Source organism: Caloenas nicobarica, chromosome Z (genome assembly GCF_036013445.1).
Source record: "Caloenas nicobarica isolate bCalNic1 chromosome Z, bCalNic1.hap1, whole genome shotgun sequence".
Taxonomy (NCBI): domain Eukaryota; kingdom Metazoa; phylum Chordata; class Aves; order Columbiformes; family Columbidae; genus Caloenas; species Caloenas nicobarica.
Genome location: NC_088284.1, coordinates 25,151,416 through 25,295,594, shown reverse-complemented (window position 1 = coordinate 25,295,594; position 144,179 = coordinate 25,151,416). Strand labels below are relative to the sequence as shown.

The following is a 144,179-nucleotide window of genomic DNA, read 5'->3' as shown; positions in this document are numbered from 1 at the left end:
TCCCAGGTAATGTTATTTAAATACCATCTCAAAACATCCATGCAAGTTCCCAAGACTGCCATTTGTTCTGAGGGTACAAACAGCACAGCATATGCATTTCTCTGGATCAAAGCAAAGAAATGCCTAAAGGTTTAGTTTACTGGAATTACCTAGGTGGTTCTGACTCTCCAGTTTCCTTGGGGGATTGTGCTTGCAGTAGGCAGACTGCCTGAGAGTGCACAGGATGTGGAAATACATAGTGCAAAGTAATGCTATTGCCATGCAACAGTGGTCGTCATTACTTTTATTTAGGGATGCTGGGCAGGCAGAGATTTAGGGGGCAAAGCGTTCAGCCATACACCTCCTTCCTAATTAACTCACAGTGTGGCCAGCAATAGCAGAGCACTGAAAGAAACTTCACGAGCCTACAGATCTTATTGAGAAAAAGAGAGAGTGTGTGGCTCAGCAAAAAATAAGGCCTTCATACAATTATTTTATTTGGCTCCTTGCCTACAAAATCTCCAAAATAGCTGATATTCCCAGCTGCCCCTTTGGTCACTAAGATAATATCCAATCTCATTTAAAGTCGTTCTCACTAGGAGAATGGTTTTTCTCTCATCCCGCAGGGGACCATTTCACAGTCTGATACACTTCGTTCTCACATTCATCCTCCTTTCCTTTTCTTAGCATTTTGGTTGTCCTAAAATAATTCCTTTCCTATTAGACACCTTTTAAATGTTTATCCATGTGGTCTTCTTTTTTCCATTTAAGCAAATTTGACAGATTTAGTACTTAATCTTACCTATTAAAATCAATTCTCCACACCCCCACTCTTTTTTATTGTTCCCTCAATGGTCTCCAATATACCATTTTTCTTCAGGACATAAGTTTCCAAAATGTAGTGGAGCGTTGTGCGTAGAATAATACCCCCAATGCTCAGAAAAGGACTTTTGCCATCCTGCACACTGAAGATGTTACCCTTGCCTATGCAATTCACAGCTGCAATACCCTTTTGGATGCTAAAGCCTGCTCTCAGTGCATGTCTAACTTTCTGTCCACTCTCATCTCTTGACTTCTTTAAAACGACTGTTTTCCAAATTCCTTGTTCCTCTAAATGTGCTTTCCCTTATGTTCACAGACCTCCTTAAAGACTGACCCTTTATTTCTTTTATCCTGTCCATTTTTCAAATCTCCTTGGATCTATTAATGTTATTTTATATCTTGAATTTTTGCAACACTTACTCTAATATTACTTGAGCTCATATAGGGCTTCCATTAGACAGAAGTCCCTATGATAGACAAAGAGCAAAATAATTTCAAGTTATAAAATTCATCACAATGAAAAATCCCAATTATGTTTTCTTTGATCAAGTTTGAAAGTTTGCAAAGCTTGTGCTACAAAAATCAGTAGCATCTTTCTTCTTACTACAGACAAGAACATGGATATTCAAGAAGAAAATCCTCTGTGAAAGTGGTTTGAAGCAGAGAGATTTTCCTGATGAATGCTTTCTGATTAGGGAGTGGGTTTGTGAACATGCAGCTCTTGTTAATCTTCTTGGGACACTTCTCAAGCTAAAAGCAGTATGGTCAGACAGTTGATATGTCAATTACATTCATATTGAGAGATTTTAGCTTCTCGATATTTCCAACATATCCAAAACTTAGGAACAGTTCAGAAGTCTTTGTTAAAAAGGTTTGGGGAAAAGATCACATTGCATGCAGCAGCTGTTTTCGTGGATTACCTAGTCTAGCCATTCTGTCAAGGCTAAAAAAAATACTGTCTGAACTGCAGAGAGAAAACAAGTCACTGAAATATCAGTTGAAGTAAAAGCATGTTACAAGCAGCATGGCTGGACTTCCTCAGGGGCCAAACTCCAGCTTGGACAAATAAGTGGGACAATTCTAAACAAAGACCTTGGTTGTTGTCCCATTTAGAGGTATTTTTGGTGTGATCAGCCTGAAATGATTACGTCATTGCTCTGTAGAGCCTTCAACTGTGTGTTGTTTTTCACGATATATTTATGACCAACAGAACAAATCTATATCTAAGGCTTAGAGCTTAATTTTCTACAGTGGTGGGACTTGGCTTGGGCTCTTTGTGACCATCCAGCAAGGTAGTTTTCCTTCCTTCCTTCCTTCCTTCCATCCTTCCTTCCTTCCTTCCTTCCTTCCTTCCTTCCTTCCTTCCTTCCTTCCTTCCTTCCTTCCTTTCCTTCCTTCCTTTCTTTCCTTTCCTTCCTCCCTTCCTTTCCTTCCTCCCTTCCTTTCCTTTCTCCCTTCCTTCCCTCCCTCCCTTCCTCCCTCCCTCCCTTCCTCCCTCCCTTCCTTCCTTCCTCCCTTCCTTCCTTCCTTCCTTCCTTGCTTCCTTCATCCCTCCCTCCCTCCCTCCCTTCCTTTCTTCTTTCCCTCCTTCCCTCCTTAGAGGTATCTTGCTTTACCCTTCTGAAACCTGCTAAGATGCATATTTATCCTGTAAGTCCTCTGCACTCTCATCTACTCTATTCCAAAATAGGAAGTTTTTGGTTTTTTTCTCGAATCACTTGCTAGCATCCTGTCTTCCATTTCTAAGTGCTGGCCACTCTCATTTTCATGCAAAAAACCCCATTATGACTGATCACAAGATTTCTGCAGCAGATCTAGACCATCTGCAGTAATGAACTGAAGATGTGACAATGACAAAACAATAATTAAAACATGCCCAGTGACAGTCTGTTGACCTTAGATGGAGCATGTTGGAGCACATGGGAAAGTTTTTCTTTTATAGTTGTTAATTAGTCAGCAATACAATAACCAAAATTAATACCCACTAATGAGGATTAGGATCTGATGAGAAACTTTGACTCAGATGATTGTTGTTTATGCTCTTTTATTTAATTTTTTTCATTTTCTTGTGGAATTACATATTTCACTGTGTACTGGTTGCAAACACTCTTTACTGAGATAATAGAGGGGGCATGGTTCCTTGGAAATCAGCACAGTATAAACCAGTCTTTGCAAGTTTTATTCTTCTTTTCACCCCTCCCAAAACTCTAAGAAACTCCTCATTCACTCACTTGGGTTACTTGCTTCCTCTTGTACAGAGAGCTGGCTTCATTCCTCTGAGAACACATGAACACAGCTCCCTGTTGAGTCACTCAATGCTACTTCCAAACTGGCTGGAGGAAACAAAAAAACCCAAGAGGTGCTCCTTCTATCAGAACATGACTGCATGATATATTGACATGATAAATGAGGCTGTTGTCCCTCTATGGCTGTCATGCTGTGGAGTAAAATTAGTCCTGGATGCCCAAATGGGAAGACTCATATCAGACATTTTAGCTGGAGGGAGGAGAAGGCACAGAGCCACTTGTCTTTTGCAAGCTTTAGTAAAGAGTGATTCGTAAGTATTGTCTACCAGCCACTTTATGAACTTGAATAGTCTGCAAAGCCCTAAAATCTTAAAAAAGAGCTTGCAGCCCAAGAAGCAGCAGCAAGGGCACTGCTTTGTGCCTTGTGCAGGAGCCAAAGCCTCCAGTTTTCTTTCCTTCTCGAAGAGGAAGAGCAATTTATACTGCCTTTCTCATGTAGGCACAGTTAATATATGTGAAGATTTGTCAAGGTTACACCAGCCTTTAAGCTTTCTGGATTTGCAGACTGCTGGAGATTTCCCAGTGGATATTCAAATCCTTTGGAAAAAAATCTATTAGTATGTTTTAAACCACCTAACAGCAGGCTTATTTTTCATATTTGCCTTTTGTGGACCCCTCCCTCCATCCCAAGAGTCCAGAGGCAACAGTATGAGCATGACTGGACACAGAAAAATAAGTTAATTCCCACCCTGATTGTATCTGATTTTAGCTGCTGGCACAATGTTGGCAGTTAAAACCAACACATTCTTTTCCTTCTTGTCTAAGCCTCAGCATCATACTCAGGAAATTTCATATGTCCAGAAAAAAAAAAAATCTTCTTGAAGTACTGATGAGTTGTGTGTATAAAACCAGTTATTTTCTTAGAGGTGCATTTTGATCAACTCCCTTCCTGAGGTTTTTGGGGCACAGATCATCAATGTCTCACTAGAACTGTCAGGACACGTATAGATTTCCCTCGTATTGTTCATTACAAGATAACATAACTCTAAATCGGGCTAGTGACTCACTTCCCCCTGAGGGGCTGTAGTTATAAGAGAGTTAATTATTCACCTTTCAGTCATGGAAAGATTCCATGCAGCTGTTGGTATTGGTCTGGCTTTTCTTCACCCAACCACACCTACTGAACATCAAGGAACTAAGGAACTCAGAGGGGGAAGGGGCTGGGTGTATTTTTTTGTTTCTGTTCTTTTTTCCTTTCTTTTTTTTTTTAAAAAAACTGACCAGGCAAGATCCTCATCTGTATGTGACTCAACAGCTCGATTATGAACTCAGGTTTCGTGCATGTGGAGAAATCTCACTGAACTTTCACTTACCTCCCTGAACTTATGCTCCCTTTCTCTGTTTCAAAAGAAACCAAACAAAACAAAACATATTTTGCACTGGATGTGGCTAACATTCCCTGATCTAATCTGGTGTGCAGTTCACATTTTGAGTAAGAGGCATATGCAATATTAAGCTCCACTCAACAAGACATATCTCTAGGTCTGTAAAGTCATGCATTACCTCCCTCCTCTTCTCCCTCTCCTTCACTTCCCCACTAGCTGGACACCTAACAACTCACGAAGTCACTAGTAGGAAAAAAAATCCCAGCTATGTTTTAATTTCATTTGCATTATACAGCCAATTCTCTCTACTGAGCCTGCGTTCAAGGATACAAAGCTGCTCCATTCTGCCTTGGGAAGGATACAAAGCTGCTCCATTCAACCAATGCACCACACCAGTCTCAGCACAGGTAGTAAACCCCTGACACCAGCACGCACACACAAGCCCTACATCGTTTCATTCTTCCTGTTTCTGTCCTCGTCAGCTGCATCTGCTTTCACTCAGCATTTATCTGTTTCCCCATTGGCACCAAACCTAATGATCGTTTAATGGCAAGTACAGTAACAGTCCTAGGAACAGAGGTCAAAATCTGTTACTTCCTCCCAGGCACTGGGCTGCAGAAACATGCTATCTATTGTGCTCTGCCTCTTTGGCTGACTTGGTTTTAGACTCCTTCCAAGTCTGCTTAGAGACAACAGCTTTGTAAAGACAACCATTTGCTTCCAAGCGATCTGTGGTTTAGATCTAGCAACCAAGGTATTGTGCAAATATGATTGCCATCACCAGCACCTTGAGAGACTGGATGAAAGCACCTGTCTGCAAGAAAGAATTTTGTGGAAGATGGTTGCAATGTGAATAGGAGTGCCCTAGTCACAGGGAAAAGTATTTACGGTCTCCTGCTGGCAGACCCATCCTCAGCAGAGTACTGTCTGTAGACCCTGTCTGGTAGTTCAGCCTTCCCCTGACCTATAAGGGCTGTCTGATGTCTGCTCCTGGATGTGGTGTGGGGGACAGACACATACATGGTTGGCGCCTCCTGCCAGCTCTGTGTCTGGACCCTGTGTTTCTGCTGCTCCTGTCCCCTGGAATAAAACCTGTCCGGGCTGTATTCCCACATGGGATGTAAACCAAGCATAAAGTTTAAAGTGTTAGAGTAGGACAATACTGATCTTTAAAAGGGGGAGGAAAAGAGATGGACTGGCTATAGCAGAGTATTAGATCCTCCCTTGCGAATCATATTCAAGCCCTATCTTCCAAATCAAGAATAAAGGATTTAAAAATCAGTCTTCCATATTCATATCACAGCCCACTGGTAAATTAACTACATAAAGGTGTTCAACTATACCAGTCAGACAGAAAGTCTTACTTCTGGCTGCCTTTTGTGTCAGGACTAGTCCCATCTGTGCACTCTGAATGTACCTGTCAGCTGGGCCCTGCATAAAGGGAAGGCAGCAAAACATTTTTAATGCTGCGTTGAAGCAGGGTTCAGCAGCTCAGGAACATCAGAAGTTTTACACCTGGGCATAGCCCCACTAGCATGTGATTAGGCACCTGCCCTGGGATTTTGAAGCTTTCAGTGATACCTGCACATCATACTAGAGTGCCTAACTTGGTGGAAAGTTGTGTTTTTGTTTTTGTTTGGTTTGGTTTTGGTTTCATTTTTTTTAATTGATTCTCCAAAGTCAGATTTTCAAAGGTATTTTGGTTCCTGAAGAAGGAAATAGGCTTTTCAGAAATGTCAGTTGGGATTAAATTATTTGAAAGCTCCACCATTATAGAAGTTGTCTAATATGGCTGGTGGTCACAAAGTATTTTCATAGTGGTAGAGTATTTGTTAAATGGTGTTTCTGAATGCTGATAATTCAAACTCCAGAAAAAAGCTCGTGTAAGATAAATGGATAGCAAAACTGAAACTGTCTGCTCCAGATGAACTTTCAGCTCCAAGTAATTGTGGGCCCCCATACTTTCATCATCTGAATCATATTGAGGATCGGATTTAGCAAAGTACTTCAGCTCTTGACAGTGTTTAACGTTGTGACTAATTCTATTGACTCCTAAGGAGCTACTCACAGCTATAGATTTGTACATACAGGTATATATGTATAAATGTTTTTATATATATATACACATACTCATAAAGTGTATATACAACATACATATATACACATATTTAAATATATGCATTTAAATGTATTCATTAATAAACATCAATATACATCCATATATTTGCAGAATTTGAGCCTTAAAAAGCAAAGGAAATAGTTATTGCATTTCAAAAGGGGGAGTGTTAGTTGTTAGAAGAAGACAGAGATTCCCAGACTTTTTAGACTAATGGCAGTGATGAGCATTTCTTGTAGAGCACAATTATTTTGTACTGCAAGTACTGAAAAGGGACCTTGTTAAATTTGCCCAATGATTTTGACTTTTCTAAACCACAACCAGTCAAAATTGCTTATTATTTTTACTGTTTGATATGATCGCAGCCATGGTGGAAGACAGTTTGGAAACCATGAGTATACAGACATTTAAATCTTGACAGAAAGCTCATGTGACAAAATGGAAGTGGAATTTGTGTTACCAGATGTGCATGGATACACTATTATCTGTTCTTCTAAATTTCTCCTGCTGTAACAACTTATGCCATAGTGCTAGTAAGAAGTGAATCAGTTAATGATGGTTTAAGAATATAACTAGGAGAGCTAGCAATTTTTTTCATCTCTTTTTTACACTAATGACTGAAAAGTACCTATTGGTTTATAAGAGTGCTATATGCCACTGCAATTGTCAAATTCAAAGAGTTTAGGAGTAGGTTGTGCCCAGTGTGTATTATAAACATGCTTCACACTTATGACAGGTGTCTTTCTTAACCTTTCCCAGTCAGTCCCATGTCAAGAGGGTAAGTTTATTATTCTCTTTCCAGTACAGTCCATATATGATTTAAGTGCTCATACAGAGCTTCTGACTCACCCACTAGTTGACCTGTGCAAAGGTCTTAATCCCAAGCACTGGAATACTGGTCCCTGATTCGAGGACTTTGCCAAATAAACAGCAATGGTTGTCCCAAGACTGGCTCAGATGCACTGTTTAGCAAAAAATAAAACCAAATTCAACTTGCTTCAAGGTAGCATGTGGAGATCCTGCACAATGTCACTGCCTGACCAATGTGAGACTCTTTACAGATTTTTCCTAACATATTCCTTTACAGATAAATATAACAGTAACAGTATCTAGTGATGAACAAATACTACTTCTCACCAGAGACTTCTGCTGTGTTTGCTTTAATTGCCTCCCCACACAGGCTAAATAAGAGCTGTGCCTTTTGTTCCCTGCTTTCTTCTTATGATCGATGTCAGGTTTTCTCTGAATTGATTGTCAGAAGCTTCCCTACCAGCCAAGAAATAGGATCTCCACCACAGGCATCTCTCTCAAGTGACTTGGTCTTAGCCTTCCTGTGTTGTTGAAGAATACTATAATAAGTAATAATAATGATATCATGATAGTAGCAAGACTGATAATAATGATAGTAATGAAGGAAACAGTAGTAACAACATGAAGAAAAACCCCAATAAGCAATAAAGCACCAGCTCTGGAATAATATTATTGCGAAAAAAGCCATATTTGCTTGAAAGAAGAAACCAATTAATCAGAACTATGCAAAGATTAGCAAAGAGCCTGTCATTTCCTGAAAATACGCACTTACTCAACTTAAGCATACCTGGAACCAGAAGTGGTCAACTCAAGGGTTACTCGTGTCCCAAGCAGACACTAGAATAAAAGTAGAAAATATTTATGAAGCACTTAAAACTGGCTTTTAGTCAGAAAATTTCGCAGTAGCTCTGTGCTACCATACAGTAGGTATGTTCCAGAAGTGGTACCATAGTACCATCACTAAGCCACTTTAAATTATTTATCAGCAGTTCTGGCTAACTGGGGAGGTCCCGGTTGACTGGAAGTTGGCAAATGTGATGCCCATTTGCAAGAAGGTCTGGAAGGAGGATCCAGTGAATTACAGGCCTGTCAATCTCACCTTGGTGCCAGGGAAGGTCATGCAACAGATCATCCTAAGTGACATCACACAGCACATTCAACAACCAAGTGATGAGGCCCAGTCAGCATGGGTTTATGAAAGGCAGGTCCTGCTTGACCAACCTGATCTCCTTGTATGACAAGGTGACCTGCTTAGTGGATGAGGGATGCTGTGTATGGGATGCTGCTGTGGATGTTGTGTACTTGGGCTTCAGTAAAGCCTTTGAAACTGTATCCCACAGCATTCTCCTGGAGAAGCTGGCAGCTCATGGCTTGGACAGGTGCACTCCTCACTGGGTAAAGAACTGGCTGGATGGCCAGGCCCAAAGAGCTGTGGTGAATGGAGCCAAATCCAGTGGGAGGCCAGTCATGAGTGGTGTTCCCCAGGGCTCAGTATTGAGGCCAGTTCTGTTAAATCTCTTTATCAATGATCTGGATGAGGGGATTGAGTGCACCCTCAGTGAGTTTGCAGACGACACCAAATTGGGTATGAGTGTTAATCTGCTTGAGGGTAGGAAGGCCATACAGAGGGATCTGGACCAGCTGGATCTACGGGCCGAGGCCAATTGTATGAGGTTCAACAAGGCCAAGTGCTGGGTGCTGCACTTGGGTCACAACATCCCAAGTAACATTACAGGCTTGGGGAAGAGTGGCTGGAAAGCTGCTTTGCAGAAAAGGATTTGGGGATGATGATCCATAGTGGCTGAACATGAGCCAGCAGTGTGCACAGGTGGCCAAAAAGGCCAACAGCATCCTGGCTTGTATCAGGAACACTGTGGCCTGTAGGACTAGAGGAATGATCATCCCTCTGTACTTGGTGCTGGTGACGCTGCACCTTGAATCCTGTGTTCAGTTTTGGGCTCCTCGCTACAAGAAACACATTGAGGTGCTGGAGCAAGTTCAGAGAAGAGTGATGAAGCTGATGAGGGGTCTGGTGAGCAAGTGTTTTGAAGAGTGGCTGAGGGAACTGGGGCTATTTAGCCTGGAGGCTGAGGAGAGACATTGCTCTCTGCAACTACCTGAAAGGAGATTGTAGCATGGAGGGTGCTGGTCTCTTCTCCCAAGTAGCAAGTGGTAGAATCAGAAGAAATTACCTCAAGTTATGCCAGGGGAGGTTCAGATTGAATATTAGGAAAAATATCTTCCCAGAAAGGGTTGTCAAGCACTGGAACAGGCTGCCCATGGAAGTGGTGGAGTCACCATCTCTGGAGGCGTTTAAAAGACATACAGATGAGGCTCTAAGGGACATGGTTTAGTGCCAGAGTTAGGTTATGGTTGGACCTGATGATCTTGAGGGTCTCTTCCAACCAAAATCATTCTGTGATTCTACAATATGGGGTGGTTATAAAGACCTGAACACAGATGAACAAAGGCAGATCCGTGTTGTCAATCTGAGCAGCTGCAAGATCAAGAATGAGCTATGATATGTCTGATAGAAAATTTTCGGAGGCCATTTCAAAGCGCAAGTGGAAAATTTCTTGTATCTCTACTCTGAATATTAAAAAACATAAACATTGAGCTAAATCTTAATTATCATGGTATGTTTCCCCTTCACATACATGTTACATTATTAATGATTGTTTGAGGTGGATGGGGAAAAACTTGTTTAGATTAGATAGACCGGTTAGATTAGAGATATTACAAGGTCCTCCTCAGTTATGGGAGATGGCAAGCAGACAAAATCAATCTTTTATGACTTACGGGTAGGTCTGTATTGCAGTCAGGATGTGGAGGCTGTAAACATACATATGGAACCAAACCTAAATTAATCTGGTAAGCCATGGAGATGTGCTGACAGAGGTTTTAGTTTAGGCCGTGCAAATCTGTCTGGGACCTTCTGTGCTTACTTGAGTGGGTAGCACATCCTGATGTTAATGATGCAATGATTTCACTGATATTGCTTCAAGTAACACAAAGTCTGTCTGTCAGCTAGCCAGGGCATGACAAGTTATGGCTGGGGAACACTGCACCCCAGTGACCCACAGCTAACATAAAAAGCTGGTTGGAAAACAGCAGTGCTCAAAGAGGCGCAAAGTAACACCGCATAGTAAACCTGCCCCAACAGTCCCAGAGACCTTGGGAGGACAAAAGTGTCTTCAACTTATTATTACTGCTGCTTCTCTCTTCAGCTGTTTCATGCAAGGTCTAATGTTAAAGCAACTTTAGCTGAGCCCAGGACCACTGTGAAGATGTATGATCAACTGAGAATTAAAGGGTGCAGTATGTTATGTGAAATACACTCACTGAAGCCTCATGCAAGTTTCTCAAAACTTGCATGTATGCATCATTTTTCTTCTGCCTTTTCTTCTTCAACATTGCAAACTAGAAAAGAGTGCAGTGTTAAAATGCAAAAAGTTATTGAATACAGCAATACAGGGTTAGATTGGAAGGTTTGGAAACTGCAGACACACAATGCATTTCAGTTTTTCTTGCCATGTCCTCTCTGCTCCAACCTCTTTCTTTCTTACACTTTCACAAGTTGTTTTTCTGCCTACCTCAACTTTCTTGTTTTTAACCACAATGTATATTTGCTGAAGCCTGGACAGTCCCAGTACACTCGAACACGGTAAACACAGCATTTCACAACACTGTCTGTGCTTGGATACAGAAAACATGATATTTCCTGAAAAGTTGGTTTCACTAAACTAAACCGTGTGGAGTACTAAAAAAAAAAAAAAATAGATGCAAGGACCGTCAGAAATGTAGGTCATGGTGAGTGCTTTCTCTTCCGCCTGTTATTGGTGGAAATTACCCTCCTTGCAAAAAACCCGTTTTTGTCCTTCTGCTGGGTGAAAAGATATAAACCAGAAATACAATAGCCAACATATTACTGTTCTGTAGGGAATTTGGCTACAGTACACATCTACAAGGCCACTGTGAATCATACATATATTAATAGGTTGTAAAAGACTTACCATGTTTTTCACTGATGTGTTCTCAGCAATGCCTTCACAGAGACAGTTGTTGAAGATTGCCATGTTTTGATTTGCTGGGGCTTGACATAAACATTTTCTTTCTAGTCTCCTGAGTTTCATTTTGGTTTTTGTGTTTGCACAAAGTCACGTCAGCCAAAACCTGCTGGATTTGTCTGATGTGAAACTGAACCAGTGAGAAACCTCTGAGCTTTGCAGACTTACCAGCTGGAAGCAAAGCTGGGCTAAGTGCTGTTTGCAGTTCGGTGCAGGCTGGTGCTCCGTGGCAAGCTGGCCGGCTGCCAGTGCAGTCAGCCACCATGCACCTTCATTGCATCGTACGGGTCTGGCTTCATTCAGGCACCAAGAGCTTTTTTCCTTGAGCAGCACACAGAGCACAATGCAGTTTAAAGTATTTCATTATAGATAATCTTCATCGCATGTTGTGTGCTTTTGTTTCTTTTCCTGCTGTTGTGCAGATACATAACAATCCTGCTTTTCAAGGCCAAGGCTGTTACTAAGAGCTGGCTTTTCTTCCCCTTAAAATGAACCCTGACACTTGAAAAATTCCTATGTCCTTCCTTTTGTAAAGCAGCGATGAGCACACAACTATATGTAGTTAAGCATTTGCTTCTTTAACAGGGAATAAGGATAAATGCAGAATTGATGCAGGTTGCTGCATCTACTCAGTAGTTACACTAGTACTAGTGCTAGTAAAAAGTTAAGAGAAACTGAAATATGCATGTAAAAAGTAAAGAGAAACTCTAATATGGTCCAGGAGATTTATATAACTTTATTTATTAGAAAAGTGAAAACTTGCTGTATTTCAATTTGTTGTTCCCAGCGAATGCTCCTAAACAAATGCTAAGTTTTCATATCAGCAGCTTAAATGCATAAAAATGGGAAAATAAATCAGAATGAGATCAATACGAAATATGAGGTGTGTGTCCACATAAAGCACAGCCCATATTGAACACAGCTTCTGAAGAAGGGAGACACTTGGATAAGCAGTACTTAGCTGAAGCTGGAGGTTTCCTGGACTGCTAGGGAAGCCTGTGCACCCCACCTCATTCCTTCTTTGCTCCCGTCCTTCTCCAGGCTGTTATGCTCTGCCCCTGTACCCCTTTGGGGATTTCTTCATACCTCTGAGGCAAGTGGACCAAGCATAGGAGATAAAGACCTGCATCTGAGAGGAGCCCTTGCATGACTGGATGCTTCTTATTCTTGCAATCTAACAGCACACATTTATTCCTAACATAATGTATATCATAAAGCTTTAATAGCTGTTTACAAATTACGTGTTTTTGTGACTGCTGGGCAGGAATTTGGTCATGGCCTTCACAAGATCTTCAGATGATAAGGATCCTTTCTGCCTGCTGAATCCACAGTCACCTGAGACTGAAGGCAACTGAGTCCTATAATCCCTGGCATATGTTACTTTAATTGAGGAAAGATCAAGCTTTAGGCAGAGGATACATATCCTAAGACTGTAAATATAATTTCAGATCCCTAACCCATCCCTTTCTAAATTGCTTACAAGGCCATTCATGCATCTGTATTTTGACTAGAAGGCAGTAATTATTCAGGAGTACAGCAGCAATACAGTACTCAATAAATACACCAAATTAAATCAAATAATGCATATCCAAGCAAAAAGTCTGGGAGTGTTCAGCTGTCAGGACATCTGCTCCTAGACCTTCCTGAAGGACCCAAATGAAGATCCATAGCTAAACTGATGAAAATACCAGCAACAATGCTCAAAACGTTTCTGCAAAACTGGGTAAAATGCATAATTTCAAGGTGAACTATGACATTTTTTGATAATCCCCAAACTCTAGCTTGTCTTGGAGTAGAAGTTTTCTATATATCTCAAATAGCACAGCAGTCAAAGCAGAGCCATTCTGGTCTCAGAGATGCCAGGTTGAAGGCTCAGGCTCCGAGGAGAACGTCAGGCTGAGGGACTACGTGCAGTTTCCCAGCCTCTTCCTCCCGAACTTCCAGCCAAATGCAGAATGACCTGATCACTCACAGCCTACAAAGCTGATCACAAACAAAAAAAATTACTGTAACAATTGGATTCTGGCAGTGCTTGGTGTGTACTTGGGCCTTTCTAAACATATAAGCACACAAAAACCTGACCCCAAGGCACTCATAATCAAGACAACATGAGGAGACAAAGAAGAGAAAATTAAGCCTCATTAAGGGAAGGGCAGGGGACAGCTTCTTGAACCTGTCAGTATTTACTGATCATCTCTTATCAGAACAGAGGGACACAGGGGTTTCAGGAAAGGATCAGAAGGACAGGGAAGGTGGTAGCTTTGCAGGTTAACACACTTATTTTCTTCCTTACTTAAAATATCTTACCCTGGTACACAGGAGTGATGCCTCAGTTTCTTCTTTCTTTCCAAGAAAGAAGGTAAGCTGTTTCTATTTTGGCAGTTTATGAACTTTTCAAAAATAATCTACATCAAAGTCTATGTGACTAACTTCACAATGAAAACAGATTGGGCCTTAGATATGAAAAATGAAAAAACTTGGAAAGAGAGAGGAAAGACATATTTCTGTTGCTTTGCTGCCAATGTGCTCCTGGGGGGACACTTAATGAAGGTAAACACGGATTTCCAACATTGTACATCATGCAGCTTTTGAGTCCACTATGTTGAAAGTGTCTTGGCAGTGAGAACTGATTGTGGGACGAGTTTTAACCTTTATTTGGAAGAAAGTAGAGATGAGAACAGTACCAACGCATGCATTGAAGGCAAAAGGGTTCCTAACCTTTTGTGGCATATCTGTTCCTGGAGGTCTGCCTGGAGATGGAATCACTCTGGGCTATTAAGAAAGATATCTAGTGTACAACCTACAGTTATTCCCAAGAACCAATCTGTGCTTCCTGAGATGTTGAGCCTAGTTCTGTTTCTTTCAAAACCTAAGAAATTATAATAATCTTCTGTATTTATCATTTTGATCTTCATTACAGTTTCTTTGCCAAACATAATACGGACTCGTGGAGCAATAGAGTTAGCATTGGATGATAAATCTTCATTGAGAATCATTTAACACATTGCTTCTTTGCAGCTTTGGCCCCAGTTAGTTTAAACAGCATAGGTCTGATCAAGATTTTGGGAGACATAATAAGAAAACCTCTGGCAATAAAGATGAGATTATTTTAGCCAGGTTCTTTAAAAACAAAAAATGTTGCTGTGAGATAGCAGGCAAGCAAAAGGCCCTAAGAAACAGTTTGGTGGATTTTGTTGTTTTTTTTTTTTAATCATCAAAAAGGAAAATGGATCCTTTCAATTGAAAAAGAAGAGGTCTTTCAAGGCTCATGTGGGAAGGTTTTTGTGATGTGTTTTAACTGATTTTTTAATGAAAAAGACTTAAAGAATGATAAGTGAAATCCATACTTTTGACTCTGAAAACAAATTATTTGCAGAATTAAGACTTTCCTTTCCAGAATGAGCTGGTAGAAAATATGAAAACTGATGTCACATGCTCTAAAGACTTATAGCCAAACTTCTCATGCAGACATCTGTATTTCACTGTAAATTCTTGAAAGACTAGTAGATTTAGCTATGTGTATGAGAAATGTCTGGCAAGTAGAATATCTCAGTACACAAGCCAGGTGAAGGAAGGAAGCCCAGACTATAGACAAAAAAGAAGAAAAATACCAAATTTCAGGCCTTGAGAAGGGAGTCAGAAGATTAGATTTCAAGCACTGCCTAACCTAATGGGCCATGATCATGGATGGGAGCTCTAGCCACTTTTCTAAAGCAATTAAAAATGACATACAAAAATCGAAGATGGCAGGAATCTCACCACAGAAAAGGACTAGAGCAATCTGTTTCCATTGCTCAGGAGTGCTGCACTGACAGTGCGTAGGTTGTGATGTAAGGGTAGACAACATACCAACCTAGCTATACACATGACAGGGAGGTATAGAGGCGCTTGACAAAATGTTCTTCTGGTGGCCAGAAAATTCTAATGAGGCAATCAGAACTTCCTGGTAATGGTGAAAATATTTCAAAGGCAACTTTGGGGGATACTATGTCTTGGCAAAGTTCTTACATTGATTTTGCAGGGGGGAATTAGCAGTGTGCCTAGCTGCAGTTCATGCTTATTCCAGATGACCGAAGTGGTACATATGACAATGATTTTGGCAGCCAAGACAAGTATACATGTTGCATATGATTTTGCATAAGAAAATCATATGGAACTATGACAATCATTTGGGACTCATTTCTTTTTTCCTGGGGAATGTAATATTTTCCCCAAAGGTCCTTGCCAGTTGAGCTTATTGTTTAGCATCACACATTAGCAAAACTCATATAAAGGCATTAGCAGAGAAATACAGGAAATGCCCTTAAAATACTGTAAAAATTATTTAATTTAAAGCTCAGTGTCACAGATCACTAGACGGAAAAGATAATCAGAGTAATTTTTATATTACAATACTGCTTTAGTTTTATATGGTGAGACAAGTTGCATCTAAAAAACCCAAAAACACAACAACCAACAGACAGGAAACTCACAGAGTAAGAAATTCACAAAATAAGCTTCTCAGGGGTAAGTAAAACATTAATGCTTTATTAACCTGTTCTTACTAGCTAAAGGATCTCTCTTTCTTTTTTGCATCTTAGTTAAAGGTAATTTGTGGTCCAGTTCAGGGCTTAATGAGACTACTGAGCAGAAATACTGACATCAAGAGCATCGCCATAAATGCTATAGTCAACACAAAAATTGTTTAAGAAACCTATGAATATTCAGGTCAAAATGAAACACATAGCCATGAACTAGTCTGCAAAGCTCCTAATAAATCAGTCTTGCTGTCTTAGAACCTTCAGAATGCATCACTGCCTGAAAGCAGTTTGAAAACTTTCAAACTGAAATAAATTATGTCCAAATATTATTTGATTTAAATGCCCACATTAAAATGTTTTCTAATTGTCATTAATTTTGTAATTGTTATAATTAAAGATTTCTTATTCTGCATTAGCTGAATCAGTCCACAAACTTTCCAAAGATATTTCATGTTCTTCTCATTAATTTTCTTCTTGAAAACAACCAAAACTCACTTATCATTGGACAAGTCCAGCATTACACCCCAAGCCTTGAATGAAGGCTGGCTGGTGATGTGCTAAGGAAACACAGGAACCTCAGCCCTCAACAGCCACCAGGCAGGTTTGCAGACATACACTCCTTGCAAAGAGGAGTACCTTACTTTGCCTTTTATTTTCTTTTCCTTCTGCAGGATTTGGTCTCCACAACCCCATTAATCACCACTGGGTAGCTGCATCTTTGGTGCAGAATCTCCTTCCTTGTGGCTTGGACTTCCTGAACTCATGCTTTATTTCTACTGCTTTAGATTACACAGTGACTGCTTGTAAGCCAGTGTGGAATGAAGCTGTTATTAGAAAGAGATGCTCTTTTGATTCAGTATTGCTCCAGCAAGTGGCTAAAAGCAGACATTTAAATGTGCAACAGATGACTGAATGTGTCTTGGGATAAATATCTTATGAACTGGAAATCATCATCCTGTCCTTCCCAAACAACATTTCTATCTGCTTATGTGGTGAACTCCTGTGGTTTGTGGGCAGCTGATTTGGTAGGAGTTACGAAAAGCTCACAGATAAAGTTAGCATTTAATCTTCATTGCCTCACAGCCTTCATACAGATGTTTACTCTTACATATTGCACAGATATATGACCAATGTACATGTAGTATTCAAGACCAAATGTCTACATAAAGACTGGTTAATGAAGATTATATTTTGAAAACAACTGACACCTTACAAATGTTAAATGGAAATGTCATAGACTTGCAAAAATCAGTGAGAGTGCAAAGTCAATAGCCGGCAAATGCTTCCATTTTTTACATTCTGGTATCCTGGACTCTCAGAGACAAATTGCTTAAAACAGAATTTTCAGAGGCTTTTAGATACTTGCAATGCAAAGCAGCATCTAATTAGATTTTCAAAAGCTCTCAAGCCAGTTTAGGGTCTAACTCCTGCTAGATGCTGAGCCCTATTAGGCTGAACATGCATTTTTAGGTATTTGCCATTCCCTTGAATATCTGACTCAGCCTGCCTGTTCTTATGGGAACACCAGGATTAGCCAGCATGTGGAGACATTACCAGTGCAAGGGCTGGAAGTCACATAAATGCTCAGTCCAGTTACCCGCCCTGGCAGCCAGCTTCATCATGGACTTCCCTACATTGAGAGATTCAGTTCATTATAGCCAGTGAAACTTTTTAGGTGCCCTAAGGGAACAAGGAGAGAGTAGCAAAGAAAATACAGTGTGTAATTATTGTATTTACTTAACATGAAGCATACACTGCTGTTAATTTTAAAGTGCATTATTAAGAGACTATAGGATCGATATCAAGATGTAGACTGACATTATAATTATTCCACTTTCCAAAATAAATGAGGAAACTCATTATCTAGCTTCACCTTTGGCCTATAAAATATACCTTGAGTTATTTCACATGTTCTTTAATTAATAAAATTTTGGATCTTATCTCTTTGTTAGAGTGATTCATACTTAATACTTTGAATCAATTCTGAGAAATGAATACTTTTCTAGTACTTTGTTATGAGACAAGGTATCAACCACTGTTAGGTCACATTAGTGATTCATTAGTCAGACTTCTGATGCTGAAGCCAATCTTGTGACATTTGTGTGGAAAACTTCTGTTCTTTGTTGGTACAGTAGCTCAAACAGTTCAGTACACTCCAGGTTTCATTCAACATAACATCAGTGACTCATTTGTCTTTTCAGTTTTAAGTCTGTTTTTGTCAGGGATTCATGAATGGTATTCTTCTTACCTAGTAATTTGGTTCCTCTAAATTGCTTTCTGTCTTCCCAGACAGTGGTTGTTATATTCCAATATGAATGTCCAACATTATGTTGGAAGGAAACCCACTGTTTATGAGTCTGCTTGAAATTGGGGCAGATGAGAGGGCTCAGGAGCTCTAAGGAAGTAGTTTTTTATTTAGATGCCTGCAAATGGCTTCCTTGGAGCAGGATATTGACTACAGGTCCACAAATTTATTAAAACACAGAACCTGTAAGGGCAACAAAAGCAGGCCAGGGGGTCACAAAGATGATAAAAAGTAGATGCAAGGTTCTAACCTTCAAAGGTTTTTTGGTTCAGTCTTCCTCTTTCTGTCTGTGCAGAATAGACGATGGCACATCAACACAAATGCAGTGAAAGAAGGGAAGTACCTCATGGGCTTAAAAGGCTCAAAAGGAGTCAGAGAACATGCTATAAGGTTGATGAGGATGTGTAGTTTTGGGGTAAGCATATAAAAAGTACTAAACACAGCCAACAACAGCTCATGGCAATCCATACAGAAGCCTCTGCCTTATAAATTGGACTTTACTAATCACAGGTTCCAGGTGTTAACAAGCGCAGTGTGCCAGCTAATGCAAAGCATTTCACTCTGATCTCTCCAAAGACAAGAAAGGAGAAAGGTCTAACACAGGGTGTCAGTCACCTGTGAATTGTTCAAGAGAGCGGAGGACATTTATTTTGATTTGTTTAGATCTTGCCCTCATTTGACTTTTTCAATGGGAGAATTAGAAACTATGATACCAGTATTTATACTGTCATTCAGGCTGGACTGTTTAGTTTGTTCTGACTGAAAATAATTATTGACAAAAAGGTTCAATAATTCAAAGGTTATTGTGAAAAATTGAAATGGAAAAGACTCAGAACAATTTAAGAAAAACTGAAAATAAGCAGATTTGTCCTCCAAAGTTTTCCAGACATGGAATCCATAAACCTAGAAACTTAAATGCACTTTTTGTGCTTTCCCTGCCATTATATAAAACATAACACCAAATGTATTTTATATTATACAGTTCATCCAAAATATACCCTAAAGCAAGTCATAAAATGGAATGCACTTAGACACACCCAATTACACTATAAAACCAGAATGCTGTATAGCAATTAATCCAAGGTAATTCATAAATCTAAGCAAAACCACTGAGAATAAAGTAAATTAAACATGATAATTTTGATTTGGCATTTAAAATATAGTAAAAATAAAATATAAAACTCTAGGGCTACATTTTGAAAACTCATTCTTTTGACTTGTACCTCTGAATTACAGAACCAAGTCACTGTAGTAAAAGCAAAATTGTACTAAAATAAGTTATGTCACAAACATTTTTCCTTTGGATGTTTAACTACTACACTGAGCTGGCGTATCAAATAAGTAGGTGAATAAACAGCGTACATTGCAGGGGCTTTCTCTTGTAGTGATTTCTGTCAGGAGCAATGTCACTTTTTGACATTTATCAGCCTATATGCACCTGCAAATCAGAGACATCAGAAATCCCGGTGAACAATGTGTTTGGGCGAAAGTCCATTGGAGTCAATGAGCATCTAACCATTGACTTTTACAGGCATGACCTAACTACAGGTGACCTAAATGGCAAGAGCAAGTCATTTCAGGAGCAGTGTTGAAGCCAGAGCCAGTGGCTATGTCTAAGCTGGTAAATCTGTGCAAGCTTCAAAACATTCACAGACAGCAAGACATGGACAGAGCAGTCCTGGGCATGAACCTGGCTTATCCATGTCACGCTGTCCTAAGCAATTCCTAGGCACAGTTTGGCAGTTCAGTGATCCAGGGGTGATTTCCAATAGGCAGTTTTCATGCAGCCATCCTGTTTTGGAGGCAAAGGCACAGTCTTGAGCCACTTGGTGCCAGTTGGCTTTAGTGCCTGGAGAACTCCCAGAGACAAGTGTAGATGGAGCTGCTGTGGGTCAAGAAGTGACTCTTGCAGAGGGTACAATAAAATGCCCCTGACTCAAAAGCCTCTGAGGACTGTGTGTCTCAGCAGTCCTGGCTAATAAATACAGTAGAACTTGCCATGGAAATAATACTCCCCTCAGTGTAAAAGGTGCAGTAAAAAAGTACATTAAGAAATTGAAGAACATAGCATTGAAAGGTTGTGTAACCTGCTTGAACATCAAGGACTGTTGTATATCTTCATATGAAGGATGTGGAAAATAAGCATATAATTGTTGGTACACAATGCATAATGTAAAGATAAGAAAGTATGCAAAGTATGCAGTGACTGGGAAAAGCTGATCATCAAACATCTGTTAAAAAATGGGGGAGATCTGGCTATGTAGTGCTGAATCAGCTACATTTGCACAGTGAGAAACTTGTGATAGCAGCAAATTGAATTTGAAGTGATCAAGCCTACTTGTTGCAAAACATGCAGCAATAGCTCCGCAGTAGCAGGCAAAAACCTCCATTTGGTGTATGTTTGAACCACATAGGGCAATCTGTAAGTATAATTCATTAGGATATATTATTTTCATCTCTGGTGCCTTTGTGTGTATGAATTAACCTTTTGATCACTGTAAGCAAGCAGCAAGATGAGGAGATTAACACATTGTTTTGAATAGTAGTCAAAGAGACCTTTGTGAGAGACCACTCTGCTCACTTTCACTGGAGGTTGCTCACTGTAACCACTGGGGAGGGGCTGCTCTGCTGCAGGTGCCTTGGGTGGTGGATGGGGTAACCCCATGGGCTGACACCATCAGACCCCACTGAGTTCTACAAGGTTAAGGCCAGTGCTGCTATGCAAGGCGGAGTCTACAAGTGCTTTTGGGGAATAATGGGTCTGATATGGCACATGCTGGAACTTAATCACTTAAATGAGGTATAGAATGCCCAGTGCTTCAACAGGAGAAGATAAGGACTGGTTAGGCTTGGCTAGAATACAGGGAACTCAGATACAGAGTGAGATTTACCAAATCAGATGCTGAAGGCAACTATTTCATGATTCCCCCTATTGAGGTAGGACACCTAATTTTTTTGAAAAAATTCATTAGATTATTAGGATATGGGCCTAAAATAAAAACTTATTCCTTGGCAAGTGGTCGGACATGGGTAGAAAAACACCTGACTGACATCTGCTGTATTTATTTTGGAGAGTGGTTCAAGAGCACCCTGCCAGATACTGATGTTGGCTGGCACTCAGTGGTAGAAGTGCCAAAATGAATGGAGCAAGTTGATTTGATGGTTTTTTGTTGTTGTTGTTGTTGTTTTTTTTTTTTATTTAAAGGAATCTTGGCAGTAATCGGAGAAAGACAACACAATAAATTGCCTTTTAAAACTTTTAAATTTGTATGACCAATGCTATCTATTGCTCTGTTCAGCAATGATACCTCGAGTATTCTGACCAGGTAATATGATGAGAGAAACTAATAGTGCTGTTGGGAATGAAAAATGGTGGCTGTCTGCACTGAAACAGGTGGTATAAATGTGTTTCCAGTAATTCCATGGCTGCATAAATTGTAATGTAATTATAGACTTCTTTAAGTTGTCACAGCTCTATGAACTATCATCTGTGGATTAATTTAAAACAATTGCCTCCCTCTAGTAAGGGCAAAGTCTTCTGAAATAGCCATCAAGCACATGTCTGGTGGAGTCTGCAGCAAATTAAGAGATTGGAGGGTTGTGATTTCATAGGTGACCATTTTAGCATAGGTATCAAACTAATGTTTTGACATTTTGCACCTGACCTTGGATCCTTTTGTCTTCTTGTTGCCATGAAAAGTTGATGAGTGGTGACAACTCAAAATTACCCCTTTGTCTTCAAAAGAAGGAGAGGAAAAGGAAACAAGGCATCACTGGCAGCTACTGTGTAGATACCAAATACAATATAGCATCCCCATCTTTTCACAGAGCTTTTGTCTTTCCACAAGCAGTATCTACATATTAATTACTTAAAACCTACACCTGATGCAGTTATTTTGGTGAGCAATATATGAGCTGGTGATGTGCTAATAAAGTGCACAAAAGGGAGGGACAGCAATTTAACCTGAGCTGGGACCAAGACTTCAGGGTGATCCTACATGGTTTTAGCGGGGTCTATCACTTTATGCATGCAAAAATCTGACTTTGGTAGGCCAAGCTGTGCTGGTGTGATTGCCCACCTGCCTTACACACAAACATAGCACCACTGATATGGAGCACCTCTTCACAGTCACTCTTACAGCTACTCTTCAGCATAGCTTCTTATTTAGAAGAAGTAGGTGACCTCATAACTCTTTGTGCCACAGTGAACGTTAAGTTTCTCCATCTCTGAAGTAACTGTGAGCTCTGAGGACTTTGTCAAGATAATAAAATTAAAAGTGAGAGTTGTTCAGAAAGAGAAAACCTGCATCTCATGTTAGGAAAGAACCTTCAGTGGCCTGTGGGACCCTCTCTCCAATCCAGCAATGCTATCCGCTTTTGTTAGAAAAGGTAAAATAAGGTCATACTTCCCTGGTACTCTTTATTTCCTCTCTTCTTTCCCTTCCCCACTAATGGAGGAGCTTTTGCCAGCCTTGACAGGGACATATTTAGTAAAATGGAAATTATCATCTGGAAAGCAGATAATTGAATTTGCCCTATCATTGCCTTAAATGCTAAAATCAGACCCTGAGTATTTCGTTTAGCTTACTAAATTGTGTTTGCTTTATATTGATTTTGCAGTGTGGCTTCAGGGTTCTTTACACATGTAGATCTCATTAACTAGTTGACCGATACAGAAAGAGAGGGAAACACTCACTGTTTTTGTGGTGGCTCTTTGACATATATGTACACAAGCTGCTGCAACCATCAATGAGGACAGCAGATCCAGTCAGGTCATCAATCTTTGACTTGTCTGTGGGGGATATCTTTTAAAGATTCCAGGAGAGGAAGCTTTTAATTATGCTGCCCATCCTAAGATAATAAAGTAGTGGGCATACCTTGCAAGGGGGAACTCATGTAACAGGAAATGGAAAGCAGAAGTGAGCACAATGGAACACAGGGGTCACCCATCCTCTCTTCACGCCTTGCAGTGGGCAGCAAGTCCATTAGTTCAGTAACCCAAACACTGTCGGCAGAGTCCTAACAAATGCTGCAATATAGATTTCACTGGATTACCAGCTCAATACCAAACCACTAATTACCAAGAGTTTGTTTTCACAGACATGAAGCACATGGGTGTCTACTGCCTATGCTGCCCTACATATCTCAAAGCCACAAAGACAAATATTCAATGAATAGGACAGAAAAGAGGTCAGAGAAAAGGAGGTCACTGTAAAATTACCTTGAAGTACACTGTGATCCAAAGATTATGGCAAACGCCTGTTTGTCATGAGTAGAGGTCAAAGACCTCTAGGACAAGGATGTGTAAAAGAAACAAATAAAAATAGTGGTGTGGGTAACTAGTACCAGACCTGGGTTTGGTCTAAATGCCAATGTTTCTCTTCTACAGAGTAATAACTCTTGAGAGAAACTTACAGGCATCAAGAAGACCTCTGTAGGAAATAGGATCACAGGGGACTGAAGGAGGGACTTGTCACGCCAGCCAGATTGAAATGCCCAGTTGGAGTCACATACAAGTTGTGATTTGCTTAGACACAAGTTATTTGGCTTAATACAAGGGTAACTGAGGGAAATTTAATGGCCTGTGACATACAGGAGATGAATCTAGATGATCTAATGGTCTCCTTTGGCCTACAAGCACTATGAAAGAAAAAAGTGGAAAATTTTACATTTCTGTATAAACTTTTTATCTGAAAGAATATCAGACTTTTTATTATTCATAGTAACCACCATATTTAGCACTTATGGTGTTCTGCGTGTTTTAAAAGAAGCATTGAAATGTGAACTCTAAAAGCGTGTATGTCTATATGTGTGTGTGTGCCTCTCGAAGTACCAGAGTTACGAGTTAACCGAGACGTTAGGCTTAATGCCCAACATTTGATTCTCTTTCAGAGACTGATCTTTAATGACTTCAAAGTAGATCAGACCTCTGTGTTGCATCTTGTCCAGAGATATGGTGCCTCCAGCATGCAATTGTGTAAGTGCCATAAGACATCAGTTCAGCACTGAATCACTGACATAGCTTCTCAAATCAAAGATGAACAGATCTGCATGATATAGACTTCTTGTATTTCATTGCAGTTCACATAGCCTGGGTGTGGGAATTATTATGTACACATACTTTTCTGGCCCCCACAATAAGAATACAGGTTGCACCCTGAAGTGGCAATTAGAGAGATGAACATGTGTGCAAAACAGAGACCTAGAGAGGACTGGAAGGCAAACTGGTGTTTATTTATTCTTTGTAAAGAAGTATAAGCCAAGAAACTTATCAGAGAAAACTTGAAGACCAAAGTATGTTGCCTGGGATTTCTCTCATGCATGCAGACAACACAAACCTTAAATTATGCTCAGTACTGAATCCTCAGTATTAACAAAACAGACGTTGAAGAACATTTGCAATTAGACCAATCTACTAAGACCAGTTCTAGTAAAAGAGTGCAAAACAGCTGCCTTTTGCTCATGGCATCAACGATACCCTAATGGCAGTGAGCTGAAATACATGTCAACCTCCACCTCAGTAACTGTGACATAGGATATCCCGCCACTTGAAATATAAGTAAAATCTCTGCATTCCTGAATGCAAAGGTTAAAAGGTCTGGGTCTAGGAACAAAGTCCACAGATATTTTATCTATTATGCAGAAGCATGATAGAAACAACAAGTTACTACGAGAAATGCTTGTCAAAGAGTGATTTTTTAGAAAAAGCTCTTACATGTCTTCTTTACTGTGCCAAAGCTAATGCTGCAATTATTGGCTTGCTCTGTCTAGGGTGGGAATTCTGCTACTTTTAGCTAGCTACATAGAGCAAAGTATTCCTGTATATAGTTCTTGTTACACACTTCAAGTATGAGGAGAAAAGAAGCTAATCTGGTCTAATATAACATCGTGCTGCACATTGGTAGAAATCTTATAAAGAGAACTGGCCAAAGGACTGCACTATCATGTTAATTAAGGAACGTGAAAATGGGTATTTTAGCTACATGGTCACTTAACAGGTCATTTTTCTTGGATGCTGGGGTGGTTTGACTTAAAATGAGTTAATTTTTTTCATGCAGTTAGAAACCTTTCTTTTTCATAGCTAGCACAGTCATTATTTGGACTTAGTTTGAGAACAAGAGACAACACCCCAGCACAGAGTTAATGTTTTTAATTGCTCTGGTCTGAGAGCCAAGGGCATTCTGAGCGCTCTGCCCACAGGTGTGAAGCAGCAAGGAAGTGGGGCATGGATGGGGCAGAGCTTGACTGACATCCAGACTGATCACTAAGAGTATTCCATCCCATTTGTATAATGCTTCATATTTAAGGAGAGTCAGGACCTTCCAGTCTTTCTCTCTCAGGCATTGCTCTATTGGGTGGTTTTTTTTACTCTCATGCATTCTTTCTTAGCTCTTTTTGTTGGACCCTGGGGAGCTTTGGTTCAGGACATTTAGTTCAGCCTTTCGCTGTTTTGCAGAGGCCTCTGAGCCTTTCTGCCTTTTTCCTTCTTTTTGGGACTGGGGCATAGCTTCCTGGGATTGGCTGCTTAGTGTGGACAGTGTTTCGTGAGTATCTTGCCTTGAGTATCTTTTATTTCTATTTTGTACATATATTTACTAGTAGTGTATTAGTATTTTGTTATTTTATTGAACCGTGTTTATCTCAATCCAAATTTCTCCCTTCCCTTTTGATTCTCTCCCTGATTGGGAGAGTGGGGGAGGGGGTGAGTGAGCGGCTATCATGGCTGTATTGCTAGCTTGGGTTAAACCACAACAGATGCAATGTGGTCGAAAGCAAAAATATGCGACAGAAAAATCAGCTACATGTCCCTGAGAGCCAAGAAACAGAAGTGAATGTTGAATATCTGTCTAATGGATTATACATTTGCTTGCTCTGTTTGTTATATTCAAGCATACTGAACAAGTTGAGAATCTTCTCTCAGGTCTAATATTGAGTCTTTTCTACTCCTAAGTTGTTATTTTCAATTAAAACATTTGTGAAGCATCTCTCTCTACATATCCATTCTGTCTGGCTAAAACAGTCCAGTGCCCTTGTAAGAGTAAGGATGATAAACATTGAATAATCCCTCCAAGGTGACTCCTGATAGGATTTGTCTTTTAACTTAGGGCATTCACTTTGAGATCAGAGGCAATGCATACAACTGATTGGGGACTTCAGCAAGGCTGGGGGGAGGGGGCTGCAGTGCTTGCAGAAATAGGGGGAGGTCCGCAGGCTACAGAAAAATGACGAAAATCAACCTGCAGCTGGGACAGCTTCACAGAACCACAGAGCTCAGGGCAGTGACTGGCACCAGCGAGGGCCATGCACAGGGAGGATGACTGGGGCTGGTCCGTTTCCAGCGCGCTCCCGGCTGCCCAGAAGAGGAAGCTGGGTTTGGATGAGGCCAGTTCATTTGTGTAAAGGTTTTGTAGTGGTTTGAGTGCAAGTGGTTAGTGATGTTCTTAATTAAGACTAAAGTAAATTAAAGGAACTAAATTGAGTAGTAGAAACTATTAAACATCAGACAAGTCTTACTGATCTTGTATTGATGCGTTAAATTGAACAGGATGCATACTCATTTGGGAAGAGACCTCTTCAAGGGGCAGTTAATGGCTCACCAAAAATTCATTTCTGGACTATGAAAGTGCAAAGTCTAGCACTCCTAGCTCACTCCTAGCTACTATAGCTGTTCAGAACCTTCAGATTTAAGCCACTCACGATGCAATCCTGTATCTGTGCAGGTAGCTGGACACAAATTAGGCTGTTGGAAGGAGGAAAGTCATTAGTTTCCCAGCACAACATGAGGAAAAAATGGGGCTTATGGTGGAGGAGAAAAATACACAGCATTGTCCAGAACAAAAGTCAACTCAGGGAACACAAAATACAGGTCAAAGTTTAACTCAAAATAGCACTAAACTGCTTTGTTACTAATGAAGGAACAGAGTCAAGAGTGTTGAGTGCTAATGGGAACACTGATGCACACAGTTAAAAAGTCAAAATCTAATTAAACAAATCCATGGCATAATTACAATTCTTAGAGATAGAAAACAGAATAACATTAATTATTCTGGGTCTTCTTCCTTTCAGAGTTGTCCATATTGCAAAATAAATTTTTCATATAACTTTCTGGAACAGAATCTTAAGTAGCAAATTGTAAGGGTGACCAGTGTTTTCTTAGATGGCAACACAGTGACCTACTGTATTTTAGATTTAATGTCTCACATAGAAAAAAAGTGTGGACACCTTTTACTTTCGCAAATAATCTGATTTTTATCTTTCTTTTAAAAAAAGAATTCATAATGATTCAAGGATATGCAGACTTAAATTCAGCATCTGCTTTTAGTGTGAGTGGTCATGCACACTATTTCTTCAGGTGTATTATGTTGCCCAATGTTTGCATCAATAGTGCCTTTTCAATTTGTCTTGACAGACATTCCTTGAATTATTTATTCCTACCATTAGGAAGACTTGTTTTTTACTATGCTGTAAGTAAGGTCCTTGTGACTTTTTGACTTAAGTATCCTACCAAACCCCATCTTTACTGCTCTTCTGAAGTGCCTACTATTGGGCCTGATCCAGCTTTTCCCTGGAATAGTATAATGATTTCTGTAGACTTCAATAGACTACAGATCATACCTACAGGATGCAAGCAAGGATGATTTCTCTTCCATAGCATACAGAAGATTAAAGCAGCATTTGTTTTCAGCTGGTGTAACCATATTTTCTTAACATTTAGAGAAAAAAATAAAGCTATCAGATGCTGTGTGATGCACAATTTGCAGATGGTATTTTAGGATTTTCATCTGCTATAAATATAAGCATAACATAATTATTTTTCTTGTCACTTCATAATTATTATTCACTTGGTTTTATGTCTCACACATAATTCTATTAAGGAAAAGCAGTTTGGTGCCTTTTTTTGTTGTTGTTTATGTGTACTAGGAATGAGAGGATGTATTATTGGTGAGATAAAAATAGTGTTGCAATATTTGTGTCCAACAAATTGCTTTTAGACAAGAGGTGTTACTGTCTGGATGGTAGTGTGTATGCTTAATCTGCTGTGGTGTTGTAGCTGAAATTGAGTGGTCTCAGAAAAACTTGGTTGTAAAGTGTTGTATGCATTCACGCAGAGGATTAGGATTGCCCACATCCTGTCTGTGTTTGGAACAAATGCTGTTGTAGGGCTGCTGTCCTCCATCTGAATAGATACTCTGAAACGGCTTATATCTGGGCTTTTTCCCTGTAACCACTGGGCCTTTAGAACTAAAATCCTTCTTTATTTCCTTTAAAACATAAGTTGATGTTGTGACTATAGCCCCAGTAGTACCCAAAATGCACACTGGAGGAAGGAAAGAAAAGGAAAAAGCTATTAAGTGGACGGCTTTGGCCAAAATCCAGATGCATACACATCTGGCATCAAATAATTTAGTATGAACTACAGAAGAAAGTTTTAAACATTTTGTAATTCCTGTCATTTCTGTGTGGCAGTATGGTACTCTCCTCTAGCCTAGCCTTGAGTTCTGTTCACTCTAAACTGAGATAATGTTTTCTTGGCTTGCCCAAGCAAAAGATGCTGTTTATGTTTGCAATACAAAGTAACTGTAACAGCGTTTGAGGCGCATCCATTATACCAGTGCTTACATACCAAATTCATTGTTAATGAGTTCAAGTGCAATTCATTTCAAACAGTTGTGTCCCTTAGCTGCAGTGAAAGCTTTTTAAAAAAGTATTTGCTGTTGCATAATTTTCATTCCCAGACTGAAATAACAGAATACTTCTTTTCACCTCCTAATGACATTAGGAGTGTAGAACTTTTTCATGTCATGAACTCAGTTACAGTTCTTATCTCTAAATAGGAGTAAGAAGTAAATTAATTAATATAGGTTACTCAGGTAGCATAGTTACATATGACAGGTTCAGTGTTTTACCACATACAGATTTTCAGTGTTTCTAAAAGTATTTGTATAGTTGACTTTTTTTTCTCATAATCATATTTTTAAAGCATTTTATTTCATTGTTAGTATCAAGTACTGGCATTTGTCTTTTCCTTGGCTCAACACACTGAAAATGCAGTAATAGATATATTGAGAGTTCCAATATCCCTAATGTGTTTGCTAGGCTGTTATGTCTCAATACCAACAATTTCAAAAGAAAAAAAAAAAAACAAGTAGGATAACATATAATATTATTTAAATTATTTAAAATCATTCTTTGGAAAACTTCACCACAGACATTCTTCATTTAAAGAGGGAAATAGGAAAAAAAAAGGGGAAAGAAAAATACTGTCTACACAGGGCTCTCCTGTTCTTAATTTTGGTTGAAACCATGCATACCCCTTTGAAGTACTGGCTCTACTAATACACACCTTATCCCTCTCTGTGCCAGCCATATGAACCTATTTACATTGTAAGATTCAGCCAGAGGCCAGGAAAGAGATATGTACAGTAATTCCAAACACAGTCTATAAGGAAGTGCCTGAAAGATTTTAATAAAAGTCAATGACACCTATCAAATGGCATTAGAAACATGTAAGCAGGCATGGCCATGATTACCTCAAACTGACATGATAGTACCTGTCTCAAAGAAATTGCACTTTATTGAATTGTCTTTAAACATTTATATAAAGTAACAAAGTCAGTGAAGTAGTTTAAACTTCCACCAAAACAGATGTCAAAGAGTGACTATGCTTTGAAATACAAATGAAGTCAAGGGTCTTCTGTTGCTTTTGAGTAAGACAAGCTGACTGAAAAGCAAAACAATTTAAATGAAAAACACTGGTTTTCTGTTGTGGTACTTTTAGCCATAACTATCTATCTGTTTGTCTGTCTGTCTGCCTATCTAATAAAAGTAATCTGTGCTTCTAAAGGTAAAGAAACAAGACAGAAAATGCACTCCAAAGCCAGTCTTTAGTACTTTGGAATAACAGAGGATATTGTTTTCCATCTCTGGATCCCTCTTTGGTACCAGGTGCTGCATAACCTTATAAGGAATTAAATAAATTTCAGCAAAACTTTCTGAATACCATCAATGCATGCTCTAGGTATGATGCTAAATATTTTGGAGATTACTTCAGCTATCTACTTATGAAGAATGACAGTCTGGTGTATGTCATAAATCTACAGTAATCATATATCTGACATAAATTATCATAGTAGAAGGGGAATGGAGATAAAGCTGTACACATTCGGTGGCAACAGCTTTGGATCACCACAGAACATATGCGTGTGCTTGACTTCAAGTACTGAAACCATCTACATTCTTCAAGAGAAATATGTGCTTGGGGGACTTTTTGCTTTTATCACCAAACCTTTGGAAAAACTGTGTTTTTCAGAGTTTTCCAGGACTGAATTTTCCAGTAGGTTTTTTTCATATTCTACAATATTGACAGCATTTGTCACTCTGTCACTGTCAACAACTGATTGGGCATAGATCCCTGGATACTCAGACTGCAGCGCTTCTCTATCGCGATCTCAGTCTGTGTATGAGCATGTGTTGAACACATTAAAATGAATCATCAAAAGGCACCAGGTGCATGGAGTGAACAGAGACATATAAAAAAGCAAGAAAGTTGTAAGTGCTATCATGCCCTGTTTTCCATGAAATAAACAAGGGAATACTGCACCATTCCATATTTATTATTATTAAGGGTTCATTTAGCTCCCACAGTAATCCAGACCATCCCTAAGCCAAAAAGTTTTGTGTACGGAGATGGGGAAGATGACAGAACTAACTTAGAAAGTGTTAAATATCCATCGAATAGTTTTGCTATCGACTATGTCCATATGCACTTTGTAACCCACTCTAAAACTCCAGAATTATTTAACAGTGTTTCTGCTTACACGACAATGTCTCCAATTAGCATAACATTTTTGTTCTGGAGCTTGACCTCTGGTGTTTTGGGATATTTGTCTTTCCCTGGCTTCTGGCCATTACCCAAATTCTGGCGTTCCTGAATGTCCATATGGACATAAAAGTTGCCAGATTTCAAATTCCAACCAGGAGCATCTCCGGATCTTGCTCTGTGCACATTGCTGGATCATAGAGAGATACTCGAGGTTCTTGTATCCTTCTCTGGGTCTTCATCCCTGTCTGTTCAGCCTCAGGTTTGGATTCAATCTGGTGGTGAGCAGATGCTTTGTGTATTCTCTGCAGCTCTGGCCAGATCTCTGTCCTTTCACAGATGCCCTCCCTCTGGTACCTCACCTGCTCTAATGCTGATGTCCTGTGTGGAGGTTCACCAAATTCAGAAGGCAAGCCCATGGGAGAAAAGCTGTTCCACCAGGCTCTGTGCTAGCTTTGCCCCACCTGAGAGGGACACACATTCCAGTCTTCGTGCCAGAAGTTCTGGAAGCAGTTCTCCAATGCTTTCTAAATAATTTTCTGTTTGCTACCTCTAACATTACTAAGATGCCTCAAATGCCTAATCAAAGTCAAAATTAGAAATGCAAGATTAATCACTTTCTGAACCTTTTCTGCAAGTGTAAATAGTAAAGTATCTGGCAGTGAACAGCAGTTTGACATTTCATCTGCAGTACACTGATATGAAAATCTGTTAAAAGTAACCATTTTCTTAAATGTGCATTTGTTACTACCCAAAAAGCTCTAGCGCTACTGCTGGAAGGTCAGGATATATCCTGTTCACTTTGCTGGAGGCATAGTTAAGTTTTCCATATCTGCACACTGAAAAGTCTTTCTGAGAATTCTGTTGAAAAAGATCATTGTTCCTTAGTATTATTGCCACTAATTATTCCTGTTACTACTATTACTATTAATGCAATATGTTATCATGGGTCTCCACCCACGCTCAGGACATTAGTATCAAAATTCAGAAGTGGCTGACACACTCCTGGAAATTCCCTGAAGTTCCCCAGACTCAGCCCTTTTTACACATACCACAGAGGAGCAGTGTTGGTGGTCTTCAACCTCAGATCACTTAGATGCTGTGTAACCTTTGCTGGTTAGATGGGCAACAAATACCAGCTGGACCATTCAGGTGTCAGTCATTGCTGACACTGCTTTTCTGGAGAGTTCTGACTACATCATTTCTCCCTTTCTTTCCAGCTTTATGCTGCCATGCCTTGCTGAAATGTTGTCATTGTAGTTGATTTGCTAGGAAATGCTTTAAAAACATATTTTATTTTCTAAACAATAAAAGTGAACAAAGTCTCACTCTCACAAAATGATAACACAAAAGCAGCAGTTCATATGAAGATGCCTGCAAGCACAAAAGTTAGAAATCTTCCCTTTCTGTTGGCAGGCAGCTGCTAAGATCCCAGCCCTGGGGCAGGAAGGGCAGGGATCATTGTCCCACTGCTGTGATAGCACAGCCAGGTGCTTGTCAGCCTGCTTGCCAGCTTGCCAAGCTCTGTGCACCTCATGCAACTGAGGGATTTGGCAGCCCTGCCTTGTCTATCCACACCTCCAGTGCAATATCGAGCAAGAGTAACCAACAGCCTTAGGGATGAGGCACTTAGCTGAAAATATAGGGTTTGGGCTTTACCACTTCAAAGGGCTGACAATAATCCTGTGTGCATCACTACCCATACTTTTGACACTTCAGTATTTTTAAATCCCTGCTGGCAGACAGTAATCATTCTGATCCTTCTCCCTAGCCACGAGTTGCGTAAGATCACCCCACCCAGTGCGGGGAGCAAGTCCCAAGTACAACATATCCAGAACTTGTGCCCATTTCTTCTCAGAAGGGATCAGCCAAATCCAGAGCTGTGCTTGCTCTGTGTATGTCAACAGGCAGGGGTTGAACGGAGACATCTGGATACAGATGTGACTATTTCACAAACAGCTCTGCAAACTAGCAGGGTGTGCTGGGTCCAACACCTGAAAGTGGGAGGATGCCAATGAGAAAAGCTGCCTTCTGCTGTCACCTGTAGGGTTGTATTCTGTGTTGTGCATCTTCAGATCTGGGGTTTGAGGGGACAATATTTGTAATCTGACAATGAAAGATGAATAATAATAATAGACTGCAATCGTAATGGACCACTGTTGCACAGCAGCCTTTCCCCAGGTTTGAAACCACTTCTTTAAAGGCTGAGTCTGCAATTATAAAAATTAGCTCATTAAAAATGGCTTAAAAATCACACAGGGAACTGCACAAACCTGCGGCCTCTAGACCCTTTCTCTGCATGACCCTACCAGTCAGCAGGCAGGGCTGAAGCAAGCTTGTTACAGCCCAATACGAAATGAACAAAAAGACAGAATCTGGTTGCGCTAAGGTGCACTTTGGAAAGGGAGAATGTGAAAAATAAGTATTCTTTGGCAAATTTCTTTTAAATGGGCTTCAATGGAAATTTAAAAGATTGCACGTCAGTAGCAGAAACACAAGTGCTGTATTCAGTCGTACACCTCTCATTATATTTCTAACACTTCATTGTTTCTCAGACAAAGCATTAGCATTTCTTTCATTTACGTAATAATAAAACGTGATATTTATTACTATTAATAAGAAGTAGAGACTAGAGACAGAAGGTGGGGAGTTTTCATCCAGGGGGACAAGACAAGTGCTCTGTAAGAGCATTACTTAATGTGGAGCCATGACTCACATGCAATGTCATTTTAACAGCTTTCTGTGTTTAATTTCCTCTTCTTCTTTCAACCAGTAGCCTAACACAGTGGTGCTCAGACTGTGGTTGATGGACCACCAGTGGTTTGTGGGGCTCTCCCAGGTGGTCTGGTGAATTAAGCATTTTGGGACCTTTGCCATACCTGACAAATCTTGGGGAAGGGAACTGAACACTCCAGAAGGTGACTTTTTTCTTTTTGTGTGAATGGTCTCCAGAGGAAAAAAAAAAAAAAAAAGGGGAAGCCATTGGGTTGGGGAGCCCTTTTACTTCAATTTTTATGGGAAGAAAATACTAATGGTTGGGTTTTGGACACTTTTACATTCTTAGTGTCTACAGCAGTCAGAAGGCTTTAAGCCTTCACAAGGAAAGACAAAACAGCTGCAGATGATGCAGAGCAACATGACCAAAGAGCTGCAGAGGGGGCTGGAAGCCATGCAAGTTTTATCTGCTGGGCACTTTGAGGAGATTTTGAACAGTCAGACAACACTACTTAGGCCAGATTTAATATAAACTTTGTGCCTTCCAGCTCCTGTGAGGTCCTGACATTCCTGAGGGAGAGCTTTCCTGGATTTCTTCTTCCATGCTCTTCAAGGGGCTTTGTTTGGCAGGTGGGGTGTAGCAGACAATGGAGCACATGGACCTTGTCATCTCCAAGTTCATATGGTATATGTCCCACAGAAGGACTGCATGGTGGCATGTCTTGATGACTGAGATACTGCCAGCAGTGCCCACATGGGGTTCAGCAGTCATGATGTCAACTCTGGGAAAGAGAGAGAACACTCACTGCTCTGCTCACAACTCTCGTAGACCTGGGCGGGTGACTGAACTTGGGTCCCACCTGTGGATCCATCTAGCCCGCGGCAAAGGTGTTTTGGGGTGAATTCCAAAGGAAAGGGTGCCACCTGCTGAACTGCCACCTGCGATTCCCTCAGCATCCATCTTCTCCTTGGAGATCTGCTCTGGTACTCGCTGACCTTATCTAACCCTTCTGTGGCTTATGAGATCCAGTGAGCTCATTGCCTAAGGGGGCATGGCTGCAGGCCAGATAGGAGAAATGTTACACTTAAACAATGCGTATGCTTCAGTGTCCAAAAATGCAACAGTTCGGAGAGGGTGAAAAGGATGGGGGAAAATTGGGAAGCTCTTTGCATGTCCAAAATTAGAGCTTGCAACAGGAGCAAGAAAGAGGACAATATAACTAGTTTACAGGGAAAGAACACTTCCAGTAAGGTTCATTTAGCCTACTTCTAGCAATGAAGTCTGTCCTAGGAAATTTCCATTGTACTGTGACAGGCTTAATTAGAATTGTTGTAATCAAGTGCACCTGGCAGAGGAGTGGAAAGGAGAATACTGCCATCGCAGGGTTAGATGCATGCCCATCTTTTCTTCATCCTGTCCAATGGTACCTGCACAGATATGGGGCTTTATTCTTCCTCAGGTGAAATTCCACTGGTTTCCCAGTTTCAAAATCAATTTTGAGATGCTTAGTTCTGAGCATTAGCCCCAAATTCCCAACAGGTCCAAGCATATCTGGGGCATGCAGGTCTTCTACAGACTCATTCGAAAAAAAAAAAACAACACCACAGAAACATATTCTGGTTAATTAGGTCATGGAAGCATATTCTGTACAGTCTAAAACCTTTCACTGTCCCTAAAAATTAGACTGACTTCCAGGGCATCATTTTGGACCTTAATGACTTCAGTGAGATTAAATTTAAGCCTCACACAGTGATGTTAGGTCTTGCGGTATCCCTGGGAGCATCCTAACTACTCAGAATTGGTAGATTAGAGTGTGGTGTGACCCTCCTGCATCCTCACTTTTGGTTTCTTTCTTGTCTCAGAGATATTTGGGGAACGCTGGAGGCCAGAGGGAAGATGAAATGATAGCTACAGGAGGCTGCCATAAAGAGACTTGGACTTTTTGAGAGGAAATTTTACTACAACTGTTATTTAATGCTATTTTAGCCTCTGAAGTTATATGGGGTTTGACAGGAATACTAAGGTTTCTTTCCCTTCTCATTTAGGGCTTAACTTTGCAAATGTCTTTAGTAGCCACAGGTCCTATCTATATTACTGCTATATTTGCCTGGATACAGTCACTGAAATAATGATTCTACTTTCACAAAACAGATTTTTAAGTAACATTTTATCAACTCTTCAGAACATTGTTTTTCTACCTTCAAAGTGACTAAAAAATTGGTCTATGTGAGAAATAAAAAGACCTAAAGAGCAAGAACTAAGGCCCAACATCAGAACAAAATTTTCAAATGTGTCAAAACAATCAGTTCTAAAAAACCTCTCCTCAAATATCAAATGATTATTTTGATATTTCTCGTGATTTGGCACCAAGATGTTCCAAAACTTTTTTTTTCCCGTTCCCTTGTTTGTTTGTCGTTTTGGTTTTTGTTTGTGGGTTTTTGTTTTGTTTTTGTTTGTTGGTTTGTGTGGGTTTTTTGTTGTTGTTTGTTTTGTATTTGTTTTTGTTTCCCCTCATCTCCAATGGAGAGAAGAATTAATTTTCTTGTGTAGTCTTTCAGTCAAGGTTGAGGATGCTGAACATCTTACAAGGTCATGCTCTGGAACAACTCCACTGCAAGTCGGTGGAACGATATTAGAGCAAAACAGGGCTGAAAAAGAGAATCAGGCATGTAATATAACCTGGAGACTCAGAAAGTTCCAATTTCTTTTCCATAGTCTTACATTGCTTGCAGTACTACTAATGCCATGAATGCTTTCAGAATTTCAATTGTTATCAGTAAGCCATTTTAATATGGACATCACTTTTAAAAGGCTGTAAAACCAGGTTAAAGCAAATGCATGCTGACCTACAATCAGGAGATTAGAAGATAATCAGCCAAAGAAACCTAGGAATATTTCTCATTCAGCTTCTGCATTGAGAGTTAATATTTTTTGCCAGATTTCAAACAATTTTATTGTATCTACTGAAACAATACACCACTAAGCCACCAAAATGATATTTTTGGAATGCAATGAACTTTCAGTAAAATTTGATAGTTCCAAAGTACTGTTTGTAATCACTTGAGAGAGAACTTTTTTCCTCTTTTTTTTAATCTTCTTGGGAAGTGAGAGGAATGTGCAAACCAGTATGGGCTAGTAAAGCATATGACACAAAGTTTGGCTCTACTGAAGTCATAATTGGATGAGACTATGATCCACCCACAGAAATAACACAAATCCTTTAGCAAGAGCCTTAAGAATAGTTAACTAAAGCCAACATAGCAACAAACTTCCCCTGAAAACACACCTTATCTCAGGAAGTGAAAACTATTCACTGCCTAAATTTCAATTAACTTTGTCACGCTTTTCAGAACCACAGCAGTTGCAAGCTTGATTCACGTTATGATGACAGATAATTGCTTTTACAGGTCTGGCTTGGTGGAACTGTGGAAAAAGGCTTGCCAGACTGTATTACATGAGTGAAAAACATTAAATAGACAGCTAACATGTCTCATCTCTTCCTCTACCTCTTCTCTCCTTTTTTTTCCTATCTTTTGTAACCTCATAGAGGTTTATGTGTGTGCATCTGTGTGTGTCTTTGTGTCTGTGTCAGTAAAATCCCAAACATCAGATCACAAGTTCTTGTTTATATAAGCTTCAATTTACCCTTCAGGCAGAAACTTAGAGATTTCCAAACACACAGATGCTTGCCACTATCCAAATTCAATTTGAAATGCTCTGCACAACATCTCCTTTAACTTAACTAACCCTGTATTGTTCAAATACTTCATAACGTGATTTCATTGCCAAACATCATTACTAACTTTGCCATCGTTAACAAAGTGAATTGAAACACAAATAAATGGAATTCCACAAAATATCAAATCTTCTGAAAAAAAAATTCATTTTATTAAACACATAAATCTGATTTTACAAATACTTATTATGCAAAGTTATTATGGAAAAGCCAAAAGAAAATGTTGCTACCTGGTATGATCTAGACTCTGGAAGAGACCTTACAGGAATCTGTAGGAACAGGCCATCATCTGCCAAGAGTCTCAGGACTATAATTTATTCACATATAGAGCAAGACCTAAGGAAAGGAGGCAGAAACCCCAGGAAATAAAGCAAGGCTTACTTAGGGAATTGCCAAAGAATGCTCCTCTCCCAGAGGGAGGTGTGCTGAACCTAGCATGCTCTGAAGAATGTGAAGTCTTCAGACCATGACACACTGCAGTTTTTTTCCATGGATACACTATGGAGGCAGCAGTTCTGCACTCTAGAAATAATTGAAATAGGAGAGATTCAGGAAAAGAGAATCAGTGTTTCTGCAGCTCATGCTGCAAATAACATGGAAAGTGCTACCAGTTTTGACTGCACACTTTTTTTCCCCCTTTCAGACAAAACATGCTTTAGAAAGTGGCTGCACAAAACCCTCCTGAAAATCATCAAAGTCTGAGTCTGTAGCAACTCTAGATCTGCTAATTACATGCTGAATCATGAAGCGATATTCTGTATGGAGGTTCTTTTGCAGTATGTCCGTCTGCTTCTGCTTCTTCCTGATCCCCCTGCGCCTCACTGAAAAGTGATGCAAGTCTCCGGCCTGAAATGTCCATCTTATGGAACAGACATGCACAAACTCTTAATAGCAAATAGCTGACCCAATTTTTTGTTAATTTTTCTCTAGTTAGCTAGCTGCTGCTGAGTAAATTAGTGGCAAACATTTACTCTGTAACAATATATGATGACGCAGTATTACTCTACAGTGTCCTCTACCAGAGATGATGTTGTTTATGTCTCAATGTAAGATTGAGAGAATGCCCTGGGTAGATTGTGAGATACAGTAGGTAATAGTGCATGCAAGGGATGCTGCCACAAACAGCTGAAACACTGCAAGTTCACTTCCTCATTTACCCAACAGTAACCTGCTCATCTACCTATATGCTTTTGATGTATATCAAAAATATGTTCTATGCCACAGGATATCCATATATTGTCCCTTTCTGCCACAACATAAATCTATTGCAGGAATTGTTGCATAGCTTGAAAAATGTAAGCACAGTGCGTTCTTCAAGATTCATAGCAACATATGTCTGTGTATCTTGTTCAGAGCTGTGCCTGAAACACGTTAATGTGCATGTACAAGTAACGGCACGTAAAGGGGGTTTTGGTCTAGGCACATTTTACCACTGGATTTATATGGGCATGAGGTAACACCTACTTTTTTTTTTTTTCTTCAAAGGGCTAATCCACATGCATAATTGAAACAAGTCCTTATTCTGCTCACTATAAATATGTACCAGATGTATCTCTTATAAATGTTACATTTTGTAGCGTGGTGGGATTTGCTAGTACCTGTGAGTTATGTCAACCTTGATCCAAAGGGAAATAAAAATAAAAAGCATTAGATTGTAGGATATGGTATGTCCTAGAGATGGTCACAGGCAAGTCTGTAAGTACAGTAAACAGCTACATTATCACCCTATTGATTTACTCTGTGTAACATGATGGCTTGATTGCTGTAAACAGGAATCATGCCACTAAAATAACAAACAAAATTGATTGTACTGAAGCACACACATTGTAATTTCCACTGGCTTTTACGCTTGCTGTAATATACGCTCACAGATCACAGGGTTATAATTAGCTGCTTTTCATGGTCTAACAAGAGAATAAAGATGAGAAAATGCTGTGGATACACTGCATTGCATCCTTAAGAATTAACTTTAAGTATTGGACTGCTTGAAGTTCGAAGGCGTTTTAAAAGGACTGATCATGTGCCTTGGCTTTAGCTAAGTAAACATTCTGGGACTTCCTTCAAAAACCCTTCTGATCCAATACAAGTCAACCCTTTCAAAAATGCAGACATACCACAGAAAAAAAACTACTGCTACTTCGGGGTCTCTGAAAATCTTAGTTCCCTGAAAAAATGCTAACACAGGATGTCAGATATGGACCCTTTTCTCACCAGGTCCAGGTGACCCAGTAGAAAGGCTTTATGCCCACGTTCACCAGCAGAAAACCCTGTGTGTAGTCCAAGAGATACAAAACAAACTGGAGAAAAAACATAACACAGCTTCAAAGCTTTCTGAGATGTTTATCCTCTCATTTGTGCATCTGCTAAAAAGTCTCTGTTTGCATTTAATATATTAAAAAAATACAGCAAAAAATAGAAAAGCAACTTGTGAACCAATGACTAACAAGTAGAAGTATAACAGATGCAAACAAAGAGCTACAGTGTTTTTCACCATATGTTTCAAATCAATCTTATTCCTTCATCAGTTGGAAACAAAGCATAATGTTGTGGTTCTAACAGAAACTAACCTTGATCTATCAAACCATAGAAAAACTAGCTGTACTTTGACAAGGTATTTGTTCTATTTATCATAAAGGTTCAGTAGGATAACTAAGATTCGCCATTCATTCAGAATTATATTATTTAATTATTCCCATTTCAGCTCCTTTTCTAATTGCCCTCTGGTGTTCAAGTTCCCTATTGCTCATTTACAAGTTTCTGCTCTATTCAGTTGGCATTTTGTTTAACAACCTCCAGCCTGCAATTTCAGGTATACAGGTCTGGAGGCAAACAGGGTGGTGACGGGGAGCAGGACCTGGAGAAAGGGCTGTACAGGACTGCAGCTGCTTCCCCCTCCCACACCGCAGACGGCACAGAGCACCGGGGAGCGCCAACACTGTGGCTATAGTCCCTGAAGTCCTCCTGAGAAATCTACCCACACGTACAGGCACCTGCACAACATGGCATTTTTACTGTCTTTAAAACAAGCCATTCATCTTGTGGTTAATAGCAAAAAAGCTGCACATACTTCAGTCACAATAAGACTATCTGGGAACCTTGACAGGCATTTTAAAATTACAGGCTCTTTCCTGACTTCTCTCTTTCTCTCTCTTTCATTTTTCCATTTAGGCATTTTTTTTGACTTTTGCATCATAGAACCCAAATGATTCTCAAAGAACTCCACATCAGTGTGCAAGGGGCCTGAGAAGATATTAACAGTGAGGCACTGGAAGGAACCCCCTAGTTTCAAGCTTCAGGTGGGAGGGGCGACTGGATGATCTCTAGAGACCCCTTCCAGCTGCTGTTTCTATCATTCTCTCCTGCAGCTTCCTCGTAAATGCACGGAGACATGTTAGTAAGAGCTGCAGGTGCAATTTTGTCACCTGTCTGCACTGTGTGCCACAGTGGCTAATATCATGCAAAGGTGCTTTTGATGTGGATGTCAGGGTCTCCGATACCACCTGCAAGCAATCAGCTGCAGTGCCAGGATATTACGTGCTGTGCTGACAAACATCTCACAGGCTTGCTGAAGTGGAGCTCCCTGTGCACACAGTGGTTTAGGCAGCGCTAGCAGGGGGATCTTCAATCTCACAGAATTTACAGACACACTGTTACCAGGTCAGACTCTCTGCTCCCTCCTTTGCTTTCCTCCCAGCTGTCTGCGTGGGCCTCTGCCCAGGCTGGTGCTTGAAGAGGGGAAATGTAATGCCTCTTGCTTTGATGAAGAACTGTACAAACCGAGTACCATTGGTCTGCCTGATTCCCAGCTCTCTGAACCACCACAGCTTGTGTTTGCCAGACTTTCATGATCATTGGCTTGTGTTCATGAACTCAGCGAACTTTGCACCCAAAACTAAGGTGAGAAAGCAGTGACTTTCAATGTAAATGCTGTGTTCAGAACCATGACCAGCTGCAAAAGAGGACTTAAGCACTTTCCTTGGGATCTAGAGGCTTATGTCCAAAACATGAGACTGAAAAAACCTGTTTACCCTTGGAGACACCTGAGGTTAATAGGCAGTTGACTTTTTTCAGTCTAAATTTTCCTCCAAAGTTGTTCAGTTTGTGTATCTATATTGACCTGTCTTGACATGGACAATCAGGCTTAGTTCCCTCTTCTTTATGATACGATTCAGAGTTAGATCTTCTTCCTTCGAGGGAAATGTCCAGGCACCAGGCTATAAACTGATCTCAGCACAAATACATTCCACCAGTGCTCTACCGCACTGACAAGACTTCAAGGTTTATGGGGCCAAACACGATTCAGTAGTTTAGTGGCTGAGTGGCTCAGCTCAGTAGGAAAAGTACTCAGCTCTGGTTTTTGCTCCCAAGACACTGTCTCCATTTTAGGTTAAACAGATAGAATACAGAAATGACCATGGAAACAGGCACCAGACCTGTGCTTTCTAGCTGTAAACCTAACTACTAAACTATACAGTCATGCTCTGCCTCTCTCAGTCAGTCTTTTGTATTTTCTGCACACCAAAGGGGCTGAGAAAAGTCCTTTTCTACCTCCTGCATCAGCCTGCTAGGATTAGGTAACCTCCTGGTGATCTCCATCTTCTAGAAAGTGGGAAAATAAGGATTAAAGTATTTTGAGATGAGGAAAGAATTGAGTCTGTTTCCCCTGAGTGCTCTCACTATTTTTGAACAGCACAGCACAAGTTCTGGCTACACTTTAAAAGAAACAAATGAGCCCTGCCTAGATCTTTAGAGACATATACCTTCCAGAGAGGGTCCTGGCTTTGCATATTAAGTGCATAAAAGCAATTTCTTGCAGCCCTGAGTAAAGGGCAAGATCTAAGACATGGTATTCTTGGGATTTCTTTTTCAGCTGGCTCCTGGTGGCTGTATGCTGACTGACATAAAGTAGCTCCTGGCTTAGCTTGCTCTTAGGCTTTTGCTGTCATTCTAAGATGCCTAGATTTGCACGGACAATTTATAGACAACTAATTTTGGGTCCTGTTTTTCACGCTGGTGTACCAGACATCTGGAAGGTTTTGAAAACTCAGGCTGGGTATTAAAATGCATCAGGCCTACAGTAAGGGAGTACTAAAATGTCTCTCCAGCCTTTCCTGCCCATCCCACCATGTACCAGTGAGAGGGAGAATGTAGGCAAGAGCGTGGCTCCAAGACAAGTTCCTTGGTCTCTGCTCCATTATTTTTGCCTTGATTTTCATATTCACTTCTCTCCTCCCTCCCTCTCAGAGAGGGCAGCTGAGATCGTGTCATCAGACGCAGCCCCCCTTTCTCATCTCCTCTCCTCATTCAGGTTTACCCTTCCCATTGGTTAAAACACAATGGTTCCACAACGATGTCAGCCAGAGGAGGCGTGTCCAGGTCTCACCAGACACTCACATTGGCTGGTGCAGAGCCAGAGCCTTTGTTACATTAAAGATTCACATGGACACGATTGTGCTGTGTCTGCCCCTGCAGGCAACACCAACGCCACCAGCCAGGTTCTGGTCGCCAAGAGTCACTCCAGAAAAGCCCTTTGCTCCTGGCTGGCTGAGCAGTGAAGGGGTAGATAGACAGATGGACTCCACGTCCCGTACGGAAATGAAAATGGTGAAAACATACACATAGATCAGATTATGATCTCCTTTTCTGTTTGGTTTCAAGCCAGTATTAGCCAAGCAAAGGTTCAGCAAGAGTGCCATAACTATCTAATTACTGATTATAAAATGTGGTCACTCAGAGCACTTTCTGGCTTTACTCATGGGTATAATCCCTGAACTGAGGCCTAACAGCCTACTTTACAGAAAAACAAACCAGTAGCAGAAGTGAAGACCCTAGTGCCTTGGTTTCTTTTCCCATGTAGGCAAAAAGGGGTAGTGTTGCAATATTCCCACTTCTGGCTCAGCCTAATAATGGTGCATAGTGGTGTTTTCCCCCACTGCTGTATGCAAAGACAGTGGGTCCCTCTCCAAGGAGAAAATATTGGAGCTTAACCTCATGACTTTTTGCAAACACTGTTCTTGTCCGATGAAGTTATTACTTTATGCTCTTTTCTGATTCAGCAAGATGTAACCAGGTCTTCAATACTCAGAATAAGTTTCTTGACAGCTTTGGTTTTTCTGAAATAAAAACCCCAAATGTAATACCATGACTGAAGTTATTGGCTCTTGCACCAGTTTTGATGGGTACCATTACGGACAGCTCACAGGACGACGGCACTACCTGTGGATGTCTGATCTACCTTGTCATTGATCAATAATTGCAGTCCTTGACACTGTTTTTAGGAACCAAGACAGACAGCTCCACAGTCAAAAGTAAGACTGTATCAGGTCTAAAAGGTTATTTTTTTTTTCTCCACACAGAATGATCTTATGCATATAGAGGCTGCCCATCATCATAGCACTTGAGTTTCTCTCTGAGGTTATTTTCAAAGATGGGTTTGGAGTCAAATTATTTTTAATTATCACTTTACCACAACACAATCAAAGCCATGCTGTTGAAAATAATGCAAAGGCATGACTACAATTTATTTGTTGTTTTTTGGACACAAAGGGCATTGAAGTCAGAAAACCATGCAGTGTCCCAAAGCGATGGCTTTTGCATTTGGATCTTTTTCAATACTGTCTAAAATTACATGCAGGCAGGCAATTTCCTACTGAATCGGAAGATACTCATTTGTATTGCTCATTCCCTGTATCCATGTGGGATATGCTGTACTCATGAAATACACTGCTGACACTGTACTGCCAGGAAGCAATGGCTGTTGAGTGGGGGAAAATCCACAAATATTTAATTAGAACATGTCTTTCATCACAGCAACATAGCCACATATCAAAGCAATGTGATGTAGATAGTTTAAAGCAGAAATAGCAGTAGCCAACGCATGGTTTCACTGCTGGGACAGTGTTGGGAATTAATCCTTACAGTGTTGATCACAAATAATCTTATAACCATGAGCAAGAGCAAAGCACAAGTAATGTGAGCCCAGATGGCTCCACTGCAGGTGAGAAGACATGGATTTCCTGAAAACATAAATGTTTTTGCTCACCAGGATTCCTCTAAGCTAAAAGGTTGTGGTTTCTCTATCCCTTGACCAAGAATTATGTTACTCAAAGACACTTGTGTCCCAACTCAGCAAATAGTAGATATATACTGGAATTATTAATACTGCTCTCATTGACAAACTGACTAATTTGAAAAATTAGGGTTTAGGGTTAAAAAAAAAGCCTATGATCATTTACTGTATTTTGGCAGTATAAAAAGGATAAAAATCTACATGAAAAGTCTTTGGTTTATACCACTGCAAAAGTGGAAAACAGATATATGGTGCTTCTTTATTAGGAAAACTGATTTGTTCTTAACCACAATATTATGACTACTACAATACAAAATCATGGTGCAGACAAGGCAGCTTATAGCTTTCACACACTTTGGTAGGTTGTACAGACAGCAGGAAAGTCTGGGGCTATGGATAAACCACCTCCTGATAGAAACAGAAACTGGGTTGTCTTCAGCAGGATTTTACCCTATGTTTGTTCTTCGGTCCCTGGTTCTTGGCAGATGTACAGGGCTGCTTGTGATAACTACCCAGGCTCCTGCTTTTCAGGAAATTCACTCCTTAACGGCAGCAGGAGTAAGTTAGTTTGTTCTTACCAGAGAGTACGGTGTACGAGGAACAAGTATGGAGCCAACACATGGCTCTGTGGTGACAAGTTCATGTGACAAAGTCCTGGTGTAGGTGAGCTGAGGGAACTCACCTCCTTCCTAATGATGCCAAAACAACTGCATAAATGTGCAACAGGTCTATCCATCTTCCAGGGTGATCTCCCTGTTTACACCACAAATCACTCTTTTAACTGAAGTTCATGCTTATTAAGAAATCAGACACCATCTGTTACAAATAATAGCTCATTAAATCAGTGCCTGCTATACTGCTTATCTTCCTTTTAGCTGTTTAAACTGTAATGTTTAAGAAACTTTCCTTATCCAGTGAAATCCTCTTATTTGAGGAGATAAAGAAGAGCTCCTTTACAGCTGCTGAGGTGAGGAGAGGGTGCCAGCTCCCCCTCTTCTGTGGTTGAGGTCTTCAGTGAAAACTCCCAACCTTCTCTCACTTACAGAAACTTGGGTATTCCCAATGGTAGGAATAAGTACTTGCAGATATTACTCAAACACTGTGAGTACTGCTAATAAAGTTAAGTATGTCCAAAACCCTGTACCTTTTAGTTCAAATTGGGTTGTTACTGGAGAAAGCTATGCTTTAAATTAATGTATAAATTCTGAACTGAATCAGATGGTGTTCTCAGTATAATATATTAGTCAGATGCAAAAAGCAAGAAGGATCAATGATGTGACTCAGAAACTGCTGTAGAGTCCCACCCCCAGACTGTGACTGTTTCTACATTTCTGAATATCGTATGGCATTGCAATATTTTTAATAAGTTGGTTCTTTCACTTCCAGAACCCCAAACCCTGGAGTAGTAACACTTGTCTACTGCAGAGAGGTGTTGTGAGGTTTTATAAATGTTCTGTACTGAGAAAATGCAAACACTATAAAATGTAGGAAGGCAGACTGTCGAACCAGACAAGATAAAATTAAACAACCAGTTCTCTGTTCAAGCATTTAGCTACACCAGCAGCTACTGGAAACTAGTGTGCACCTGTAGTTCTTGGTGAAAAGTGAGGGACTTCCAAAGATGAGACTGTTAAGTTGGGTGCTCATATATCAAATCACATTTTTAAAATTCGCAGAGACTTGAAAATGCAGAGCTTCTATTATCCTTTTTTATATAGTTGTGTGTTACCATGCATATATATTTAGATATGTATATGACACATAATTTGTTAATTCCACTCCTCCATGTCTGTGTTTCAGAAATTCTCTTGCTTCCAGGAATAATTTGCAGGTGGCTGCAGCCTCTTTCAGGGCAAGATTAATAGAATCTGACTGGATGTTTTTTAGTTTGAAGCTGGACTGTTGTAAAAGTCCTGAAGCTCAGTGTCCTTCTGCCCTTTCATGCTGCCATTACTCTTACAGGTTCCCTTCTTGGGCCTGTTCTAGGATCCTTTCCTGGTTTCAGTCTGTTCTAACGAGCTTTTTTATACACAAGTTTACTTTAGTGCAGATGGTATTTGTCCACAGCCAGAAAACACTTCCCGAGAAGTACCATAGCTCAATAAATAAGTTCAAAAAGGATCTTAGTGAAAATAAACAGTCAAATGAAATACTGCTTGGATCAAAACAGAGATTAGCAAGTATCAACTGCTACGAGCACCATAACTAGCCCCTTTTCAACTCCCTCCCCTTAGTTTTAACAATTCTATCTAGTACACAATTATAAGAAATAGAAAATTGATTTCATGACTATATATATACGATTTAATGAGACTTGGTAACTCGATCTGCCAGCACCTGTGCTGCATTAAAAACAGGATATTGTGCGTCTCTCTAAACTGTACCAGTTAAACTATTCATTCAGGGTGTAGTGTACTTTGCAGGAGTGTAGTAACACACGCCTGTTACCAAGGACAGTGGAGAGTCCCTGGAGAAATCCTGGCCATGGATTTTTCCACATAGGTGGAAATTCTTCTTTGTGTGCATACCATTAATTTTCTTTAATTTGCTTTCATTTTATTTTTGCATGTAAAAAAAAAAAGGAATGCAGGCATACTGTTGATACTTCATGATAAGCATAATTCCTATGAACAATGGTAGGATGCAAAAAATAACTGTTTTTATTGTAGTTGTTTTTAATGTTAATAAACAGCTCATCACACATTTTCTTCCTATGAATATCCCATTTACCTGTTTGTCTTAGTCAGCTTAGTGAGCTTTTAGAGTAGGCATTTATGCCTTAGCATCAAAGGCTTTATATCAAGATTTGGCTGCTGCATTTGATACATTTGAGAGAAACAAAGTTAAGGTACAACTGTAATGAATAACATGATATCATCCCAAAAGTGAGGGTTTGATGCTAACGTGTACTGCCACCAAATGGTCGATTAAATGAAAGCACCAGTTTCCCCTATACACGAGCCAAAATTATCAGTATTCACAGAAATTACTTATGTGGCCTGTTAGAAAAACATGTTTTTATTAATAATAAATTTGATACAGTAATTAGTATTTCATTAATAGAAAATAGGAAATTAGGTGTTTCAGATCCAAAGGGGAGTTATGATTGGATTAAATAAAAATGCCTAACCTTTTGAAGCCTCTTTCCTCCGTTCTTTCAGTTCTGGTTTGTATTACACTGTGCCCTCACCAAGAGCTGAACACCTCCTGTCTGAACTGTGATTCCCTCTTCATTGCTGCACCAGGCAGCCTTCTTTTTCCTTTTAATACTTTTCTACAGCTTTGTTCCCCAAGCCTATCAACATTGCCTTCCCATGGATTTCCTGTCCCTTCACTAGGGCAAAAAAGACAAACAAACAAACAAACAAACAAATCAAGCTATAGCCTCTATCTATAGCCTCCATCTCAGTCTGCATGGCTTTTTCTACTAAATGCATCTTATCAAGTTCTGCTTCAGGACTTGCTCCTTGCACAAGACTGCAAAAGACTGACACTGCCTAATGGCTGATGGTGGAGACACAGTGGGCTCCCCTATCTCATAGAAGTCTCAGTGCATGATCTAGCACCATTTTTTTGGTGAGCAGTGCCAGACTACAGCAACCAGCCACTCTGACTCCCATCTCACCTTGTTTACGATCCTACATTTTCTTCCTAAATTAAATTTTAAGTTCTGTAGAGCAAAGTCTGTATCTTCTTATATGCTTATATGGTGTTAAGCACAGCAGGACCCTGACTGGGACATCTGGGTACTATTACAAAACAAAAAATGAATCATGCCAATAAGAACTAGGACTTAAAAAAAGTAACAAAACTTATGGCCAGATTTTGGCATTTGCAGCATGGGAATGTAAGAAATCCATCTCCTTTCTCATGGTCTCATTCACAGACTGTCCTAATTTTTGGTACTTGGGCTAAATTAAAAAACACATGGTAACAAATCTACTTTATTTGAGGTGAAGGCTACTTTTTTACAGTAGTTGTGTATACTACCTAGTGCACAGGAGCTTGGGAGGACTTGCAGGCATTACCCCAGTAAAAAAGTGCTGTCACTGGCTCTGACACCCATGTGATGGGATGGAAAGCTCAAGCCTTGCCCAAGACACTCTTCTGCACCAGACATGAAGTGGGCCCTGAGCCATGGGGAAGACCATCACTCTGACAGCATGCCACAGGAAGCAAAACAGTTAAAACCTTCAGCCTATGGAGTCCTCTGGGCAGCACCATGCCTTCCTTTCTGCCTGAACAGGACTTAGTTATCAACACCCACAGGTGTGCTAGAGCTAGAACAGGGAGATAAAGCTGCCTTTGGCATGAACTCTCTGAGATGAGATGATGAGATGAGATGAGATGAGATGATGAGATGAGATGAGATGAAAAAAAAAGGGACAGCAGAAGTGGTGAATGAAGAGGATGGGCAAGAAAAAGTACTGAGGTTGCTGATAGTTAGAGAAGGCATGTGATCAGCTTGGGATAATAAATTTTTTATTTCTCAGGATTACTCTTCACAGAAGTAAAGGTGTCACTCTAGTTTGTGTATGTTGGCCTGGGGGATGCAATGGTGAGGATAGGTCAAAGCACAGTAGAGAAAATATGTAGCCGAGATCCGAGACAATGTGAAAAACTGTATTTGTGAGATGAATGGGGCATCAAAGCTGTCACTGCAGGAAGGATAGAGGGAGATTGCAATGCAAAAAGAGCAAATTAAAGTGCTCAACAACAGACAGTTAAATGGCAACAATAGAAGAAGAAAGTATCTATAAGTCCCTTCTGTTCTTATTATGCACAGAATAATTTGTAAATATGAATTTGTTTTATGAAAGGAAATGCTGGAATATAAATACCTGCGGCCAGAAGACAGGTTACAGTATGCCAAAACCAAGCTCTAGTATGCTGTTCCAGACAGTTCAATCACAAAACTGGACCTGGGTTAACCTAAATGTTAATGCGTGTACTTAGGCATCTGAGCACACCTTTTATTTTGTAGACTTATAAAGTTAATTCCATTAAATTAAAGATAGTTATGAAAAATTATATGCTGGAGGGCAAGACATAACTAATGCTGAGATCTTATCCCATACTTTTCTGTGGCAACAGCACAGAGTTAAAAAAGAAATCAAGTAAAGGGGAACCTTTACAAAACCATGGAAAAATTAGTCTCAGTTCGCATATCTTCTGTAAAAATTATCACTGTGATGGTTCGGGATTAATTAGAGGTCTGACTCTGCTTTTAAGATAGAAAGCCAAATATCAGTAAAACAATAAGCATTGTATGTAATGTGATTACCTCAAACAGTCACAACTACTGTAATGTTCTGAGAGGTCTCTCCGGACCTCTGGTGCCCATTCTACTACACATATAAACCATCTGCAACTGTAGCTAATAGCATAGGCTTGGGCACCAGTACCTCCTCCATATTGATTTATGGGCCAAAGAAGTGTTGCCTAAAAACTTGGGGAAATAAAGCCTCCCAGAGAGGACAATAGATTTTCTTTACAAAACATACATGCTGAATTTCCATGTTTTTTCTCTTCTCCATTGGTTTCACTCAAGATGTATTGCAAATTAATCACTTTTTCATTTTTCACATATCAATATCACCCATCCTGGAAAATATTCTCTTCTAGATTTCATGAAATAACAAAATAACAACATGCTTTTGCTTTAATTCAAGAGGGGGTGTGGGGAAGGAGAAGAAAAAAGAAGCCTTAGTTGAAAATGATAGATTTGTGCCAAACAGACTGGATCTGCATTAGCAATACCCTTGCTTCGGGCTATTTGGATGTATCTACAGTTTTGATTCAGACCATTAGAGAGACAGAACCCAACTGCATAATTACTGCATAATCCAGGCAAGTGCCAAGACATATTTAAAAGAAAAAGTAGCCAAGACCTAAAAGTTGTTGCTAATGTGCAAGATCTGTTATTTTGTTGTTGTTTTCCGTAAAGACTGGCGGGTGGGGTGGGGGTGGGAGAAGGGTTATATACCACATTGTAGGATTTTGCAGGTAACTCTCTGCAGAGGAAGTTACCATTTCTCCTAGAAAAAAACAGCATTCAAATTAGAAGGGTGCAATTTAGGATTATTTCTGTAAAACAAGACAGATTAACTCTGGTTCTGAAACAATTGTGATGGTTCCTTTTCCAGTAAGCTGGAAAAGCTTATTTAGCTACTGCTTAGTGCTCTGTTCGGGCAACTTCATCTTACAGAGGATCAAAACCATGCTCCTCTCCCAGGGCTGTGCTTAATCTCTCTTTTCAGTTCTTCTCTTGGCCTCTGCACAAAACCCAGGAGGGTTCAGTCAGTATTATTGTAGTTGTTAAGTTCCTCTAAACTACTGGATCAAAACTCAAGTACTGTAAGAAACCCTGCATTGCATTAGCACAGGATGGTAAGTTAGCAAAGAAGAGGCATCATCTAAATACTGGAAAAGGAATCAGGATTTTAGTCTGCCTTCTGTTAATTATTTCTTTCTGGCTTGGAGGAGTATCTCATATTCTGTCTTCCTTTACTTCCACATCCTAGTTGCTCAGTAAGAGGATAATGATCTCAAAGCTTGTTATGAGAATTAGTTAATAACAATAAGCATGTTGATAAGGTCATCTAGCAGTTTTGTGTAACAAGAAAGTGAACTTGAGCATGAATGAGTCTTTTCCTGATGAAAGGCTGGTTTAAAGAAAACAGATTTAATCAAGAAAAAAATGCCTTTTGGTCAAACCAGAGTGTTGAAAGATAGAAAGTCTACTACTGAAAAAAGAAGCTCCAGATTATAAATGCAGGCATAGTACTCACTGGCAAAAAGCAAGACTCTGTTTGTAAATATGTGCAAATATTTGCACCAAGCCCCAAATCTACTTAAACACAGATCCTGTCTAGTCTCAGAAAATACGTCAAGTTTATAAATGTATTAGCTAACATACAGATAAACACTACCACACACAGAGCATCACTACTAAAATACAGTAGGTGTGCTGGCTGACACTGAGATGCTTCTCATTGTGGGATGACATATTCATTAAATTCCATCCATGTTTGAAACAGCTTGATGGTAATGGGCTCATTTTGGATTATTTTCTGAGAAAAACATCCCATCCTTCCCACTGGGATCTTCAACTCTCTAGTAAGCCACAGGGCTTACCTGAAGACATCTAAAAATTTAAAAAAGAAAAAAAAAAGGAAAACATTTCAGGAAATGACACTTGAGATTGAACTTTATAAGCAACCAACTGAACAACGTATCTGTGCAAAAAGCAGTAACTGTGGAAGTCAGCCCTGCGCAGGCAGGGGAGAGCAGTGAGGCTGGTGCTGGGGAGGCTGCACACTGGGGTGCTCCCCCCACTGCAGTGCCACAATGCCTGCCTTCCATTAAATTCTCCTCCTGGCAGGGTGGGAATTCTTGTGTTCCTAAACCACTCATGGGCAATTCATAAGCATTATGGAAATTAAATTCATTGAATAAAATATGTGCTGTAAGTTAGGAAATTGTCTCTAGCATCATCTCTGAAAACTTTGTCCATTCAATTTCAAATTATTCCAAAGACAGATACAAGGATATAATTTTTTATTTCCTCTGTCCCTCAGGACTCTAATGTCTGAGTACTTTACCATCTGTAGCATATTTATTCTCACAAGAGCCCTGTGATGTAGACAGGGACTATTAAATCCATCTTAAGGATGAAGAATGAGACCTAGAACAATGCTGGGATCAAATAGGTGATCTGGGCTTGAGTAGGCTATGAATCAAAGCCTTCCTGATCATAGACTAAGGCCTTAATTAGTGCATGTTTCTCCCTGCCCCCTACCTCCCTGCTCCAGTATTGTCTTCACTGGGAGCTTTTTCAAGCTGGGGAATTCTGTAGAGTTGGCAAAAATTCTATGAAAAAGATTTATTTCCTTTTTTACAGTCTATAGGGCTTTTTCCCAGAATGTAAGATTGGAAGGAGCTGGAGAGTGAAACTTGAGATACAGGGAATAGGCTTGCAATCATAATGTGAACATAGCTTGTGATATCAGTGAGACAGAAATTCAAGTGAGGCCTGAAGGAGGGAGGGGATGGGAGAATTTCCATACAAAAGTGGGCAAAAAATCCACAGGAGTGATGCTTTTCACTTTTCAGATCATATCAAACTTCAGAGCACTGCATGGCTATTATCCAGCACAGTCAGGTCTCCTGTGAGAGCTGCAGATAGGTTTAGTTTTTCAACCTGACTTATAGCTCAGCCCACGCTGCCCCTTACTGCCTTCTGTTTTTTCCTATAATATCTAGCCCTGAAGCATACTTTTTATTTAGGCACTAGATCACATTACACATATCTAAACTGCTATCCATTCTTACTACCTTTCAGTTTTGTTAATTTCCAGAAATTTTAGATTCTCTAGTTATATTAGGTGGCATTTTTTCAGGCTGAATCAGAGTTTAATACTTCTAACCCATATTCCTTACCTCTCAATGTGGACTTTACGATTACTTCTGGACTCCTTCATATTTACTCACTTCCCCAGACTAATTACTGTAGTTTTACTATCCTTTTCCATTAAATCGATATTGGCATGCAATGAGACTAATCCCTATGACACTGTATGAATAATTCACTACCAGCCTATCCTATTGCCATTAACTGCTACTCTTCATTTATAACCCTTCAGCTAAGGAATGCACTGATCATGTGCTTATTCACTTCCCAGTCAATTTACAATAATTTTGCAAGTTTTCAAGAGCAATGAACAAATTCCTCTCTCGTGTCTAGCTAGATTTACTCCATATACAGTCTCATACAAATCACTGATCCTGCTTTACATGCTGCAATAAGTACCAATAAACAGAGGATGCTATGATCCTTCTCCCCTTCCTTAACTATCCACATATGATAATTTTAATTTTCCAATAATTCTTTGCACCAAGAGCACATGATCAGGCTGCAAAGCATGCAGCACATCAAAGGAGTTCACTGATGGGGAGTGCTGTTAGCCCACAGCAAATAGACTTAAACTGCAAAGGAAAAAGTTTAAGGTCATTTCAATGACTTTGCAACACGGGAGAACATAAACAGTCAATCACCATGGCTTGGATAACTTTTGGCAACTTAACTGTAGTTTTGAAATCAAGAGTGATAAATCTGTACTGTAACTGCTTATAGCTCACAGTTCCATTGGCTCTGACATTCCCAGTACCAACGTATGCATTTACATATCTTGAACAATTGAGAGCAAGTATAACATCAGTTTTGCCACTGCCAGCATTGTATTGCACTGAATGACACCGTGACTTACTCTGATGTGATCAGATTCTACCTGGACATACACAAAATGCCTTTTTGTTTCGATTACACCAGATGAAAGAGTAAGAATTGTCTAGTGCTTTGGGAGAAAATGTGAGCATTTTGAAGACAGCTTTTAGTGACTAAATGGCATTTTCAATTTAGAGTAAATTTTGAAACAATACTTAAATAGATACTTTTTTTTTTTTTTTCCCCTGCTTGTTAAGGTGCTTATTCTGAGAAAAGGCAAAATGAAGTCAGAAGAACTTGTGGCAAATGAAATATTTATGGATACCTATATCCCTATTACCGATTCGTGTATTTACAAGAAATCTTTTAAACACATTGACCACATACAAATGTTAGCAATTAGATCCGGCCTCCTTAAATATTCCCATTATTGTTTCATATGAAGACATTTTTCATAACTTCCCTTACTCAAAAAAGCTGTTATTCCTGGCATGGTATGGTTACCCTATTCTTCTCCATCAGTAACTGCATTTCAGTGGTGGGTGAAGAATGACTTTTATAAGTACAGTCTGTAAAACTCTTTGGGATCTTTCATGATGAAAGGTGCTCTGTGTACAACACTGTTATTAACTTATTGTATTTCATCAGGTTATTCTATTTCACATCATGTCACTCTCCTGAAAAGCCTTGCCAAAAATAAAAGCTGTGCAATGTCATCTATTGAGAAAACAGACTCTTTCAAGAGGCAATGTAGCATGCAGACAGCATGGAAGTCAGGAGTTTAGGCTGTCATTGCTATAGCATGTTGGGACATCTGCAGCTTCAGCATAAGTTAGGTGTAAAACACTGTGTTTTATAATGCACAGTGAGACGAAGGATAAGAACTGAATAAGATTGTGAAGAACGCTTAATATATCGACTTTTGAATTAATATTTCTCCAGAACTACTGAAAATGATATTTTATATTTTATTAGTTTATGCAGATGGATGTAATTTGGCAAAGTCTGAAACAGTTTGTTAAGCTTTTTAGCAGTCCTAATAAAAAACATCTGACTCTTCTTAAATGGAGAGCTTCTATTCAATATTCATTACTTTAAGAGATAAAATAAAACCATTTGTTATTTCAATTTATTTTACTGGAAAATCAGTACTTATTACCTTTAATAACCCTCTTCTTTTTCCTAGCTAGTTCTTTGTAATGCTACACGTTGAACCATGTAGTTCTTGGCAAATTTATGGAAGACTGTTTCAGCTAGAGAAGAAATATGATGAAGACCAAACTTGGGCTGTGAAGGATTTTTGATAAGACTTGTGACTGTGACTCCTGAAATTCTAATCACATCCAGCCAACTCCTGGCTTCTCAGACGTATTGCAGAATAGCTTATTTTAAAGAAAGAAACTAGACCCAGAACAAGACCTAATGGATTTCCAAGTGAAAAAAAAAAAAGCACATCAACACTTTATTACTTGTTTTGCAAATCTTTACACAAACAAGTACTACTGTGATTAATTTATTTTATTCCCAAGGCCTCATAAATCTACAGGCATTCTGTGGCAATATAATAACAAGTTTTGTTTTGAAGGTTGTAGCTAATATTCTAGCTAACAAGCTTTCCTTTCCTTAAGGCTGAATGGTGGATTTGTTCCAAGCCCTAAGCAAGAGGCAGTGCATTGCTGCACTGCCACCAGAGAAGACTAGGGCTCTTCTTGCAACTTTGGGAACCACCTTCTGCTTTGGCCACCATGATGACGTGAGAAGGCAGTGATTACACAAGGTCTTTGCCCCTTAAAGTGTGTGTTTCATGGGAGACAGGCCGGCATAGCATGTTGTCCCCTCTTTGCTTCGTACTTACACACTTCCAAGCTATCAGATGACCCTAAATTATTACCCTTATTTCAACTGAATGAAAAAGAAAATCTGTCAGAGCTGGATCAGATTCTTTGGTAAACCATGCCGTTCTGGGCATAGGGGAGTTAAAACTGAACAAAGGTGATTCTTCTCTTCACCTTCCTAATTCTGGCCTATGGCTTAAAGTGATATTCCTTAGTCAAACTTAAAACATTCCTCCAAATTCTCAAAATTAGACCGGACTGAAATAGATTTTCACAGGCTGCTTCCTGGGCAAAGAACTAGTTAGAAAATGCACCACAGCCATAACCTCTGCAACTGCAGACCCCTACCGAAGTTCATCACCTGCTTTGGAATAAGAGTGGTACCCGGGTTAAACTTGTTAATGTTGCTGTGTGCCATGGTGGCAGGCTGCACTCTGTTCACAGCTCTTCAGCTCTTCTTTAAATATATGATAAAGCAGTGTTAACATAGAAATAAAAATCTATGTTAAAGTAAAAAGTATAAGTTAAGTTAAAAACTAAAGGTTTCTGATTTCAGAAACCGAGGCAGCTATACCGGAATATCTTTGTGACGCTCTTGCTAAAATCTCATAGGGTATTATTCTCAGCCCCCTGTGGCTGTAAGCACAATGGGTGGACTGAGCATTTGCTCTCCATATGCTGCTTGGCTTTATGTCAGACTTCTTAACAGTATCTCAGTGGTATTTTCCCCAAGCCAATTCCCTTTGGGTTTTTGTTGTTGTTTGTTTGTTTGGGTTTTTTTAACAGGAAAAAAAAATGTCACTGAATAACCACATGAGAAAGAGTCTTAAAATTGTGACATATCTGTCATTTCAATGGAAGTGCTCCCAGTGTTTCATCTTAATGAAAATATTATAGGACCGCACTGAAATATAACTTCGTATAAGTAAACATAAGGAAAACCAGAAAAAAATATACTCACTACCCTACAGTGAAGTATATTAAACTCCACTGCTTCAGTTTGTTAGAAGTGACTGATGAAAGAGAAGATCAGCAGATGTAAAGCAATAAGAAAGAGGATGAGGAGGTTTCAGCAGGAGGGAGTGCTGGGCAGAGGATGCTGGACAGCCGCCTGCCCCAACACCTTGTATGGTGGGAATAAAGGTCATTTCAAGACATTTGTCCATTCAAGACTAGTAAAAGGAGAATCATGTATGACACACTTCATTTTCCAAAAAGATGTGCTAAGCTAACCCAATACAAGCTTTTCCAAATTACACTGACTGAGATAATTTGGTAAAAATTTTACCTTTAAATCAAAGAAATCTGCTGTAACTGACACTTAATAAATATAACTGACTTGTGAACACAATGTATAATGGCAATAATAAAATCAATAAATTCCTTACATCCATATTTGTAGAGCCTCTTTTAGACCTTGAATGTACTCTTGGCTTAAGGCTTGACTACTCCACACTACTTACAAAGTTTTAATCTTCCATTAATGGTCACAAGTTTATTTTTTGTTTATGACAATACATGGTTTTTATGGGTCAAGCAAGAGGCCTTAGGAAAAATGCTGAAGAGCTTTGAATGCCGATAAAGAATTAATTCAGAACTCAGTTCTTCCAGGCTTTTAATGATGTTTTCTTTCTGGAAAGACATTAGAGTTATTCAATTCATGTGACCTCTATGGCATTGAGGACAATGCTTTGATTTTTTTTTTCTTTACTGTGTTTTCTGTTTTATCTTTTTTATCCGTTTTATTTAGAGGTCTCTGTAATTTATCAGATGTGATGTTTAAACTCTGCTGTAATTACTGACTTTTTTTCTTTCTCACATTTGGATTATTAATGTTGTTACTCACATCAGCTTGTCTAAATATTTTGAGAACTCTTCAGGGATTGATAGAGGGCAATTAATATCAACTGTTGATATTCTTTTTTCTTTTTTTTCCATGCTCCCAAGATTTTATCTTTAATCTAGATTAAAGGGATGGGAGAAGGAGAGGAATTCAAGTCACTTGGACCAGGATTTAGAATCTCAGTGTCTTCAAAGTTTTGCTCAGCTGTTTTAGTTTAGCCTTCTGCAGTGACAGGGACCATCTGAGGACTTTGGATTTGGATCCAGGTTTGGATTCCTTGGAAATAAGCCTCACACACAGAGGCAAAGATAAACACACAAACGTACACACAAATGTTCATGCTGGACTGGGCCCACCTCTAGTTGCATATTTATAAAATTAATCTGGTATCATAACAAGTTTAATAGTGTAAAAATCATAGACAAAAAATAGATGGTCAAACTAGGAAACCTGTAAAATAAAAACCTAAACACTATTGCTAGACCCTGTTCCCTCTTCTGTTAGCCAGTCTGGCACATAGATCCAGGATATTAATTTCATGGCATTTTATGGATGAAGGAAAGTGTCTTATACAAAACACTGAGATTTAAAATGCTAAAAGATGCTGTCCATCTCTAATGAGATACCAGACAGCCCTGAATGTGGGCTTGGCGGTTAGAAGGAGTGCACCAGATCCACTGCACTAATTCATGCACACAAGCTTCAGTAGGACAGACAGAGTCTCAAACCACTGCAGGACTTGCTTTGCAGCAGATTGAAATCTCTTCCCAGAAGAAATGTGAGCAACACCTGATAAAACTGATAGGAGCTAGAGGAAGCTCTCTTTGGCCCCAAAAGTGTGGGAGGCTAGCGAGACGCACCTGGTATTGACTAGTGGACAGTTATTAAATATTGACAATATGACAGCTAAGTACATGATCTGGAAATACTTAAGCAAGAGAGAAAAAAGAAATTCCTACAGAATCTGGGACACATTCCCCGTTCCTCTTTAATCAGCTTTGCATTTCTTCTTTTTAGCTTCTTCATATTTCACCTTTTCTGTGCTTCTAAACTAGTTTATCACTCAGTGTTTGGGGGGTGGGATCAAATCCAAATCAGGATCTGAATCTCATGGATCATTTCTGAGCTACTGCTGGACTCCATTCTGTAACACAGTGGAGGGGCCAGAGCAGAGCATGATGTGCACTGCAGTTGTTTGCACCAAGGCAGATCTTGCACAGCTTATGCCTCTGACGGGATTTAGGGGTTCTGCATTCCTCCCAAAAGCCCAGATGCATATTATCCTAGCCCAAGACTTTCTACCACCCCCTCATCTTCCTCTCTTCATCTTCCAGTCTTTCATCTCCTCAGCTCAGCACCTCATTTTCCCTCTGCTCTGCATGCTGCTGTTCTGCCTCTCCAGTCCCTTCTAGGCCTCTGCTCCCATCCTCTCTGGTCTGTGGCACTTACTTGCAGGCACGCTTGGACCTTAAGACATAGCAGGTAGCCTGCTGCTACCAACCCCTCTATAAAAGAAGAATGAATTATTGTGGGTAGGAGCCCACACGTTGCTAGTAAGGACAGTGCCATTGGCATACAATAACTGGAGGACAGAAGAAAGGTTAAACAGGCTAGATCTGAGAGGCTGCTAGGAAAATGTGATTGTTGCTTGGACTGTCTGAGATTAGGGATGGCCTTGTTAGCATTTGTACTCTGGCTGGTTTCATTTCACCCAACCTTCAGCAGATGGCGAGGTACCTTAATCAGGAATGTACTCATCGTTAGCTCCCTCGTGAAAGAGAAGGAAAAATCTTTTCAGAATGTTATTCAGCTCAGCCCTAACTCCTCCCTGAAAATGTCTCTCTTTCTTAACAGACTATTAAGGTAGCCTAGGGCAAATATTCTCTTAATTTAAGTCCCTCAGTTAAACTGGGTGAATGAGATCTTTGCACTCAGCTTGTACCACACAAACCTTAACTCTGCATGCATAAAACTGAGGAAGAATGAGAGGCAAAAGTGTCAACCTGCAGGCAAAGAAAGTGATGAAACTGAATCCTGTCCGACACACTTATCCAGCCAGTAGCAAAGCGCATGTCATTGCATGAGCTGGCACCATGCATTTGTGTGTTGGGACATATGGTCACCAGAGAAGCCACAGTGCTGCTCAGCGCTACAGGCAAAAAACGTGCCGGTCTTTGTTTCTTACATCCCCAGAGACTCAGCCAGCAAGAAACAAACGTTGAGAGGTCTGAAAAAAAAACCCACAAAAAATGGGTCAGAAAGTGGAACCAGGTCTCCTCTCTCCAAGGAAGACACACAAATAATGACATTTTGTACAACCAAACAGTTTGCAACATAAAGAGTTGAGAAAAAATTCTGGGTAGGGAGAACCCTAAACATTGGCCTAGTTCCAGCTGTGGATCAGCATTTTGTAATCCAAATTCAATACCTGGACAGAAAGCAAAAATCTAGACTGTGCCTCAGCTAGAAAAAAACATGAACTTGCTGGTGATTTTTTTTCTCACAGGGCTGACGGCAAACACTTAGTACTCCTGACCATGTGAAACTGCAGTCAGAAAATCAAGCACACAGAAGTATTTTGGCATCCAGGCTATTAAAAAATGATGACCTGGTTCTGATCTCAAGAATTGTTAATGCCATTCAAGAAAATGGGGTTAGGCAGCTATAAAGGTAGTTTTTGTGAGAATAAATTCACTTTCTATTATTGGTGAGCAAGATGATCAGTGCTTACCTAAGTTCCTAAGAAAGTGTCCCACTTTTAAAATACCCATTTAATTTGTAAAAATCCTCTGTCTCTCTCATTTTCTCCTCCACAGTCACTTATTTTATTTTACTGATTAATAAGGGTCCATTTATGGGCTGACAGCTTGAGTAGGCGATAAATGTGTGGTCCTGAGAACAGGCATCCGTTGACAACTGAAGTGCAAGAGTTGAAGAAATCAGCATTTTCTGTGGAAGTCCTCAAAATAATAGACTCAATAGAAGAAGTGGTACTGGAAGGGAGCTTGAGACATCACCCAGTCTGAGCACCTGTGCAGTGTGGAACCACTTTCAATGTCAGGTCAGGCTGCTCAGTGCCTTGCTCAGTTGAGTTTTGAATGAAGACTCCACATCCTTTCTGGGCAACCTGTTCTAGTGCTTGCCCAATCACATTGTGAAAGTATTTTCCTTAGCATCTTCAAGGGGTAATTTCCAGAGTAACAGCAGGTGTCCAATTTTCTTGAACTGATTCAGAGCTCCAGAGCTTGCCCCCCAAGTAAAAAAAATCAAGTCTTGCCTAAGCCTTTCCTGGAAGAGATGAAAAACGTTTTTTTGTTTGGTTTGGTTTGGTTTTTTTTCTCCTGGAAACTTTAAAAGGGCCTGTTAGAGAGTTGTTTTTCTTCCTTTTACCCCTGGATAAAGTTGTTCTTGGAAGAGTAGCCTTTTCAGAAACTGGTATAGCTGAAAACTCTAGAGATGCCAGAGCAAAATTAAAAGAAAAGGGGCAGATAACAGAGCTTTTATGATTTTTGTCTTCTTTGCATAATCTGTTGCAGAGTAACCTACAGTTTTGTGTTTTACACTCAGCATTGTGTATTGGAATTAGGACAACAAACATCAAAAGATACGTCATTGCCATCCATGGTGTGTCGAAATCCTGGGAATATTTAGTGAAAACAACTACACTCCTGGCAGTTCAATCTGTTTCAAGGCTGACAAAGTTTCACTGTCTCAAAAACAGCAAGGAAAATAAATGATCATTTTAATGGACCATGGCTGCATAGCGCTGTGATGAGACTACCTCATTGTCATTTATCCCTGTTTCCCAAGACTGTTTACAGCAACTGTCCTGTGCTTTCCCCATGACCAAGTGTAACACTGATGTAATGGACAATACTGTTGTTACCTGCCAACAGTTAAAGGCCAAGTTCTATGAGGATTACCTAGTTGCAAGTTTTACCAAGTAAAGGTACTGAACTTGAAATAGTTGCAAAATGTATAGTATATATAGTTGCATATTATCAATACCTACAATTTTCCTGTCATACATGGGCAAATTTCTACGTCCCACCAGAGGGATTCTAGTCCCCTGGGACTGCTCAGTGAAATGAAGCTGGGGAGCTCCATGGTCAGTCATCCATCACTCCGGGGAGAGCTACTGAATTCCCAGCACATTAATGACTGAGGTGTGCAAGTTCTGGAAGAGTTTTGCAGCAGATATCAGTGACAAGCACACATCAGCAAATATCCATCCAGATTTCTCACGTACAGAATGGTATTATACTTGTGTTTCTTTTGCAGAAACATATGCTTTCCTTAATAGTGTGGCCAAAGACCTCTGACTTATTTGTTCTTCCCTAAAACACCTCTCAGTATCACACCTTCCATGCATGCTAGCAGGCTCAGTTGCTTGGGACTTTTGTGCTGTCATGCCCTCTTTCCAGCTTGACATGTTTTTAAGCTTTAAAATTATGGTGATCTAGTATGCTCTAGTCTGCATGGCAATGAATTTATATAAACTGATCTTAAAAAGGATACTTAATAGCATCATTTGTGTATTTTAATAATATTCAACGTTCACTCTTAAGGTAGCAGTACTATGAAAACTCTCATACACCAGGAAAAATTTTGTTAACAAAAGACTTTTACTCTGTTTGAAGTACCTCAGTTCCTACAGAATGAAGTGCAATCTGTTCTTGATAATTATTCTTCCTCTTTATATTTCAATAGTTAAAGCTGAAATACCTTTCTCTGCAGTTACTAAACAATGTCTCTGAAGCCCCAGTAGTCTGACTTTAACAATAAAACATCTTTGACAGTGGTCAAGACAGAATTGAAGAAGTTGCAACATGAATATGGAGAAACAGTGGTAAGGCAAAGTCTCTGAAAGAAAGATATTCTGCATTTCCATCCCAGGTTCTACTTCTTGAAAGTGCTGCTCTGTCTCATTCATGTAATGGTAATATGTGGCATATCTATACACAATCCTTTCAAATATTGGTCTTCGAACGTGAGGACATGAATTTTCTTTCAGAGCTGTCAAAAGTAATGTGCTCTAATTTGCCCTGGCCTCCTGAAGAGACCAAAGACAAGAAGTTTCCATAGTTTTAAAAGGCAAAAAGACAACACTCCATTCAGTAACATACAAAGGCGATGACAAGGTGAAAAGTCTTCACAGCTTGCATGCTAAAGTGGTGCTGTAATTTGCATCAAGCATTACATTTTCTTTCTCTCTGCTAGGTCAAAGAGTACTGTGAAAAGCTAAAACAGCTACACATGAGGTAAAAATAATATTGAGACTGGTCAGTACTTACTTGAAGTTAATTCTGTCCCTGATACCTTCAGTTTCATAATCTCTGAGATCCCAAGCGAGACTACAAACCATGACTGTCATATACCAAGAGAGTAAAAAATGGACAACATAAATTACTCCCAAATCACAGTTCCTCAGGTACACTGTACCCCTTGTGACACATATGCTCAGCTGTAAAACTAACTCTTAACTAGCAACTCCTACTCATTTTGCTGCAGACAAAAAGCATCACTACACTGAGTAACTACTTTTTGAAAAAGAAATCATGAACATTCTCTCTCAGTTCAAATCCAAGGGAAAAATCCAAAGCAAAAGCTCTGATGTACTATAGGCTTGTAAGCTACAGGCTCCCATTAACCACATTAATTTATATGTGGATGAATGTATGCATCATTCAGTCTTGGTAATAAAGAGATTAAAACTGGACATATTTTAAATTGGACGGATGCTAGAACTTTGTGAAACTTAGATCGGAGTTCAGGAGGAAAGGTCTAAAAAGAGGCATTTTCTCTTAGTTCTGAGAAGCACTCCCCAGATGCTTTTACCAAAGGAAAAGTAGCAACAGAAGCACTGAAGGAAAGAATGATTATCTTGAGGTCACTGGAGGAGGCTGTGTAGCACTTGAGCCCCTATTAAGTTTGTTGTAGATCACATTTATTTCCCAGGTCTGAGATCTGACTACTGAGCCCAAAGGAAATTCCATATCAATTTCCACTTTGGAGAGTTCACTTTTGCAGGGAAAGCTTTATTCCAGAGTAGCTGAATAACCCACAGGCCCTCACATAATAGTAGGAAGTTAGTTGACATTCTAGAGATTTCTCCTTGTAACTTCAAATATCACTTTTTAGTTCAAGTATTCACTTGTGAGGTTTTAATTTGATAAAGCAATCACAGGGCCTAGACATATTCTCAAAATGTAGGAAAATTTTACTTCCAAGGAACCACCCCTAGGCCTGCTCACAATCACAGCCTTTATCTGGGGGTACCAGCACTGTGACCCCAACTACATAGATCAGATGATAATGTGCATGGACAGCAGATGAAATTCACACAACATCATTAACTTGCACCTTTATTTCTTTGAGGACAGTATGTCCACCTTTATGCACAAATTTTTAAACTGTTTCTTTTCATTTAATATTGAGAGAATAATTACATACTGGATTGGACACGAGAAGTTCTTCTGAATTCTGGGTTCACTTTTCTGTTCTTAAAATTATGAATGACTAACAAAAGACTTTATCAGTGTGAGTTTCTACTTACATATTGTTATATTGGCAATCCTTAGTGAGTAGACCCATGAGCAGTTTATTTTGGCATAAACTCCACACTGCTGCTGAAATAAATGATCCCACCTTCCCACTGCTTGTTCCCACCCGTACTTTCTCTCCTGAGCTGGCATCAATGTCTGTGCAGCTGCATGGTCGAATCGACATACTTTCTTTGTAAAGTTTTTTTTGGCTGGGACTAGGGGGCTTTCAGCAGTTACCACATTTGATGGTGAAACTGGCTACACTAGCTGAAAGTGCTTATGGAATTAGAAATACTACACGTGTACATACTATGGCAACAAATGCCTGTTAATACAAGGCTAGTAATCATTATCATCAGGTTGATTGAAATGTATCTGTTCATTATCAAAAAAGGGGTAATCACTAACTGGTTATCTACAATACTTTAAGGGTGTTCCGAATTTTGACAAGACCTATAAGTGCAAATTCTTCAAAAGAGACTGGAAATGTCCTCATTGCAAAAAGCACACAAAGCTGTGTGAAACTCAAGCCTGCAGATACCACACTGCATGCATTAAGCAGACATGGTACACTTCAAACTTTCCAGCTATTTTTACTTCTCACTGTTTAGATATATAGGCTTTAGAGGAAGTGACAAGACTATTTTTAGGATTAGCTATAAATTCTGGCCAGTCAGGAAAACGTGAGTTTTAGCAGTGGTTATATTCCTGAGTCTAAAACGGAAAGGCAAAAAGACATTCCTTTATTTAAATCAATATATACTTTCCACTTGTATCAGTCCTGCAGAATTTGATTGAGGGATGTCAGGTCTCTAAAAAAGACCAAGGTTTGCAGTTCCCAGAGCCCTGTGAAGTTGCTGTACATCAGTACAAAGTGAGCTTCTCGCAAGCTGCTACGGGCAGTACCTTTATCACACTCTTGAAGCATTCTGCAATGTATCTATACTCGTTGCAAGGGGACGGGAAAAAGGGTTGCTGCTATCTGTCCTTCAGAGCAAACACCAGCCAGGAGCAAGCATGTCCAGGTCTCGCTACTGACTGGAAGAAGAGGTTGCATTTCCCTCACAGTGGGTATATATATTTATTAAGTAAAATTGTAAAAATATTGATTAAAAATACAAAATTGAGGAGGCAAAGAGAAGTCCAGACTAAGGAAGGGGAGGCCAGAAGACTGTCTTCAGGCTGAAATATGCTGGGGAAAAACAACTAGGATATGCTCTGAATTTAAAAGAAAAAAAAAATGTAACACCATAATTCTACTCAAATATAATTTATACCAGCAAATGTATGGCTTTACCTGGAAAAAAACCATCATCATAACTGCAGTTTGCCCTAATATCTTTACTAATCATACCACTATGTGATCTCCATGGTAGAGATATCTGGTAAGTCATCTGACTTAATCCATGGAAAACATATCAGTGCTTCTGCTCATGTAAGTCTTATTTTTTTAATAAACAAATTGCTGTGGTTTTTTTCCCCTGTTAATTTTAATTTTAATTATCAATTAGCGTTATTCCAAATACAGCACTGGAAAAGCAGGAGTGTTTTAGGAGACTATGACTTGCATCACACAACTTTCATGTTGGATACACTTTGTGAAATGGTCCATTGAACCAATACACTCCATTGTGAGTTGAAGTGCTACGGAAGAGAAACTCTAAGTATGCAGGAAGATCCATGCTCCCACCAAAAGTCTGCCAGCAAGAGAGAGTTGCAAAGGAAAACACCACACATGAGCTCTTTCAGTTACAACTTCTCAATTTTTATCCAGAGTCATCACAGAGTATCACAAGGACTCTTGTTGTGTGTTCAAAGCTGGCACTGTTTTTCGCATATGCATGACTACACATCTGGATTGCTCGTCTACATCACTGCTTTCTCCTGTGCCAACCTTGGTGTACATTATTTTGGTGTTATTTGTACTACCTGCATCTCCAGATACTAAGTATGAGAATGGTTTCACGTAGTAAAACTTCCTTATCTAGAGTTATAAGCCATTATTTGGACACGAGCTGCAAATGCACAATACCACCTACAATTGATGGGACTAATTCAGTTTAGCTATCTAAAAGTTAGGTGTCTAATCTAGTCACAGATGATCCCTCTACAGCCAGTGAAGCTCCACAGCTGCCTGGAGCTGTGGAGTCTGTTGCCTTCGTGCCTCTAGACAGCAGACACCTAAGCCAGGAAAGTACAAAAATTAGACCTGAACTGATTTCTGAAGATGCCTCTACCTCTTCATTAACTACAGGAAAAGCCTAGGCGACAAATTAAGGCTGGTTAAATAGCACCTGGACAGCTAAAATTAGGTCAAATCACTCCCATCCTTTCTGACCAGCCTCAGCTCAGGAGCTTCCCACAGAAACCACTGCTACTCTGGCCAGTGCTGCCACGGCCCTGAGCAACAGCTTCAGTTTAAAACCACTTATTTTTCATCCTCATCTTATTTCCTGTACTTCCTGCGATGCCTTTGAAATGTCCTCAGAGTCATTAGTACCACTTAGACTCAAGAGACTGTGACTCATACGCACCAAATGGATCCTGGCACGAGGTGTTATCAGCTTTACAATTCCCTGCAGGTATGAACACTCCTATAGTGCTTAGAGCACTGACCAACTCAGGGTTTTGCTTGGCAACAAAGCTACATTTTCTGCATGATTTCTGTTGTCTCAGTGTGCATGCTGAATTCCCAGGTTCCCTGTTATGCATCATTAGCTCTGTCACCCTCTCTCAGGACATGGAAATTTTCTTTTCCCCTATATTATCAGCTACGTTGAGCTAAAATGAAGTCTTACCTATGTTAAAATCAGTTATCTAGAATCTTTAGAAATCTTTCAATGTCTCCAGAGCATGCAGATCTTCAGTTGATGAATATACAATCCAGCCTTCTAGATACCTGAACAAGAACTTTATGGATTGACCAGAACCACTTTTATTGTAACACTTAGAATCATAGAATCATTTTGGTTGGAAGAGACCCTCACGATCATTGAGTCCAACCATAACCTAATCTAACTCTAGCACTAAACCATGTCCCTAAGAACCTCATCTAGACGCCTTTTAAACAACTCCAGGTATACTTAGTGGATCTGCTCGTTACTTCCCCTTAAAAGTTCTTTGGAAAAGCACAACTCTCATTCCTCTTCTCCCTTCCCCTGACATACAACTGTCACTGAGATACCAGAGATACTTGCTGGGGACTACAACAAACAAGCATCCATTAATCATCTCCTGCATCTCTCTTGGTAATAGCTGAGAAAATAAAATAAAAAGTTAACATAGCTCTGGTGCGAAAACAATATCCCAAAACACATGCCCATATACATATAAAACAACATATTCTGGCATGCATCTGATTTATGTTTAGTGGACATGAAACACTTGCATGGAGAACTTTTCTTTTTCAATGCATAGGTGATGCAGTGAAGGATCTTGCAGATATTTTCTTCTTCTTTCTTAAAAATAGTCACTTGAGGATTTTGGACCTAGACCACTTTCATAAATTTTGCAAGACTAAATTACTGTGCTAAAGGAAGGATATTGTCCAAATTATCATTTTTTTTCTTAGAAAAAATAACCTAAAGATTCTTTAAAGTCACTACTTTCCATCAGGATTTCCAGTAGATTCACATCTTCACAATTTTTTAATGTATGCTCCAATGCTCAGGTTTGTTCTCATGCTATGAAACATGCCTCTGTCTATGTATCTGCGTTGCAGTAAGGACTGAGAATAGTCCTCAGCTCAATACCTTTTCTGTCTTCTCCGACTCTTTTGCTTTCTGCTGGGAAAAAAATTTCTTAGGCTTTCCCCCCTCCAGGGGACTATACTATACCATGATATTTCTAATCTTTAAATAATGTTATTTTCTTTCTCTGTCAGCAGGAGAGAGTATTCATTAAGACCAAGATTAGCCCTGAGAGGTCAGTTTCTCCAGATCACCTCAACAGTCAATGCAGAAACAGACTTTGGCCAGGAGCAAGCAAGAGAAGAAGTTAAATTGGTTCTTCGGAATCAATTTTTGAGAAATTCTATGGGCTTCCACTGCTTAGAGTCTAGGGAGATTAGTCTCACTAGGCTAAACCAGCTCTTGTAGATACCCTCTGAAGCATTTTGGAAGTTGCTGACAATTTTCCATTTCCCTCAAAATGCTGTCCAGTTGATTTCAAAGAAAAATATCCTTTACATCCCTTCATGTTGTATGCAGCCACTTCTGTCAAATAACCTTGCAGCCTGCTTGGGTAATCTTCCCTATTTAGCTAATATATTGTTACATTTTTTACATGCAATCTGCTGGTCCCTGAAGAAAGACTCAAGCCTTTGCAGTTTTGATTGCCTGACACTTGGGGAGCTGGGAGAGGAAATGCGATCGTTCCTGTGTTCTATTTATGTTGGTCAGCGTTCCTGGAGTTAGCAGGGAAAGGAAGTGGACAATCTTGGTCCTGAATCCTCAGCCTAACCCAGAGTAGAGCACCAACTGCTCTTTGTTTTTTTTAAAAAGCTTGTATAACTTCTACAAATGGAATGCATGTTGACTGCATTTTTGTGGATTTAATAAAAGTGAGGCTAAAACCTTAGGATTTTTGTTCTCCTTTCAAAGTGAAGAAATAATATACTTTACCAATTTTAATGAGACTTCACTTACATTCCATAATGCAGCCAGGTTCAAAAACAGTTTTAATTTTATTTCTTTTAAAAACTTAGCATCCCCACCTCTCTATGTGATTAAAAGTTTTTCAAGTACTTCTGTTGAGTGGAGAGTGCAGGGAAGGCAAAAATACTGCTGCCCTAAGGAAAAAAAAAAGAATAAAATAAAATTTGGGAACATTTTACAGTTCAATCTTTACTCTAGCTCTGTAAGTATAAGGATGGAGTGACCACTGATTGACACATTCATTTCAGAAACAGATTACACATCAGTCTGAGAATAAGATGTCAGCTGGTGCCCTCATGTGGATATGTGTGCTGTTATATATAAAAGAAAATGAAACTTTTAGTCAAAACAAAGCCATAGGTACTTTAGTATCTCAGTTTTGTACACAGAATTTCGATGCTTTCTTTAAGACAAGCTTTCATTATTTGCTTGCAGTGCTGGCAATACCATATTACTTAATTGTAAGCAGAATTTCCTAGTAATAGGCCAGGATATAGCATGGCTGTTAATGTAAATTTGAAGTACAAAACTCAACTCATTCTTAACTACACAGCCACAATCTATCTTCCTCACAAAAACTATTGATTCATATTAAAAAGCTAAAGTTATCTAGTGACTGGATTTCAGAACTAATCACTGAACTTTCTTCCAGGGTCTGGAAAAATTTCAACAGAATGTAATCTTTCCTGAAAAAATGCCTTTCTTGTTTACAAAGAAAGCATTCCAGTCATCAGTGAACACAGAGAAGAGTTGAATAAGCACAAGGCGTACAGGCCGGTGGAAATAATTCCAGTTTGATCAGCCTTAGTGGAAGACAGGATCTAGTCATGTTTTTCTGGAAATGTGCGAAACAGGCAAGTGAAAAGCATACAATACCTCCCATAAGAATACTAAGAATACAGATTCAGTTTTACGTATTGACTGTATGATGATGAACATCTGCAGAGTGTCAGGACGGCTCCTATGTAGATGGCAAGGAGGTAGGTATGGGAACATGGCATGATGCAAGCTGCAGACAACCCCCCTGCTCAGATCAGTGCAGGTCTACTCCTAGTGGTTCTTGTGACACTGTCTCTTTGGAGTGAGAATAAAAGGGCATGCATTTTTAACTCTATTGCTCAAAGATGCTAAACTTTAAGTGCAGAATTAATCAGGATGTTTAAAGACAAGGCTGGCATTCTACAAAATCTACTATATAACCTTTACATCTTAAGTGTAAGGAAAAGATTGAAGGCAAACCAACTAGAATTCTTTAACAGATAGTGAAAGACTTAACTGTGTGTTATAACCAGAATCTAAATCTAAACTAGACTGCCATTTGCAGAATATCCTATCACAAAGGTGCTATGTGTGCCTTCAGAGGTAGGTAAAGATACTGATCTGAAATACTGTAAAACCTTCAGCAAAACTTCCATTTTTCAGGCTGAGTAAAGCAGCTACAATGATTATAAAGAACTGACAGGGGAGGAAGCTGCAAACTGTAATCTGATATGGCAAGTGTCCACCTCAAAACTCAAATTCTGAACTGGTGGGTAGAGGCTGGGTTTTATTTCCATCAGCCACCCACAGATCAGAGTGACTCCTGTGGAATTCCATTGGCTTCAGCAAATCCATATTGTGAAATGTTTCTTACCTTGTACAATGTTTCACATTCTTACACACTATGATGATTAGAGGCCAACAATTTAATCTGGGAATATAAACGAACAATGTATTATTTATCTGCAGGCATTTCATTTCTCCCTGTGCTAAGTGCTTTACAAAAAAAAGGACCAAAGAGCACACAAACCAAGCAAAATAATAGAGACAGAGAGAAATTTTATCTCTTTAAACATAATATCAGAGACATGACCTGTAGATTTGATGGCATTCAAAATTCTTTGCCCGTACAACTACTTTGTTACATGAATTTGGAGCCTTTGCAGGAAGTAAGGCATTTCTGACATAACAATTTTTTTCCATAATGACAGATAACACATTTGATATTTTAAATATTTAGATTATCCAGATCAAATATTAGCCAGGTAGTTCAGTGCCTGGCACTTTAAAATACAAGGTTCTATAGGATAAAACTTATGCTTCACCTTGGCATCAAAGATTGCAGAAACAGTTTTTACCTTATCAGTGAATGCCCTTACACCGTCTCCCATCACTCTTCAGAGCATGCGTTATACTGCTTAAAGATCATCCAAAACTCCATAGCTAGCTTTATGTGGATGATGCTGTGTGCATGCTGGTTTAATACAACCTTTAGCTATCCTTTGGGACAAAGGACAGTACAAAAATGAAAGAGGTAATCTCTTCAGGAATACTGTAGCTGTCAACAAAAAAAGGAAAATACTTAATAAATAACCTGAATAATTATGAGGTTTTTACATCTCATTTAAGAAGTCACATATTTCACGTACTACTGTTGCTAATTGAAAATAAGATTTCGTAGAAGAGAATTGCCTGCAAATGAGACAGCTGAACACAAAGAGTTGTGTGCCTATGAATTATAGTTCCAGACTGCTTATACTCTGCCTTAAAGCTGTGTATTCTTTCTCTGTACTTATGCAATGCATTTATATTGGAAGACTCTCTTAAAACTGGGTGATCTATTGGTTTAGGGAGCTAAAGATTAATTCCAGATGTGGTCATGCTCTTCTGGCCCTTCACAAAGTAACTACTGCACCATCTGTTGTGTAACATACAATTTCAAAGAGTGCCAAGGGGAATGTTAAAGACATTGGTCAAATGGACACATATACCTCACACACAGGAATCCTAGAGGTCATAGTGCTTCAGACAGATTCATATTTTCACTTTTTTCTCCCCATTCTTCCACTATGGAAACTCCAGGAACAGCTTTCCTTCCTCCCAAAATAGTAAGGAGATGTTTTCCATATTATTACCAGTGTTGACATGTATGAGGCCAAATTCAGACCTGAATTCAGTGGAACGATTGGAATTCATGGTGACATATCTCTTATACCTGCCCCACTTTTGGATCCTTGTAGATTATTCCAAACAGCATTTTGTTTTAAAATGAAACTCAGTAGCAGGAGGTTAACGCTAAACTGACTTCAGACCTGGCTGCTTGCCCAAGACAAATGAAAGATGCAACAGGTAATGAAGGGTTATTCCAGATCCTGACAATTTTTATTTTTCCTGCTCATTTCAGGAAGCTCAAAGTAAAATGATTGTGTCTGTTCTTCTAAATACAGTGTTATACACCGGTATCTACATCTCGGTGGTATAACAAAGATGCACTCACGTCTAGCACCAACATAAATTTTTTACAACAGTAAAACTGGAGTAGAAAAAGTTATCTGAAGACTTCTGAGGTACAAATCTGAACTTTAGAGCAGTAACTCATGATTTACACCAAATAGTCCTGAGAAAAGGTCCAAAATGAAGGCAAAAGGAAACAGACAACCACAATCTTGTGCAGTCTCTGAAACTCATTTTTGTTGCAGTGACATTAACTAAATCATTGGTAAAAAGAAATAAAGATTAACAATATGTCTCAAATTCACTCATTTTTTTTTCCTTTTTCCCAATGCATCCAGTCATGTTTTATATCAATTATTGTAATAAGTTATTACAAAAATAGCTTAGGACTAGAGGACTAGTGTACCTACTTAAGTTTTGTTGACTTTGCTGTGGTTCTCTCCATTCAACAGCACACTGCGGAATCAGAGCCTCTGACTGTAACTTTAATGTCTGAGTATACTCAAGCTAGATTTTCAGTTTCAAAGTATGCTGCTGGTATAAATTAATAGGAATAACAGCCCCTCATCATTTGCCTCTCCTTAGTATTATCAGACTTTAATTTCTCTCAAGCCACAGTCTGTTTGAATGGTATATGGGAATTCCATACAGTAAGATTTGCACTTTTTCAGTATTAAATATTATTAAAACAAAGAAAGGTTGGAAAGTAGGAAAGGAAATATGCTTGCAAGGGATTCTCAAGAGCTTTTAAAATTAAAAACATCCAAAATAAATACATTCTGAGAAGCTAATAAATATATTGGTGTGGGAGAATGCACACATACCCATTAGCTAAAGCAAAGGCCGTGGCTTAGGACAACATTTAATTCAAAATATTAGACCCAGTAAGTAACAGATCTAAATATCATACACTGCAGCTACTTACAATTACACTGCAAACCAAAAGTTGCAAGAATATGATGCCTGAAAGAAAAGATCCGAACCAGAAAATATTTTAAGGGAAAATCATGTGGAGCTAGCCTATAGAAATCACAGAGAAGAGATGGTTTCAAATCCCAGTCTCAACAGAGCAAACATATCTCTTCCAGAGCTACAGAAACATCTCCCATTTTATCTTATGTAAATATCTGTACTCCCTCCCCCCCATCCCAGGCAAACAAACAAAAAGCAATCTGAATAAAACCCATTCTCGCAAACCAAGCAGTGCAGTAGTCACACCTCTGTTTCTGAGGCTGGTGTTCCTGCAAGACTGCCAGAATGAAGAGATATTTAGGAAGAGTTTTGTTTAAGACATTCATATTACACCTCAGCTTAATTCTCACTTTCGTTTAAGAACTTTTAACCTTTTTATCAGTTCTAGAACAAAGTTAATAGATTATCAGAGCCACAAATCCTACTCTATTCTTATGCTTTCTAGGTACAAACTAAGTCATGCAACACAGGACTCATAAATTGGCTCAGGTGAGTCATTAGTTGGAGCTCGAAAAAAGAAAATCCAGAAATTCCTTGCTATTAACTCATCTCTCCTTATTCCATAGACCTAACTCTAAATTCAACCCTAAATTTATGGATAAATATTTCAAAGCTCACTATGTTCTGGGCTGAGAGGCTAATTTGCTCCAGCTAAGCCCAGCACTCACCCATTTCACTGTAAGCACAGACATCTGTGGCACATCTTTTGCGCTGAAAAAACGTGCCAGTCACTTGCTAGCTACTGGCTTGGTCATATACACCTTCTCAAAGTGCTCAATCTCGTTTAAGATGTATAGATACAAAATCACACAGTCCAGAGGAAAAATAAAGCAAACATCTTTTTCACTTGAGACACGCTGTCTTGAGTAGAGTTCAATTTGTAACAGTAGTTAATCATTCACAAACAAAAGAATACAGTTTTAAAAAATAACTCATTTGTTCCTCCCAGCAGAGGATTAAGACATGGTGTACTGGATAACTGGTACAAAATACATGCTCCATGGAAGTAAATGTATTTCTATTGTGCATTTTTTTGAAAACTTTATCACTTTAACTTTGTACCTCAGAGGCAAGAATTGTTACATAGAAAGGACTGTTTCCTTTCTCAGTCATCTTTTGAAGTGACTGCATAGCAGTTCTTTATTTAAGGGCTTTTTTTTTTTTTTTCTGGCAGTGTTGCATCCAGCTAGGACAGATGTTTTCCACCTGCCCAAATCACAATTACCAACCACAGACTCCATGTTGCTGATAATGATGGCAGAGTACCCCTGGTTTGCCTGACAGGCAGAGCTCCTCCGCTACTGTTGTGAGGTTACAAATGCTGCCAGGCAAACAGCACAGAAGTAACCCTGGCCATCCTGACAATGCAGTTTCAGGGCATGGTTGTGCAGAAGAAGTGCAGAACAATTGCTGTGGGTCTCTCCACAGCACCTATCACGTACCCCACACCGCTGCCCTGCCCAGCACCAAACTGGGGGAGGTTCTTCCACCACGCCATGCTCCCACTCAGGCAATTGCTGAAGCTGTACAGTTGTCCATGGGAGAGAGATGCCATGGCCATCTCCATGGCACTGAAACAGTACCTACCCCAGAAATCCTGTTATCAGCATGTTGATGGATCTTTGGCTTTTACACGTTACATATACACCTATTATGTATATGTGTAGTGGATGTATAACACATGCAAGGCAGTGCACGTGTAATGTTTGCAATCATTTACAATCCCCATGCCTTCTGGGGACTGAACCCATGTGAAGATCCTGCTTTTAAGGTGTTGTCCCTAAAATTACATGCTGCATTCGGGGGGCAAGGCCACAGCCCCTTACCCCTTGCTCCATCACCATCCTCTCAGGGCTCCGTTATCCATTCCTATGGGCGAAGGGCCCCGGAGCGGCGCTGCGGAACTCAGCTCGGCTCGGCCCAGCCCGGCCTAACAGCCCCGGAGCGACCCACAGGCCAGGCCCCACAGGCCAGGCCTAAGAGCGCCGGACCGGCGCCGCGCTGCGCTCCCGGCGCAGGCCGCAGGGGGCAGTCCGGGCCTGGCGCCTCCCGTCCGTGCGCAGGCGCCACTGCGAGCCCGCGGCGCAGGGCTGCCCGCCGAGGACGGGGGCTCCATGCGCTGCCAGGTAGGTGCAGCCTGCTGGCGCCCCTGCGGAGCGGGCCCGGTCAGAGGCATGGCGGGAGCCGGGCAGGGCGGCGGGGCACCTGCACCCCCTTTCCCGGCGGCCGGAGGCGCCGGGCGGGCGAGGCCTGGACGGCGGGAGCGGGACCCCGATCCGCGCTGGCCGCCCGCCCCCCGGCCTTTCCCTGCTCTCCTGACAGCCGGGACAGGAGCACCGCGACAGAGCCGTCGGCACTAAAAAAAGGCCAAGGAAAGCCATTCCTCCTGCTGTGTCGGTTGTTTGCTTTGGTATTTTCGGATAAGTTAATAAGCAATAGCGGTTTTTTTCCCAGTAGGCCGCGGCCCCTTGACCGGTCTGTTCCCGGCAGGTGTCGGTGCTGTATTTCGCCCGGAGCGCGGAGCTGGCGGGGCTGCGCAGCGAGACGCTGTCGGTGCCGCGGCGGGTCACGGCGCGGCAGCTCTGGGAGGAGATCGTCAGGGTGCACCCCAGGTACGCGGGGGGCGCGCTGCCGCGGGGCAAGGTTTAACGGGGTCGCGGCTTTTTTGGGAAATACAAATGCAGCGTTTGGAGTTGAGCTGAAACACACATCAGTCCTTTGGTACCGTAAAAACAATGACTTTACCTTGTTCTTGTAACCTGCAGCGAGTGCTTTCTGTCTTGTCCAGCTGCAAATGCTGTAGCTTTATGTAAAGACTAGGTCAAATAAATGTACCCAAAAGCTGGGCTCAAGGGGTAGTTTAGGACATGTGGCCCGTTGCCCAGAAGGGCCATGGTGCAGTGATTCTGCTGCACGTGAAAACACCTGAATTGTATTATTAACCTCTGGAGAAGCTGAGGTATCTGAAGGAGGGACCAAGCACAGCCAGGGCAATAAATAAGAAATTCATTATAATGTGGAAGTGTTGTTTTCAATCACTTATCTTTAACTGTACTGTCAGCAGTTGGTCTGAGGTTATGGCACATTACGGAAGGCAGGTCAGGAAGGGAACTGAAGCCCTGCCACAGGCTCCCAGACACTCAACCCTTATGCAGGGAAGAGGCTCAGCCACTTTCAACCTCCTCCGGGTTGAAAAAAAATAAAAACCCAATGCTGTTGGTTGCATTTCATAGTGAGTCTGGTCCTGAGAGAGCACTGGCTGTGCACTGTAAGGGCCTCTGCAGTGCTGGTGCCCTTTGGGAACACTGGCAGAAATCCACCCTTAGGTTAAGGCTGACGGAAGGTGTTCAGTCTTATTAAGAATGAGTCTGATAGACTAAGGTGCAACAGTGTTTTGGGCTGGGTAGCAAAGAAAAATCTAAGGTATCACAGAAGTTGAGGTCATTGCGATTTAGTGCTGAATGCACTGGAATTTCCGTAACTTTGGACTTAGGTGCCAAAGTCCTCCTTTAGGCACCACCATTCTTTATTAGATGTAGTCTCAAAGGCTATGAAAAAGAGTAACTATTTGCCAATGACACCTGTTTCCAAATGAGGAGCTCTAGCCAAATGTTAAACCAGAGACCCTTTCCTCACAGAGAACTGAGACTGAATGTGTTTTGGTGGAGAAGACAGTAGGGAATGAGTGTATTTTATTTTGCAGTCTATTTTGTGGTGTCAGAAGCAGCAGCAGCAGCAGCACCTTTGGTTGGTTCCCCGTAGTTTGTCAATTTTGTCCATTTATGAATGATGACTTGGAGCAGTACATTTTGCATGTGCAGTTACTTCGCAGTGGCCTTGGAAAATGCTTCTGCTCCTAGCTTTTCTGGAAGAACTCAAAATAATTGTAGGGCATTGACCACAAACTTCTATTCACATTGCTAATGAATATTCAAACTGCAGCGTGAGTGTACTTGACAATGCTCTTCTGTTCGACCGATTTTCCACAATGAATTAACTTGCAAGTGACATTAATTAGAGCCCATCCTTCTAACGAGTACTTCTGTTCCATAGTCGCACTCAGTTCCTCAGTGGCTTGCTTTACTTTCATACAGTCCCTGCCTTCAGTCTGCCCGCTACGTCAGTGCCACTGTGTTTTGTTCAGCCTGTTACTTGCCTACTTTTGTCTATCTGGCTGGTAGAAAATAAGATTATTTTAACTTGTACCCTTTTGGCATGCCTACTTGTTTCTGGGCAATACAGCTCTCTGCTGTCTGTGACAAATTGGGTAGTTTCAAACAATAACAGTTATCACTCCTGATCCTTCTAAAGTAAAAGGTTGGCATTCTTTTTCTGATGTCTTACTAGTATTGCCCTCATACTCACTGTGTGATTGCACTTAGTCAGGAAAGCAACTCCCTCTCTCCTGGTATTCAGAGCTCTGGACTCTCACAGCAACATCTCGCAGATGTGAAATTAGAACATACGTAGAAGATCTGCCAGAAAATGCACCGTATCTGCCCTCCTAGTTCTGTTGCCACTCCTTATCAGTAGCATATTTCTGACCTGTAAGTACAAAAGACCTGAAGCCTCATAAAGTATGAGGTTACATAAAAACAACTCTCTGCCACTGAATCTTCAAGAGATCTCATGAACAACACCCCACGGTGCTTCTTGCCATGTAAGAAAATTGCTCCAGTCCAGCCAGACTGAATCAGGGGTACATTTGCTTGTAATCCCAAACTGGATGGTTGCCACCTTCTTGAGTTACGTACTTCTTTGTTCGAAGCTTCTGAAGGGGTTCTGGTATACATTGATTTGCTCTGATGTAGGCCTACGACAAATCCAATTCCTGACTTCTGAAAATTATACTGAGTTGGTTTCTCCTCAGCCACCAGAATAAAATCCAAGAGTAAGAGGTCAGCATTCGTTGTATTTTTGAAAGTGTATTGGAAGCAGAGTTGCGTAAGTCTCAGCAGTATTTACTTCAGCTGCCCTAGACTGTGCACCAGTTTGTTGTTTAATGACATTACATGGTTAAATGCAAACACTCTATTTAGAAATCTATTTGTGCTCCTGCCAACCCCCTTCAGGCTTGCTGTCATCCGGGATCAAGTGGTTTTTGCTGTTCAGCAGGAATACGTGCTTCTTGGAGATCAGGTCCTGGTCCTGCAGCCTGGAGACGAGGTTGCCATCATCCCACCAATTAGCGGAGGCTGAATCTGCCCAGGTTCTCTTAGGTAGGTATCGCTTGCTTACTTTCCTATGGAGTGTCATCTTATGCTAAAATATCTCATGGATTCTGTGTAATGTTCCTATAATATTTTTTTGTTTAGGTCCTGAGATGTGATTGCAATTCTGTCCCTCCACTCCTGTACTCTTTGGAGAGCACAACTTGCTTTCCTGCTGGAGAGAACCATTGTGCTGACCAGAAACTGTAAGCTGATGCACCAATAAATGATTAACACATATGCAGTAAATGGAAGAAAATTCCCAAAGAGGTCAGGCATTGTTTTGAATTTGTGGTTTAGGTCTCATTCTTCTTTCATAGTTGTTTCTGGCTGCCAGTAGATACCCAGCTTGCTTAAATAAGATAATAATGAAAAACCTCCTGCCACTTTTTAACAGAAAAGATGATACAGAAAAATAATTGACTGCTGCTTAAAAAAAAACCTTTTTTTTTTTTTTTTCTGTCAAAGGAACAGGTGTCTTTAGAATAGCTTCATTTCTTTGCCTGCTTTCAAGTGCCAGTCCGTGTATTTACTGGAGCTTGTTCCATTGCTACTGCTCAAAATACTTCTCCTCTTTGTTCTTAGATGAACTGATGACTGGTTTCTGTGCGGAAAAATTAGAAGTGCCTCCTGTGTCACTGAAACAGACTGACAGTATGAGGACCTGAATGTCCTGGAGAACATATTAAACTTCAGGATTAGAACTCTAATCTCTTTTTATCTGAAATCTCTGTTTTAAACTGTGTTCGATTTCTGAATAAGATAGGTAGGAGGGGCTGACAATCTTACCACAGATTTACTAGCACAGTGGTCCATGCTGGTTGATTGTACTGTCAGACTGGGGCCTCAGCCTAGTTCCAGTTTCATCCTACTGAAACAGGCTTTCCTACCAGGAAGGAGCCTGTATGCATTAAAAAACAGGTCATTGCTTGATAGTTGCATTTAATATTCTCTCAGCAAGTCTGCTGAGAATTTCCCATGGAGACTGATCTCTTGGGGTGAGGAAGTAGATGGTGTATGTTTTCTGCATAAATTGGGGCATCAGAACTGGATAAAAGGCAGTTGGCCAATGCTAGTATTGCCAAAAACAACAACAGAGTCTGTTTGGTTTCAGCTTTTCTAGTGAGCTATGGATGAAAGTGAAGATGTGCCAAAAGATTTTATCAAACTCAAGTCTGAAAAGCTCTCTGTAGATGAAGTGTCAGAACTGGTCATTTCACCATCCTGTGGGGCAGTGTCACTGTTCATTGGTGAGTTTAATATTGCAGAGCTGGATCTCTGGGTGTGTTAATAGTCTAATAAATGGAACCTAGATTGTCCACACCCCAAACTTGTGCTTCTCAAATAAATAAATTCCTGGACTGAACCCAGGATGTTTAGAAAACATGTTCTGAATAATTTAGAGCAACACCTTGGCATCTCTTGAACCGTTGCACTGGGACAAAGTGGTGAGAAGCTTCCCTGCTGGTGCGGCTGTCCTAGGGCTGAACAGAACAGCAGCTCTGGAGTACAGGACTGCTTGGGAGCAATTCTCCCATCCCCTTGGACACAGCTTGTTCAAGGTGGGAAGTGGGATGTTGTGGCTATGGAAACCACAGGTCCACACCTGTATGAAAGCTCCTGCAACTCAGATCTTGGTTGAGAGTAAGGTGCTGTTTTACCTATGGGCTGGTTAAGGTCAAGGCTGATAGCTCTGTCCTGTTGCTTCATGTTCATAGTACAGGTCTTGAAACCCCTTTGTGCTTAAACCTTAGTGCTACTGGGCCCCTAAATACTGAGCACTTAGACAAAGCATGTGCAAATGGAGTAATAACAGCTTAGCAATTACCACAGAAGATGTCCCAGCCTTGGGCATTACAAACTGCAGACTTGTGTAATGCATAAACTAAATTCTCTATTTTATATTAAAGGCTTCTCTTGTTTGAAGAATCTCTTTAAACAGCCATAACAATGGAAGGTTGCTTATATTTGTACAGTGCCGACCTTGACTGTAGCAGATCCTGGGTTTTACTCAGTATTTATATATAATATATGATTATATAATAAATATATAATGTAATATATATTATAAATATTAATATTTATTTCCTCACTGCTTTTGGTTGATAAATCATTCGTATTTAGGTACTACAAGAAATAATTTTGGAGGGAAGAAAGTGATTCACTTAGAATACGAAGCATATATTTCAATGGCAGAGACCGAAATAAAGAAAATCTGCAGAAATGTTAGACAGAAATGGCCATCAGTCAAACATATTGCAGTGCACCATAGACTTGGGTATGTATGGCCAGATTCCATCCTTCTGCAAGGAAATATTAATCTTTGTCTTGTGCATGGCTGTGCTTACATAGTTGCAGGATGTGCAGGAGTCTTTATAAACTGTAACACAGCAAAGCTGGCTGCAGGGTCAAATTTCCGCTGTAGAGCTAGGTTTCGGAAATCATCTGTTCAAAAATATGTGTGTTGCTGGAGTCCACATTTAGCCTGCAGGATCTTTGATGCTGGTGTGGCGATTTGAAAGTGGGGAGAAGGGCTTGAGATTTCATTCCAGGGAAGGGGAGGCTGTTGGTTTGTTTTGCCCTTTGAAGGATGTGAAGTTGGCAGCATTTTTTTTTTTTCTTCTCTCTTCCATTGAGGTGCCACAGAATATTCTTGCTGTTAGACTGAAGTAAAATTATGCCATAGGGAACCTGAAAGCTTAGACCATGGGGAGGGGAGGGGCATGGTAATTGCCAGCAATGCTTGCTGGAGAGCCTCGTGTTCTTTGAGTCTTGGATAAGTATTTTCTGTTGTGTTCAGAACATGGGATACTAGTGTCTGACATACTCTTGAGCCTTCACTGTTTATCAGATTTCTCACTTGAAACTTGCAGGTTTTGCAAAGTCTGTTGCAAATGCTTGTTTCCTTTTCTCTCAGTGGAAGGAACTTAGGAGGTGATTGCAAAGGGTAATATTAGCTCTGAGGGGTAGTTTCCTTAAATTTCCTCTATAGTCAACAGAGAGTTTCTCTTGAGCGCGGCTCAAAGCATTTAAGCCTAGATTTTTCCTATCAACTATCTGCCAGAGAAGTCGTACTGTAGAGGGAGGTTTGTGAGACAGCTTTCAGTATGACCCTTGTGAGGAGCGAAACAAAACTTCGTGATACTTCTGTTGAGTTTGGAAAACAACACACCAAACAGGAGATCAGAATTTGTCAAAAATCAAGTTTCATTGCAAAATTTGCATAGTTTGAGGCAATTAATTTTTTCTTTCGCAAATTCTTGGGCAAACCAAGATGTTTTCTTATGTTTTCAGATAGGAACTGGCTGTTCCTAACTTGTTACTGATTTCCTGTGCCTTGTTGCAAGTTAGCAATTTTCCCCTCTTAATTCCACAGACTTTATTTAAAAAAAAAAAAAAAGAATGGAAGAAAAAAGGCTGTGTCTGGTGGGTTTATTTATTCTAAAGCATGGAATTCTTACATCTGGTACTGATTTTGGTTGTGGCTTGCTTTCTTTTAAAAAGTGTATAATCTTTTGGACATGGCTTGACACTTCCTCAGTATGAATGAGTCAGGAGAGCGTGTGGCCAGAATACTGACGTGACATGGCCACAATTTCTGGGTGCTCTTGATGTTAAGTGTTAGCTAAAGCTGCTGTTGTTCGTCTTCTCTCCTTAGTGTCGTTCCAATAACTGAAGCAAGTGTGATTATTGCAGTCTCCTCTCCGCACAGAGCAGAATCCCTTGAAGCTGTAACGTACTGCATCAACACCTTAAAAGCATCTGTCCCCATATGGAAAAAGGTATGTTTGGGGAGAAATGTTAATTTAGGCCTGTGCCATAGTCTTAGACAGCTGGACTAAAGACTGCTGCTGCTCTTAAGGAAAGGAGCTGGAGTCGTACAGGCAGCAGCTCCTCCTGATGGGTTGTGATGAGGTGCCAGAATCTGCCACCAGTGAGTTTCCTCTAATGCAGCCAGGCCCATCTGTGGCAGGTAGGACAGCTGGAAGGCCCTGCCCTGCTTGTACCATCTAGCTCCTCTTACTTTTAACACTGTCCTGGGGTCTAAGGGGAGGAGCCCTGAGCTCTCCACTTAGGAGTGGCAAAGCTCAGTTTTGCACATGCTTGTGGAAGAACTTTTGAGTTGGCTTTGCTTTGAACAGCATTGCAGTTTGCAAGTAGAAGTGGCATTTCTTGTCTTTCTGTTTCCCCCACATCCCTGTGGCCTTGAGAAAGCACAAAGCATTAAGCAACAGCACACAATGAAGGGGTGAGCAGAAATCCCAAAGCTAGTATGGGCACACAAGAATGTGTGGAGTGATCAGCCCAGGTCTAGAAAGAGCATCACTGCATAACCACAGTGTTACATGTAAGTAATGAGCATTACCTCTGCCTACTCTGCCAGGCAGAACTTGACATGTGGTAACAGTGATGTTCTCTGCTTTGCTCTGCTGTTCTGACACCTCTTTCAGGAGGCTGGAGTTCTGTGGTCTCAGAAAGAATAATCAGGGGGGCCTTAGAGCCCTGCTGAATTCACTGCTTAGGACTGGACTGCTGCTGGGTAGTCCAGTCTGTCCTAAAAATCTGATACTTAACAATATTTTGTGTGTTGATATAATTTTTATTTTATAACATTGACATTTCGTATACACTTAAATATTCTCCTAAAAATTATGGTACAGCAGGTTAACATGGCAATATGTAAAAAGGGCAGTTTCAGACATGAGTTCTGTGCACCCTACGCATCTTTGACGTAATTTCTTCTAGATCTCTTTCTTGAATTGACTTCAATATAGATGGGCTCTTCTAAATTTAGTGGGCCTCAGCCCAGGGTTCAGCATCTGCCCACCGGTAAGTCAGTTTGTTCTGAGGATGCTGCCTTCTTTTCTCTTTGCCAGCCAAGCACTGTGTAGTCCTGTTGTGATGAGTAAATAATGGCAGGATGGCTGTTGAGTTGATTGGCCTGGCTTGTGGCTGTATGAAGCAGACTCCCGCAATATTTCCCATTCTTTGTTTATTTTTGCAGGAGATTTATGAGGACGAATATTCTTGGAAAGAAAACAAGGAATGCTTTTGGGCAAGTTCAGAAAAATAACTGTAGTCTTTTAAAAATAAAGTGTTACTGTTCCTAATAAGCATATGCTGGTTTAGCTTTGAGTTGTTTTTACAGAGAATCTATTATATATGTTTTAAGCAGTTGTAATAGACGTTTCAATCTTAATTTAATTAGGACTAAATGAAATGAATGAGTAATAATTAGGGGTTTTTAGTGTTCTTGGCTCTCCTTTGAAATCTCTTTGTGCATTTTAACACAGGGTATGTTTTTAAAAGAATCTTCCCTAAAATTTGTGGTTGCAAAGTGGTTAGTCTTCTGTGATCTATACTGCTTTAATGCCTTTATTTTGGTAGTCTGTGTTCACTGTCTGCATGAGAGGTCACAACAGGACAACTGGGGTTTTTTTTAATCTTAAAAGAAGTCCTGAGTAGTTTAATTTTATATGACTGTAGAATCGGTGTGCAAGCTTTATGCTATTTTGACATTCTTGTAACATGAAAGCTACTTGAAGTAGATTAAACGTTTTGGTACAGACAGAGAAGAAAATATAAACTATACCCCAGAGTTATTAACTTTTTAGTAGTGGTTATGTTCCAGTAGCTCTGTCTCACAGAAACATTTTTACTGTGCAGATGATACTGCAGGTTCATTGCATTAAAAAAATATGGACAGACCTTGATTCGAAGTCAGATCTAATACTTTACCAGCAGCAAACTTGCATTAGCAATAACACGCAAACCTGTAACTACTTGATGATGTCTAGACCTTTAATTTTGAAGGAGCTTTTTTGGCTATGTAATTTTATGGTGCTGCAGAAGAAAAGACAGCTATTATTACAAATAGGCAACTGTAAGTTAAATCAGTTTTAGTAGTTTGACTTTAGACATATTAGGATTCAAACTCATCAAAATGGATTAATTTTTCAAAGTAAAGTGAGTCTCTTGAACTTCTTGCAGCTTTTATATGCACTTGTATTTGTGATTTTGATGCAGTTTTTCTCTTGTTACTGTTTCAAAACAGTTAAAAGAGAAAAAGACTGATATACCTATGCTTCCACTGGAAACAATGGGCTCCTCATTTGAGTAAGATAATTTTATTTATATTATTGTACTGCCATGATAGTGTTTAGAGGCTGAGTTCAAAGTCCTGTTGTGTGTGGCATTTTTACTAATGCTGAGGGGCAGTTTTATCTACTCATCGTCATCAATGTAGACAAGATAGATATAAAGGAAAGGAAATGACGTAAAATAAAATTATTTGCTAAAGTTTGTATATAATTACATCACACAACACTTAAGCCTCAGCTGTATAATCAATTTCATTGTGTCTGCAGTAAAAATCTACAAACAGCTGCTAGCTGCACAAAATAAAAGGAGAAAAATAGGTGGTGATCTTTTTCCCTCAAACTCATCCCACTGTTTTAATACTTAGTGATGGTTACTGTATTTGGATTAAGTAAACTCCAGTGAAGCATACAACTTCAGGCAGAAGCATAGTTGAACTGTGCTTATTAACTTACTGATGCATTTTCCTCAATGGAAGCAAGCAAGTCCTTCCTCTGCAGGACAGCAGCTGCCCCTTGCGTGCTTACACATACACAGCCTGAAAACCATGTGGGCCTTATTATCTAGGCAGAGCTGAGCAAGTTCAAGGTTGAATTGTCCTTTGCTTTGGAGGCTGGAGAGAAGCCTTCTGCTATTTGAATGTCATTTTTACCAGGAATTGTACATAATCCTGAGTACAGATTACTTCCTCTGTCAAATAATTATTTTTGCTTTTAGAAAATAAAGAAATACACAAACTTTCCCATTTTGGTGTTTATTTTTCCACATTTGTGTTTGCTGTTACCATGCAACTAATTAGTGTATTAATTTCACAAAAAGAAATGGCTAGCTTGCCTTGTAGTGGATGGTTTATATATGAAGTAAAACCTATGGAGTAGTTGCATACTGGTGCCATGCTCTGGTACAGAAAAATGGTGATATTTAGAACAAGTTGTACTTGGGGCCCCTCCATAGTACTGCAGTCTCCTGGAATATTTCTCCAGGCTGACCTTAAGTGCACCTTCTCCGTCAGCAATGCAGCTGGGAAGGAGGGTGCAGAAAAGAAGAGAAGGAATAATTGTGTACTTCCCCACAGTGACCAGGAACAATGAATGGAAGAGATGTTGTACTGAGTCACAGCTGAGTGTTACAATGTGTGTACACTGCCATGGTCAAAACAATGAAATGTCATTTTGTGTCCCTAGCTGTGTGTGAGGCAAGTACTGCTTTGTTCTGGAACAATGATGTATCAGTCTTGTGTAACTTTGGGTTCTTCAACTGGCATCTAACAGCAAAATGGAAATGCCCCTAGGAGGGATGATGTGCATAATTAAGAGGTAAAATGTATCTCACTGAAATTTTAAGTTCACACTCTGAGCTTGGTGTTCCGGCTCCCTCTGTAGGGCTATGCTCGCTGCTAGGGAGATATCGTAAGAAGACAAATAACTCTGTTCTGAGATAGCTGCCTAAGGCTGTGTCTGGAGCTACCAAGAAGTGCTTCCAAATTTCTAGGCCAGGGGATGAATCCCAGCTGTGTCTGACTCTGTCAGGGAAAGATGTGGCTGCACATACCCTGGTTTCCTCACATGCAGGACTAGACTGCTATCTTGTGTTCTGATGAGGTCCCTGAGTGGGATGATAGGGAGCTGCAGATCAATATACAATGCAGTCCTAGCTTTCTGGGATGAGTCCAGCTGTTTCTCTGCCATGGCTATAGAGGAGGATAATCCCACTGCTCTGTGGCTCTTCCAGCTGTGTCACAGCATGCTGCAGTGGCAGTGGCTCCAGGTGTTCCTGAGAACAGCTGCTGCAAACCAAAGGGTCATCCTGTGATTTCTGTAGAGTTCTGCCAGATGAGGAGTGTTCATGAAAGGGCAAGAATTTGTCCTGAAAAATGTCTTGGTCTTGGCTGGCAACATTTCGATATGCATATGCTGATCACTTTGTCTCACAGAACAGGCATACACCAGCATTGCTTAATTTTAGGAGTTTCCATTCCTGATTTTGGTGTTTCATTCAGTTCTCAAGAGAAGCTCAGCCTGATGCATACTATGAAAACAGTAGCTGATGGATTGCCATGAAATAAACGGTGGGGGATGACTGTGTTGTAAGGAGCCTACCCAGGAGATGGCAGCCAAGTGATGGCTGTGCCGGAGGAGCAGCTCCCAGCCTGCCCAGGTGCTGGCTGCACCGGGAAACACAGGTGCTTGCTTTGGCTGTCAGTCATGGAACTGCCACTGTCACACTCGGGAATGAAGCCTTTAGATTGCTCAACTTTCAGCTAGATTTTTGGCTTTTCTCTTAGCTCACTTTCCCCAGGGCTGTTCAAGGAATTTGTAGTTTTATTGAAAAACGTGTTTATTTGCTCCATCAAAAACATTTTAAAAAATGCTAAAACTAATTATTAACAAAGTGAAAATAATTAATTGATCATAAATGAGGGCAGAAAGGTTGGCTTACAAGGTAGAACTCAACTTATTATGAGGCTGTTAAAATTATGTACGCTTTACTGTCTTTAAAGGCAATAAAAAGTTGAGGCAATTAGCGATAGATTTTGAGATGCATTTTCATACCTTTGTTTTCTTTAGTCTTTAAATTGAAAGCATTTGTTGTACCTCGGTTTGGATATAAAGGTTAATATACAGAAGGCAGTCTATAAACAAACTGGCTTTCAATTCTACAGAACACTGACACTTGGTGGAAGATGGAGTTTTGTGCCTTAAGATTAGGGTCATCTGATTCTGTAATAATACAGAAGTGTTAAAAATTGGTAGTCTGACTGTTTATGTAGCACCGTTAAAAGTATGGAGGAGTTGAAAATGCAAAAAAAAAAGCAAGCTCTATGAAAGTGGCTAGTTTTCAGGTGGTCACTGCCATGACTGTCTTCCTATTCACAGCCAAGTTCCTCCCTCTCTTCCTGTCCCACTGTACTCCAGCTGAAATGTTGCATTTGGCTTTATTTTTCTGGTGGGGAGTAGCCAGAGCTGGTGTCAGGAGATGCTACTGCTGACACGTTCTGTACACAGTATAAAGTGCAAGGCATAAGACTTGCAGAATATGGTGTAATTTTAGATGCCAGTGATGATAACCTCATGTTTATAGGAAGGCCTGAGCATGGTAAGGTTTTAACAACAACTATTTAACCAGAGATATTCAAATATAGATATTTTGCACTAATGTGAACGGACTCACACTACAATATGGCTTACTGGTAGTCTTATGGCTATAACCTACAAGGCTTCAAGTGTAGGTTCTTTGTATACCCAGCAGAGTCATCATTCCCTTAGGATTTTCACCATATGCTACTGGGACAAAAACATATTTGGCCCCATTTTATGTAGTGCTTTTTCAGTAGCATTTCTTCTCTTTAGGGTGCTGTTTAAAAATAAATGAGTCTGTGTTCAGCAGTATTCTTGGTTTTATTGTAGTAACACTGTTAGGCCCTCAGGTAGGCACCACAGTGATACAGTCCCTGCTCCCATAGAGCTTACACGCTAGCTTTCAGAAATCAGCTTGCTTATAAACTCTGGTGTACATCCCCAATCTATACATAGGCTCATATGCAACTAACCGTGATTTTGGACTTGATTCTAGTACGTCAAGGAGTCAGCAGCTAGATTTCAAGACCAGAATCACATATAACTTGAGTTTGCTGAAGGTATGCCTGACTTCTCTTGCTGCAAGCACAAACAGAAGCACATGCTGAAGCTCAGCGTTTCAGAGTATTATTTCACCTGTAATGTGCTGGTTTTAAAAAGTAAAACTAAAAAACCCAAAACCCAACCCCTTGCGCATAATACAAAATATACATAATATTTCCAGCATTGTTTGCAGTTGTGCCAACTTAAAAGTGCAATAAACTCACCCATTACAAAAACTGAATTAGCAATTGAAGTATTAATTGTTAAAGAAAAATAAACTAGTAACTTGAAGTGGTTAGGATACAAAAACTTCACCCATTGCTATGCCTTCCCTTTGTCTTGGGAAAAAGTATTATGTCCAGGCTGGGGGGAAATCCTGTTGTCTGGGACAAAACAAAACGCAGTGAAGACATGTAAATTGAATCATTTCTACCTAATTGATAAACTGTAAATCCCCAAAGACGCTGGATGTCAGATATTGACCTGCACCTCCCACTGAAGGTGGAAGAAGGAAATCTGGCCAAATGCCTGAATTTCCCTTACAAGCAGCACCAGAAATAAAAGATGTTGCCATCTGCTGCGTTGTGAAATTTCCCTCTGGCCTGGAGTGTGTGACCCTGGTTATGTAGGAGCTTCCCACACGTATGGGTGTAGGGTTTTGTTTTCTCCCTCACAAGTTTATATAAGAATTGAGGCAGACAAGTTTTATCTTTACTTTCAGAGCATTTGCCCTCAGAGTTACAAGTCAAGAGCTTATTCTTTATGCAATTTTTTTTCTTTCACTTTTTACATAATTATTTTGGTCACAAACTCAGCTGATGGCAACAATCTTACTTGACAATCGAGATCAGAATCTGAGTTGTTTTTCAGAATGTAAAAAAACCTCCACCCTAAAATGTAACATTTCATAGATACAAAATAAATCCAAAACACATACAAAACTACAGTGAGCACAATCCAGCTGTCACTGCAAAGGATGCTGTTATTTGCCAAAGAGATGGTTGTCTCCTGACTGATTACTGATTAAAAAGGACAGAGTAAAACTTTCAAATGTGCTCATGCTTAGGTTTTGAAGAGTCTCTCAGAAAATAATCTGAAAGATGCCTAAGCATAATTACAATCTATCTTTGGGAGAAAGAAAACATGACTTCATGTTCTGCATCAGACACATTTAAGTGCTTTGCTCTTCAAGTAAATCACCTTGAATTGGAAACAATCTCATTTCATGGCAGCGTACATAAGGACAAAACGCGGATCTTCTCTCACCATCCATTATGAGCATAACCACCAGCCATAAGAGAGAAAGGAAGCCAAAAGGCCGGCTCCCCTGACTGTTACCAGTCTTACAGTGTGGGCCTTTTCATTAAAATCAGGCAGCGTAATGGCACGCAATAAACTTTAAGTGTGTAGCCAATAGAAAGTCACCCAAGTTGTGCTCAGAGCTCCTTCCAGAGCACTACAGTACTTTACTGTGTAAAATGTAAGTTAATCAAGACATGAACACATGGGACCAAATAAAATGTGACAGGTAAAGGAGGTCATACTGAACTTTGGTCTCCTGGAGGGCACTGAGATGCTAAAAAAACAAGTGCAGTATACAATTTGCAGAGCTTAGATCTTCGCTGTCCTTGGCCCTGATGTGCATACTTCCTTAGTCATCATCCCCTTTAGTTCAGTGCATGCTCTTAGTCTTGCAGAATCTTTCAGGCAAGATCATGACTGTCTTCCCTATTTCCATCAAAAGCTAAACTGGTGTCAGAGGGACTGTGAGCATAAAGCCCAGTCTAACACTAGTGATAGTGCTTCTCAACATGAAATTTGAAAATCAATTATAGCATTGCAGAGAACATGTTGTCAGTGATTATGAAATTCATATTTTCTTCTTGGAGAGAAAGTATGCAGAAGGCAGTTATACATACCATTTGGCAATACTTCCCCAAAATAATGTACTTGAGTAATTTAGTTGTCACCTTAATGCAAGGTGACCTTGTGACCTTAGTGCAAGCAATATGGTGAACTTTTGGAACAGTTTGCCCATCCAGTTGTCCTGTAGCACCTAGACAGACATCTTCATATGCAGCTCCCACTTTATAGATCAGTTAAGACTGATCAGCTCATTGGTGCAAATTATTTCTCTAAAACAATGATGATGGAGCTAGTCAATGAAGAAATGAGTTTTCTTCTCCCAGTCTGGAAGCATTATTCACCACACATTCATCATCAACTTAATAGAAAATGTCCTTTACACATATGGTACTTTTCAACTGAATTATGAACTGATGCTGCTCCACAATAATCCAAAATAAATTGCTCTTGTTTCACTCTGCAGTGGATCAGGAGAGAGGCTGCTGGCGCAATATGTTACTGTAAACTCCGGACCTGCCAGTTCTAAGGGCTAAGTTTGTTTGAAAGGCAAAACTTTACAAGAAAAGGCATTATAAATCATTTTTGAAAAACACAAACTGTCCTGCAGTTACTCTTATAATAGAGTAGAATCTGTGAAATATTTTCATCTATAAAAAAGACACTTTCATTAAAAATGTTTAAATGTTACTAAGTTTTAAGGCACTCCAGCTGAAGAACTGACTTGATCACAACTACTACTGGTGGCTCAGATCTCCTCTCTTTATCCCCATAACTCATCTTCTTCAGTCTTTGTCCTTTGTGAGTTCTGTAATTTCATCGACATCTTCTATATCGTGTGTCATTTTCTCATACTGTCTCTTGAAGAAGCCGAGCTGTAAGAAGTACAGAAGGAACACCACATCACAGTCAGCCATCGATAGTTAAATTTCTCAGCTAAGCTAAATAGTGCAATGGTAGAAATACATAAAGCACACATACAGGCTTGATTTGTAGATGATTTCTAACTGTGAAATGAAAGGACTTGGGGCTCAAACCCTGCTTGGTGCAACTAAACACCAAAACAGCAGTGTTGTGTAGCCAGTTGTCTCCTTACCAAGATACAGACATCTCCAGACTGCCTTGGTATGCCCAGGAGCCCTTCAAGCACATGGCATATAGAAAAACTTTTCTCTCCCCTTAAGCTAGATATCCTTTGTAAATAACTTTTTGCCCTTCTCTGTTCTCTTTTTGTCTGTTCAGTGTATATTGTTCTCCTCCTTGCTTGTAATCCCCAGCTTTGACCACCAGGAATATCATGGGAGTTCACAGCCTAGCTGGAGAGTTATGGAAGGAGGCAAACAGTGTCAAAATGAAAAAAGTAAATGCCACAACTCCTGTTTTGAAGCATTGGAAACTCATTTATCATCTTCACATTGACAAATTTTATGGGGACTCATTTCAGAATTTTGATATTTAAAGCCTTTCTAAAAGGCTCCCACTGAAGGCACAATGACAGTGCAATATTATGCATACCACCAAACTACATGTGCAGTTTTGTTCAGCACCAGAGAAGAGAGATTCCAAAGAAAATAGCCCAAATGTGTTTATCCCTTACTGGTTTTCTTTTTAAGAATATAAACGCCTACTTACTTTCCACAAAACGGCAACCAATACTAACAGCAAGAGGAGTCCAGCCAAAATACTGCCAATCACAACACCAACTGGTATCTCAGCTTTCTCATCTGGCTTCATTATTGTAACTGGGATCTGAAAACACAGGGATTGTGTGTTAAAGGTTAACATTAACTGCATATAAAGTAGGATTTGTAAACCAAATACTTGACTAATCAAGAGTAGTGGGACTGCACACCTTCTAGGGTCACTGACTGGAACACACCAGGCAATTACAGCCCTTTCACTGCTACCTGGTTATAGCCCTTTCACAGGTACTTGGTTGCACCACCATGGCACATGACATTGCCAGCTAAGGATTAGGGGCCCTCACCACTGATGGCTGTATACAATAGGCAGAGAAGCAATCTCTTCTTGCCAACTTCCTGCCTCTCCAGTAACAGGAGGTCTTTCAGAGTTGTTCCCATAGTGCGCGGACACACCATCAGTAGGTAAACCAGACATGCTTATGTGCTGGCGAGGAATAGCCTGGTGTAGAGCCCCATCTGCTCAAAACAAACTTCTGCTGCATCAGCTGGAGAAGAACTACTTCCTAGTGAACCCTGTCAGAGCCTGTTATCTGTAGTGAGCAGCTGTAGGAGGAAACACTAGTGATGGAAGCCAGACAGCATCATGCGCTCACTATGTCTGCTGAAATCTCTCCCCTCCTGCTGGGCAGGTACCTCTGTCTCATTTGCTGTTCCTACCTTCTGGGAAACCACTAGCAATTTGTTAATCCGTGTTCTCCTGAGTGAACTGTGTGACTTTTCTTTAAGATGTGTGGGTCAAACAGCAGTGTTTCTAGCACACCTATGCTTCCTGAACTACAAGCAATACCAGAGAGCTCCCAGAACAGTGTACTGTGTCTGGAAGTTAGTTTTCAGGTGATACCCTATCTATTAGGATTGAGTATGACCAACTATACAGTTACGTATAACATAGTTGCTCAGGGAGACATTGTTGTAATATTTACGAACTGTCAAATCTTTGGATTTAATCTTGGAATGACATACATTTAGCATGAAGGTTTTTTCCTTTCTGAAACATGATAAAAGAAGTCACGTTGGTTTACTTTCTCAGGGTTGCTTGCTCAGCGCATTTGTCTGGTGTAATTTAATCTTCAGCTTTCTCGGAAACTTGCACTGGACTGACATCTCAGTGATTTAAGTCATTTCTGCTGGAAGGCTTCAATGTTGTGCTAGGTGTGGCTATGTGTATTCGTTTCACTGAGGCAAGCGGGCTTTGTGTATTTCCTAACTAAATGACCATAAAGATGGTTATAGCAGGTTAATGTTCTGTCCTCCAGCTGGCAGTCCTTTCCAACTTGGAAAAAAATCTGAAAGCTTTTATGCGGATACCTAAGCAGTTTCCCCACATAGCATCACAAGGCAATGTTAATTCATTTGGCCACACAGCAACCCAGCTCATCCAAACTAAAGAGCCAGTCTCATATGTGTGTGCAGTTTGCCTAGTAATGCTTTCTCCATTAGATTACCAATTAAGTGGCACTGTTGGGAGAGGTAAATCTATGCCTAAGAATACATATTTTCCCTGAAGTCAAACAGTGGTCAGTAAGACACCACGGTGGGGATTCACCTCATCTAGTGTTATATTCACAATATAGTTCCTTGGCTTCCAATGGAAAAGGCTAGGGGCTTTTAGAGCCTGATTCATCCTACTTGTTTTCACGATCGTCTTTAAAATGAGATGGATTGCATCTCAGAAATACCTATTCTTTCAACTGATTAGGGTTTATAGAAGGGCTAACTCTGATGTGGTTGCCTAATGTAAATATTAAGTTGGATGAATCCTACCACCTCCATCTAAAATAACAGGCTAACTAGGGCAATAAACTCAGATTGCCTCTTCACTGTCCTATTCCCAAGGAAGCATGAACGGCAAAGTCTGGCTATCACTGCTGACCAGCCAAGAAGTACATGCAGTGCTGGGTACTGACTCCATAACTGAAGTATGAAAGGAAATTTTCTGTCCTAGGGAGAGTGTGCCTCCATCAGCTGGCACATTTTCCTAGACTTTGCACAGGGTGAGAAGCTGTCAAGTACGGATCAGGCTGTAAGCCTCCCCAAAAGTCACCATGTTTCTTAGCAGCCCTGTGGATAACTTTCAGCGTCTGTTCAGCCACTTCTGCACTGCTGTAAAATTCCCAGCTGCAGATGTTTCAATGGCTGGCTGAGGAATTACCTTTTATTAATATTTGTCAGCTGACTTAATCAACAGTCATTTGAACAATTAAATTCTGGTTCTCCCGAAATCACCAACAGAACCACTGGTAATGCAGATTTGGCCACATCATGCTCCAACTGTGGAAAAACACCTAGAAATACATGGTTTATGAGCTACCTAAAAAGCCTGTGCAATTAATTGGAATATTTGCATTGTGTATTGATGAATTTCATCTCCTAGCAGAAATAATACCGTGCCACAAAGCCGAGGCATTCAGCACACTTCAAATACAGGCATGTAACTTTTCTGCAAAAACATGGCATTATTTCCAGAACTACCCATACATTCCCTTTGGTTCTTCAGGCATTGGAGGTTTCCCTGAATACAAATGGGTCTATTCAGAGATTCTTCACAAGAATGGAGTGATTCATGAGAAAACAATGACAAAAAATAGTACTGAGTTATGGTCTTACTTCCCCATGGAGATAGATCAATCGATACTGTCTTCATACATATTTAATTTAACTGAATTTTCCATTGCCTGTGGACAGGCTATGCTACACATTCTCACAGGTGTTTGATTCTCTTACTAACTTGTATTTTGGTTTTCAATGGCCTTAGTTATTTTTATGGATAAAAGAGGCTGGTAAATCCTCTAAAAATAAATCTAAACTTAGTATGGCAAATCTATCTCTAGATAGGCCAAGAGAACAATGTATCTTTTTATTATTAATATAACAGCACCACAATGCTAATATATTCTTCAAGTGTTGTTTATGTTTGTATATAGCAGATGGAAACCTTGGGAGAAGGATTCTACACTAATACAGTGGTGGTTTGGAGACCTTTCTTGAGATTAGCTGTGTCCATATTGTCTATATGACAGCCATTCCAAATGCAAAAAAAAAATTCCACATTCTTTTACAAATGAGATTAAGTATATTTGCTGGAGACCTGTGCCAAACATCTGTCCACAAACTTCAAACCAAATACACTTACAGAAGTAAGACCATAAATGAGATTTGCAAAAATGTTACCCAGAGCTCATTTATCTACAACCACTAATTCCGTTGCAGAAAAGAAGTCCAAATTTTGATCTTTTATGAACAGGAAGTTGAATGAACTTCAGAAGTTTCTAACTGAGTTTTGCTGATAGTTCTATAATCTATTTGAGACCTACAGATTCTGATTAAGTCTGTTTATATAGCAGTTGGCTGAAATGAAAACATTTTAGTAACTTCAGGGAGATATTATATAGCCAAAAGAATACATTAGGTCGAGATAATCAAATGTCATCAGAGTCTGTAATTTGCTATGTCCTCCTGAAGGACACTGAAAATTAGATATTATCACTTTAATGCAGTAAAAGAGAAATTGAAAAAATATACTTATCTATCACTTACAGTTAGGGTATTCTCTCGAATTATAAATAACTCAGGGTTATGGGTATGGATTTTTGCTTCTGTAGAAAGTTTTAATGTCTGGAAAGTTAACTGAAAAAGAAGACCAAAAACCTGTAAATCTCTGTTACATGGCATATCGATTAGAATGTAGACATCCTAAAATAATTCTCTTTCTTTGAAATGAAGACTTCAGACCCACAAAAAAAACACAGTGTAAAGAAAATTTAAATGATGTTTTTATTTGTCCCAAGCTAACATGCCTATGAAAGTAATAATGTATCAGTAATCAGACTTAATTTTGCTGTTCTTACTTAGCAAGGAAACTAGAGAACTGTTTTTTTTTCTGGAACACATAGTTCAAGCAAAACAGAAGAATTTTATTATATATCAATTTTTATAGTTATTTCAAAGCTGCCACTACTGCTAGCAGTGAAGACACGGGGGGAAAAATAACAGTAAGAATGGGAGAAATACCTCAGCAGTGAAAGACATGTGGGGATACATCTCTGGCCTTTGAAAGAAATGGAAACTGGATGTTCTTTCCCTTCTCCCCCCCGCACCTCACCTTTATCCAATGCTTCTGGTTTTCCCCATTTATTTTTTCCTATCACTATCTGTTCCTCTGCACTGCTCAAATTCTGATATTGCTCCCTCAGCTTAAACAAGGAACAGGACAAAAATACTAAGCCAATTCCCATTTGAAAAGGGACCTCAAGCCAGATCCCTCTTCGCTCTGTGCGTATGTTGAGAGGCAGGAGTGTGGCTGTGCAGCCACCACCAGCTCACCGCGGCTCTTCTCCACGGGCACCGGCACAGGCGGCTCCGCTTCCCGCAGCACCTCCGGGAACAGCACAGGAGCACTTGCCAGCCATCCCAAATGCAATGCCTGTCTGTCATTTTGCTCTGTCGTTCTGCCTCCTTGGACATTTCCCTGTGGCAGGGCCAGGTATGGTGGGCTTGACACAGGGAATGTGAGGAACTGTGGGTCCACAGCAGCCGATGCACACCGAAATGACTGTCCCTGCAGCATATTGTTATCGCAAGACTGCACTGTGGCCGTCTGCCCAAGTGGTCTGTCCTGTGCTCCTCAATGTTTAAAAACCTGCCTGCAACTATTCAAAACACTTTAAATTCCTAAACACATCTCTCTTTGCTTTGCTTAGCAGGTACCAGCAAGCTATCCCCTTCTTGGACAATGACTGATTGCCACTAAATAAAAAGGCTCATGTCGTGCACTATTGAGTGACTGCAAGATTGTTTGCACTGAACATCAACAATCAAATAGAAAATAACAAAATGGGAGATGAGAGGAAAACTGTGACAAGCAATCTTTCCATCCCATCTTTCCTGCAATGATTGCAACATTTCATTCAGGTCTCCACCTTCTGTGTACTCGACAGCACTAACAAGTGGTCTTCAACCGGCTGATTTGAAAAATACAAACTTTAAAGACAGACAGATGCTTTGCTTCACACAATTGCATAAGTATATTACATTATCAATCTGACCTTTTCCTTTTAAGAGCTGAATACTAAAGCTGACAACAGCCCTGCTGTTAAATGTCAATACCTGCCATAAGCCTCGCCAGACAAACGAAGAGACTGCGTCATGTTTCTGACACTAGGCAAACCCAGAACTGCAAGACTGGTTGGTTGCCTAGCTAAGAAGCAAACATGGTCTCATTTAAAAAGTCTGGTAATTCATGATGAGTTATGTCCTGGAGGACACATGGTGATTTAAAATTGGAAAGTCAAGATATTATTGATGGATATTTTTAAGCATCCTTGACACTGACTCCAATAAAAAGAAAAAATAAATTTAAAAAATTTCCACACTTTTTCTAACAAATGTAACCAGCAGCACTAACAGGCTTTTGATGTTGATGTAACTTAAAATGATCACTACATAGGCTGTGATGTTCAAAATCTAAAAGCAACATTATTTTCCAGGCAATGACGATACTGTACTCTGCTGTCCTTTACTGAGTTTTGTGGAAACCGTAGGTCCCCTTGAATGAATTTAGCAGATGCAGAAAATGTTTTTTTCAGCTGTGAAGATCGCATTATCACAGAATTTTCTTAGGCTTTGTGCTGGACTGAAGGTTATCAGCTCCATTATGCAGCCGCACTACTTACTTTACTTTTAGATTCAAGTTTTCAATCTGGAAAAACACATGCAACAATGTAAAGGAAGGTCTTTCTAGATTGGAATGTCTCTTTACTGATCTTTGAAAAATATCAGGAGTTAGAAAATTTTGAGTACTGGATCCTTCATGAAGATGCAGCTGATACTCACAGCAGCAAAGGTTCCGTTCCAGATTCTAGTGGACACATTCACAAAGTACTCTCCCTTCAGCATAAGATCTTCCAGTTTGCATGCGATGGTACTGCACTTCACATTCTTACAGTTCTTCCATGGGAAACAGCAAGGAGAAGCAACAGCACACATTAAAAATACACTTTAACAAATGTTCTTTTAACATCTAGATGTTTTGCTCTTGCTTTTGCCAATCTGTGCACACAAATTAAGTACTTGCAGGCTGTGAAGAACATGCACCTTTTCTTCTATCTAAGGCAGATGCAGTATGTGTGAGAACATCCACAGGCTGCACTCCTGCACTGTGAATGAGGAACACCACCCCCACCACAGGTGTGCCCGCGGGTACAGCAGTGGTTCGTGAGGATCAGCGCTGCACCCCTGTCCTGTGGTACTGCAGCCCTGAGTCTTACTCACCAGTTCTTTAGAGGCTCTGAAGTTCTCTTTTGTGAAAGATGCAGAATAAGGTCTTTTCCCTATTTGCAGTGGATTTGTCTGAGCTTGACAAGTAACACCTCTGGCCTAGGAAATACGTCAGGAATGAAACTGGATGACATCATACTCAGAAGTTTATAGTCATTATAATAATATATGTTTCTGGGATGAGATGGTGGTGGTGAAGGCTAGATTGTGAATTACATAACCCTGGATACTTAAGGAAACTAAAAGACTGTATGCGGTTTTGGTCAGAATTAAACATCTCTTACAGTAATTTTCTTCTGCCTAAATTGACCTGAAGGGTTTGTCCCAATCAAAAAATTCCATTTTTACTATAACCTTCCCATTAACTTGGAGAAGAACCTGACTGAAGAGTTCCAGGGTCATATGAAAAGTCAGGCACGTATCATAATCCACATCTGCCAAGCAATAGACTAGTGTACTGGTGACATCATGGTCCTCCCTCTTCCCTTTATGGGAAAGGGACAAGGAGAAAGGGCATAGATTCTCTGAATCTCAGTCATACTGTGAGGGAAATAATTGATGTTTATGGTACTGATTAAACCCCAAAATATAGCAGTCAATGTAATTCAGTGATCACCTGATCCGTGGTGACTGCAGTTATGTACATCAGTGGGTTGTCTTTGCTGGTCAGTTCTGGAATATAGATTTTTACAGATGCCATCTTTACTGGGATACTTCCTGTTGTTACCTGCAAAGCAAGTAATTCACAATTAATTCAGGCAGTTATACTCAAAAATGCATGAATTAGTTGATATAGCAAGAAAATCAGAAATCACAGATGAGTACGCAAGAACTTGACTTATTTTGCATCAATGTTTTTTGTACTAAGAGACTTACTAGGGTAGTAATTACATAATGCCAATAGTAAAGCAGAAAGTGTACTGTATAGCCTCAGGCTCCTGTCTGTTTTCTTAGCAAAGCTCTTATTAACTCTATGAAATACGTTTCAAAAAGCAAATGTTCTGCCACAGCCGATATACTTGTTATTTAGTAATTTAGAGTAGCAGTTACAGGAATGTAAATGGAACATAATTTAAGTTTCTTCCATGTTGCATATTTGGATCTAATTTTTTCTGAGTTAACAAATGCCATGATCTGGCTAGTCCTTGCATCTGGTTTGTGCACTTAACCCTTGCCAAACTTCAAGTTTCAAAGTCCAAGCCTGCAAAGACTTGTTTTCCTTTATCAAGTCAGCAGAAGACAAACATACTCTGTGAAAAAACAGTCTAAGTTGGCATAAAGTTAAGCATTAACTATCTTCTAAATATGTAAACAGTGCAGGATCAATCCCTCCCCCATACTACTTGTGCAGTAAGTGCAAATTTCATCCTTAACCCCATAAAGACTGTAAGCATTTATCCCGCAGCTATTTGTAATTTTTTTTCTTACTTGACTGATTCAAAAGCATCAAAATCAGACAGTGAAATCAGGAGTGTTTTTTCAACTACATCTGAGACCAGGCTACAAGAGGAGGTGAGGCAGCTTCTCAAACCAGAACCAGAAACATTTACTAACCTTAACTGAGAAGTTGAACGTGGGGCCAATATCTTCAAAATTATTCACAGTGGAAGGAACGTTATGACCAGAGTATACTTCATAGAAGTTGATGTTGGCAAGCCTAGTTAACAACCGTAAAACAATACATTTCAATTTGGCAGCTGCTTTGAAAACATATGTTACTGGATGTGCCTTTGTGAAACAGGTTAAAAGTACAGTCTGAGGAAAAATCAGTCATTTGTACTGCTGTTTGAATTTTACAAAGTTATTTAAGAAAATACATGGTACTGTACTAAAGCCCAGAGCTGGAGAGAGCATGTGAAGGTAAGATGGGAGGGCTGCATGAGACCTCAGCCTCCTGCACCCCATGGTGCTTCAGTGCCAGACTGCAAACTCCTGTCCCAGGCACAAGCCCCGTCTTTGAGCATTGCAGTGGTCTCTCTCCTCAGAAGGGGCCTCTGGTGGTCCCCTTGAGTACATCCACAACAGCAAATACAAACAGACTCCAAGGGAGATCCTAATGCCACAGACCACAGTCAGGCTTGTTTCCACATTGCCTTGCTGTGGAAGCACGCACAGCATCCTGCTTTTGTGCATGGTACACATCGCATAGGCCTTGGTCCCCTCTAGGCCACTTTTGTTACTATGTATGGGTTTCAAAATTTTAAATTTCCAAAGTAACATGAGGGTGGTTGCAGCGCACCACAGCATGAAATTACAAGTGTATGACAGAAGGATGTGGTGTGAGGGCCTGTGTCTGCACTTCATCATTAGCTTTCATTAGGAGGCTAATATGAGCAGTCAAAAAGCAAGCTGGGGAGTGAATTAGGAAGAAGCAGGAGCTACCATGATTCCTACATCAGCTCTTCCTGTAGCACAAATTGCAAATCTATCCTTTTTGCCAGTGCTGCTCTCCCTGTTTAACCTGGGTATGATCCCAAATTAACATGTGTGCAGTCTCACAGAGGTGCTTCCTTCTCAGTTATGGTCCTCCACATTTCATCGTGGATCCTTTTCAATCCCCCATACTTCCTCCCATGGGCCACTTCCTTGAAGGGCCTCCTCACAGGGACTCCTAGGCAAACCTGTATGATGCATTTTCTGCTTCCTTATTGCTCATATCTCCAGTCCTTCCAGGATGCACAATGTCAGCTTCATTGTCTTTGCAGGGGTCACGGGTGAGACTGATACCCACCTCTTCTCCTGGAAACTCAGATTAGGCAATTTTCCCTAGAAAGGCTTCACTTCTGCAAGACAACACTTTTTTTTTTCTCAACCCTTGTGTTTTAAGATGTTACTCCTTGGCTGTATTACCAGCCTTAAGAAGGAACTATCAGTAGATAGATATATCCTAAGTGGAACAGTGTTAAAATGAGCTAACTCCAAGGCAAGCATTTGAAATTGTACCTTGGCTTAATGTGTACTTCCTTTAGTTCTTTTAGATTGATTTGTCTCCAAGAATAACTAATCCTTTTCTGGCAGTACGGATTTCTTCATGCCTTGACTTGCATATGAAATTGAATTTTCTCATACTTGGGAGATGCACCTGAATTAAACCCCTCTTTTTCCTTGAGTAACTCTTTTATATATTTCATGCCTGGCCTTTCCTCAAGCATTGAGTTTCTGTACATATTTCTCAGCTAATTAAATTTGCTGATTCAACTTTGCACCATCTCGGTTTCCTAGATGGCTGCTGAAGTTGCTGTGCTGGCCACCTGGTCAGATGCTCCTGTAGTCTCTATGCTGCTGGTAATTTCAGTAACAAACACTGCTTTTGCTGAAGTCTCATGAGACATTTCTCAGGGAGCTGAAAGAACTTGCTTCACTGACGCAAATACTTATCTGTAATTAAAATAATCTAAAAAATTCTGCATGACTCCAGATTGGTGCATTTAGCCACAGTGAATTAAGGGTCTCCAAATATTCTGAAACTGCTGCTGCAAAGTAGGTTATTAAACTCAGCCTTGCTATTGTGGTCCCTGTTCCAGCTCAGGTCATCCTACATAGTCAACAGTTCTTGTAGTTAAGGTGGTCTTTGAATATTAATTTCCTGGATTCATTGCTGGTGTGCATTTTTTTTAAGCAGCCTCCTCTTTTTCAAGTTTCTCTCATTCTTTGAATAATTACTATTTATTTTCTTGCAGTTTATGTTTACAAATTTTGGAATGCCTCGGGATGCGAAAGCATTTTTCCCACCGAGAACTGGTGACCAAATGCACAAAATATAACTACATGTAGTTTATCCTGGAAATTCAGTAATTGGGAAAGACAATTTTTTTCTTTTTCTGATGAAAAGTAAAATATCCTGTCTTGATCCGCAAATCAAAACAGTTTATTTTTGTTTCAGTTCTTCTTAAGTTAAAGTATAACTGAAGTTATTCTTGTTTGGAACAGTAACAAACTTAATTACTGTTTCACTGCGTGCCAAATCAGGGCTGAAGGTAAGAGGTTTCAAAGGCATGATGTGAAGATCTGTCTTAAAGGGATTTTCCTCTGTCTCTCTCCTCCTGCCTGCCCAGCTCTCTCCCGGTACAAACTGCCCTTCCCAGGGTAAAGAATCCTTCTCATAATAGCCCAGACCTGCCTTCTGTGGGTAGGAAAAGGGCTGGCGCCAGGAGGGAAGGGACAAGTGTGGGCCAGAGTCTCTGGGAGGACAGGTGGGAAAGCAGGCTGTGTGGCTCCCCATGCCAGTGCAGCTGCAGCAAAAGGGCATCTGCAGCGTGCACCTCAGGTTTTAGTTCAAATCACCATCTCAAATTGCTAATAAGCATTTTTGGTTTTGGCCCAGATTCAGCAGATATGTCCATAATTTTTTTTTCCTTCTCTCTCCCTCACTCCTTGCTGAGAGTTTGAGCTGGGGTAGACCTTTCTTTTTATTGTTGTTCTTTTGTTTAGTTTGATATCTTAACTCCAGATTTGATCCAATGTCAACACATTTGAGCACAGAGGCCCAATCTTATTATATAGTATATACCAATTATATTATGAAAACCAGAAGTGCTATTCGGTTTTTATACCACTTCTGTTCATGTGAGCATCTGTAACAATAGTGCAAAGGTAAACGTGGATCCATGATTTTTTACTACACATTCCATAATTATTTACATATAAGATTATTAGAACAACATAAAATTCTGCTACTGTCGATGAAGTGGCAATTTCTTATGACTTCCAAAATGAAAACCAAGTTTCACTGTTTTCAGTGGCCTTTCAAGACTCTTACTATATTCAAATGCCTTGGCAAAATGACAGTGACACTTTATATTATTCAGCATACCTTGTGAAGTGAATTTCTGCATCATATCGCAAAGGAATTGATAAGCTGACCTGGTTGTCCATTTCTTGTGCTTCCTTACTTTCACTGTTCATCAAAACACATTTAAGTTAGGTGTTATAACATTATTTTATACAAATAAGGTATTAATACCTAACTTGCTTTCATACAATTATAGACTTTACCTCAATGCATGAAAACTTATAACTGCCACATTCTGAAGATTTTTCAGGTTAAAATCAAAACTAATATCAAATGATACCTGTGGAAGAGACAAGGAACACACAGTGAATGTATTGATGGTACAACATCCGAAGGACTTCCTAATAGCAACCTAATTATTAATCTGTGAAATAATCTGGAATTGCCCTCTGTACTGGAATTCTCCACCAATTTCTGTGTAATATTTCCATAATTTCTAATACTCCAGAATTGCTTTGTTCTCACTTGCCCCTACAAATACGCATTGTTACACAAACATGAGTTATGTGCATTTGTAAATTGAGTAAAACTAGCTACTTCCTGCAAGAGAAGGTGTTGAAGTTTGCTTCAATTATGTACTTTTAAACACTAGCACTAACAAAACTTTGTATTCACTCTTTTCTTCCATTCGTTCCAACAGGTCCCCTTTGACCAATGCCATTAAAAATTCAGAACAAACTTAACTTTTCACATGTAAATTTATATTTTTTTTCTCCTGCCACCAGAGAATGTCATATTTCTGTTCCTTCTAGCAAGTTTCTTGTTGCTCCAGTTGATTGTGTTAGAGGCTGGAAGCCTATTTCTGTTCTGCCCTTGAGGAATAAGAGATTAAGCTCTATAAAACCATGTATATCCCGAGATATATTGTCTTTATGAGGAAAAGGATATACGATCTATCCTAGGGCTGTGTGGGCCACCCCTCTCCTCTCAAAGCAATGCTGCTTTCTTGGACAGATGAGATTCACAGAGCAGGAGAGGGAACTACCCCAGGTTCACGCAGCAGGAGGGGTTTGATGGGAATTGTGCTCAGTTCACAGCAGGCTACGCACAATGCTCTCTGCCTCTGCCCTCCAGCCTTCACCCTCCAAGAGTTACAAAGCTACAGTGGCATTTGAAAGCCATGGGTAGTGACCAATGTGCTTCAAGAGCCTTTTTTTCCTGTAATCTGGCAGGGGGTCACAGAAGCATAGCCCTTAGTTTACTTCTTTTAATACCTCTACAGCCCAAAGGGAAGTTAATGGTTGCAAAATCCAAGAAATCCTCACCAGCAGTAAATGCAGATTTAGGGGAAAACATCAACAAAAATCTTTTGGGTGTCATTCAAGGTTATTTAAACATGCCAGCTGTACCTGTTGTTCTGTTCTGAAAACGGGATAGCTTATTTGGCAAATGACTGTACTTTGGGCTGTTCCTGTCTGACACGAGACTTCAGTCCCATCATTCTGCAGAGGAAACAGAAAGAAAAATCATCTTAGTATCAGGTTTTGATAAAGCAGAGAGGAAGTTACCAATCTCTATCTTCAACAGGACATATATTATGCTAAGGAGTGGTACAGACAGGTGTTACGGCAGTAGTTCCTAGAGATGCAGCAGGTAGGTAGGGCACAGGCAGGGCTTAGGAGAGAGACAGGAGAAATATGGGACAAGGACCAGTACTTTGCAATTTCTTGTGAGCTGTAATGATCTTGTCAGGATTTTGTGCTGGGCTTAGAAGAAGAAATACAGGCTAGAAAGTATAGGTCACCTCCAGCCATGATTTTTAACAGCTCTTTCCACAACTTTTGCAGCCATATTTACACAACCTGAGAGCTAGCTAAATACTCTCACTGTAGAAGTTAGTGTGCAGAGGGGAACTCTGTTGCACTTTTTGTAGGAAAATCTACAATATATAAGAGTTTCTGTACTACTTTGCAGAATATTTAGCATGCCATCGTCCCACATCAAAGACAGTTATCATCGCTTTGAAAAGAATTAATTAAAATGTACTGTCTTTTGTTAAAAGCATCCCTACTAGACATTAACCATGCATGAATTATGCTACAAAAAAACCCCAAACCCAACACCCATACATTCTCAGCTTAAGCTCTTCTTCCTGCTTTGAAGCAGGCATATTTTTGGTCAAAAGCTTCACTTGCAGGCTGAAATATTTCTAAGCAAATGGGCTTTTAAAGCAAATGAAAATCCTAGCTCCAGTGTGGTCTTTTGGCATGAGTGGAATGAGCAATTTTGCTACACAACAGGATGGGGACTTACAGGGGCACCCTCAGCTCTGTGTGGAGTGCTTCTGCCAGTTCATTGTTAAGGAACATGCTGGTCTTGGGCAGTGATGAATGCTCCTATCCCTCCTCTCCCTTCAGTATAGGGATTGCTCTGGAATTCACCCCTAAGATTATCACGCACCTCTCCAGTAGCAGCCTAACAACATAGGCCAAGTGCTGAAGTCTGGATTTCATCCTCCATGAATTGTTTTAGAGCAACAGCTGATATTATAGATTTACTGCATTCCCCAAAATAGTATGTATAATTTCTTTCTTTGCCCTTTTCTAAGACAAAATTCATTACGATAGATTCTGGTATAGCAATCATTTCAATCTGATTAACTGTCTAGATGGAACACATAGGCTTGCCAGTAATATGGTTTCTAGATCCAAAGTCTGTGCTTTAAGGCCACATCATCAGTGCTGCATGCCTGATTTATCAAATACAAATTCCCCGTGGCACAGCAACTGCATTCAAGCAAGTTGTTGGAAGTCAAGCAGAAGATGTGGGTGCCAAGGCCTAAAGTGAGGAAAAGATGACTGAAATACTGTGGTGAGGTCAAACTCAACAGGTTGCCAACTTTTATGCTGAGTTGGCAGTGTCTCTCCTTGATCTAAATAAACTGATACGCCAAAGGGAGTAATTCTGGTATCCAAGAAAATAAATTGGGAGAGCGGTTTGCACACACATTCTTTCCTGGGCTGGGCACTACTAGAAAGAAAAAAAAAAACTATCTGAGAAGCTCAAAAATAAGTGGCAATAGCAGAAACAGTAAGGCTGGGTATCATACCGGTAAAGACGAAGAAGCAAAAAACAGGTTGTCTGAAAATGTAGCCTGGATTCTGGTGTTATATGCATTTTCCTTTTTATTTCTCAATTTCACATTGAATGTTAGTCTTCTGTTTTTGCTGCTGACAACAAACTGCTGTTTGCTGTTGGAAAATAAAGTCCATTTCTGTAAACAGAGGTACTAGAACAGCTGTGGATCATGAAAATATATTGCCTGTAGTCAACAACAAATACCAAGCGCACCAAGATATTTCCTACGTTCTATGCACTTAAACACTCTTGTTTTCTAAACCCGTTGACAAAAGAAATTCTGTGATTTTTTTTCTTAAAACTGAACGGAATTAGTGTCTTCTTAAAGTGCAGGACCTTGATTATGTATGGCCAAAGTCACTTTGCTGAATTTTCAAGGCTCAGCTCTGGTGGGCAGAAGAGAGTGGGTGACAGACTTGGATGGCAGCTCCAGGAAGAGGCAGCCCTGTCTTTCCGCAGACTGTACATGGATGCTTATATCTGCATATGGACTTGGAGTATGCGCTGCCGGAATGGCTGACCTGAGTTTCCCAGTGGCACAGACTTCTGCAGGATCCTCACTGCTCCCTGCTGGAGGGACCAAGATGATTGCTACAGGCACTGATGCTCTCCCAGCGTGCTCCCTTTCCCGACAGTAGCTGGCCAGACATGAATCTCCTGAATGCCCACTCAATTCCTAAGGTATCAAAACATGGGTTTGTCTAAGCTGACAAGAGTCCTACTTCTGGATCTGTGTTCCTATCATGCCTCTTTTTCCTTGATTAGTTGCTTATACTTTTTTTTAATCCCTGCTAGTTCTAAGCAGATGTTGAACTAGGAAGGCATTCTCATCTAGAAATTCTTCCAAAGCCTACAGACAAACCAACTGGTGAAAACTTAATACTCGACCCAAACAATTTCACTGATTCAGCTCTTACCCATCGTCTGCCTTCTGCTGAACATTCAGAACAAGATCACCAATACAAAGTTCATCTTCACCACAATCTTTAACAAAAGGAATCTAAGAAAACAAAAAATATTTCCTGAATGACAGTGCTAGAGACAGTAGAAAGCAAACATCTTTGAGACGAAGCACATTCTTTGTTTGCAGATCAGAAATCCCTCTGAAGGGCATTAGAAACTCTGACACATGAACAAGTTGACACTGAGTAATGTGTTACTACATGCCAACTGATCTGTAAGAATGGTGCAGGCAGGTTATTGTTAACGTACAAAAATGTGATGTAATCAAAGGGGTTCCATCTCTCTTTTAGGTACTCTTTTATTGTAGACTAAACTATAATAACCTAAAATACTTCATCTTTGTTATCAACTAGAAGTTGACATCAACAGTGACATGGCTCAAACAATTTGATGTGTGTGTGTGTGAGCAAGCCCATGCAATACAGACAAAGGTATAGAAGGAACCAAGGGATGCCCCCCAGGTGCCTCCTTTCAGCCCAGTGACTTTAACAAGAACACCAGTTTTCACTTATATGTACCTCTGTCATTTGTGGGGGCCACGAATTACAGACGTGTGTATAGCCATGCATTTTTCTATAGTAAGTCTGCATACTTACACTATAGGCCACAGATGCAGGAGAATATCTATCAAGGACAGGGCCGGAGCCAGGGTTTGCAAGACCAATGTCAATGCGCAAACTAAGGGAATTAACTGCATCAGAAGGTTCCTGTAAAATGTGTATTTCAGATGATAGCTTTCAGCACAGCAAACAGGGTAAAATTTATAATTCTATTGTAAATTGAGAATGCATAGTAAAATCATACTTAGTCTAAACAAGAAGTAACAGTGTAAAGCTTCATTTCTTGACCGAAATAATGATATGAAGTTGCATAGTGTGGGTTCCTCTTACTAAACAGTTTTCAGTGCCATTTTCCTAGGATTCCTGGAGAATCTATTAATCACAGTCACTTCTAGGGCTAAGGAACATGCAGATTCTCCGCAGCTGCAGAAGCTGATCCTCAATAGCCACCACCAGGTGACTTTCATTCTCACCTGTCTGTAGAAGGCAAATTCCTATTCCACTCTGCCTTACCATCACAGAGAACAGCTGGGCCTGAGCAACACTAAAACACAATATACCTCCTGTCTCCTATCTTTCTTAGCACTGGATGAATATTCTTCTAGCACTACGGCTCATGACTCCACAATGGCTCTAAGTGTGCTCAATGAGGCAAAGATATTTGCATTGCAAAGCAAAGCAGGAACCGAAGTCCTCTACCTGACCTAGGATCATATGGGGGCTTAAGGGAACTCTCAGGGTTGTGTTCGGTCTTTGGTTTTAGAGAAAGATGAATACTTGCTTGCTTTCTTTTTTTTTTCCCCACAGATGTATTACCTAGGGCTAGCATGCACCAGAATTCTGCATGAAATGCTTTTATTTTGAGAAAAAACATTTGCATATATGTCTTAGTTCTTAAGAAGAGAGGGAAATTAAAATCTATTGAAACTATGGACTATGTTCTCTGTGTTATGTCAGAGCTGAAGTATATAATTAAGAACTGCCTCTTCTAAAAAGCTGTGCTTAATTTAACAGTTATTAGTTTCTTTGAAATCAGAATCATACTAAGGATTTATCAGTTTTTGGGGACTTGAGAAACATAAATCATTGAGTAAACCAGGCATAAAATTCATCAACATCTTCCTCTGGTCATTTTTGTCACACAAGACTGCTTGCAATAGCACTTACCTGTACACTGAAGATGTCATGAACACAATTCTCCTCATGACGTACCACAAGATCCCTCTGCATGTACCTTTCATTATTTTCTTTGAACAATCCTCTAGAAGTCACTCTCGAGGACTGGAGATCTGCATCCAATGTTGCATTGTACTTTATAGCTACAAGAAGAATAACAGTAATTTTTTTGCTGAGTATGATGCCCATGATCTTTGCCATTTGCTGCCCATGATCTCAGTACTATGCTCAACATTACAGAGTGACCAGGCTTTCCAAACCATGCTAAATATTTAATTTTTTCATAGCTTGCTAAACACAGAGCAGTCTCAAAATGACAAAATTTTCTCTTGTGTTTTCCAAAGCAAACAGGTTTAAATCCTGACGTAAGTTCTTATCCACAGAGAGTACATTAAATGGCAATCAATCCAGTCTCCATTGCAGATGTCTGAGCCTGCAGCTCAGGCAAGAAGCCAGTCAGCAGGACCAGTATTACGCTAGATAAATGGGCCTTGCAACCATATCCCTGAACTCTGAGGAGACTATAAAGAATCTGCATCTTCTCTTCAATCACATAATAATTTCTGTCTTCTTCTCTTCATATTATGACTAATACACTGTGGAAGTTCACCGTTATTTTATAGCTCACAATCATGAGTTCCTAAAGGCACTATACATAGCACTGAATCTGTCCAACTGGTGTTACCCATGACCTGTAGCTTCATGAGAGGACAGTGCTGGTCTCAGAAATGTTTGGTGCTCTCCTGTCCTCTAAAAAGAAGATCTTGTCCCCAGTGACATCTGCACCAAGCCTGTGGAAATTTATTTTTATTGTTTGTTTGTATTTCGTTTTTGTCTGAAGAGAGAAGAAAAGTCTGCAGTCTGCTATTGAAACCAGCAGGTTGAAAAAAAATCTTCTCACGAATGACATTTTCTGGGGTTTGTTGAACAGCAAGGATATAGCTCTCCTTTATACTGTTAATTCCTCACTTTCCAAGGACTATGGAGCCAATGATGAAAGTAGGTCTTGAAAATACCTTCTCAAGCACTTAAGTTTTATACTGATTTTCCCTGCTTGACATTGAATCTAATATATCTTTAGAATTTCCAGAACTCATTTGAATAATGGACTTCTGAAGAAATAAATATAAGACAAGTCATTGAAATACTCTTACCCACTTGATTATTTCTCTTAGCAGGTCTAAATGTAGCCCCAAAACATAATTTGACAGTTATTTCTGTGTTCTTGTTCAGGAGACTGATTTTCTCAGGTTTAAATGAGGCAATTATGGACACATTTGCAATGCTTTGTGACCTGAAAAATATTTTTAAAAGGTTACATGTGATTTTCAAGAGCACTGGGTAATGCAGAAGCTGTCATCTATTGCTGTCTTTAAATGTAACACTGATTTTTTTGTTTCTCAATGTAAACGTTTTTTAATGGCACAGGTAAAATTATTTTTCTTTGCATATAAGTGAATTTGTTGATACAGTTATGACAATAAATAATTTATCATGTCAAATTAATGGATAATCAATGTCGTTATAATAATGCTCTAATCCTTCCCTTAAGGTAACAGAGAATGAAGCCTTTGTCCTGTTTTCCCAATAAGTAACTTTCTGCTCCTTTAAGGAAGTTACTGAGCTTCTCTGAGAAGGCATAGGAGAGTAATTCTTCATTTTAATTAATATTCTTATTTTTCAGAAAAAACAACTTTCATGTAGTTAATCAAGATTTTGAAAAACAGTTTCAAAGGAACCCTGCACGTAAAAACAAACACTTTAATCAAAAGTGAAACTTGTTAATCAGACCAAATGCCAGAGTGAAAGAAAAATGAGCAATTTCATTAATTACATCTAAATAAATGCTGATACTCCAAGGGAGCATAATTTTCTTTAATGCAACTGCCACCAGGACCAGCATCAGTTCTATTGTGGGTCAAAGGCCCAAAACAACCATTCATTGTTAATAATCTTGTTTCATTATGAAATAAGTAGCAATTTAGTGATGTTTTTCTTCTTACAACGGGGAGCCTCAGGCGACAGATAGAAAAGCAAGATGCATTTTAGCTTGGCTCCTCAAAGTAGTGGAAAACACACAGTACTTAGGGAGGCAGAAGATTTGGTTTCTGTAAAGCTTTTTTCTTTATTTTGTGGAAATACTCACATTGCCATATGCCAGAAAAGATGAGTTTCATGCCAGAAATAGGTGCCAACTCTCTTTCATGGCTCTCTGCCCTTACTCTGCAGGATAACTTTCTCCCCCAGATCAGCCTACCAGCCAGTGAAAATCATGCAGGTTGTGTGAGAAGTGGTTTCATCTGTCTTAGACTCAGCTGTCAAAACTATACTGTGGCTATTGAAGTACAACCTGGTGTTATAAATACTCACAAGCAAGCCCCACTCCCTGCTGCTGCCCCTTCCCTCTGGACTATGTGCCTGCACAGAAGCAGCAGGCAGGGTGTCTCCTGGCCTCTCCATCCCCACCGGGATCCCTCCTGGCAACCCCCACCACCCGCTTCCCCCTGCACCCCTTGGCTCTGCCCACCATGCTGCCTTGGCTTTTGATGGTTTTGTGATACATGCTTAACAGAGGTTTAGTCTAATGCCATTTTTCAGCTAGTTATGACAGCAGCAATGAGGCAAGAAGTGTGTTAGCTCTGAACACATTAAATGAAAGAGCTTTTTCGGTTTGTTTTGCTGTTTAATTAACTAAATGCTCAACTTTCATCTGAATCATTAAGTGCTTCCTTTCTAAAAGAGTTTACCAACCATAGCAGAACCACATTTCCATCAGCACCAACTGATACATCAGTAATGTCATCGTCATCTAAGTCTCTATGGCCATCTACTGATCTTCCAAAGAACTGGAGCTGTTTTCCAAAAGCAGAATCAGATCCTAAAATTTTCTGGGAAAGAGAGTTTGGTTACTGAGTTTGCCACAAGCATGCTTAAGTCTGTAGATAGCAGCCCAAGCAATGGATTTTCACTGATATTCCCTGTATATGCAATGTATTGTTTAAATAAAATGCTTTTGTGGATGTTCTTTCAGATGCTTTTAAGCACTTTTTCCTTCCCTGTTGGAACAGACAATGGACTAGATTTTTCTGTCTTGGGAGAAGATCAACTAACTGACTGCTATATGCCAGCTAGTACTTAACAGAAACTTTTTCCATCTCACACTAAGCAACTCAAATAGGAAGCGTAATAGGACTTGTAACAAATACTTTCTGCAATCAGAAAGTCTGCAGGGAAAGTGACACTAAAATTACCATTCTATTAGCATATGGTATATGCAAAGTCCATTAGAAGTATTTTCCTTTAATACTACATATTTATAATTTACAGAGCTGGGATTCATCTAATCTTCATTGCTGTACATCAACATGAAAAACCTGAATAAGGGGTGTCAAAAAATATATAGGGAATTAGCTGACTTCATATGCAGCCACCAAAAATTTTAAGCGCCTCAGACGGAGCATCTTGCAAGTCCTTTTCCTCTTTATACTTCAGTTATAAGCATCACAACACCAACGAGGCCATGCTGATAGCTAAAGTAAGGAGAGGCATAAAACTTGAAATAAGCCATGAGAATAAAAGTACTCCTTTAAGAGTAACAAATTAAAAAATAGAAAATCCTTCTATTTTTCTCTAGCAGATCTAAAGGCACTGAGTACAGCATTATGCAACAAAGTTAAGTACCTGAGAATATTTTGTACGTATAGTCTTTTGAAATCCATTGTAAATGTAAATTGCTCCAGAGTTTTGGTTTTCCAGCGGTGCACCTATTACAACATCATTAAAGCCATCCAAATCGATGTCTGCAAGCATTGTGATAGCTGATCCAAAACGAGCATTTTCTGACCCCTGCGGACCTTCCAGAAGTTCTTGTTGATCCAAAATTCCCTTTAAAAAAGAAAAAAGAAGAAAAAGCTAAAACACAGCTATCATTGCACTAGATTAGACATAGAAGCAGTATCTATGTGCATTGTTTTTTGTTTTTGTTTGGCAATACACTCCCCTTGGACTCCTCAACCCTGAATTCCTTCTCTATTGTATTGCCCATTCAGTTTGCATTATGTCTCAGAGTCTTGGCAAGCATTACACAGCAAAATTAAAGCATGCTATGCAAAGCACTAACAGCAAATATAACCATATGTATGAAGCTTAAATGCTCTCAATGTCCTCATCTGACTGTTCTGAAAGTTTCACAATACATTGAAAAATACAGTTTCCAGTTTTGGATTACCAGTTTTTATGCAGAGGGAATGGAAATTATGTAACTGGACATAATTCTTTGAAACAGAAATGGAATTTCCTAACTGAACTAATGCAAAAAACATGTGTCCAAATGCTAAACTCCTGACCTCTCCAGTGCCCATGAAGAAAGAAAGACTGGAAATCTTTATAGTTAAATAATCACATTTACACTAGCTTTAATTCAACATTGGCAAATATTGTTCTCATCATTAACCTCAGTTACCATGCTGTTCTTAAAACTTTAGAAATACCAGCCAAGTTATTTATTAAAAATGACTAGAAAAGTATTATTTGCGCAACATGGACAAGTTGCACAAATCCAGGTTCTTTAAAAAGAAAAAATAAGAAAACCATTCTTTTATTTTTCTTAACTTGTAAATAATTTTAAACCTAACATTTGACAAAGACTAAATGTTGTAAAAACCGTCTTCCAACTTATTCAGTTTTCAAAACATTAAAAAAAAAATCCTTCATTTTTCTCTTCTTCTGTATTTCATGTCTAATTCCACAGTCACTAAGACTGAAGTCAGCTGCCAGCAGTAATGCTTTCAGCACCTTCATCTACCTTGAAATTGCCTTAGGGTACAGTTTCCTGTTGCTCCAGGATGATCTGGCTGTGAGCTGCTGCTGAAGAGGATGGTCTTTCCTCTCCATTTATTTGATTGGAATTTACCTAGTAAAAAGGCCATCTTCTATTATCTCTGATGGATGGCAGGCATTAATTTACTTTGCATATACAGACGTCCAGTGATTGAGAGACAGTCCAAAAGTGCTAGAGGCTTCAGGAATGTCAATACAGATATTCTGAAAACACCCACTATAGGTCTGAATAAAAAACACAGTTGGTCATGCATTAGACAAATAACATAGCTTCACTGAACAAAGGAGACAACATGAGTAATAGCAACCATCCAGTGTGAACGTCTGTGAAACAATGCAGAAAACTGTCAGAAGAGTATTTATTAGAACTGTTTTGGGAATATTGTCAGGTGTTGGACAGATTTGCCAAAAGCAAACGGCAAACAATTAAGTTTTTCAGAGAAATGGTCCACCTTCTGCTATATTTGTGTACAGTGCCTAGTGCGGTGCCCAAAACCAGGACCAGGGAGCCACCTAGAGCAGCAGGCCTCTGACAGTGCTCAGCTCCTAACTTGCATAGTGACTCCACTTCAGTCTGTTCCAGCTGGCTCATTCCCAGATTACATGCACAAGCAGTTCCGGGGAAAGTTTGCAACTGCTCCTGAAAAGCAGAATGGATGAGATTGCGCTGGGAAAGGCTCTGCCTGCAGTCCTCTAACCAGGCAGCCTTGGCACCATTTACGCCTGCCCTTATGCCACACCCCCGGAAAGAACATCCTCTGTTTCTCGTTACAAAAAAGCCACTTGAAATACTTCAAACCCTTTGAAAAACATACACTCAATAGTGACTCAGAGGCCCTGATGAGTCTAGGGCCAAAGGCTTTTTAGTATGCATGTGGCCAGTCTGCTTTGAAAGAAGCTAGCCTTAAGCGACACCAGCTCAAGCAAGTCTGCTGTGCCAGTTAGCTGTGGGGCCAGGGATCGCTCTTCTGATCACTCTACGATTTAACAGATTGACACTGCCACTAAGTACTACTACAGTATGGACTGCTTTTTCCATGGTAAAACTGCAGTCCAGGGACCTGGGGGTCTTGGTGGCCAGCAGGATGACCATGAGCCAGCACTGTGCCCTTGTGGCCCAGGTGGCATCCTGGGGTGTGTTAGAAGGGGGTGGTTAGTAGGTCGAGAGAAGTTCTCCTTCCCCTCTACTCTGCCCTGGTGAGACCTCATCTGGAATATTGTGTCCAGTTCTGGGCCCCTCAGTTCAAGAAGGATAGGGAACTGCTGGAGAGAGTCCAGCGCAGGGCCACAAAGATGATTAAGGGAGTGGAGCATCTCCCTTATGAGGAAAGGCTGAGGGAGCTGGGTCTCTTTAGCTTGGAGAAGAGGAGACTGAGGGGTGACCTCATCAATGTTTATAAATATATAAAGGGTGGGTGTCAAGAGGATGGAGCCAGGCTCTTCTCAGTGACAACCAACAGTAAGACAAGGGGTAATGGGTTCAAGCTGGAACACAAGAGGTTCCACTTAAATTTGAGAAGAAACTTCTTCTCAGTGAGGGTGACAGAACACTGGAACAGGCTGCCCAGGGAGGTTGTGGAGTCTCCTTCCCTGGAGACATTCAAAACCCGCCTGGACGCCTTCCTGTGTAACCTCATCTGGGTGTTCCTGCTCTGGCAGGGGGATTGGACTAGATGATCTTTTGAGATCTCTTCCAATCCCTAACATTCTGTGATTCTGTGAGTAACAATAAATCCCTCCAGCTGCAAATGAAAAAATCAGCACTCATCACGGATGGAGAAGCAGGAAGCTGATTTTGGATCTGCTACAGTGCCATTCTTACCTTTGTGATGGAAAACATGTATACTCTCCCTTCTTCTTTCTTCAGGTCATTCATAAACATTGGTGCACCCACGAGCAGCACATCTGTCACAGAATCCCTGTTAATGTCCAATGAACAGACCACACTGCCAAAGTAGGAGCCAATCTGAAATCAGCAGTAAGAGAGTCATATTTGTTTGTGGATTTTGTAAAGCATAATGTTTTAGCGCCTGACTCAGAATAATTACATCCAGGCATAGTTCAATACTAATTAATGAAACTGCTCTTTGGAATGAAATAGCTATATAACATCCTCCAGTGTTTGAAGAATTCATGTCCTTATTAAGTGTCCACTGTTTCTGCCCAGTAGCTGCTCCTATGGCTGTCCCACTTGTCAATAAGAATGCGAACAGAGAATGAACTATGAGAGGTGTATTATTTATGTATAAAATTTGGTACATTAAACTACCCTATTTCTGATTTACTCTCAGATTTGTCTTACAAACAAACAAAACCTAAACCGTTCCAAACTCGCTGCTGTTTTCCAAATGGAGAAAAGAGAATGAACATCCAAATCTCTCTTTTGATCTCGTCTACTTCACAACTTCTCAGACAGAGTGGAGCCCCCCCAATGCTCTCCCAATTCAAAGTGTTGACAGAATGATACATTAAGTAGCTTTGCATATTATCTGTTACCACTAATTGGATGACTTCCTAAAATAGTGTTTAAGAGTTACAGTTAACCTCATTGAAATAGCCTAGTGGCAGAGAAAAGTTCAAGTGGATTCTAAATGCATTGCAAAAAAAGAGGAATTTTCAGAACAAATGCATTGCAATTTACTGCTGTATGAATAAAAACAGATGTCTGCAAAAATCTGCATTCATGACCAAAATATACGTGCCTGCTCGCCTCTCTGGGACTGCACAATTGTGATGTTACCATCACTGTCAACATCATAAACCACTACTCTGCCAGTGTAGTTGGATCTTGGTGCACCGGCAACAAAATAGACAGAGCTCTGAGTTGAGAGAACAGCAACTGAATAACCTGGGGAGAGAAGCCAACATTTAACATGTGTGAGAATCCATTCACTACAAGTTGTCACTTCGTTATCCATAAAGGCACAGAGAATGAGTCAATCTGGTACGTTAGCCACAGAGAATGGTGCCTCCAGATGGGAAGTTAAGTTTTCGCAGATGCATACAATTTGCAATCATCTTCTGGAGAGAACAATGACACACTGATCAAGTTGAAGCAGGTTTGCAGAATAGCATGGATAATAGTTCAGCCTATTCACTAAAACACAGACCACAAAAATGCCATGCTTGTGAAAGCGACAGGAAAAAGAGTGTAAAGAGTATCGTTGGAATGAAGAAATGCAAAGAAATATGAGATGAAAATTTGGGCCAGCCTTCAAACTGGGAAGGAACACCTAGCTTCTGCAAAGCTTGGAGTGCATTTTCCCACAGCTCACCAAACCACAGCCCAGCGTACTGGCTGACTACAACTGGCTATATATATAATAGCTTGTCAGCTGAAGGGCTAAGGTTGATTCAACTGCTTTGAACATTTTAATCCTCATTCCCATTATTCTAACATTATTCGCTTTCAGGAAACTTCTTTTAATATCTGCAAATATTTTAAATGTATTAGCACTATAAAGCAAACATTACTATATATTTTACATTTCTGCAACTTAATTACAGGAAATTTATTTTAACAGAGGAAAACAAAATCATTCTTTGTAAAGACTATAGTTAAAGCTGAACTAGCAGAATATCCAGGTCTTTAGCAAGCTGCGGGACAATGCGAGCAGTACAGTCTAAAAGCATTATGCCTTGGTCATCGCATATACCAGTCTAATTCAGATTTCTGTTCAGTCACAGTTTTTCTAGGGAAAGAAAACCATTACAGATTAGAAGTACAAGAAACAACAACAAAACAAGATTTTATTCTGCAAGTTAGGGCCTCACATTCCTAATTAATACACCATACAGCCATTTGAAGTGAAAGGGTGCAGTGCAAAGCAAGGGCCAATCTAGCAAGCTGTGAAGTGCTAGCAGCCCTTTAGCTTGGGCTCTCCCAAACTGGTGAGAGAGACCTGATATGGAGAACTCTTAGTGGGGGACAGAAGGGAATTCAAGTGAAATTACAGAAAAGGCAACAACATTGTTTGCTCCAAAAAGATTATGGCCAATAATCTAGAAAGTGCCTCATTGTGAAGTGTTGAAAGGAAATGACCTGACCTTTTAAGAATTATTCTAGAAAAGGGAAGAACAGAAAGTCTGAAAAGGTCACACTTGCAAAAGAGCTACTGGTCTTTAGGTTAGGTTTAGATTTATTCATTGTTTTGGATGCAAGTAATGCTAAGCCATAGAGAAAAGAAAAGAGCATATCAGTTGCAAAAATATGATCTCATTAAATAACTTCAAGGATAAAAAAATCATGGGTGCTAAATGTAGCAGCATTTTTCAGGGATGAATTGGCAAAGCAGGCATGTTGTAGGTTTGCAGAAAACATTTTAATGAATAAGACAAACTGAGTGGCTTTATAGGGTTACAAAAATATGTGTCAGAAAAATATGTGTCACAAAAAAAAAAAAAAGAGAGTTATAAATAAGACCTCTGTTAAACTGCAGCAATATTCCTAAAACTATGAATTGAACTGGAAAAGGCCAAAAAGGAGCACAGATGAAATGACAGCAAGTCAATCAGCTTCTTGTCCGCATGTAATTGGGAAAGTAGATACAAGTGTTAAAACAGAAGGTACCGATAATGATCAGTACGATACACTAAACAGCTTTTTCAAATCCCATGAGTTCTTATGTCTCTGAGACAAAGACTTTTTTTTTTTTTTTCAGTTTACCGCATTGATAAGAGTAGAATTTTTAGAACAGGATAAAGACTTAATTCAATTGTTGACCAGTAAATACAGTCTTTTTGGATCTAAACTTCTTTTCATATTCTCAAATCAGTTCTTAACAGGAGTCCAGCTAGACCAGAATTTCCCAAGTTCTTTAATATCTTAATAAAGGTTTGATACATTTGGAGATTCGTATTTCAGCCTCTTACCTAGATACGAGCTATGATTTCTGTCCTGTAGAATTTTCTCAAACACATGGCTTGGAAAGGTGGTAACTCTGTCTGAAGACTCTTGAACTATTGTTCCACTCCAGTCATAGGCCCCAACAGCACCCAACAGCAGAACATCCTTTAAAAAATAAAAATCAACATTTTAGAGCTACCTGTTTCAGAAAAAGTGTGAGTGAAGCTGAAGTTACCAGGTGTCATTTACTACACAACTGTGTTTAAGGCAGTGGTGTACAGTCTAATGACCACAAGCAGTTGACTGGAGCTGCTTATAGTTACAACTTATATGCAGGACTTTACCACTCTATTAAAAGGGATTAGCACTCCTGTACTGCAAGAGGATAAGTGACTTCTTTAGCTCCCCAGATACTACAACTGCAGATAAAATGGATTTATTTAAGCACTGTGATAATTTCCTAAACCTGGCCACCTGCGGTTGGGCTTGCCAAACCTATGCTTTTATTCACTCATGATCCTCAGCAGACTGAGGATCAGACAAACAAAACTGTAAGAAATATCTAAATCCTCCTTTTTGCTAACAGAAGTAGCAATGAGAGCACACAAAAGCTGATGGAAAAAGATATTAAACTTCATTGTTTAAGTGTATTTTAAAGAGAAGTCTTTGAGAGAACAGTTGAATCTAAAACGCAAATCAATATAGATTATACAGAACACTTAATACAGAAATACTTATTCTTAGACTTGTACACATGAAAGAAACATAATTTAGATTATTCACATTATTAAAATTCTTTACTGAACTGAGATACTGTTATAGAAAACTGTGGTAAAAATAGTATGTGTAATTTTCCTGAAGAAAACCCCAAATCTTTTTTAACTTTTGCCATTTCCTAGCATCAAGTGCTTGGTAAATTAAAACTTCAACTTGTGCAAATACAGAGGACTTTTAAAAATTAATTCATTCGTCTGTGAGGGCTATGAGAAAGAAACAACCTTCCTGTATTTTCAGTTGAAAGCTGCTTGAACGACGCTTGAATTTTACAAAGAGGACCTATTTGGTCAAGATAATCTTAAAAATGATTAGCAAGAAAAATATATCTGATTTATTATTATTTCTGATTTTGAAGTGAAATATGCTTTAAACAAATATTATTATCTTTAGGAATATTAGAAAAATTCTTTACAGACTTGATTTCTTTACATCTTTGTGACCACCTAGAAATATACCAGCTTTACAGTATGATTTCAGTTCCTCTGAACTGAATTCAACTACAAAATATTAAGTTGGAACAATTGAGATTTTCATGCTATGTGAACTCAGAAATCACGGAAACGATTGGATTAACACATCTCAAAATCATTACACGAAAGAAACTGTTACTCAACTTCACATATTAATGTATATTTTTTTCATTTTAGGGATATACAGCATCTATTAGAAGTATTTTTTTCAGTATTCAAATAAAAAAGACAATAATCTGACATTCTCTTGCTTGTAAAAAAATCTTAAAATCGGTCATTGTGTTTCATTACTCTTGTTGCACTTCTAAGCATTCACATCTATGTAATTACAGCTATTTGTATCATTAAATAATTAAATTCACATACCTTTTTTTGTGAGTAATATGCACTGAAGCCCACCTGTGACATTTCCATTTGGAATGTATCACCTTGATCTGTACCTGGTAAAAAAAATATTTATATATGGGTAACCCTACAGAACCGCACAAGAGATCCAATATTGCTTCCTCTGAGTGTAGCTATACAGGGACTGTATGTTATTTTTTTACAAACAACAGAAATCTGAGAGCTAATAAACTGAATATTTTGAGGATTTAATGGCAGATCAGTAAGATGGAGCCATGATGCTACAAGTCTTTTCCAAAAGAAGGTAGAAGATGGTGATAAAAATGACTTGAATCAGTCTGCACATTATTGTCACTGTGGCTCCTTTTATGCTTCCTAGGAAGAACTAATATAAAAATACACTGAAATCAGCAGCTTTAACAAACGTATTTCTCAACTTTCAAGTGTATATTTATTATCATATAAGACTTATAAAACTGTTGTATTTGTCCTGGAAAATACTGTGACGTGTAGGAATACCTCCTAAGCTAGACGAATGAGAGTCAGCTAACTTGAATTCAATGAGTGTACCAAAAACCCAAGAGGGGGAACTCACCCAACCCCCTCTTGACTGGATTGGCAGCATGGGCCTGGTAAAGAATAGATAGAGGTGAGAAAGCAGGGAAGATTTCATCCTGAGCACAGGAAGGTTGCAGCCATGAAAAGCTCCTTAGGGAGGGCTGAATACAGGTCACAAGTCTCCCAAGTATAGTCTAGATCTGACTTTGAAAAGCTGGCTTTCGTGGATATGAAGTGTCTCTGAGTTTCCTCAAAAGCACCTTCCTCCAAACAGTACACAAAGGACTGTGAGCAATGCTAGAGATAGAGCCTGGTAGATGCCACACAGATTGCATTACTGTAGCTTTTGAGTTCTGTAATCAGTAACCTAGTCCTCCAATTCGCTTTTAAAAATCACAACTGCTTAGCATTAGCAGAAAAACACAGGTGAATCTGACAAGCATAAAGATAGATTTACTCCTCCGGTGGCAATAGCTCCAGATACATTTAGACACATATGGACAAGCCCCCAGTGGATGTCTGAAGCCCAGAACTTGATCGAATTTTTCAGCAACTGGATGATATTTCCTGCAACCTGCAGAAACTAACTTGAAGCTCAGGCTCACTAGGGGTGGGTTAGCTGGGGGAAAACCTGTGCAAGTCAGAGCCCTCCTGGGGAGCAGCCCACAGCTCCAGCTGCCCCTCATTTTCATAGTGCTACACTAAGGTGAAGTTAAATAAAATCCTTAGCTCATCAACTGGGGCAATCTGATCTATTTTTTCAGAGTCATTGAATATTTTACCTTCTATACTAAAAATGCGCTCTCCAAGTGTTCCTGCTTCTTCCAGTAGTGCAGCCTCAGATGACACATTAAAGAAATACTTCTCTGTTGGATGACTAGCAATTCCTTTGATTTCTTTAATTAGGTTTTTAGTATCAAGTTCGTTCCTGATTAAGTATCCCAAAACCTTGGGTAAAAAAGAACACAATAAGAAGAGTGAAGGAAATCAAGGTGTCACTCCATTTCCTTCTGTATTATTTGAGTTAATATTCTACACACATAAACAAATTACCTTCATTCATATTACTGAATTGCTTCTCTGACTGTATTCCTGTACAAGGCACCATTCATTTCAGAAAAATACATAAACCAAAGGAGAGAGATGAAGGAGAAAACCACTTAAGTTGCTCAGGTAATACTGGTTTTGCTTTTTCAGCCAGTGTAAGAGCAGTATTTCAGTATTTCATAAAGATTAATTTCACCTAGTTTCAGTCTCACCAGTGTAACAATGCATGCATTATATACAGCTTAGATATATATAACATGCACTTCTGTACATAAACAACAAAATGATCTTTCAAAAATTGCAGTGATATATATAATTATAGTATTACTTACAGCAATGCCAAATCTGGTTATGTTGTCTTCATTGCATTTACCTATCACTGTTTTCAAGTTGGAACCATCGTGTGATTCACCATCTGTCACAACAACCATTACTTTCGTGGCTGTTGGACGTCCTCCCGACTCAGGTGAGAAGGCATAATGTCTGTTATAAAATAGTAGATTTATCACATGTCAATTTATAATGGATGGAATTTGGTATACATACTGTAATGAATATGTCCATCACTGCCTTGGAACAAGGTGCATCTGTAGTGCTTTTTGTTTGGAAATTAATGATCTGCAATAAGAACTTTCAATTATGCACTTGATAACTTCTTCTAAAAGCACTGCTCCAAGAGCTATCAGAAATGTAATCAAGGAAGTAGAAAAAAGGCAAACCAAAACAAGACCAAGTAGAACTGGTATTATAGTATTTCTGATAGAAATGTATGTTTCAGGGAAAACAACATTTTTTTGTACAAATATTTCTAAATAAAAAGTTTTGGGTTTTTTTGTCAGAACTATTAATGTTTTGTAACACCAGATTACCCGGGAATTGCCTCCCCAAGTTCAAACAAAAGGGGGAAAGTATTAATAATAGGTTTCTCAATACTACTGGAAATATCGACTCCATTGAAGGCTAGGTCTGTCCCTAAAAAGGATTTTCAAGTCCATTTGATTCAACATGTACTTTGGCCTAGAGTCCTGTCCTTGATTCATCTGCAAAATAGCATCTCCCTATTGAGAAACAGACCTGATCTGTATACACATTCAGAATCAGAGTACATAGTTTTAAGTTTTTCCTATTTTTTATGCTGCTAGTGCTGCAGTGACAAACTGACAACAGACAAGAGATTTCCTCCTCTCTGCAATAAACGAAAGCCTGACCTGCAAACACAAATGTTACCGGTCCCACTGAATCCACTTCTTTTAATGGTTTTATATCTTTCCTGAGAGCTTGTCCATGGTGTTTGACGCACTGTCACATTTAGACATCTGTGACAGCCCAAACAATTCTGTTGGGTACCAGAACTACTTTAGTGTAGAGGTTAACCCAACAGTTACAGATGTGATTTTCAGCAAGTCTAGTTTACAAATCCATCTACTGTTCTGCATGGAGCACTGTAAATATACCTGACAGATTCTGGCAGTCACTGGGAACCTCAGAGTCTCCAAGAATGTGCACTCCCAGTGGGAACAAAATTCAGGATGTGTCTGTTCTTTGTAAGGTAAGTTATAACAGGTGCGCAGTAATCGTCAATGTGTTTTACCTTGCATTGTCAATGGCTTTGAAAGTATTAGTTAGATCTCCTCCCTTCTGATACGTTCCCTCCATTGCTTTAACAACCTCCTCCTTTGTTTGATATGTATTTAAGTTGAACACTACACGTGGATCATTAGCATACTGAATTAAACCCACCTATGCAATAAAGAAATTATGTTAGGTTATCATCCATTACAATCAGTGAAATAGAATCATGATGCTTACATATTTTTCAGGTTGGAGTAAAAGATCTGCAGATGCACATGGGGTTATAATTTTATTTCAACATACATACAAACAATTAATATTAACACTTTTGGAAAGCAAAGAAAGATAAAATGCTCTTGCACCTTGTATAATTTATTATGGACTACAATATGTTAATGCAAACTATCTGAAATAGCAGGCATTAAATGTGTGCTTGGTTACTTTGGAAGAGCTGATGGATAGCAATAATACAGGGAGCTCTGGGAAGAATGAGAAAATAGCAAAAATTATACAAGTTGATAGCACTTCAATTTGATCTCTTCTAAGGAAATCCAAAAGGTTAGTTACTTGACAGCACTATAAACCCTATTTATTTTTAATACAGATGAAGCTAGAGACATATACTAAGATGTACATTTAGTATGAAAGAAAAGAAAGAGAAGATGCTAAAGGTGAGGTTCAGAAAGGACTGAGCAGGAAGTCTAGCTTTAAAGCACCTCATTCCAAAGTTGCCCATGGAAGAAGGCAGCCTTTGGGAGAAAGATTTCCAGTGCCCCAGTCTTTGTTCTCAGAACTGTTTACGGAAAATGGACAATTGTAAAGATAAAATGTTTTTTAAAAAAAGCAATAAAATTTTCCTTACCATAACCAAATTAAAAGGAAAAAAGAACTCAAGAATCAGATAGCAACCAGCAGGAGAACTCCTATTTTAAAGACGCAGCAGTTGGAGAGTAAGAGCCATACAAAAAGCCCATAAAATATCTGCTCTACTTTTTCCACACCTTCACAGGCTACATTTTAATCACTTTTACACCTAATGCGTGAAAGAAATCTGACGCCACCAGATATAACTCAGACTTCTATTTCAGTTGGTTTATGCTTTCAATCAAATTACTAATCCCTTTTCAAATAGGTTGGCTGTGAGATAAAAAACTCAATACTGAAAGATACAGGACAACTGCATAATCTGTGGCTTTGGGGGAGGTAATATAGTTATGCTAAAGCACACTTGGTTTCCCTTCAAATTGCTAATAAAACCCATCGCCTTTTTTTTTTTTCTTTTTTCCTTGGTCTTTCTCAAAGATGTCCTTGACTTACCTGGGTTTTGTTAAGGCCTATGTGTAAGCCTTGTACAAATTTTTTCAAAAATGCCCGCACAGCATCCCAGGGATAAATGCTGTTTGACTCATCACAAACCACCACAACATCTATGACAGAGGAGCACTCTAAAACAAAAATAAGAAGTGGAGATTAAATAAACTTTTAGTCTCAATATAACTACAACCTTTTGGCTAAATCCAGAGGTGCACATTTAGGTCTCACACAGGCAACACTTCAGATCAGGACAGTTTTGCCAGAATGTAGCCTCAATAGAAGCAGGTGCAGATTTTGAACATGTGCTGGTACAATGCCTCTGAATTCAGAGGAGTAAATCCATATTCATATCAGCACTAGATCATGATTTGTCAGTCCTTGCATGTGAACCATGGGACTTTGCTTTTTGCACATACATTTAAAAAAAAATCCCAAATTAGGAGTCCCCAACACAACATATCTTGGTTTCACTTTATATGTATTTTTTAATTGAATCTGATTTGCACACGTTGCCTTACTTTGAACAGCAGGAGAAAAGCTTCTTAGGATCTGGAAACTTGGACTGATTTCAGAACAGACTCCTGTTGCATAGTATTGGCTTCCACACTGCTGTGCCCACAAGGGACCACAAGTCTTTAAAAATAACAACAAAAGAAACTATAAAAATAACAAATACTTGTCTCACTGTATCTATACATAAAAGCACAATAAGCAGAACTACAGGCATATAGGGTCAGAAACGCCCTCTTGGGTTATCAGGCCAAATCCCTTGCAATCATGGTGACAATGTAACCCCTCAGATAGAGTTCCTCACTAAAAGGATTTTCTATTCATTATCATCCTAGTGCCTCTGGCAAGCTAGCCCCTCCAGACTATGCACAGCTACAACATCTAGGGTCTGCAAAAGATCTGTGCCGTTTTAAACTACCTGCTCTACAAACTACTGGTTTAAAACTAGGGTTGGTATTTGTACATCACTTATAAGCATGCAGAGAAATATTTCCACTAACCAGGAGGTGGCATCAGAGCCATGAGCGTGCATGTTGCTGTGAACATGCAGAGAGCTTCTCTTGTGGTTATGTCCAATAACTACCAGTAGTGTGAGCAGACTGAAGAGTTTTGTGATCAGTGCACACACACACACATATATTAATTTGAGAAGCCTCGTTCCCAACGGAAATTCACTTTGCTAAAATATTTCCAAGTTAAACTTCACCATCACCTCCAGTAAGGGTGCAGCTTCACAGTATGCACCGTCTTATTTAGCTGCAGGTAAAAGAAGTGTGGCCCTGGCCTCACATACCCCTCAGCTACATGTTTCTTTGCCTTCTCGGGACAACAATCTTGCATCTTTGCTGAAAATTATCTCTGTAAAAATAAAAGTTTTCATCTGGATCAACCAGCTGGTTGCATGACAGCCGCACCTCTGATATTAGAAGGATTTTTAGAGAAGTACCTAGATAAAAAAGACAGATGCTGAGACAGTATTTCATCATGAGGATATTTGGAGGGGGCAGGGATTTTCTTTTCGAAAGAAAATAACGTTAGGAGCTCAAGGCAAAAACATAACCTCTACACAACCTCTGCTCAACAGTTCTGAAAGAAATGGTAACTTCATCACACATACTTTCTGATTGCCCTGTCCACTAGAGGGACCATGGAAAAGAGAAAATGTGACATCTCTATTCAGGATGAGAAGAGACAGGGAAGAGCATTACCTTTTTCTCAAGAATATTGAAGAAAGATAATTAAAGGCAGAAGTAAATGGAAAATGAGCTATATCATACACTGGTTTACTGGTGGTAGACCACATCAATCTACCCTAACGTATTTGACAAGATGGCAGATTTTCTATACAAGAGAAAGGAAGTATATCTACATTATCTGATTTTGAGACAAGTGGTCTTTTTAGCTGCTACATGGGGCACGATTAGATTTACTGGAAAAGATGGATATTTACACAGGTGAGAGGTACAAAACAAATTATCTATATCAACAACTATGAAGCTGGAGGGGAGGAGAGTTACTAGTCTTTAATTTACAGTTATTTTTAATTTAAATTTCTTTTTAGATCAATCTCATTCATCTATGTCCTAGTCTTCCTGTGTATTGGTGGTAACTCAAAATTGTGATGTTAATCTTGGACCATAAAATAGAAATGTTCTGATAAACTTTGCTGATCTTCACTTTAAAAAAAAAAGTTCTAATGTTCTAGAATTGTTACAGTCATAAATTTAAGATGCATCATTGATGCAGGGGAAAACTGAAAGATCACATTTCAATAACTAAAGAACTTGAAAAGTGGAATGTAAGAAAGGGGCATAGACTTGCCCTTAAGGACTGATGTTAGGAAATGCAGACATAAACTGGCAGTCAATGAGTGTAAGAGTGGGGAACAAATGGATTGGGCGCAGGCTGATTGCAGGGTGACCATAAGCATGCAGCCAGCAAGCAAAGCAAATACAGCCTAAAGATATGTGACAAAAAGCACTTGCAGTAGAGACACGGAAATACCCAATACGCTATATAGTGCCCTGGAAAGACTCATGTGGAATACAGCATAGATCTGGTCATTCATGTTTGAGAGAGGTATAGTTAAAAAAGTGTGTTTCAGCCAAAAGCCTGTGTTTTTGTTTCGCAAAACAAAGAAAAAAGGAGAATGATGTGGGGTGTTAAGTACAGAATGGAGAGTTCACATGTAGGGAGATGGGAGCTGTTCCTTTCAACTAAAGGCACAGCATTGCCACAAGAACAAACTGAGAGGAACTTAGATCAGAAATGCGGAAAAAAGTTGTTAACCATCAGTGAAATTCTTAAGCACCTTTCCAACAGGACTAAGCATGCCTCTGAAAAACGTAATGAGCACATGGAAATCACTGCCCTGTACTTAGGATACCTGTGGGAAGCAATCACACGGTGTGTACTGAATAGGTCCTTGATACGTACCAAAAATCCTCCAGTTTGTGGGTTCTGTATCAGAGTCAAGCCAAGGTTCATGTCTTCCTTTATCTCAGTCACATTTGGAATATTTATTAAAGCTGAAATAAAAAGAGATCAAGTACTAACAGAACAGCAAATAATATGTAGAAGCAATTTAGTAAGTTAGAATTCATTTTTGCAAGCTTGCTTTCTCAGAATCTAAGACACCTTTTCCAAGTGTCTGCATACAATTTTGAGACAAAAGAAACAAAAGCTAATCTTTGTCAAAAATTTGCTAATGATTAACTATAGACATTAATTAATTATAACTATTTAGAGTATCTGCCCTCAACAGAGATGAAGGCAAAAGAGAGGAAGAAAAGGTCTACCTATTGAGTATTTTTGGCTGGTTGAGTAGCTGCAGCTGAGCAGCTACTGTTACATTTCTCAGGACACCAGACTCCTCTGATCCAGTATCAGGCTTTAGACAAAAATCTGGAAGGAGTGATGCCACACCACAAACAAACATAAAGTAGGCATCTCAGCATGCTCTACTGCCCCATATCTTTACTGTATCCAAAAGTATCTATTTTATACTCAGTCTTCAAACAAAGAGGCAGAAAAGACATCATAAAATATTATATATACTAAGTGCTATTCAAAATGAGAATGTAACAAGTGTTACCTTAAGACCATGGTGGCCTCCTCCAGCTGCTCTGGCCCAGGACTCTCCTGCCTTGCCTTGGGAGCCCAGCCCAGTGCCTGGTGACCTGAGGCCTCTGCCCAGGCTGAGGGATGTGGCACCAGTAGTGAAACCAAGCACATACCCAAGACACACACACAGACACACACAGACACAGAGGGCCCTGACGGTGCCGGTCACACAGGCTGTCACAGACAAGGCAGTGTCCAGGTGTGGGGTGTGCTCCTCCTGTGCCGGCAGAGGCAGGAGGTCACTACTGCAAGGAACACACACACACACACAACACTATGGGTTCACAAGCACATGCACATTTGCAGATCCCCCAAGTACTGACATGGCCTCTCTGTCTGCCCCATGGCTCCCCTACTCACCAGCTCACCCACCTTGCTGCTTGTGCTCACATGCACACCTGTCTCCCACGCACTCCATGTCTGCAAGTTCCACTGGGCATACCATCATGGAACCCCCAACCAGTGACCATGGTCCCACTCCAGCTGCCAGCTCTCTGACACTGAGCTCTGGCCCCCAGCAGCTGGTTTCGGGACACAAACTGTTCCCACCCCACAGCTGGAAGTTAAAGACCCCAATTGCTCCAGCAGCTGATGTTGTGACCCCAGTGGCTCCAGCAGCCGGCACCACTGGCTGGGGCACTGCAGCCCAACCTGGCTCCAGTGTCAGGCACCTACTCCACTCACACACACATGGGTCTCACCAGCAGCTGGCAGCGAATCCTTGCAGCACACTCACATACACGTAAACATGACAGAGACTGTGTTTGTGTAGATAGATTGTTAAGAAAAGATTTCATAAAATAGATTAGCCTGGTAGAAAAACATGGAAAAAAATGAACAATTGTAGCAAGACATTATTTGTTACAACCTACCTTGCAGATCAAATTTTTTACAAGTGGTTTTGGACGCGCCAACAGGACACGCATAGATATCTCCAGTTCTGTTAGCAGGATAGCCACTCCATGGTGAACCAACCAACAACCTAACGTAACAGTAATTTCATTAGGTATTTAATGATACTGGAGAAGTCCAGCACCATTATCACATAACACACTGTAGGTGAGAGATGAGGCTTTCACCAGGTGTAGCAGCTGAGGCACTCAAGAGTCTTCTCTAGAGCTGTTCAGAAGCTTTATCTGCGTGTTTATACATTTGATTTACCAGGGGCAACTTTGGTGGAGAAGCCTCTGGGGATTAGACTTTTATTTGAATACATAATTGAATACATATATTGTTGTTTCTGTGACGTTATGTCATAGTGTCAGAAGAAATACAGCAAATATATTAATATACACAGACGCATGCAAATTTAGAAATATATACATTGGGGACTGAGAGACAAAAAATTCATTGTCCTGTCAGTTAACAGTTAACGGATTCCTTTTAAGTTATTCTTTTAACTGATAAGAAGTATTTCCTACAGGATCTGCTCAGCAACAGCCAAATGCTTATGCCTGAGCTTGAATACTACCACACCTTGACAACACTGAGTCAGAAAGAAAATATTGCAGGTGATAACAGTCTTCTGCATGAAGTATTTAATCTGAAAAAAGAAAGTTAAGGCTTATGATAATTTGTGCCTACAATACATAGTGATATGCTTTCTCTGACTCATTGCTTCATCTGCCAATGTCCCCTCCAATATCTGCTCCTCAAGATCTCTTTAATTTTTATCTGAAAGCCTTCACAAAACTGGTTCACCCCTGGGTGTTTTTCAGCACAACTCAAGAGAGTGTAACCACCAGACAGTACGGGGCCATGTAGGGCTGGTAGAGGAGGACAATTCTTTATACAGTTTAACAAGAAGTGAAACAAGGGTAAGGCAAAACACAAGTATAGGAAGATGATCCCAAAGGATACAAAAAAATGAAATGAATCATTAGAAAGCAGGGTCTGTGGGTATTTGCTCCAGCAGCAATATGACTTTCCCTTCATACAGAACAGTCCATGGTAGTAATTCATGTATTTACAGGACAGTAAAAGGACAAGCAATGGGAGCCCAGAACAGAATATGGAGTTTCATAAGAAACCATCTCTTTACACCTGATCAATAGATTGCTAAAAGTAAAATTGTCATTCTTTAAAACTTTGTAGGTAGCTAATGCAAATACCTTGCACTATATAAAGAACACATTTTATGAAATCATTATGTTTCAAAGCAATTGCAATATATCTTATTAACTTTCCAGGGACCATCTAATTTTACCACTGCAATTTTATAACTAGTTTGAATAAAATGGCTTTGAAAAAAATACACAGTTTTAGATGCACAAGCAAAAGTTCAAGTCCTTTTTAGCTTTCTCAAAGAAAATACTGCTAACTGCATTTTTTTTAGTTTATTCCATTTCAATTAAACACAAACTTAAAAGCACAAATAATGTTATTCTGTTTTACCAGTTCAGTTGGGGGTAACTTCAGATTCTATTTTCTGCATGTAGGAATACTTCAAATATACCCACTTCCTCCTCAATTACCTTGTTGAAAAACAGTGATTATGCAGGTGGCAGGAACAGGATTTTGTATACTTTTAGCATCTCTAAAACTGCAGCTCAGGTTCATATAAATACCTCTCTCTATAAAAACAGTGTATGTTACACTAGCTGTGATCTTCTTGTTATTTTCTGAAGGAATATAGCCTTTCTGCACGGTGGAAACCAGAATCACCACAGCTCAGGACCAAACAACCATAACTCATGAGAAACTACTCCATCAGTCATGTGCTGATAGAATATGCCACCTGTAAACACTTACAGTGACACAGAGGGCTGGAGCTGGTCAATAGTGATTGACAGGAGGAAGACACGGTGTTACCGTCTCCACCCTTGTTAGGTGCTACGGAGTTATTTACAGTTATGGAAAGTTAACAGGGCTGATGTTAGGGAGAATAGGCTAGCAGTTTTTGGGGAAAAAGAAACAGTTTTTAAAACGATGGGAGCAATGCATGTGTAATATCTGAAACTGGAACAGCTTTTCAGCCTTAACTGTCAAGCTGAATGTTGCACTGTGTACATTTATAAATATTTGTATGTTTTTTCTAAGTTTCCCAGAACGCAAATAAATTTCAGAGTCACTGCAGGAGGACAGCTACTGTTCAAGGAATGACCTTAATGGAGCTTGGAAATACCTCCTGCACCACTCCACCTGGTCACGAAACTCACAGTAAATCTCTGGCATCACTTTGCAGCCACAGGTTATCTTGAAGCCCAAAGCACATAGTTTCACTCACAAACAGAATGAGAACAAGAGGAGGAGAAGTGGGCTTGAGACCTAGCTGTCTCCAAATTCAAGTCTAACTCCCAAGTCTAACTCCAACCCTCATCCTCGCTATTCCCATAAACTGGAGACAAACACCATCCATTGTTTAGAAAAAGCATTTCTCTCCCTTTCAGCATGCCTATTTGCACTCACTCTATAGGCTTTATCCTGCTCAGCAGTAATGTGGGCTGTGAGACTCACGTTTTCCATAACCTCAACATTAATTCCGACCCAGGCATCTATTTATACCAAAGAACCATCACTCTTCATAGCCAATGAACTTCTAGAAATTAATATTGAAACAGGTATTCTGCTTTTGCTAGCCCTAAAACTAACCTTGTAGCTGTTGCAGGGTAAAACCAGAAAAATATAAGCCAAACATGATGAACTCTTCTAATTTTAAACCCAAATTGAAATCTATACCAACAGTATCCAAAGTAAACTTAATTTTGTCTTTCATTTAGTTTTTAGCTTACACTGCTCATACTTCACTGGAAGTTATCATACAGCCTTCCCCTTTGCTGTACTAGCCTTTCTTGTCCATAAATATCAATGCCATAACTATGTTGTAGGTATATGCTACTCCATACACAAAATTTAACACTTAGAACTGACTATTGCCAATACTGTGATTTTCAGAAATGAACAGAGCTATTAAATCCCTTCTTTTATTTGACTTAAGTAGTCTAGCCTGCCATTAATGCACTCCTGAGAAAAAGTTACTAACAAAATTCTGCCCAGCCTAGCCCTCTACTTTTAATTGCCAACCTTGGAGTTCCTAGGAAATAACTTAATTATTAATTCCCTTGTATCCTGAGCCTTACTTAAGCTTAATACTAGCCATAATCTATGTTAGAAATGAGTAAGTCCTACTAGTCTTTGAAAAATTAACATAAACCATTACAGTAGAGAGTTAGAAAATATTGCTCTGGCAAAATGCATGTGTATCTTTCCGAAACATCAAAAGTGAATAAAGCAAGAGAGTATCTGGCTAGCATCCTGCTAACTACAAAAATATTTTTCTATTGTGATTAAACAGGATGCACACAAAGCAGAGTGAAACAGAATGTATCAGGGAAGAATGCAAGAAATGAGTACTAAAATACTTGAAAATGCTTGTTTACAAATAAACTATATCATGTATAGTGTATTAATTAAGGGTCTTTTTCAGACATGAGTTAAATATTTATTTTTACAAAACTTCCTTATGTGTCCTTGTAGACTGTCTTTACACAATACCATAGTGATTAGTATGTAATATTGCCACTGATTTTATTACTCAGCTCTTTAAACAGTCTACAACACTGTATACAAAGCAATGAACTACATGAAGTCAAATAAAGTTCAGCGGCAATGCCATACCACACAGGCTGCAAGAGTGGTAGATCAAAGAGCAACAGGAATTATTTCTGGGAAATTACACCATGACAAAGCTAGTAACTGGCAAAGTGTGATGTAGCAGAAAACAAAATCAGAATTCATGGTGAAGGGCTGAATTCCCAGCTGTTGTCAGAGCACATTTTATGTCTTCTGGATGCTTTTTTTTTCTTTTATTTTCCTGCATTCGTTCTTCAGTGTGTTTTTTCAAACACAAAGATGGCTAATAGGAAATAGGAAAATAAAAGTAGAAAGGACCTCTTAAATCATCTGGTGCTTTTCCTTTCAATTACAGGAAACGATGAATAGATATGAAGACCAAAAAATTCTTCACTCTCATGCAGGCTTCTTTGCACACCCTAAAGCACTTATCGCCATCTTTTGAACAGAAGACTCATAACTTCAAAAACTACAGCAAAGTATGGCAAGAGAGTTTGACTGACAGACTTAAAAGGCCTATAATCCAGAAGCCAGAGCTCCTTCTCCAAGCAGGAAAAAGGCAAGCTGTAGGGCATGCAGTCAGGAGAAGCAAAAGCAGGCAAAGAACTCAGCATTAGCAGTGGTGCTGGCACTGAAAAGATGGACTTGTAACAATGGCAGCATTTTGTCAAAAAAAAAAAAAAGTTGGCAGAAAGTACCCTCCTCATCAAAATAAGAAGCCTTTGAAAACGTACTGATTTCAAGAAAAGTTACAGAATCACAGAATCACAGAATGTTAGGGATTGGAAGGGACCTCGAAAGATCATCTAGTCCAATCCCCCTGCCAGAGCAGGAACACCTAGGTGAGGTTACACAGGAAGGCGTCCAGGCGGGTTTTGAATGTCTCCAGGGAAGGAGAATCCACAACCCCCCTGGGCAGCCTGTTCCAGTGTTCCGTCACCCTCACTGAGAAGAAGTTTCTTCTCACATTTAAGTGGAACCTCTTGTGTTCCAGCTTGAACCCATTACCCCTTGTCTTACTGTTGGTTGTCACTGAGAAGAGCCTGGCTCCATCCTCATGACACCCACCCTTTATATATTTATAAACATTGATGAGGTCACCCCTCAGTCTCCTCTTCTCCAAGCTAAAGAGACCCAGCTCCCTCAGCCTTTCCTCATAAGGGAGATGCTCCACTCCCTTCATCATCTTTGTGGCCCTGCGCTGGACTCTCTCCCGCAGTTCCCTGTCCTTCTTGAACTGAGGGGCCCAGAACTGGACACAATATTCCAGATGAGGTCTCACCAGGGCAGAGTAGAGGGGAAGGAGAACCTCTCTGGACCTACTAACCACCCCCCTTCTAATACACCCCAGGATGCCATTGGCCTTCTTGGCCACAAGGGCACAGTGCTGGCTCATGGTCATCCTGCTGGCCACCAAGACCCCCAGGTCCCTTTCCCCTACACTGCTCTCTAATAGGTCATTCCCCAACCTGTACTGGAACCTGGGGTTGTTCCTGCCTAGATACAAGACTCTACATTTCCCCTTGTTATATTTCATTAAATTTTTCCCCGCCCAACTCTCTAGCCTGTCCAGATCTCGCTGGATGGCAGCACAGCCCTCTGGTGTGTCAGCCACTCCTCCCAGCTTGGTGTCATCAGCAAACTTGCTGATAGTACACTCAAACTTGCTGTAGTACACTGCTACAGAAATTTGTCTTTTCAGTGTCTTATTGATCTGAAGAGGCAATACACCACCTCAGAAGAAAGGCTGCTCAAATTTGATGACTAGTGAGCAGTATGCAATGATTTTTAAAACTAGTATTGCAGTGATTATGTGATGTAACAGTAAGGCCAGTGCATATTAAGGTGTCATCACTGACATGATGTGGAATGAAACAAAATATTTTAACAAATAAAAATCCCGTAACATAAACTCTAAACAAGAATTTTAAAATTCTAAGTCCTGAGCACACGGACACAACTGGGCCCAGTGGCTGCAACTTGATACCAACAGTACCTTGATGGCAGACTGAGATTTTAGCTCTGTTGTGGGTTGTATCCACAGACTGAAGACACATATGAGTAGGAAGAAGCATTTTGACAGCTATATACAGCTATTCAATCTTCCTTACCTGAGAGGGATATAAAACCAAATCACAGTATGGACTAACTGCTGCTGTCTTTGCAGAATGTACTACCAGCTGCTGTTAAGGGCACACATGGTCAAGATGAATTTGACAGGGTAAAATCCACCTTTCTAAAAGATTGTGTTTATAAAAATAACAGAGAATTTGGTCTCAATTTAAGGTTCAAATATGGATGATCTCATGACAGGGAGAATCAGAGCATAAACTGAATGATGTTTCTGTTGTAGGTAATTATTTGTGTGGTGGATTGCCTAAACTGTTCTAATTGATGAGTTTCTTTGGTGTTAACAATTTTCCTTGAGTTCATTAAAGAGGTCCTGTTTTGAAATTCCCACCAGACACTGTGAAAAGCTTGAGCTGTGCTTGACTTGAAAGTTTGTCTTTATTTATGAGCATCACATGCCATCAGTGCCCATCAATGCACAGCAGACCAGTGCCCAATTATCTTGGATCATCTGACCCCACACAAAAAGGGCTCCCTTGCTGGTTTGTGTCATGGCTTCCTGATACATACCAGCCTCCTCTATAGCCCTGCACTCCTCATTGGATGGTCTTTCTTCTTCTCTCTGAACTCATCTCCAAGCAAAAGTGATAACCTACTGCTGCATGCAGTCCCAGTTCTAGAAATTCTCCTCTCTTTATCATTGTCTATAGCCCTTATTGCCTCAGGAGATGTACCTCACAGAAATATAGCTGAATAATATTATATAAATAGCATCTGCTGGTTTGTCTGTATTTCTCCTTTCTGCTCTTCGAGGAGGATTTTCAAAGCTGTTTTTTATGGAGCACCGTGTGATTTTATTAACAGAAGCAATGTTTAAGAAGTGATGAAATTTCTGGTAGGTCTCAGATTCTGGATAACCTCTCCCTCTGAGAGAGGTGTCACCCAGCAGTATTTGATGCAGTGAGCAGCCTCACTGTGCCTGAACATAGTTTTCAAGTGCATCACATTCTTGCTCCACAATGGCAGTCTCTTCATAAAAGCATATGGTGAAAAATGGTCCCCTCTGACTGAAAGCAGCGTCCTGATCTTACATGAAGCTTGGACTGTTTATCTTGCTCCTACTTCAGCCACATCAACAAGCATTCTGCACATGGACTGCAGCCTCTAGGTTGCTTATAGGAGAACCCAACTCTACTGAACAGCTTGGGTGTTGTGATTTTTTGGCTGTGTTTTTTTTTGTTTTTTTTTTTTTTTAATACTGCACACAAGAAAAAGTTCTGTTGTCCAGAGGAAAAGAAAATAGCCTAGAAATGAAAAGAACAAGAGAGTAAACCATGACTGGCTGGGGGTTTTTTTGAGCTTGTCTAACGATTTCTTGAGAAGAAGACTGAAAACAGTCTCAAACAAATCATGGTTACATGAACAAGGGCTGATGAAATTCCCCTGACATTTGGAGATAGGGTCAGACACCACGCAGTGAATGAAGAAACGATGAAGTGCCAATCTACAGAAAAGTTTTCCAGATTCATAATATTCACATAATTGGGAGAAGATAAGAAATGTTAATCCAAAGCTACTTTCTTTCCTGAACTCCACCACACATTATCCAAGTAAGTGGTAGTGGAGGAGTTTTTATATCAGAAGTAAAATAAAACAGGGAAATATAAAACATAAATAGCTTGGGTGAGTCTGGAACTTAGTGCTCCTGTTGCAAGCTTATAGAAAAACTGACAAGGATAAAACACAAGACATAATTTCTCCATGTATAAGCCAAAGCATTCAGTTCACTTGAGGCAGACATTCCTGTTCTCCTTCAGTAGCTTTACACAGAAGTTTTTTAAAAAGAAAGCTCTGATCTATGGGTGACTAAACACATAATTAAAGCAGGCAGAAACACAGTGAGAAGCCACCACAACTTCAGGCAAGGAGAGCAGGCAGGTTGGGAGCCCACCCAAGGGTGGGTGAGGAAACACTGAGCTCTTAGGTCAGAGCATACAGCTCTGCTCTCCTCTTACTTTGCCTCCTGGTCACTGGCAGTAAACACAGTAATGTCAGCAGTGCACAGAGATCTAGGTAGTCTTACATCTTTGTATGTGCAATCAGTTGCAACTGCACGGCATCTTTGTGCAGGGCTACGCATAAATGTTTCAGCTAGTTCAACAGTTTTTATGGGATTTTCCAAACTTTAACATTTTCAGATGCATTTCCATGTGTTTTAGATTTTGATATCTTTCTTTTACTGAAAAAAGTTCAGTTACTTACTATCTGTCCATTATCACTTAGGAGAACATGCCAGCTGGTGGCTATTTTTGTTCTGATACTGTTTCAATCTATGGAGAATGACACAACTAAAACATTGCCTTGGCTTATGATGATATATATAACTTGTGAGACCTTCCACTATAGACTTAAAACCATATACACACAAGTAACCACCTAGAGTAGTTGAGTAACGCTGACCTATTTATAGGCATACAGTCCTTGCCATGGCAGACCCCTTAAGCTTTGGGGTTGCTCAGGGTGCAGAAAGGGAAACAATGTATTTTCCACTAAATGGGCATACTCTGGTTAATATTTTAAAGTTCTTTTTGAAACCAATGTCACTACAAAAAAAATGTTACTAATTACTCTATTCATCAAGCCCAATGTTGTGGCAACAGTGGATTTCACATCTAATTTTATGGCTGAAGAGATGCAGTGGACATGAGGCCTTTGATAGGATTGTATTATTCTATACATCCAAATATGCTGTCCCTTGAGAAGTGAACAATTAATACTGTACCAGACACAAAAATAATATAAATTTAAGTTCACTTGATTTTAATATTAATAACTAGAATTTCTTAGCCCTAATCATTTGTTTTAACCTCAAAAATGCTAAAATGGAAAAATGTCACACATATGTAATGTATAACAAAGATGCCATTGGTGCAGGAAGGAATGAAATAAGAGTTAAAATTTTACAGAAATTGTGAGTCTGAGGGAACTGATACATTTGAGATGAAAATAAAAGATTAATAGAAGGAAAGACCTCAGATCATATTGTGCAATGAAAAAAAAGCCTTTAGGATGTTTCAAGTTTTGTTTTAATAACATAAGTATTTATTTGTAAAAAGATAACTCTAATATATAAAGGAATGAACCAGAATGCATTTAATTGAAATGTAGAATTATAAAAGAAAAAGGAGGTACAACATTTTTTCCGTAACTTTTTAACTGGATATATAACAAGCTGTTCAAACTGCTTACCATTTGCCTTGTTCATTTATAAACTGTTGAACGGCGTATCCAAACTGCTCTCTTGATGGACCAGAAAATATTTTTGCCTCTAGGAGCCCAACATTGTAGGCTTCACAGCAGTTATGAAGAATGCCTGTTAACAGAAAGATTATGATTATCACAGAAGCAATTAGAGAAGAATTTTGATCCCAGGGAAAAAGGCTCTCCATCTGTGCCACCTCCCCCAACAGAAGAAAATAAAATGCAGCCTTTGACACATGCAAGAAAAAAAATGTCTTTTCTCTATAGTACCCATCTGCCCATGTGTAATGCCTGTCTAGCACTCTTTATACATGTTACAATACTGTGGGCAGAGATCAATGACTCATTTGCTGTTTGCCCTACCAAAAGTTGCAGCATTAAGAAAGGGAATGGTTTAGCTTAAGGAAAACAAGAAATATGATTCAGAGGTCTGTTATCTTCCTTTACCTTAAGGCATAAGTTCAGCTTATGGCACAGTAAGCACATCAACAACCTGCTGAGGTACATCAAAACGAAAATGCACTGACTGTAACTGCTAATACTATTTGTATTCGAGTGTCTATCTGCAACTTAATGTTTGAAGCACTGGAACAAAAATCAGATTGTCTACTGCATCAGAAAACCTACGTTTTTGAGTCATTTCATTATCATGCCAGAAGCCTTTGTTTTCAGTCCAAACAATCTGAACAGTTGTCGAAACAAGAAAACTTAGAAATACAAACACGCAAGATAGAACAGCATTAATAAATCATGACACTTAACACTGAAACTCCATTTTGCTGTGGTCATGGTCTTAATTGCTTTTTCTTGGGTACTTGCATGCCTAGGAATACAGGTATGCTACTCCATGCCATTCCATGCCATTTCGGGGGGAACTGGCAGTGTAGGCTGGGGACAAGGTACTAAAGTGTTATGAGTCTGCTGGGCATGGAGGCCCACTCCTCCTTCACAAAGGACCTGATTTCTTTCTTATCAAGAGCTGTAGGTGGACGTCTAAGAGAATGTCCTCTAGAGAAGCTGCAGGAAAAGGGCCAGAGTCTCCTAATAGCCAGGAGCAGATAACTTCTCCCCTGCTTGGAGGTGGAAAGACTGAGAAAATGGTGACATCCCAGGAACAAGCTACAGCCCAGCTGAAGAACACCTTAGGGTTCCTGAGAACCCTCCAAAAATGGCAGAGCTTGAAGAAATCATGACCTGTGGTTGCATTGAGGAGCTACTGCCCAAGGTTCCCAGGTGAGGCAGGTTCACGGAGTTGCTCATGGATTAAACAACCTCGCTCGCATTTCCCCTCCCTTCCTGTTTACCCAGACAGAATGAGTTTTTTAGTTATTTAGTATGAATCATTGTGTTGTAAAGTGGCAGCCTTCCTGATAATCCCTTAAATCAGGGACCCTTTAAGGAGAGATGTGCCTGTCTTTGGCATCTTAAAAACATAAGCTTAAATTCTAAGCGTTTCTCTAGTTTTGATGGGCAGAGAGCCCATTGCTGGTATCAGTCTCTTCCAGGTCCCAAAACCAGCTTTGGAAGGGAGGTTAACAGGGATTATATCAGCATAAAAGAGCCTATCACAATAGCTTAGCTGTAATAGTAATAATAACATCATAGTAAAAACATTAAAATCACAACTGGAGGTTTGCAGGCAATGTTCATGACATAAAAAATTTCAATGCATTTTGTGCTTTTGCCTATGGAATAGAAACCACAAACATTACTAGCAGAAAACTAAATACAACTCACACAGTCACTACTTTTTTACCACAAACTCAAAACAGGAAATCATATATGAGTTATTTCAAACAACTGCTATCTACAGCTGGCCTCTGAAAAGCAAGCAATTACCCTTTGCTAAAAGTATAGTTCCTTGAGAAACATCCTTAGAAATAAATACATTTCCTGAGTCATGTCATTTAAGACTAGAGAAGAGAATGTGTACAGATATATCACTCTGTGTTTCGCAATACTTTTGACACTAAACATAACCACATATATTCATAGTTCAAGTCTGGGTTTTGGGGAAAGGGAAGAATTGTCATAGATACTGGGTATTGCCAGAAACTATTTTGTGATCTAGCATACTTGAATTTTATAAAAACATTTTCCTCATGTCACATCCTAGGTTTATTTTCAGATCTGTTTTTTATGAATTTTACTATCCTCAGTCAGAAAACAAGCACAACGTAGCAGTGCCCCATTCTCAGAGGCCACAGGAGACTATATACCACAATGCCATCCTGTATGTAAATACAGAAGAATAAGTCTCCAAGTTATATGGTGCACATGAAAATAAAGTCTGGCTTGTGAATGAAGAACCAGAAGTATCCTAGAATTACAAACATTTCCAGTATGACCCCAAATCCAATGACATCTAGAGACAAACCCTTGCCCATCTGTTACACAGTTATTAGCAAATCACACCAGTAGCTAAATGGCAAGTTTGCTAAATGTCTTCTGCCTAAGTGCATTGGCCAACTCTAGTACAAATGCATGGAAGACCTTTCAAATTGTGTCCAAGGCGAGGGTTTCACTAGATACTACAGCTAGGGCAAAAATTTCTAGAACTGGATAAACTACAGAAATCAGATGACACAAACAATAGCCTGAAGGGAAGTCCCTGTGCTGGTTCAAGTTCCCCCAGGGCACTATGACAAATCAGATGAGGGCCAGCACAACATGTGCTGGGTTACACGTGGCCTGCAGCATCCCTCCATGTACCTTCCAGGGCTGCTATTGTGCTCCTGCTTTTTCCAAGGTGGGGACTGAGTCCAAGGAGCAAAGACATTGCATGGCCCAGCCTGGGGATGCTTTGTCTCCTTGCGGCTTCTCTGGGCCTCATCACAGCTTAGGTGTTGCAGAATCACATTTATCACTGGAGATCATCTAGTCCAACCCACCCACTAAAGCAGGTGCACTTACAGCAGTAATTCCTTGTCCTTCTGAAACTGGGGAGCCCAGAACTGGACACAGTACTCCAGATGTGCCCTCCCCAGGGCAGAGTAGAGGGGGAGGATAACCTCCCTCAACCTGCTGGTCACGCTTTTCCTAATGCACCCCAGGACACCATTGGCCTTCTTGGCGACAAGGGCACATTGCTGACTCATGGTCCAGCTGTTATTGACCAGAACTCCGACGTCATTATCTGCAGAGCTGCTTTCCAGCAGGTCTGCCCCTAACCTGTACTGGTGCCTGGGGTTATTCCTCCTCAAGTGCAGGACCCTACACTTGCCTTTGTTAAACTTAATTAGGTTCTTATCTGTCCAGTCCTCCAGCCTGTCCAGGTCTCACTGAACAGCAGCACAGCCTTCTGGTATATCAGCCCTTCCTCCCAGTTTGGTATCAGCAGCAAACTTGCTGAGGGTGTACTCAGTCTCTTCATCCAGGTCGTTGATGAACAGGTTGAACAAGACTGGACACAGTACTGACCCCTGGGGAACCCCACTAACTACAGGCCTCCAATCAGACTCTGCATCACTGATCACAATCCTCTGAGCTCTGCCATCCAGCCAGTTCATGATCCATCTCACTGTGCATTCATCCAACCTGCACTTCCTGAGCTTGCCTATGAGGACATTGTGAGAGATGGTGTCAAAACTCTTGCTGAAGCCAAGGCAGACAACATCCGCATCTCTTCCCTCATCTACCCAGCCAGTCATACCACCATAAAAGGCTATCAGGTTGGTTAAGCATGACTTCCCTTTGATGAACCCATGCTGACTACTCCTGATAACCTTCTTTTCATCCACATGCTTGGAGACGACATCCAGAGTAAGTTGTTCCATCACCTTTCCAAGGATGCAGGTAAGGCTGACTGGCCTGTAGTTTCCTGGGTAAGGACAGTGCTCTTTTTTTCCTCCCCAGCATTCCGTCCCATTTCCTCAATGAACTGTTTTACTTATCCTTCCCATTTACCACTGGTGCTTGATTTTATTATTTTTAATTATTTGTACTGCTGCAGCATCAGGGCACTGCTCTTTGAGGGCAAGAATTTCTACCTGAAATAATGGGAAGTATGTCTGCCAGACCACAGCTCTCTTGTCAAAACTGCCTCTGTCATCCTCACTTTCTGGCTAAGCATCTGGTCAAGGACAGTGAAAAGAGAAGAGCAAAAAAGCTATCAGAAAACCCCACCTGTGAAGACACACTGTCATATCATTGTAGATCACCTTTGCTTCTCACTCATGACTACTTTGCAAAATCGAAGTAGAAAAGCTGGCAAATAAACTCTGACTCACCACAAACATTATCAAGTGAACCACAGTTTCAACATATTTCAAATATAGTCATTTTAAATTTCACATTTTTATAATCATTGGCAGGTTTTTGAAATTTAGATCTACTCTGCACAAATCTTACTTGGTTTGGGCATAGCAACTCTACACTTGCAACAACATACGAGGCATTTTCCTGCCATTTTCATCCATCTTATATAGTGCTTACACTATAAAGACATCTGTTATCCATTTGGTATATCTATCTATTATAAATACAGTATTCAAAACAAGAAATGCAAGCATTTGTAGCCAAAAATAGAGAAAATGCTAAGTTTTATTCAAACCTATTTTAAGCCTGTGCCAGAATAAGAGGGTCTCTTGTGCATTAAAAGGGTGCCAATTGTTGAACCATCTAGGTTCCAAGTACTCTATATTCTAGGCTGGAAAGATTCAGTATCTGGTGCTGCCTTCAGGCAATGAACTTTGATAATTTAAGAATCTTGAAATAAATAAAACTAATTCACTGTCTGGATTTCAATAGCTTTTGGTGACAGACTTCTAGTTTGTGACCTAGCAATCATGATGAGAGATTAGTTGGGCAAGTAAAAATCCACTTCCTAACTTATGTAAATGGTACTTTATTTACAGTCAAATAAACAGACTGTGTGGAACAAAGGAAGCCAGATACGAGCCTAAAGCTTCTGGAGGCCCCTCTGAAGACTTCAAATGCAGCAGTTCCTCCCTGCCAACTGGTTAGGGGGCATGAGTGCCTTGGTTTAAAGAGGACAGCTTCATCAAGCAGAGTAGCTCCCAACATAAAGCTCCAGACAAGGGAAGTTAGAAAAAAATCCTTAATGGGATAAAAGGAACCGTAAGCTTTCCAATAAACTCCAGTATCCATGTGGGGTTTTTTTGCTGAGAATTCCTAAATTTCAGCAACTGCATTATTGCAGTGTACACCACCAGAGCTGCAGTGTAGGAGTATAGCTCCTTTTACACTTCTGCACCACCACTTTCTTGCTCCTAGCAGAACGAAACATAATACATGTTCTGACAGTGCACCATTAAGCCTGAAGGTGTGGGAATTCTTCTGTAACTATAAGTGACATGTCTAATAATGGCTGTAATGCCTTCTGTTTGCTGCTGTTGAAGTACAAGCTGAAGCAAGTTTATTGAAGTAATAGCTCATATTAGGTACACCCAGTTCATAATTGTTTTGATTCTGTCAGCAAAGCTCACAGCTTAAAGTGAGAAAGCAGAAAATGTCTGTTGGGCAATCAATCATTTAATGTCATGATTATAATAGTTATCTGATTGTAGCCCCTTATTCAGATTAACCAGGATAATATAAAAAATAATTTAATTGGATGAGAAAAAAATGAAATCAGGTTTTATGTGTTTGGTTACTTGGTTTGTGAAATAAGTTTATAAAAGTTTAATAAAATATACTAAAAAAATATTATTCTGCATTTTGTGTCATAAGTGTCATAATAAATGTGTCATTTTGTTTTCAGTCTAAATAGAAAACTGAATATTCAATCGCCTTATACTACATCGCAAAAGCGATACTCCAATATAAGATGACAATGTTTGACAGGATCTCATATTCATTCAGACTTGGTTATGCCAAGTCTCATCTCTCATTAAAACATCTAGTCAAACAGAGGCATTCACTGCTGCTGTTTGTAATAGCTTGCATCAAACAGGTCTAACCATCACAGTATAAAGAAGACACAATGGAATTTGACCACTGAGTCTATAAGGATCCACCTCACACCCAGCATTAGTTTTATTATAAATTTATCTAGTGTCAACCTTGCCAGTAGGAAACTTTATGATGAAGGAAACTTCATCTTTTTTTCCGGTATGTTGTTCTCTTTTTTAAAAAACTATTAGTTGTAAAACAAAAAATTTTGTTGTATAATCCAGCTAAGGAACCATCTGCCTTTGTGAGTGGGCATTCATGCCATGAATGACGCCAGGTGAGGGAAGAGAAACAGCTCCTGCAGGCAGCTACCTCCCCTCTGCTTGGTAGCCACAGCTACAACCACCACCCCTCCTGCCGCCTCCAACAGGGCAGCGGATCCTGACAGACCCAAACCCAAAGTCATCAGCAGGCTGGGGGATTCAGGGGTGGAAGGATTAAGCATGTAGTCTCTAAAGAAGAGCAAGGCCATGACCTGGCATTATGTTAAAACTGTGATGGTATTACACGCATTCCCGTATGGGTTTTATAGTTCATTAATTGTTTCGGAAAAAAATATCAAGAAAATCCCACTGGATTATTGTCTGCTTCCTGAAGCAGTTTCATAGATCAGCAGCTAGTAAGATGTGTACAGCCTACACTGCCTTAATTGCTCAGTCTAGCATTTTTTAAAGTATTATTTCCAGAAGAGGGCTTTACTTTGCCTTTTAGGTTAATCTGCTCCAAGAGAGCCACTAAAAAG

At 39.9% G+C, this 144,179-nt stretch overlaps 3 protein-coding genes across 4 annotated transcripts; 2 read left to right on the top strand and 1 right to left on the bottom strand.

Moving 5' to 3' along the window:
• The first annotated feature begins 74,929 nt into the window (after positions 1–74,929).
• Positions 74,930–78,284, top strand: MOCS2 (molybdenum cofactor synthesis 2). The gene is made up of 4 exons (XM_065657663.1): positions 74,930–75,006; positions 75,371–75,492; positions 77,953–78,099; positions 78,196–78,284. The coding sequence occupies exons 1-3, from the start codon at positions 74,995–74,997 to the stop codon at positions 78,077–78,079; spliced, it is 261 nt and encodes an 86-aa protein (XP_065513735.1). The 5' UTR covers positions 74,930–74,994; the 3' UTR covers positions 78,080–78,099; positions 78,196–78,284.
• On the top strand, positions 78,208–84,917 carry LOC136002535 (molybdopterin synthase catalytic subunit). 2 transcript variants are annotated; one of them, XM_065657662.1, is made up of 5 exons: positions 78,208–78,296; positions 79,205–79,340; positions 80,215–80,368; positions 81,749–81,872; positions 83,096–84,917. In XM_065657662.1, exons 2-5 carry the CDS (start codon positions 79,220–79,222, stop codon positions 83,162–83,164), a joined length of 468 nt encoding a protein of 155 aa, XP_065513734.1. In that variant the 5' UTR covers positions 78,208–78,296; positions 79,205–79,219; the 3' UTR covers positions 83,165–84,917. The 2 variants fall into 2 exon arrangements, with proteins under 2 accessions (XP_065513734.1, XP_065513733.1); XM_065657661.1 differs by having other exon boundaries at positions 78,270–78,360.
• A 2,725-nt stretch (positions 84,918–87,642) lies between these two features.
• On the bottom strand, positions 87,643–137,712 carry ITGA2 (integrin subunit alpha 2). Its single transcript, XM_065656077.1, has 29 exons — positions 137,513–137,712; positions 128,494–128,603; positions 126,935–127,026; positions 124,507–124,621; positions 123,992–124,119; positions 122,694–122,842; positions 121,435–121,585; positions 120,838–121,003; positions 119,519–119,592; positions 117,932–118,070; positions 115,762–115,907; positions 114,882–115,025; positions 111,902–112,105; positions 110,972–111,108; positions 109,375–109,514; positions 108,212–108,363; positions 107,081–107,191; positions 106,439–106,521; positions 105,493–105,634; positions 103,793–103,885; positions 102,647–102,723; positions 102,465–102,548; positions 99,206–99,308; positions 98,268–98,378; positions 97,646–97,750; positions 97,208–97,321; positions 94,913–95,002; positions 91,305–91,421; positions 87,643–90,547 (listed from the first exon to the last, which is right to left on the bottom strand). The coding sequence occupies exons 1-29, from the start codon at positions 137,710–137,712 to the stop codon at positions 90,458–90,460; spliced, it is 3,567 nt and encodes a 1,188-aa protein (XP_065512149.1). The 3' UTR covers positions 87,643–90,457.
• Between the last annotated feature and the right edge of the window lie 6,467 nt (positions 137,713–144,179).

What these genes read in the sequence shown, in the direction of transcription:
- MOCS2 (XM_065657663.1), top strand. An exon ending in ATCGTCAGGGTGCACCCCAG is followed by an intron (nt 75,493 to 77,952) that starts GTACGCGGGGGG and finishes AACCCCCTTCAG; the next exon opens with GCTTGCTGTCATCCGGGATC.
- LOC136002535 (XM_065657662.1), top strand. Translation starts at nt 79,220, where the DNA reads ATGGATGAAAGTGAAGATGTGCCAAAAGATTTTATCAAACTCAAGTCT. An exon ending in GGCAGTGTCACTGTTCATTG is followed by an intron (nt 79,341 to 80,214) that starts GTGAGTTTAATA and finishes ATTCGTATTTAG; the next exon opens with GTACTACAAGAAATAATTTT. An exon ending in CTGTCCCCATATGGAAAAAG is followed by an intron (nt 81,873 to 83,095) that starts GTATGTTTGGGG and finishes TTATTTTTGCAG; the next exon opens with GAGATTTATGAGGACGAATA.
- ITGA2 (XM_065656077.1), bottom strand. Translation starts at nt 137,712, where the DNA reads ATGGAGAGCCTTTTTCCCTGGGATCAAAATTCTTCTCTAATTGCTTCT. An exon ending in AAAGCCATTGACAATGCAAG is followed by an intron (nt 121,586 to 122,693) that starts GTAAAACACATT and finishes ATTTTATAACAG; the next exon opens with ACATTATGCCTTCTCACCTG. An exon ending in GGAAATGTGGTTCTGCTATG is followed by an intron (nt 109,515 to 110,971) that starts GTTGGTAAACTC and finishes AATATTTTTCAG; the next exon opens with GTCACAAAGCATTGCAAATG.